This window comes from Castor canadensis, chromosome 9, assembly GCF_047511655.1.
Source record: "Castor canadensis chromosome 9, mCasCan1.hap1v2, whole genome shotgun sequence".
In the NCBI taxonomy this organism is placed as follows: Eukaryota; Metazoa; Chordata; class Mammalia; order Rodentia; family Castoridae; genus Castor; species Castor canadensis.
The window spans coordinates 152,928,018-153,050,380 of NC_133394.1; the positions used below are offsets into that span (position 1 = coordinate 152,928,018).

At 54.7% G+C, this 122,363-nt stretch overlaps 3 protein-coding genes across 4 annotated transcripts; 1 reads left to right on the plus strand and 2 right to left on the minus strand.

The window, feature by feature from the left end:
- Positions 1-59,660: 59,660 nt before the first annotated feature.
- On the plus strand, positions 59,661-75,801 carry Lrpap1 (LDL receptor related protein associated protein 1). The gene is made up of 8 exons (XM_020165332.2): positions 59,661-59,900; positions 67,502-67,646; positions 70,250-70,374; positions 71,453-71,573; positions 72,092-72,247; positions 72,797-72,879; positions 74,025-74,201; positions 75,409-75,801. The coding sequence occupies exons 1-8, from the start codon at positions 59,685-59,687 to the stop codon at positions 75,469-75,471; spliced, it is 1,086 nt and encodes a 361-aa protein (XP_020020921.1). The 5' UTR covers positions 59,661-59,684; the 3' UTR covers positions 75,472-75,801.
- Positions 75,802-76,829: 1,028 nt separating this feature from the next.
- On the minus strand, positions 76,830-108,871 carry Dok7 (docking protein 7). Of its 2 annotated transcripts, XM_074042700.1 has the most exons (10): positions 108,706-108,871; positions 108,589-108,634; positions 99,810-100,040; positions 97,548-97,748; positions 88,490-88,609; positions 85,746-85,865; positions 83,720-84,444; positions 80,019-80,061; positions 78,030-78,182; positions 76,830-77,700 (listed from the first exon to the last, which is right to left on the minus strand). In XM_074042700.1, the coding sequence occupies exons 1-10, from the start codon at positions 108,757-108,759 to the stop codon at positions 77,564-77,566; spliced, it is 1,830 nt and encodes a 609-aa protein (XP_073898801.1). In that variant the 5' UTR covers positions 108,760-108,871; the 3' UTR covers positions 76,830-77,563. The 2 variants fall into 2 exon arrangements, with proteins under 2 accessions (XP_073898801.1, XP_020020917.1); XM_020165328.2 differs by lacking the exons at positions 76,830-77,700; positions 78,030-78,182; positions 80,019-80,061 and having other exon boundaries at positions 82,619-84,444; positions 108,730-108,871.
- Positions 108,872-114,721: 5,850 nt separating this feature from the next.
- Positions 114,722-121,643, minus strand: Hgfac (HGF activator). The gene is made up of 14 exons (XM_020165313.2): positions 121,479-121,643; positions 120,709-120,901; positions 120,493-120,589; positions 120,218-120,297; positions 119,481-119,603; positions 119,213-119,344; positions 118,929-119,039; positions 118,656-118,830; positions 118,407-118,492; positions 117,829-118,084; positions 116,700-116,839; positions 116,307-116,447; positions 116,079-116,227; positions 114,722-114,970 (listed from the first exon to the last, which is right to left on the minus strand). Exons 1-14 carry the CDS (start codon positions 121,593-121,595, stop codon positions 114,788-114,790), a joined length of 1,983 nt encoding a protein of 660 aa, XP_020020902.2. The 5' UTR covers positions 121,596-121,643; the 3' UTR covers positions 114,722-114,787.
- Positions 121,644-122,363: the final 720 nt, after the last annotated feature.

Consider the following 122,363-nt stretch of genomic DNA (forward strand, 5'->3'; position numbering starts at 1 on the left):
GCTCCCTGAGCTGTGGCTTCCTCCAGGGGAATCTTGGGGGACCCTTGGGAAGGGAAGGCAGAGCTTAACAAAGGTCATTGAGGCAGGAGCTGGGCCTGCGCCTCTCCACTCTCTCACGATCCAGCTACCCTCCTGTAGGGGCAGCCTCTGCTCCTTCCACGTGCAGCCCAACTGTGGATAAGCTAAGAGGAGCCATGGAAAGGATGGAGGAAAGAGGTCACACCCTGGCCCACCGAGGCAGTTGCAGAGTGAGTACCGGAGCCAGGGCTTATGAACAACAGGCATTTGCTTGGCACAGTCTGGAGGCTGGAAGTCCAAGATCAAAGTGCTGGCAGGTTTTCTGTCAGGTGGAGCCCTGCACCTTCTTGCCTTACCCTCTCATGGCAGAAGGAACAAACACAGTGTCCTCACAGAGCTGAAGGGACGAAAAGGGGGTTAATCTCTGCCCCAAGTTCTCTCATAAGGCACCGATCCCAAGTCACCAACCAAGGGTCCAGCTGGTCAGCACCAGCCTCCAGGGGCTAAGTTCCAACATGTGTTAAGGGGACACAAATGCTCCCACCAGGTTATCTGGGCCCCATGACAGTGCCTGTGCTGCAGAGAACCAGACTTCTGCTCTTTCTCCCCACTGTCCTGTTTCCCAGCAATGTCCACTCTTTACGGACCACTCTGCACCACTCAACCTGTCCTGGGACATCCCCATCTGCCTCCCATCCTCGCTTCTCCAAGACTTTCAAAGTCACCCAGCCATTAGGCGCCAGCTGCTGACAGAAGACACGATGGAGCCGTAAGGTGAACAGGTCCACGAAGCGGGTGAGGAAGACAGCATGCAAGGCAGAGAAGCATGAGGTGGAGGCTGGGACCCTTCACCCAAATCGGGTGGCCAGGCGACAAGGCTGGTGTGAAGGCTAGGGACATGAGTTTTTACCCACCATGAGTTCCCTGACTGGCTGTCCAGACCCTCCCCAGGCCTGAGCGGGGCGGGACATGCTGAGTCCCTGTGTTGTCGAGGTAGGGTCTTCACACCCTAGCATGTGGTGTTACGGTGCGGGGCAACACAGCCCAGTGGATCTTTGTGGGGAGGAATGTTCCAAGCAGAAGGGGGAGAAGCCAGGAGGCCAGGATGTAGGTAGAGAAGGCGGCAGGTAGAGGGATCGAGACAGACGGGGGATAGCAGAGCCTGTGTGTGCCACCACAATTGGATGGGAAGATGGACCAACAAAGAGACCCAGATCAATCGGAGGATCTGGCCTAACAAGGAGGCAAACTGAGTCCACATCCCAAGCTGAGAATAATCCAGACATCTTCAGTCACCTCTCCGTCTGAAGAGACATTCAGAGTTCCCTCCACAGAGCTTCTGGGAGGGAGGGAGACATGGAGAAAAGGGGCGTTCACTGGACATTTTAAGCAATGGTGTGGACAGGCACCTGAGCACAAGATAGTCCTCAGTGCCCCAGGAAATGCAGGCCACCTGGGAAGTTGAAGCCTGGGGCAGAGATTACAGGCCTGTATCATCAGGTCTGGCTGCGTGATGTGTCTGCAGCATCCCACACAGCACCAGCCCTTGTGTTGGGTGGCCGGAGGAGGCTGGCTTCCACAGTGGGTCTGCATCAACCCATGTTTCTCGTCCTTTGTGGATTGGTGGGACATGCTTCTCACAGTGGCAGTAGAGGGGCTGGGGGACAGAGGGACCGTCTGCCACCACCCAGAACTGGCTCGTTTACTCCTCTGCCTATTTCATGCAGCTAAGCATCCTTCAAGTGGATGCACAGTCCACTGGCAAGGAACCCAGGTGCAGGGCAAAGAGGATTGCTGCCAGTTACACCACCCAGCACAGCAGCCCATGGACTTCATCCTAAGGCTGTAAGGAGCCATTGGCAAGTATCCTGGAGAAAGGGCTACCGTGGGAGGCTGGAGGCCGGTGGTCCACTGGAAGCTGCTTCATTTCATGGTTCAAGAGGGGGACAAGGGAGGTCTGGGTCCAAGTGGCAGGGAAGAGCGTGAAGGACAGCAGGTAGAGGCACTGACGGGGTAGAACCTCTAAAGTGGAGACTGGCTGGAGGCCCAGTGAATGGTGCCAATGATGTCAAGAGTCTGGCTGTGACCCTGGGAATGTGAGGAGACAGGGTACAGAAGGCAGGGCCAGAGGGGCAGGTGAGCAGCCCTGCTCTCCAACCCCGGACTGAGGAACCTGCTCTGTGACGGAGACTGTGTGGTCCATGTTGTGCTGTGGGGGTGGAGGTACTGGATTCCGGTGCCACCGCAATTGGACAGGAAGATCCAAGTCACAAAGGAGCCCCAGCCGTGCCCATCTTCTCAGTGGACCATGTTGGAAATAAGCAGACACTTTCCACAGCAACCTGAAGGCCAGCCAGTCCCCACCCAATGGCCTGACTGCCTATGTCCCAAGTGAGCAGGGGCAAGAGCACACAGGTCCCTGTCACTTGCAGACCTGTGGCTCACGCTCCTCTGGTTGTTGAGAGACTACCAGGGCCTCCACAACTAACAGTGGGAAGCAGGGTCCTCCTGCCTCAGTGGCTGGGGACAGCAGCACTGTCTTCTGTCCTCGATGGATCACACACACACACACATACACAGGGTCACCTGTGCTCACACCCCAGGGAACGTCCCTCAAGATCATGACCTCTGTACCTGCTCCCAACCCCCATAGCCATGTATCCCCCTCCCTGTCCCTTTAAAAGAACCCAAATAGTGACAAGAACTATTTGTGTCAAGGTGGCCCCAACTCTCCAGAAGTCTCTAGGCTTACAGTCCCACATGCAGAGTGGGGTATCGGAGTGAGGGTTTCCTCTTGTGGTCCCTTGAGCCTGTGCCTCAAGTCCTAGAGCAGAGCCACAAACACTCCTGTGCCCTGTCTCTCTCAGAATGCCCCTCCCACCCAGAGTGGTCAGGAAGATGCCATTCTCCCGCACACCCTCTGCCTCCCCTGACCACACAGAGCTGGGCTCCCATGGGTTCTTGCTCAGCCAGGAGGCCTCCCGCAGGGCCATTGGGTTGAGGGTGCTCTCCTTGACCCAGTCTCTGACTCCCAATCTGCATCTAACTTTCCCTGTTTAGCCAATGGCACCTGAGCACCTCCCTTGGGAATCCCCTCAACATACAGGAAGATTATTCTCCCTCACTCTCTTCCTGGTCCTCACAACCTGCAGAGCTTCCAGCCTGGGACTGCCCTTCTCCCCTCCCGCCCAGGCAGTGACAGGGGGCAAAGGGGGCTCTGCAGGGCAGCTCCAGACTGAGCTCTGGCTTTGGCAAGACCAGCAAGAGGGCCTCTCTGTGTCCTGCTCAGCTTCCCCCAGATGGCAGGGTCAGAAAAACAGATGACACCTGGTTGGCCACTCCCCACCCCACTGCTGTCCAGATCAAGGGCCCTCTCCACAAAAGAACCACAGGACGGTGGTTCTGGGCATCTGGGCGGAAATCATGAGGGCAGGAGCCAGGTGGGCTGGTGGGCTTAAGTGTGGAGGTGGGAGCAGAAGGATGGCAGCAGACAGAGAAGAGAATGCCAATATCCTTCCCTGTGTGTGGACCCTACTGGAGACCTCTGCCCAGGAAAACAGGCATGCACACACACACCACATCACACCACTCACTCAGAGCACGCACCACTCAATACCACATACACCACTCACAGCACACCTCACACACAACACACATACGTGCTCTGGGCACACAACATGAGCCTCTCGACACAATTTCTCAGGGGGCAGAGCCTCAGGGGACAGTGATATTGGGAGGGGCAGTGATACTGGGGACCAGCTCCAGTTCAGGCTTCATCTGAGAAATCTGCAGGAATCTCCTCCCCACTCACCGAAGAGCAAAAATAGGTCAGTAGGCTGAGTGCAGCACCTCCCCAACACAAAGGGTGTCCCAGGTATGGGGGGATGCCTACAGTGAGGGCCAAAGGTTTAATAGGGAACGTGTGAGAGAGGAGTAAAAGTGAATTTGGATGGATGGACAAGACAGATGGCCAGACTAATGAATGGGTAAATGGGTGAGTGGAGGGATGGATGAGTGGATGGGTAAATGGTGGGTAGTGGATGAACAGATGAATGCATGCATGCATAGTTAAGTGGGTGAGTGAATGGGTGGATAGATGGGTAAATGGGTAAGTGAGTGAATGGATGGATGGATGGATGGATGGATGGATAACTAGATGGGTAAATGGGTGGGTGGATGGATGGATGAGTGGATGCAGGCATAGTTAAGTGGGTGAATGTGTGGATGAGTGAATGGATGGCTGGGTAGATGGATGGGTGGATGGATGGATGAATGGATGGATGGATGGATGGATAACTAGATGGGTAAGTGCGTGGGTGGATGGGTGAATGGGGCAGACCCACTCTGGCTAATTTCCAACCTGAGGTACTGCAGGCAGTATGTGAAGCCAGAGCTGGTGTCACCTGGCTCCAGGGTGACCCTTATTTGATAAAACCCCCATCACCACATTTCACCTTAGTTTCCAGGCCCAAGCCCCTCCTCAATGGCCTAGGGGCCCTGCCCTGTCTGAGCTGTCAGGGCATACTGAAGAGTCCTATCCAGTCCTGTACAGCACTCTGGGCTACAGAGCTGTGGGTGGCGTCCAGGAGCAGGGCAGGGCTCTGAGGGACAACAACCAGGGTCTCCCCACAGTCAGCACCTGCCAACCACAGCCTTGGAGCTAGGCCTGCCATCTCTCCCTCGCTGCTGCCTCCACGAAGCCCATAACCTCTGCCACACCAGCCTCTCACTATTACAGACAGCACTCTCAAGTCTCCCACCGAATCTGTGTCACAGGAACTCAGAGGATTCAGTAATGGTGACATCAATCATTCATCCATTCTAAAAACTGAAACTTCCTCCATTGTGTCCCTAGCACCGCGCCAGATGTGAGTGTATAGACAGCAATCTCGCCTCACTCTGCGATCTGGTCCTTCAGGGCATTGTGCCCTAACCTCAGCATGGGCCAGGGGAAGAGGCACTGTCCCACTCAGCCTTGCCAGGGCTAAGTCCTGTGTCTACACTGTCCACATCAAGCGGGCAAATCCTTCTGTCTGCCTGGGCAGACGGCACACTGGCCCTGCAGGGCACCTCATCCACATCCATGCCTCTTCTGCCCTTTCTCACACAGGCTGGGACACAGGGCTCTCTGCCCACTCTGCCCAGGGCTGCCCACAGAATCAGAAAACAGTGCCCGGGTTGCAGCAGAGAAGCAGAGGGGACTGTGCCCTCAGCAGACGGAGCAGGCGTCTACACAGATGGAGGAGGCGTCCACATCCAGCAGGATCTGATGGCCTTTGCGGCAGTCTCCCCCGCCCGAAGTCGTGCCATCTGCACACACTTGGCCACCAGCCCTGTTGCCTCAGCCAGCCTAGGGCCTGCTCCATCCTGGCCTCCTCTCCAACCCCACCTTTGGTAGTTACCTCGTCCAGTGAGGCTGTGACCCATCACCACCCCTGCCCTCAGCCCTCCATGGCTCTCCACTGCCCTCAGGAACAAGCCCACATTTTACCCTGCTGTCCTGGGCCTGGGCTGAATCCACCCTCCTTGCCCGAGCCCCTCCCCCAGCCCTGCCCAACCAGCTCTGGGGACCCCAGGGTGCTTCTTTCCCTTGGTCCTCCCTCCCCCAGCCGGCCTCAACCACACATCACTTCTGGGTAAAGCATCTTATGTTCATTTCTCTGTCCCTTCTTTCCACACACACTTTTTAAGCACCTGACATGTGCCAGGAAGAATTGAAGGAGCACAGAGCAACCTTGAGCAAACAGCAGACATCCTGTGAGGACAACGGAGACAAAATGAGGAAAGGGCAGGCCAGATGAAGACAAGCGTGGAGGAGAATGGAGGGTGCAGGAGAGGAGGCGTGACAACTAGAAGGAAGATGCTGTCCCCCAAAGCTTACACACCGCACAGTCATTTAATCCTCAAGCCATTTTGCAGACAAATAAGCAGAAACACAGAAAGGTGAAATAGCCTGACCGGGGCCACACAGCAGGAGAAGGGCAGAGCAGGCTGTCGCTCTGGATGCACCTGTCTCTCTTCTACCATTCAGGGTGACATTTTCCTGTGCAGTGGGGGAGTTCACTATCTGGGCTGGGATATGGGATGCCAGCAAACCACAGCAGGAGCGAGGGATCACAGTATGTCCAAGTCCCCGCCAGCCTCAGGGTCTATACTCACTCAATCATTTGCTCACTCAGTCACTCACTCATTCACTCACTCATTCATTCACTCACTCATTCACTCACTCATTCACTCACTCATTCATTCACTCACTCACTCATTCACTCACTCATTCACTCACTCACTCACTCACTCACTCATTCACTTACTCTTTCACTCACTCACACATTCACTCACTCATTCACTCACTCATTCACTCATTCATTCATTCATTCATTCACTCACTCACTCACTCACTCATTCACTTACTCTTTCACTCACTCACTCATTCACTCACTCACTCACTCACTCACACATTCACTCATTCACTCCTTCACTCACTCACTCATTCACTCACTCATTCACTCACTCACTCATTCACTCACTCACTCACATATTCACTCACTCACTCACTCATTCACTCACACATTCACTCACTTATTCATTCACTCACTCACTCATTCAGTCATTCACTCACTCACACATTCACTCACTCATTCATTCACTCACTCATTCATTCATTCACTCTCATTCACTCACTCACTCACTCACACATTCACTCACTCATTCACTCACTCACTCATCCACTCACTCATTCATTCACTCACTCATCCACTCACTCATTCATTCACTCACTCACACATTCACTCACTCATTCACTCACTCACTCACACATTCACTCACTCATTCACTCACTCATTCACTCACTCATTCATTCACTCACTCACTCATTCACTCACTCATTCACTCACTCACTCACTCACTCACTCATTCACTTACTCTTTCACTCACTCACACATTCACTCACTCATTCACTCACTCATTCACTCATTCATTCATTCATTCATTCACTCACTCACTCACTCACTCATTCACTTACTCTTTCACTCACTCACTCATTCACTCACTCACTCACTCACTCACTCACACATTCACTCATTCACTCCTTCACTCACTCACTCATTCACTCACTCATTCACTCACTCACTCATTCACTCACTCACTCACATATTCACTCACTCACTCACTCATTCACTCACACATTCACTCACTTATTCATTCACTCACTCACTCATTCAGTCATTCACTCACTCACACATTCACTCACTCATTCATTCACTCACTCATTCATTCATTCACTCTCATTCACTCACTCACTCACTCACACATTCACTCACTCATTCACTCACTCACTCATCCACTCACTCATTCATTCACTCACTCATCCACTCACTCATTCATTCACTCACTCACACATTCACTCACTCATTCACTCACTCACTCACACATTCACTCACTCATTCACTCACTCACTCACTCACTCACACATTCACTCACTCATTCACTCACTCATTCATTCACTCACTCACTCATTCACTCACTCACTCACACACATTCATTTGCTCATTCATTCACTCACTCACACATTCACTCACTCATTCACTCACTCATTCACTCACTCACTCACTCATTCACTCACTCACTTATTCACTCACTCACACATTCACTCACTCACTCACACATTCACTCACTCATTCACTCACACATTCACTCATTCACTCACTCACTCATTCATTCACTCACTCACTTATTCATTCACTCACTCATTCACTCACTCACTCATTCACTCACTCACTTACTCATTCACTCACTCATTCACTCACTCACACATTCACTCACTCACTCACACATTCACTCACTCATTCACTCACATTCACTCACTCATTCACTCACTCACTCACTCATTCACTCACTCACTCACACATTCACTCACTCATTCACTCACTCACTCACACATTCACTCACTCATTCACTCACTCATTCACTCACTCACTCATTCACGCACTCATTCATTCACTCACTCAGTCATTCACTCACTCAGTCATTCACTCACTCATTCATTCACTCACTCACTCACCTTTCATTCATCAGACAAGCCTTGCCTCTCCCCCATCCCTGCCATTCTCTGGGATCAGTAGAAAATGCTGGAATTCATTGTTGCTGTCCTCGTGTCCACGTCCATCCTGGAGATGACAAGGACAACTGGGAAGGAAGCCCAGAGGTGGCCAAGTTAGAGAATGCCTCTTTCCTGGCCAGGTGTCCCAGGTCCCCCTCCTAAGTGACAACTTTTTCCACACCTTCCCTTCCTGTCCCAGGTGTCTCTGGAGTCACCTGCCCCTGCTCCTCACCCTGCCGTGCTCCTGGCTGCAAACAGAGGAGGTGACCTGACCTGACCTCACACAGCCATGAACGGTGATGGCACATGGCTGCTTGCCCGCCCCAGCCGGTCAGACACTCTGCTGACCACTGAGCCTGAGAGGCTGGCAGACAGGCATGGGGCAGGATCCAGCCAAGCCTGGTGGGCCTTCAGGCAGATGGATACAGGCAGGGGTCAGTCAGGCCAGACCTCAGGCAGAGCCTGGAGCCAGTCTCAGAGCCAAGGCAACATGGGGAAGAGGAAGGGGCTGTGTGTCCTGGCCTCCATCCAGCAACAAAGATGAGGACAGCCAAGCAGGGCTGGAGCCGTGTTCTCCGAGAGGGTTTCAGACACCAGACGCACCAGAAACTGAAGTCACAGGCAGCCTCCTCTCGCAGAGGCAGCCCAGAGAAGTGGCAGACACAGACTGGTGTCCTGCCTGCCCCTGTCTTCCTGGAGTGATGGAAATGGAGCCATTTGGACTGGGCTCCTACCTATCTGCAAGGTCTCCAGGGTTCCCATACTGTAAACAAGGCTCAGAAAGACCTGGGGACTTCTGAACCCTGTGCAGCTGGGGAGACAAGAGCCCTTCATTCGTGCCCACTCCAACCAGTCACCAAGGACAATGGAGAACAAAAGGCCCAGAGCCAGGGAGCCTGGTGGGATGGCCAGGCTGGGCCCAGGTCCTCCATCCCAAGGCTGGATATGCCCTGACCTATGAGAGAGAGCAGAGACTTCAGACCTGCCCCTCCCTGCCCTGCAACCTCCACAGCCAAGTCCCCAGCCTCCGACCTCAGATCACCAAGAAAAACCCAAGCTGTATCCTCCACCTCCCACAGTCCAGCCTCTGGCCCTTGGCTCCTGGTCAGCCTCTCCCGTCTCCTTCCTTTACAGGAGTCCCAGGGGAGGCTTCCATCCTCTCGGGTGACCAGGTGACTCAAGTCACAGCCCCTGCTGGCCCAGTGCTCCCAGCTGCCATGGCCTGTCACATCCCACCATTCCAGACACTCCACAGAGCTCCTGGGTGGGAACCTGGGGAAAGACCCTGCAAATGAGCAGAGCATAGCCTGGTCCTCAGTGCAAACCTGCCTGTGCCCTCCTCCCACCCACAGCCAAAAGGCCAGGTCAGCTTTTCTGGGAGTGATGAGCCGGCCCTGGCCTCACACTGCCCGGGGAGGTGAAATATGCAGCTTGGGCCCCCATGCCAACTGTCTGAGTCCAGATCATTCACTGCGGCCTGAAAGTCTTCATCTTGCCGGCTCAGAGGGAAGCTGGTGACTGGGAACAGCAGTCTGGAGGCCTGGGAGGCCAGGGTCTGCAGCTGCTTCGTGAGATGCCACCTGCAGAGCCCAGCAGCATCCAAAGCACGGCCTTGGAGGCACTGGATCAGTGTCCTCACGGCCAGCAGGACTGCACAAGGATACGGGCCAGGATGGTGAATGAGTGGAGGAGGAAACAAGTTAGTTCACTGGCTCTTCCCTGGGCCAATGGCTGCCCTAGAGCCCTGACACCATCTCATCAGCCTGGTCAAAGAATGTGACCCCTGACCTCTTCCCTCAGGGCTCAGGGTCGCCTCCTATGCCACCTCCTGCTTGGGGCCCCCACTTCCTTGATCAGAAACGGTAGAGGTGAAAGGGCCTGAGGCAGAGCAACCCAGGGTTTATTTCTCTTCTGCTGCTATGCGCCCTTGAGACGGTAACCCAGCCTCTCTGAGCAGCACTTTCCCAGGTCTGAAAGCCCCTCTTAGTTCCCAGGGTTGTTTGCAAGTCACATGGGACAATAGATCATCCAAATGAGGAGCATCAACAGACTGGGCTGATCTGCCTGTCCACTGGTCAGGAGGCCCTGGGGCCTGCTGACCAGCACCATCCACTGGCCGATGGGCACTTGTCACCCCCCACTCTATGGTCTACCTGTGGTTTTGCTGCTCACAGTTTGAGCAGATAAGACAAGTTGGAGTTGCCTGAGGCTCTGGCTCCTAAGGGATGGAGCGGGGTTTGAACCTAGTACACTGTGTTTGCAAAGGTGGCTGTCGCTTTGTGCGTGGGTTCCCAGGCACATAACAGGCTCCTTCTCCACAGTAAACTCCTCCACCTGGAATACCCTTCATACTGCAGTGCAAACAGCCCACCTCCCCCAGGAGGCCGTCCCTGACTGCCTATCCACATGGGGCTGCGTGTGAAGATGTCCCCCCGGCCGAGGTCAGAACGTCCTGTCGCTGATTCATAGTTACACTGTACAGGTGCTGGGTGCCTCTCTGTCCCCTGCTCACAGTGGGCCGGCAGCTGGTCTGCACAGCTCCCCCTGCAGGCCGCCCTAGTGAGGGCTTCTCTGAGTGAGGCTCCCCAGCCTCCAGCCAAGATCTTTTCATTAGCTGTGTTTGTTTGGGCTGTTTTTGCCCTTTTAAAGTAAAAGGGTTTATTTTTAACATATTGATGGGGCTGTTTTCTTTTCAAGAAGATGCAAAAATAAAAGGCGCAGGCCTGTTTCTTTTCTTGGCCCTGCATGTCTGTTCACAGCCCTTCTCATCAAACACCCGGCTCTGGCAGGGCCCCCCACGCACCCAGGGCTCCGCTGGCTTCTCAGAGTGGAGGAGCTCAAGACGGGGAGCCTGAGCCACTGGAAGGAAAGGAGGCATGGGTTAACCTTTTAGGGACAAACCAAAGAAGCAGGAGGGGTCCAGATGGACCCACCCCATGCCCACGCCACCCCCAGGGACCAAGGCCTCTTTGAGTAGAACCAAGAGAGCTGGAGCTGCCAGAGACATCTGGAAGACAAATGCCCCCCTCCTCCTCAAGTACCATTCCAGCCAAGCTGAATGTGGGCCGTCCCTGCCCACCAGAATCTCACAGGGGGGCCGAGAGGGTCGAGGACTAGGGCCAAGTAGGGAAAGGGACTGTGGGGACACAAAGAGGCCCAAGAAGGCGGGAGGAGGTGGCCCTGAGCAGAGCACTAAAGAACAGGCAGTATGAGCAGATGACCAAGGCCAGGGTGGCACTGCCAGGTACCTAGCCCTGGGCAGGAACAGAGGCACAGCCCCTAGAGATTTCCCTTCTGTGGCATGGTCGCCATCCTGGTGGGGCTGGAGGGTAGGACCCTCCCAGGACCCAGCAGGTGACTCCTGCTCTTGTCCCAGGCCGCTGCCTGCAGATCTAGACTGGATCACATAAGGCCCCAGAAGATTCTAGGAGCTCCCAGCACAGGTAGGGAAGGGACAAGAAAAGAGACGATGACAGCCCTTGCAACTCAGGTAGAGGTCTGGAGAGGGAGGGTGTGCATCCTCCTGTCACCTGTGTGTCACCTTTTCACTTGTCTGAGGACAAGAAGAAGGTGAGTGGGTCGGCAGGCAAACGGGAGGCAAAGTTCCCAGGCTGGGCCACTGCAGCATAGGGTTGGAGGTCATCTGAGACTCACCCTGGCACGAATTCACCTCAGACAGCAATGACTGTAGTGAAGAGGAGGTGGGACTGAGTGCAGCTGCCTGCAGCCCTGACCAGGCTGCAATTGCCCACCACTGATCATGACCCCTTTGGGGACCTGCTGAGGCCCCCAAGAGGGCACAAGTGCCTCCTGTCTGGGTCTCTCTTTTCCTTCCCTATCACCCCTAGACAATCGGAAGCTGAAGTCAGTTTCCAGGACCCAGTGCTGTGGAGGTGGTCATTGTGACACTGTTCTGCTGTGGAGCTGAGAATAAGCAGGATCCAGTTCCTGGTGGTGGGGGAGAAAGATTGAGAAGAGAAAAAGCAGGGTGCAGGCAGAGAAGGGTGCAGGGTGCTGGCCGAGGAGCCAGGCCAGAAGCTGCTTTTGGGAGACCCTGCCTCCACCAGCTTTGAGGTGGAGGTAAGATTCCAGAGACGCCTTTGTTTGGTTCTTCTGCTTGGCCTCCAGATTAACAATGACACTACTGACACTACTGACCACAGCACCTTATGGTTTACAACTCTCCTTTGTGCCTTTTGCCTGCCTGGGAGGGACAGGACTTCTCAGAACAGCCACCATGGCACTAGCCCCTGCCAGCCTTGCTGTGGGTTCCCCAAGGACAGTCCCAAGGGCTTTTCTAAAGCAAGAGTTGCCCCCAGGCTCCAGACCCTAGCAGCTGGTTGCCTGCAGAACTTGTTCTGTGTTTCAGGGCTCCAGGTTGCTGGTGGCCCTGAGGGTTGTGCCTGGCCTCAGTCCTGACTCAGAGGTCACCATCCAGGGATTCTCAGAACAAGGAAGAATGTGTACGGACCAGAGCAACTTAGCCTCAGGCACAGAGTGCCTATAAGGACAGGGTGGACAAAGGCCTAGACCCCGCTTGGCCCCTATGCATTGGGTCCCTTGACCCTGACCTGAACGCGGATAGGTTTGCTGACAAGAGGCACCTGCAGAGACAGGAGGCCCTGGCTCCCATCTACCAGGGCCCTAGGGGACAGCCTGGGCTCCTCTAGGAGACATCAGCATTTCCCATGATCAGAGCACACCAGGTTCTGGAACCTTCTCTGCTTTTTCACCCCCAGACCTGAGGGAAGTGAGGGCACTTTCCCAGGGGTCCCCAGTCCCTGCTGGCTTCCCTATCCCCTGCCCACCCTTGGGAACAAGCCTTCATCAGAAGCCTGTGGCTCCCTTATGCAGGGCTCTGGGTCAGACCATGGAGGAACCCAAACTGCAGAATGCGATGCTCTCAACCTCCCTCAGGAGGCTCCTTCAGAATGGTAACTGAGGTGCTACACCATGTCAAAGGCTGGGGACAAACACAGGGCACAGCTCAGTCCACACCATCATTCACTGCCTGGTCCGAGGAACATAGCCCCCCGACAAAGAAGCAGGTGCAAATCAGCAGATGGGCAGAGATGCTGGAGGTGGATGGTGGGGAGTCCACATTTCAAATAAAAAGCCACACCACCACCTCCCCTGCCACCCCGTAGCTGAGGCCCAGCATACAACCTTGTTCCCCCCCAGCTCTTTACCTCTAAGCCTGGGTTCTGGCTTCCTAGGAGGTCCCCTACAGGAGCTGACCCTAGAAGGTCACTGTTTCCTGAGTTCTCAGGAAACAAACACATAGGACAACAAACACATAGGGCAGCACAGTAGACCAACCTGCAGACGAGAAGCCCCAGGCTAAAAAAACACGGGGTCAGTGTCGGGCATAAGGTGTGGCGACAGGGAGACTCTGCTAGTGCTGATGACTCAAGTAGGGCAGCAGCTGTGCCTAGACCTTGGTCCCTGGGCAACTGTCCCTGCTGTCAGTGGCCTCCTGGGTCTGGGAAGGTCCTTGTCCTCTGGCCAAGCTGACCAGCTTTCCTCCCCACAATGACCCCCAGGGAGAGTAGTCCTGATGTGCCCAGGGCTCCCACTAACATACATGCCTGGAGAACTACACCCCACACACATGTGCACACATACACCCATGGGCACGTGCCCATTCCTCAGCTCCCTCACTTCCACGGTGCAGCTTGTAGAAAGTGACAGGGGCCAGTGTCACCAATTGCGTTGCTGGGCGGTTTCCTTGACAACCTCCACACACACTCTGGTGGCTCTGAGGAGGAGTGCAGCTCTTTCCAAGTCTGGCACCCTCAAGAGACTCCTTGGGGTTGGTAAGTGATTCCGGAAAGGTCTCAGCATAACATCTGGTCACGAGCCCCGCTGTGTGGGGTGCTGGCCTCGTGAGCGGAGCCAGTGCACATCACATGAACCAAATCTGCTTGGACCCCAGAACACTGCTCAGAGTCTCGGCTCTTCCTCATCCCAGGCAGGCCATGCTGAGGCCAGCCCTGTGCCGGTGGCTGGTCAATGGATGCCCATCCCAGGACTGAGGCTGTGATGGGGAGCCATGTGGTTGGGACGAGCAAGTTTGGGCTCCAAAGGAGGGGCAGCTCCATACGTCAACATGGGAGACTCAACAGAGCTGGCATGGGGGAGAGGGGCTGTCCTGAAGCCCCTGCCATCCCTCAGGAAGGAGAGCAGATGTGTCCCAGCTCCACCAAGAGCTTCTGGCTCCTGGGCACAGAGGAACCCCACCAGCGGCTGACCACTGGAGGCCTCTGAAGCAGGCAGCCCTGGGAACAGTTGTTGCCTGATCAACCAAAGGTGGTATAGAGCCATTGTCCCCCTAACCTGGCCCCCACCATATCCCTGAGTCCCTCCCCCACCTGGAGCTGCTGACCCCTGCCTGGTTCCTCCTCCCCGAGTCCAAGGCTTGCTTCTGACCCACTCTGCTCCTGCTGCCTCAGGGCCTCTGCCTACACTCTTCCCTCAGTCCAGCCCAGAATTCTCCCAGCAGACCTGAGCCTGGCCCACGTCCAGCCTCTCTGTTCCAATGTCAGTTCCTCATAGAGCCACTTTCAGAGCCACCCGGACCCTGCATTGCCAGGAGCCTCTCTCCATGTGGTACCCATCGCCACCTGACTCTGAACTTTGATTGCCTCTGAGTTCGATCTGCAGACAGAGCCCAGGCACTGGCCCTGGGTGGGAAGCACACAGCCTACCTGGGTCTGCATAAGAGTCGGGGCCAGGTCATCATCCACTGTGGACCACGAACAGCCCAAGAGTCACCTGCCTTACTCTAGGGTCCAGAGAAGGCGTGGACAAAAGTCTGCTGGGAGGAAATGCACCCGCACATCGCCATGGAGGAAGGAGACACTGGCTGAAGGAGGTGGTAGGCAGCGGGCACGGCATGTGCAAAGGCCCAGAGGTTTGACAGAGCTTGGTGCTCCAGGGAGCCGAGGATAGTTGTCATGGCTGGAGGGAAGGGGAGGTCAGCAGAGTGAGATCACAGAACCTGCAAACAGGGCAGTCAGAGCAGGGTTCAAGTTCACAATGAAAGGGGCACCACCTCCATTCTTAGAAGCATGGTAGATCCCTGAAAAACCAAGAGAGCAACCAGAAAAAAATAAGCAAATTCTGTGAGGGAGGAAGAGACAAAACTTACGTATAAAAATCCATTCCCCTCAGATACCCTACAGCCACCAGTGGAAAAGAAGCTAACAGCTGCAATTGTGACTACCAGGGAAGAAACTTAACGAGAAAAGTGTTTGTTAGGAAGGGTGAGAGACAAAATTACAATACGTTTAGTTTAAAGATCAGGCTGGCTTTTGTGTATGATCCTAGAAGCAGGCAATCTCTGGTTCTAGAAAGCAGAGTGTGTGTTCCCGTGAGCTGAGACAGGCTGGTGAAAGAGCCCCGTGGGCTGAGCACTTCAAGGTCACTTTCCTTAAAGGTCAAAGCAGGGCATTTCCCAGTTAGGTTGACTCAGGTGGGCTGAGAACCCTTCTGTCTGGAAAACTAGGCCATCTCAAAGTGCAGTTGGCACAAGTGACTCCATTCTAGTTTGATCTGGTCTTCTGGGGACTCTTGCAGCCGCTCAGTCCACAAGTTTATGGATTCTCTTAAACTTTGCTTAACAGAGGAAACTTTTTTAAACTTCTAAAGACAAACAAGGGGGTTTTGAACCATTAAAAAGACATTCTATACTGTGATAAGAATTTATGAATTCTCCACAAATCAATATAAACTTTTAGCATGATTGCAATTAAAATATTTTCACCCATGCATGGAGTGTTCCTTGGTTCTTCAGGTGCAACACCTCAGGTTAAGAAGCTGCCCCAGGCCCAGCAAGAGAACCACAGAGTGGGAGGACAGCAAGAAACGAGTTACCAGTTGTTAGAAATATCTTTGAGATATTGGGTGTCCAGAGAGAGACGACACTACTCAGAAGTCAATAGGCAAGACAAAATTTACTTTTGCAGAAGGGTACACGTCAGGAAGTCTGGGAAGCAAGCACGTTGGGTGGAAAGTCCACAGAGGTTTTATCTGATGGCCATGCTGTCCCTCTCCTGCCCCTGGATTGGGCAGGTTTTGGACTCACGGTCTGCATGTTTGGCTAATTGGAAAGAGGACATCGTGAGGGGCTTTGGAGACAAAGAAGTTTAAAAGTTCAGAGAAGCAATAACTGTTTAGGTTATCAGCTCTGGAACCAGGACATCTAGCAGAATTCTTGCCTCGCTGAGGATGACAACCCTTCGTTCTTAATAGAAACTTTTGTGACATTAAGCAGTCCATGAAGGGACTGTATGGGAAGCGAGTTAGTGAGACTGACATTTGTAACAGTGGTGGTTACTGAGTAAATCCTTTCACAGAAAAGCCCCCACCTAAGATGATTCCCACACTAGTGAGATGAAAAGCACCTCGGGAGGTGAGGTGAGGCAGGGAGTCTAGATCGGGATCAGCTGCCTCGACGTTGTTGTGTTTAGGGCTTTTAATACTCAATAGGGTGGGGTTACTAGGTGGCACAAAATTGGGACCCTGCCTTTGTGACCTTCCCAAAATTATTTGGCAACTGGGCAGTGACTTCCCGGGTATGGGTCGTTGTACACCGGGGCTTTCGAGAAGAGGAGGGCAGGGAGCTGCACATTTGATCCTCTGTGCCCTTTCCAGTCTAGTGCCACCTGTGGAAGGTCAGATAGAGGTCATTAGGCCCCTCGAGGTGCATGTGCGGCCTTGATGTGGGGAGAGTACAGGGCCATTGTCATAACCAGGTCCAGGTGTGGGCCATCTGGACTTTTACGGCACCACTGCCATGAAAGGGAATGCACTCTCGTGGACGGGCATTTCCTGGATCCTGCTCATGTCTACCTAGCTGCCCACACTAACGGCATCGCCATTTTTTTCTACACAAACTAATCCTCAAGCTCGTTTGGAAAAACAAATAAGGTAGCAGAAGCCTACTGAAGAGCAACGGGGGCAGGGACTGGTGAATGAGTGTCCAGACAGACGATCGGAGCACAAGCCCAAAACACAAACCACTGCGTGCTGAAGGGGCACCTGGGCTCAGCAGGCTGGGAAGACATGTGTGAGGAATGGTCTTAGAGCGGCCCACTGAGAAACAAGTCTGCACGTAATAAGGAGAGGCTTTTCTATGACTGGGTTATTTGAAAGCAGCAGGGGCTACTGCAGTGGGCAGGGGTCAGTGCAGTGGGTCAGGGCTACTGCAGAGGGGGTGGGGTGGAGTGGTGGGGAAGGCTTAGTGCACTGGGCAGGGCAGTACTGTGGAGGAAGGAGAGAACAGGCATTTTGTTCTGATGGCTTGGTGGGGATGACCTGTCCAGCTAATGGAGATGAGAGGCTGAGTAGAGAGCAGGCAAAGAGGGAGGTCTGTGTGTGCCCTCGTCCCAAAGGCCTCCTAAATCTCCTCTAAGTCACAGGAGGAGCAGTCTTTGCTACAAGACTATTCTGGAGCACTGGGGTGGGACAGGGGGGTGTTTCCCTAACCTCTGCTATTTCCCAGGAGCCCAGGGCTCAGGTCAAGTGCACTGTCAGATCAACTAGATAAACATTTGGAAAAGATAAAGATGCATCTGAAATTTCTGGCTTATGTCAGAAAAAACTCCAAAAGGATCAGAGATTGAAACGTAACCAGTGAAAGTAGACAGTAGCCTGAGGCGTTCGTAATGGCTGGGTTCCTTTGCGCCCTAAAGGAAAGCCCTCCAAGTATGGCCCAACAGCCCAAAGCCATAAAGGAAACCGGTGGGAACAGTGACATACAAATTTACCCATGCATGTAAAAAGCTGAGAGCCTGGCAGAAAGCAAAGTACAAAGTCAAAGCACGTGTGCTGAGCAGGGAGAAGACGCCTACAATTCATATCACAGTCAAAGCCTGATCTCCTCGACATATAAAGGGAAGCCATTAAAACCAGATAGGACTGGGCGTGGTGGTGCATGCCTCTAATCTCCCCATTCCAGAGGCAGAGGCAGGAGGATAGAGACTTCCAGGCCAGTCTGGGCTACGTAGCACTTTGTCTAAAAAACAAACACAAACAAACAAATCTAATGGGACAAAAGACAGGAAAAGCCAGGTCACAGAAAGAGAAACATAGAAAGACAGATGCCCTCAAACATAGTGAAGCTGAGATCAAGAGACCAGCCAGGCAAACGGTTCACAAGACCCCATCTCAACGAATCACTTGGCACGGTGGCACACACCTGGCATCCCAACTGTGAGGGGAGGCTGAAATCAAGAGGACTATGGTTCCACACCAACCCAAGCAAAAAAGTTCTTGGGACCCCCATCTCAATAGAAAAAAGCTGGGTGTGGTGGTGTACACCTGTCATCCCAGCTATGGTGGGAAATGTAAAATAGGGGGATCGTGGTCCAGGCCAGCCTGGGCAGAAAGTAAGATCTTATCTCCAAAATAACTAGAGCATAAAGGGCTGCCTCAAGCGGTAGAGAGCCTGCCTAGCAAGTACAAAGCCCTGAGTTCAAACCCAGTGCCACCAAAATATATATATATATAAAATAAAAATGGTAGCAACCAGGCTGGGCCCAGTATCTAGGAAGAGACGCACACATTGCAGTCACTGGAATGTCATTGCTCCCACCAGACTGGCACTGCCTCAAAGCTGACCCTGCTCTGTGGACAGGAGAAGGGCCCTGTCCCCACCACAGGGGGCCATGCCCATTGGTGTGGCTTCTATGGCCCAAGGAGGACAGTGCTGCCAGGAAACTTCAGGAAGCCCTGAGAGAGGACAAGTGCAGTGGCCTTTGGGCCCGCCAGCTCCAGTCCCCCAAGGGTGCAGCTCAGCAAATACAGAACACATACTGAAGGACAAGGACCTTCATCGTAACAGCAACACAATGGAGAGGCCTCCACCATCCTTCAACAGGCGTCTGGCCGGGTAAAGCGAGGTTCAGCCGCAGAACCAGGCAGTCGTGACAAGGAGGGAGACAGCTCCTTGCCTCCCTCACGTGCAGGGAGCTCTCCTGGGAGTGCAAGGAACAGAACAGGGTGTGCAGAACACTGCCTTCTGTGAAAGAGAAAATGCACACTCAACCCGCAGCTTCTGTTGTGACAAAGAGGCTGGCAGCCCCTCCTGCACAAGGCCATAAAATCTGATAAAGAGATGAAGCGGCTGTTTGCAGACTACAGAGAACAGTCAGCACAGAGTTGTACCCCTGAGCAATGAGGCTTGGGGGAGCCTGCGTCCTCCTCCATTTCTGCCTGGACCACTGGACAGGCAGGTGGCCCCAGTGGAGCACAGGCAGTGGGACCGGTGAGGCAGAGGATCAGAGAGGAGGAAGGCGCACACGGAGTAGCACAATGTGCATAGAGGGAAGATGTGGTATGGCCTCTAGAACACAGCTCCCAGAACTCCAGGAGCCAAGGGGACAGTCTGCAGGCTGCACACACAGTGCCAAGAGTCAGCAATGCCCAAATGTCCAGGCAGCCAGGGCAGAGACTTGCAGAGCCCCCCAGGCAGTCAGCCAGAAGGTGGGGTGTGAGGAGCAGGCCTGGCCCCAGAGTCAGGGAAGGCAAGTCCATTCCAACAAAGCTTAGAAACCAGCTCAAAGGACCAAGCTGAGCCACAGAAAAATAACCACCAGCCAGGACACACTTCAACCAGGTCCAGACTACAAAGCAACCTCCAGCCCAAAACAAAGACCAGATGTGACGAAAAATGTGACACACACCAGAGAAGAGAGCTGTCAGTCACCAGAACCACACCAGAGATCTGGGAGCCAGCCGACTTGCACAGAGAGGCAGCTATTTCAAATACATTCGATGCAAAAAAAAAAAAAAAAAATGTAAAGAACTTAGAAAAACAGATGGTCACAATGAGTGAGCAGACGGAGAGTCTCAGAGAAATGCAGTGTCCTGAAGAAACAAAATGGAAATTCTACCACTGAAAAGTTCACGTCTGCCAGGGAAATACCACCGAGCGAGCTGAGGCGCAGACTAGTGACTGCAAATGAAAGTTCACGGGCTGGGGCCCGGCCCACGGCGGACAGCTTGCCTACACGCGTGAAGCCGTGGGCTCCAGCCCAGCACTGCGAAAAGGGGGGAAGTGTCAGTGAAACTAAAGACAGCAATACAAGTTATCCAACCTCAAAGAGAAAAAATAAAGATTGTCAAAGGAAAGGAATTCAGTGGGGCGACATCAAGAGGTGTGACCTTGGCACCCTAAAGCTCCAGATCGTTACTGGAGTCCTGGAGAGAGACTGTAACAGGAAAGTCTGTGCATGTGTTTGAAGAAAAATGTCGAAGGTTTTCCAAATGTGGTGAAAAATGCTAACCTTCAGATCCAAGAAGCAGTTCAACAAATTCTACTCATGAGCACACACACACGCTCCACCAGGGTGCTTTATATTATAGTCAAATGCTGAAATCAAAGATCAGAATAAAATCTTAAAAGCAGCCAGAGCAAAATACAAAGATCTAAAACAATGGGGGAGGGAGAGAGGGAGGGAAAGGAGAGAAAGAAAGAGAGAAGGAAGGGGGGTGGGACCTGCCGATTCTCCTTAGAGCCAGTATAAGACAGACAGTAGAATGACATCTTTGAAGTACTGAAGAAAAGAATCGTCACCCTAAAAACGCTCTCAAAATTAAAAGTAGACTTGGGGTTTCAGCTTGAAGGGGAAGAGCAGAAACACTGCCAATGAGAGAAAAAGCTGAACCAACTGCAAATTGGTGCCTTTTCTTGAGACCACAGAGCAAACGAGCAGGCCAACATCACACAGAGGGCGGAGCAGGACACAGAGCCTCACCTGGGACAGGGCCCAAGCACACTCCAAGCCGGTAAGAAAACCACGGAGAAATGTGACTGCCTGAGACCCAGCGTGGGCGGCGTGAGAGCTGCAGGCGCAGGCGAGGTCCCCCCTCGGAGGACCCTCCTCCCGGGTCTCCCAGCTCCACGGGGAGGCCCAGGAGACCCCCAGGAGAGTTCAGAGGACAGCACTTTGAGGCGTGCACTGCAGCAGAGGGCAGGGAGCGGAACGTCCGAGGCCGAGTCTGGAGAGGCAGCAGGACATCAGGGGAGGCGGGAGCCCGGGGAAGAGCCTGGAACGTCAGCGGTCTGACACACGTAATTGGCATGCCAAAAGGAAAAGGACAAGAGAAGGGGTCAGGAGAATACTAGAAGAAATCACAGCTAAAATTTTCCAGAACTAGTGACAGATATAAGATCACTGATCCAAGGAGCCCGAAGGACACCATACCTGGACATAATCTCAAGCCACTGAAAACCAAGGCAGAATATCTTAAAGACAGGCAGGGAAAAAAGATATGTTATCTACACAGAAACAGAGGTAAGAATTTCCAAAGACTTCCCATCAAAACTACGCAAGCAAGAAGACGAGAGAGAGAGAGAGAGAGAGAGAGAGAGAGAGAGTCTTTGCAGTCTTTCTCAAACAAAAGCTGAAAGCATTCGTCACCAGAAGATCTACTCTGTAAGAAATGCTTCCTCTTCCTGACAGAAGGAATTTTAAATAGGAATTTTAAATAGGAATTTTAAATAGGAGTGTGGATCTAGACAAAGAAATGAAGATGTTGAAAATGGAATAAATGAAGGTAAAACAATTCAATTTTTATTTTAATTGCTCAGAGGAATGTTGGGCACCGGCACGCAACCACCGAGCCCACTGGGCTGCCATCCCACGGTGCGCATTCGTGGATGCACCCAGCACCCACTCCCTCTCCCCATCTGCTCTGATTTCCGCCCGGGATCTATGTGGTTTAGGAGACACTGACCCCACCCCAATCAGAGCATTCCACACCCTGACCAGAGATTGGAGATCACCCCGTGGTTCAAGTCAGCTCCATCATTTCGGAGAGGGCATCAGTGAAGGTGCCACAGCCTTAACAGGTGCTAAGGGAACGTAAGGTGCCTAGGACAAAGCCAATCCTGCAGAAGCCATGCCCAGAGGCTACAGGCAAGGTAGGTCCTTGGCGACATCATGGAACTCCTGGAGCACACCTCACCTGAAGCCACCACTACCACCGGATTGCTCAGTGGCAGACGCTGATAGATTCACTTACACTGCATTTCTGGTGCTTGCAACCAAAAGGAAGTAAAGTCCTATGACTTTATAGGAGTCTCCTTCCAGCCCTCACTTAACAGGCTCAAAGCAGTAGACAATGTTTGCACACTACTGTGAAATCCGAATGCTATTTCCCAGGGCTCGGGGACGCGAATTCGGAGAGGAAAGGGCAGCTTGCAGGCAGGCGGCCGACAGCAGCCGACAGTGAGCGCTGACAGATGGGCTTCTCGAGAAGGAGGAAGCCCAGGTGCTCAGCCCTGTGCGCAGCTAGGGAAATGCAAATTAAAGCCACAACAAGACGCCTCCTCACACCCACCGGGCTGGCAAGAGTTCAACTCTACGATGACATGAAGCCAACACCCGACACGGAGAATGCTGTGCACTGCTGTACGCAACCATATGCACATATGTACGTGTGTGTGCATGTGTGTGGATACGTGTGTTTACGTGCACGCTCGGACATGTACGTGTATATACGGCAAGACAATCAATAATTGATGGGTCTAACTGGAGGGTGTGCAGGTGGTCACTGTGCATCTTTCAAGTTTTCTGCTTGCTTGAAAATTCTCAAAAAGAAGCCATGAATTAAGCTAAATGGAGGCAAAACGGAGAGAGGAACAGACACAGAATGGGTGAGCAGACAGGGAGCACAAAGTACAATGGGAACTTCAAACTTCCATCTGTCAGTCATCGCCTGAAGTACGGGTGGGGACCAGAGCTGTAGCTGGAAGCCCACACAGTCAGAGGGAGCAAGGGCACCCGAGCTGTCAGGAAAGCGCTGAGTGACGTCCAGAGTTCTCTGCACGTGGCGTGTGTGGGACGGTTACCTGAGCTGACCACTGAGCTGGCCAGCTCTTCCCTACCTGTGGGAAGCCGCAGAGAGGGCAAGAGTCAGAGGCAGCTCAGCCCTCACCCCCAGAGGCAGCAGGACCCTTCTGGCACTGCTGGGGTGTCTTTCCAATGCTCTACTTCTGGATTCCTGGCTGCTTTCAGAATGGGAAGCCTTTTTGGCAGGTGACATTGTTCCTTTCCCTTCAATGTCAGACTCTTGCAGGTCCCTCGTCATGTCTGTCGTGTCTGCATATCCCCGTACAGGTACTCCTCACTGTCCCTGGAAGAACCTGCCTCCCAAGACAGTGCTCAGGATCAAAGGTCAGAAAGAGACGGACACCTCTGGAATTCAGCCTTGACCCTTCTGCCTGGAAATTCACCTGGGAGTGCAGGTGCACCAGGGAGTCTCCGAGTGACCCCTGAGTCACTTCTGGGCCCTCTCAAGATTCTGTTCCTGACCCTGCCAGCATTTGCCTGTCTCAGCCAGGCCCCTCACACACCCCGACACTGGCCTGGCATGTGCCTCTTTGTAGGGAAGAAAAAGGACTGAGCCTGTGGAGTTCATGCCCACCTGGAGCCTGGGTCTCCTCTTCTCACAGGCAGGAGGCAGCCAGTGACCCCTGGGTCTCTTCCTGGCAGCCTCCCTCCAGGTAGACTGCGCAGGTGCAGACCTGGCTGCAGACTGTGGAGGACTCCAAAGGTGCCAGCTTCAAGGTACACAGGGTGAGGGCCAGGCTTCCAGCCAGCCAGCAGGTAGGACCAAGAGCCAGTGCTTTCTGTGAACTTCCCTTGGACCTGTGCCTCTATCCACCTTGAATTTCGCCCCCACTTCCCTCATGTGTAACCCTGAGGGGCCCCATCTGGCAGTGTTCAGCACCACAGGAGCAAGGCCCTAGCTATCTCCAAAAAAATAGAGTGGCTTGACCAGGTAGATACGACATCCTCACTGCCCCAAACATGCTGAGAGGAGAGGCTCAGCCAGGCCTGGTACCTTAGGGCAAGTAGCTCAATTTTTACCATCCCCTGGGCATGAGATGCAGGCAGGTGCAGAGGTGAGAACCACAAAAATGGCCAGGACAGAGCATCCAAGCCCCTGCTGCAGTATGCACGTGTACAGAGGGATCATGGCAGCTCAGTCTCACAGCAGGCGTGTGGACGAATGCATGGGGCAGGCCACATGCAGGAGCTCCGTGCTGCTGCTGTCTTCATTGTCATCATCATCATTATCTCATCTGAGCCAGACCAGGCACAGAGCGTGACCATGAAGCGTGAGGCTCCCGGGCCTAGCAGAGCTGCCGGGCCACTCTGAGTCCAGGTTCACCCACACGAGGAGCAGGAGGACACACACACCACACACACACACCTCTCAGCTCCTTTCCAAGCAATGCCAGTGTCTTCCATCCCATTGCCCCCCACATGAAATCGGGCAAAATGAATCCAGGTAAAGAGTGGCGACAAGCCAGTAGAGAAGCCTGCCTCACACCAGCTGAAAGCTGGATATCCTTCAGCAGGGGAGGAAGCTACGACCTGAGTTCTGGGAACACAGAGGAGCAACTGAGTCAGGCCATGACACCATGAGTCTCACATGCTACATGAAGAAGACTTCATGAAAAGCCAGGCCCCGCAGGTGACATTTCGTATGATTCCAATTATACAATCCGGGAAAAGGCAAACTATGGCGACAGATCCATGGGAACTTACAGGATAACAGAACCACTGTGCTTGAGCAGTGGTGCTAGAAATACAAGGCAGCGTGTAACTGCTCCTCAGTAGCCAGGGGTTGGACCCAGGACCCCCTGGGTAGCAAAGTTCACAGATGCTGAAATCCCTTATAGAAAAGGCCATACCCACCTTAAACATCGTCCTATCTAAAGTCATTTCTAGCTACGACAATACAGCTGCAGTATAATAGTCACTATATTAGATTGTATAACAACTACTGGCCGAAAAGAAAGTATGCATGTTCAATACAGATGCAATCCCCCCACACACTTTTCGTGGTACTGGGGTTTGAACTCAGGGCCTCATGCTTGCTGGGCAGGTGCTCTACCACTTGAGCCACGTCACCAGTCCTTTTTGCATTGGCTAATTTTGAGACAGGGTCTTACTTATGTCCAGACCAGCCTGGACTGCAATCCTCTTATTTGTACTTCCCCATACAGCTGGGATGACAGGCACACACCACCAAGCCCAGCCATTGGTTGAGATGAGGTCTCACAACCTTTTGCCTGGGGTGGACCTGAACCAAGATCCTCTTGATTTCTGCCTCCCGAGTAGCTAGGATTACAGGAGTGAGCCATGGTACCAGGCTTCCAAATGTTTTTAGTCATCAGTCTGTTGAATTCAAGAATGCAGAACTGGGAGAGGGGTGAATTCAACTATAATATGAGAACTTTTGTAAATGTCACAAGGTATCCCCAGTACAGCAAGAATTTTAAAAATGAAAATAAAAAGAGAACATGGAGCCTGCACATACAAACTGTCAAAACCCTTAGAACTGCACTGTGCTATAATCTGCCATAACAAAATACCAGAGTCGGGGAACCTCAACCCAAAACATTTCCCTGTGTTCTAGTGTCTGGAAGGTCTAAGACCAAGGTTTGGGCAGATTCCGAGAGAGAGAGAGAGAAAAAGAGAGAGAGAGAGAGCTCTCAGGTGTCTCCTCTCATAAGGACACACCCTGTTGGGTCAGGTCACATCTCTGTGACCTCATTTAAGATCACCTCCATAAAGGTCCTAGCTCCAAATGCAGCCACGTTGGGAGTTGGTGCTTCAACTACAAACATTCAGTACACAACTGCGAAGAGTGAATTTTACTATATAAAAATGTTTTAAAATTTTACCTATGCCAACAATCTCCCACCCCACCATTGCACCGTCCCCACACGTGGCGCCCTGCACTCCCTCCAGGAGAACAAGGACATGCCCTGTTTTACCCTCATCTGTCGGTGGAGGTGGGGGACCACCGAGCACTCGGAACTACAAGCCAGCCTTCGCAGGGGCATGCAGGCTGAACTCACAGGAGCTGGGTGGTCCATGATGTCAGGTTAGAGTTAAGCAGGAACTGGTGAGATGCAAGGAAACACAATCCCCTCTGTTCCTCGGGACCTCCACCATGTTGTAATTTAGGACCCTGGAGCAGAGCAGTGCTTAACCTGCCCACACCAGGAGCTGAAGTCATCAGAAGGACGGACCCCCCAAGACTTCGGATAACGGCATGATCAGATGTAGAGGGCAGGAAATTACCAGACCAAAAAGACCGGAAAAACAGCCCCTTCCCAAAAAACCTCCTTGAATAAAAAATAGATGATAATTGTCACTGAAACTCACTGTGTGCACTTCCCTGCATACAGACACAGCACAGGAAAGTCGGGGTGCCTGACATGGACCTGGGACATCCTCTAGACACCTCAGAGAGTCTGAGATGGAAGTGTGGAGTGAGCAGAGGAAAGGCTGATGTGCGATGTCTTGGACCCCAGAAGGAGGAAAAGGATCTCATAGGGCCTCATCTTCAAAAGAAGATGGCTCAGGACCAAAGCAGAAGAGCCAACAGATACAACAGCAGAATTCAGTACACTTAACAGGTCTGCTGGGTACAACCCAGAGTACAACACCTGTCATATTGCTATAAACTAGCAACAATTCAAAAATGGAATTTTTTTCTGAGGTGGGAATCTTGCTAGGTTGCTCAAGCTAGTCTCAAACTTATAGACTCCAGTGGTCCTCCTCCTGCCTCAGCCTCCTGAGTAGCTAATGGCAAGTCATGGAATCAGCCTCAGTGTCCATTAGTGGGTGAATGACTAAAGAAAACATGGTGGATACACGATGGAGTACTGCTTGGCCAAAAAGAAGAATGAAATTACATCATTTATAGGAAGAGGATAGAGCTAGACATCATCATTTTACTCAAAATAACCCAGACTCAGAAAGACAAGTATCACATGCTTTCTCTCATATCTAGGGAAAAAAGACATGGAGGCAGAAGTGAGATAGTTGGGACACAGGGAGGGGACACAAGTGTGAGTAACCGGGGAGGGGTAAATGGGACCGAAGTACCTGATCTCATGAATGACAATGTCACAATGAGACATTGTACAATTAATATGTGCCACTAATAGAAGAGCAATTTTGAATAGGTCCTGTCATCCCTTATTTATCCCTGGGGGATACATCCTAAGGTCCCCAGGGGTGCCTGAACCCGCACTCAGTCCTGAATACCCAGTATGCTACAGCAGTCCCCCTTATCCAGGGCTCTGCTTTCTGCAGTTTAGTTATGGGCAGCTGTGGTCCAAAAGTGCCCAATGGAATATTTCAGAAGTTCTACATTGACCGCTGTGCTCCCGTATCACCCTGCTCCATCCCACTGGGAGGTGGATGGTCCCTGTCCAGCGCGTCCACACTGCGTGTGCATGTGCCACCTCCCTTCAGTCACTATTTAGCAACACTTGAGTTCAAGTCACCCTTACCTCATTTAACAGTGACCTCAAAACACAAGAGTGGAGGTGCTGGCAATGCAGACATGCCAAAGAGAAACCAAAGGTACTTTCTTCAAGGGAACAGGTAAAAGTTGCCCACTTGGTAATGTCCGAACTTCATAAGGAAACAAAAGTCCTGTGCTGAAGCTGCTAGGATCCACAGTTAGAGCAGATCTCTCTGAAAATGTGAGGAGGGAAAGGGAAATCGTGCCCGAAGAAGGGTAAGCCAGGTGCCAGTCACTCACGTCTGTCATCCCAGCTACTGTAATCCTAGTGATCAGGAGGGATCACGGTTCAAGGCCAGCCCAGGCAAAAGGTTCACGTGACCCCCATCTCCAAAATCACCAGCGAAAAACAGACTGGAGAGGTGGCTCAAGAAATAGAGCACCTGCTTTGCAGTGCAAAGCCCTGAGTTCACACCCCAGTCCCACCACAAAAATGGGGGAAAGTACAGTACAAAATGATATTTAGAGATAGAGAGAGAGAGAGAGAGAGAGAGAGAGAGAGTCACACTACTGTCATTACAGTGCATGGTTGCAATTGCTGTACTTTATCATTGCTGCTGGTCTCTTACCGTGCCTGGTCATAAGCTAAGCTTCATCATAATAGGTGTGCATTATGGGAAACCGTAGAGTTCAGTATGACTGCTCTTTATTCGGGGTTCTCCAGAGAAGCAGCCGACAGAGTGTGACTGCACACACAGACAAAGACGGCCTGATTTTAAGGAGTTGGCTCTTATGATTATGAAGGGCAGACCAGCAGGCTGGAGACCCGGGAATAATTGTCATTTGAGTCAAAGCCATTCTGCGAGAATCCCCTCTTCCCCAAGGGAGGTCAGTCCCTGTTTTATTCAGACCTCAACTGATTAGACAAGCCCCCCGCCCCATAGTGGAGGGTCACCTGCTTAGCTCAAAGTGTGTTGATTTAAAAAGCCTCACAAAAACATCCTGACCGAATATTTGGGCACCATAACCCAGCCAAGGTGACACAGATACCACTTACTGTGGTACTGGCAGCGTGAAATCTCAAGAGCTAACATGGAAGAAATATGCACAGAATGTGCTGAGAAAGAGGCAGGGTGTGGCTCTGCCGGAGCCCTGGCTTTGTCCCCGGCAGCACAAAGCATATGTCTATTTATGAAATGTGATCACATGCCATTAGAGACTTAAATAAAGGGAGCGGTAAGACAGGTGTGCTCAAAACCAAACCCATACACGGATGGAAGACCTGATCATGTTAGGAAGATGCCAGTTTTCCCCAAAAAAGTGATTTGTAGAGTCAACACAAGGCCAATCGCTATCCTGTGTGTGCACAAAATGTGAGGCTCTGGCTCGAAGATTTCTGTGGAAATTATTAGAGCCAAGAGCAGCCAGGACCTGTGGGAGAAAAGCAGGGGGAGGGTTTGCCCACCCGCCTCCTCCCAGGATTTACTTTAAAACCGACCTGAGGGCTGTGCCTGAGACTCAGTGGTACAGTTTGCCTAACACCACAAAAAAAAAATTTTAATTAAAAAAAAACCCTAAACTGTCATGAAGTAGACAGTGAGGAATGGCCGCACAAGTAACATACACCCGAGTGCGAACGGGACCTTGCCTGCTTTGCTGGACAAGAGAGGAGATTTGGGGACACAGGACAGACACTTGAAATCCATTTGGAGAACTGACAAGCCATTGAGGAGAAAAACATTGATTAGGCTCTTGCTTTGCACTGTCCACAAAAATCAATGCCAGGAAAAAAACAACAAATTAAAAGTCGAGAAACAGATGGATTAAAGACTTAACTACAAACAATAAATTCACAGATCGGCTAGAAAGCCACGTGATGACTCCACGGTGGGGAGGGATTGCTTAAGCAAGACAGAAAGGATGCAAACCAGGAGGAGCAAGAGGAATTAATTGGATCACATTAAATTCTAGAACTTGTTTCTGCCCGTAAGACACCGCATTCAAATGAAAATATAAGACACAGGTGGAGGAGGTTTGCAGCACAGACAATTGACAAAGACTCAATTAGAAATAAACGAAGACCTCCTGACTGTTCACTAAGAAAAAGAACAAAAAAATTAATGGACAGAATACTTGCACAGGTGCTTCACAAAAAAGGAAATTCAAATGACAAATAAGCATAGACAAAGAGGCAGAGCCTCGTTAGTGCTGAGGAAATGCAAATCAGCACCAGACTTCCAAAACGAGCCTGGGTGGGGTGAGGCACAGCACTGTGGGAGGCTCTGGTTCAACCCCCAGCCCTGCAAAAAAAAAAAAAAAAAAAAAACCAGGAGGGGGAGCGATGGAGGAGGAGGAAGAAGAGGGGAAGGAGGAGTAGGGGACGAAGACACAAGATGGCTTTTAAACTTTCACAGTGGAGAGGTTTTAAGGTGCAGTGTAGACAGACCACAGATTACCACGCAGCAATGAAACCGAGCAGCTGCAGTCACACCAGCCTCAGACCTGGCCAGGGAGCCCAGTCACAGGAGAATCCCAGGCCACAATTCCACTTGTGCACAAGTCAGAGACAGAACTCAGCGCTGTGTGTTTGGGGTAAGTTACCAGAGTGGCCAGATTGCAGCTGAAATGCAGAAAATGATTGTCACAGAAGTCAGGAGAGTGCCTCAGGGAAACAGAACATTTCTGGGGTGGCATCACTTGTCACCCTGGGTTCACATCACCAGTTTGTGTGTCTGTAATTCACTTCATAACAACAAAATGAAAACTAATGTTTACTATGAATCCTCTAAAGAATTGGGAGGAATCGTCTGGCCTCACAGGACCAGCCTCTGCCTGGTGTGAGACTCCAGAAGAGGTACTGGGGTGGGGTGCAGGGGACATTTCCAGGCACGAGTTGGGTCACAAGCCCTTTGGACAGCAATGGACAAGGATAGTGGCATTCCTAACACTGTCCTAGAGCCCAGAGGCCCCAGGCTCAGGTCCCAGGCGAACCAGGGGCTGGCAGTGTTTAATGTGATGACAGGCCAGGGCAGCCAGGGGGACATGGAAAACACTGCTTCTCAAACTCTACTGGGGACAGTGATCCCATCTGGAACCTGGGGCGGAGCTATGTCTCAGTGACCCATGTCGGGACACCATGGTTCTCCTGCCTAACCCTCACCCCACAGAGGGACAGGGGACAGGCTGAGGAGAGAACTCCACACAGCCTGGCCCAGCCACACCCCTGACCTCCTCAGTTCACTGGCTCCTCTCCACTTGCTCTAACTCTCTCTGCCCAGCTGCTCGCAGCCACCCTCCTGAAGTGCCCCTCGGGCAGCTGGCCCAGCCACCCAGCTTCTTCTGCCCACCTGCAGGGCTTCAGGAGACTGAAAAAGGCTAAACCAGCCTTACACTGCCCAGACCCGGTGAGAGCTCTGTCTCCTCCCTCTACCCCACCAGGCCTCCTCGAGTTGGCCCTGGGCCAAGGACTGCAACTCCTGAGGGGAGCCAGACATCTGAGACCCCGGCCAGGCCCTGGTGCCTCAGGCAGCACCACTGTCACACAGAGCACTCTGGGGTACCTCAGGACTCAGCAGAGGTGCCCCTCCACCAGGGTGCCCGCCCTGGTATTCCACGCAGAAGCACAGCCAGGGTGAGCCCCTCCTTGCACTTCCCTAGCGGGTCTTGGCCACGTCTGCTGCTGACCTGGGGTCTCTGCAGTAGGGTCTCGACTTCCTGTCTGAACATCTAGCAGACACTAGGCACCACAGAGTTGAACAGACAGGTGGGCATCTCTGCTGTGCGCTCCAGGGAGAGGCCGTGGGGTCACTGGTCCAGTGTGCCTTCCAAAGCCAGCACATCATCCCGCCACGGGCAGCCCTACTCCCAGAGGTGACCCAGCCAGGACCTGGGGTGCGGTGCAGAGAGCTATTTAGGAGGGGTCTGGTACCAGGACCCAAGCACGGCTGGACTCCATATTGTGCTGCAGGGACCATTGCCCCTGTCTCACAGCTATGCATTCGTCCTCCTCCCAGCACTCATTACCGCCGCAAGTCAGCCCACAGACCACCGTTGTAAATGCACACCCCTGTCCATCAGGCTGACGTCTAGCAGGACACCCAGCTGCAGTCCCCACAGGGCCATACTAACCAAAGGCCAGCCACCTACCAGACTCTGTTCCACCAGCCCCACAACCCTCACTGGGGGCCAAGAGTGCTAGTGGCCCCTTATCTCCATTGGCCAGTGTCACCCAGCAAGGAGACAGTGCAGGTGGGACTGGAACCCTGGCCATTGGCACCAGAGCCCACAAGTTCACGCCAGTACTCATGATCCACAGACCATTGTGGGGAACAAGGCAATAGGGGAGAAACGGCAGAGGGGAAGGGCAGCACTAGAAGCCACAAAATGTTCTGTGGGACAAGAGGCGGTCCCATTTCAGTTGTGGGTACTTTTTCTAGTCTCTGCTAGCTGCTAAGTCCTCTACTATATGTCTTAGGTGAGCAGATAGATGGTTGGATGGGTGGGTGGGTGGATGGATGGATGGGTGGGTGGGTGGATGGATGGATGGTGGGTGGATGGGTGGATGGGTGGATGGATGGATGGTGGATAGATGGATGGATGGGTGGGTGGGTGGATGGATGAATGGATGGATGGGTGGGTGGGTGGGTGGGTGGGTGGATGGATGGATGGATGGAAGGATAGATAGAAGGATAGGTGGATGGGTGGGCAGGTGGATGGGTGGGCAGGTGAGTGGGTGGGTAGGTGGATGGGTGGACAAACAGATGGGTGAGTGAATAAGTAGATGGGAAGGGAGGAGGGTTAGGGATAGGTGGACAGGAAGATAGAAGGGAAGATAAAGGGTAAATACGCAGGAGTGTGGATGGATGGAAGGATGAATGGGTGTGCGGTGTTAATATGAGATTTTTTTAATGTCCTCAAGTTATAATTTTGCATATAGAAAAGATTATTTGGAAATTACTTTGCTTTTTTAAAAAATTAAATTTTCACTTATTAATGTTATAAAATCAGAAACTAGGGGTTTTTTTCCTTCAACTATTAAGTTGAGTTCAAATTCTCTTATATTTATAAATTCAACAAACCTCCAAATTCTTTCTAAAGTGTTCTTTCATTAATATTCGTTCCCACTTTCAAACTTACTTAATAAAACACCTTCAAAAATTTAATTACATTAATAGATTTAATGTTATGTTTTGTCTGACAAATTAATTCTTAGAAAATTTAAAATGTAACTTCCTAATGTGATGAGGCTTACATCCAGCGCTCTATACACATGGTGAGATTTCAACTCAAAATCATAGGCCTAAATCAAGCAATTAAGTATATATTTAATTTTAATTAAAAGGTTGACCTCCTTTCTAATAACACATCTTCTCTTAATCATCACAAATTTTATAATACTCACTACCAAGAAATTAGGGCCATCGTCTTGGTTCTCAGAGGCTGCAAGTTCTAGCACAGTTGGTCAGGTTCCCCCTCCACTCATGGGCCTGCAGAGACCAACAGGCTTCAGTTCAGGGCTTAGGAGCTCAGACGCCCCCGCTCAAACACACCTGCAAACCCTCTCAGGAGTCACTTGAACCTGAACTTGGTATTTATTGAAGTTTCCATGATTGTCAAGATCTTTCTGGCAAGATCACATGTCAGAAGCGTTAACACGACACCGTTGGATGCTGTAAATCTCAAAGCTGAGTTGAAATCTGTGGACAGAGCTCCTAAGATCATACTGTTCATGTGTGGTGTTTGGATGGGTGGTGGTGCATGGATGGGTGGATAAGTGAATGGATGGATGGATGGATGGACGGATGGACGGACAGACAGATGGATGGATGGACAGACAGACGATGGCTGGATCAATGGATAGGTGGATGGATGAATGGATGGATAGGTGGAGGGACGGACGAATGGACAGATGAATGGATGGATAGATGGATGTGTGGGCAGGTGGGTGAATGGATGAGTGGGTGGATGGTTGAGTGGGTGGATGGATGAGTGGGTGGGTGGATGGATGAGTGGGTGGGTGGATGGGTGGGTGGGTGGGTGGATGGATGGTGGGTGGGTGGGTAGGCAGGTAGATATGTGGATGGATAAATGGACAGATGGATGTGTAGGCAGGTGAGCAGGCAGATGTATGGTTGGGTGGATGGTGAGTGGATGCATGGATGGGTGGGTAGTGAGTGGGCTGCTGGGCAGGTGGGAAGGTGGGTGGATAGGTGCGTTGTGTTGGGTGGCTGATGAAGAAATCAGTAAGAACATTTACCATTCAGGAGACTAAGCATCTCCGCGAGCTCTTCGGAGGGCAAATTGCCTTCTAACTTTCCCTCTCTGGGCTCCTTTCCCCATCTGCTCCACCAGAGTACAGGGTCATCTGGACTGGGTTGGCTGAGTCTGCTTCCATCCTCCAGCCATCGTCCAGGTGCCTGGAGCCACACTCTGGGACCGTTGGTTCCCGCCTCTTGAGGCCAGGGTCAGCATCCTCTGGCCAGCCTCATCCTCTTGGGACAAGCCCAGACAGGGAGAAGCCCTGTCTCCTGCTGCTGGTTTCCATGGAAACCCTTTATGGCTTGTTTTTCTCCCTGACTGATTAGGAAAGGAGACTCGTAAAATGACAGTGTCATGGGGCCTTGCCGAAGGCCAGCTCTGACTTATCCCGTGACATTTCCCAAGAGCTAGCTAACTCCTTCTACCACAAATAGACCAATGTGGGTCCCTCAAGGCAGTCTAATCTGGACAGGGTCCCATCTCAGAGGAGTTGGGGACCCAGGGGACACAGTGAGAGGGTGCGAGATGATGACAATGAGCAAGAGAACAGACTGTCCTACTGGACTGGAGCACAGAGAGGCCACAAGGAAACATGGTTCCCAATGGAGCAGCTGACCACTGCCACCACGCTGCCACATGGGTAGTGAACAACCAGACCCTGGACTTGTACAAGTGAAGCCATGAGCCCACCAGGCAGGGGCCAGGGCCCACAGCTCTGTGGTTCCCACCTAACTCTTGAGTGTCTATGACCCTGGTGTTCTCATTGAATCTGGGATCTTTCTGATTGGGAATCAGAGAATTAGGCAGCTGCTGTCTATCAAAGGATGAGGAAACATTAGCTGTGATAGTCAGGGAGGGCATCCTGGAGGAGGTGATATTTTGGCCAACACCTAAGAAGAAGTGAGGGGGAGCCAACTGGGGAAATTGCATCACATGCAGAGAGAAAGGCATTTGCAGAATGAGTTGGTGAATTCAAGGAAGAGCCACGGGAGCCCAGCAAGCAAAGGCACCTGGCAAGGGCCTGAGTCATCTGTCTCCTGGAGGGTCCTGGGTGGGCATTGGAAAGAAGAGGGAGAATTGAGCCGGCAAACAGTTCTTTCTCACTGCTACCTCTCCTGGTTACCAGCCCTGAGGGCCACAGCTTCTCACCCCTCATTTTGGCCAAGACTTTGGGTGGGGGAACTGAACCTGTCCATCCCCATTTCAAACCCAACAGGCCCTGGCCACTCAGCACCACAGGCCCTGCTCCATGAGGGCTCTGACGCCCAGGGCCTGTCCAGCTGCCCCGGGGGGATGGCGAGTGGAGGGCTGACTTGAGGTGCCTCTCAGTGCAAGTTCTCCAGCCCAGTGTTTCTCATCCACTGCCTCCTGCTGGGTTCCCATGGCCACATCTCAGTTAGAGGACAGAGGGGATCCCTCTCTGGAGGCCCCTAGGGCCCAGAAGGTGTGAGTGACAGCCTGACATGGATTTTCCTGTCCAGGTGCTGCACGGGATCCACCATCCAGATGCCAGACCCCCAACCACCACGGCGCCTGGTCCAGTCTCACCCAGGTGGAGATGCTGGGGGTCACAGTGTAGGAGACAGTGTCACCTACAGAGTGAGAACAGCGCCATTAGGAAACAGGCGATCTGCCTATAGAGAAACACTCACTGCGCTAGCCAACACAGGGCTCATTGCCGCCCCTGGGCCTCTGGGCTGGGGGACAAGGGCGGAGTGGGCCCAGGACTCTGGAGGGGCCCAGCATGTGTGAGAGCCACAGCAAGGGAACAGGGGAACGGGCCAGTGCCCGCACTCCCATCCTGGGCTCCTGCTGTGCCCCAGGAGGGTGGACAGTCTGTGTCAGCACGGCCACCTCTGCTGCTGAGCCAGTCTGGAGGTGTGTCTTGGTCAGTGAGCTGGAACCGAGGGGCTGCAGGGACATGGGGTGGGAGTCCAACCTGGGACAGATGTTCCCAGCCCTGACCTCAAGAGCTCTCCAAAGGCACCCTGCTGTGGCTGGAAGGTCAGAGGTCAGGGCTGTGGCCACAACAGCCAGCTTACACACTTGGGCACCTCCCTGTCCTTTCAGCTGTAAATCAAAAATCAAGAATTAGTCACAGGAAGCAGCACAGAGATGGAGAAAAATGGGGCCCGAGTCCCCTCCCTGGCTCTGCTCTCAGCTTCAGGCAAGAGACTGTAACCCAGGAAGGCCCAGCACAGGTCAAGCAAGTGGGCAGCCTGCCGTTTTGTGTCTGGCGAGGGCAGAGCAAGCCTGGGGTTAGACAGGACACTGACAGGCCTCGGCTGGCCCAGGTCCCCACTGCCAGAAGAGGGCAGAGCTGAGACAGAAGTCAGAGCCCACCCAGGGCCTCAAGCCCAGTCACTACCTTGCTGTCCATCTGTCCCTTGCATTCCAAGGCTAGCAGAGACGCCACCAAGAAGGGACTTACTGAGTAGTCAGCAGACCCCGCCCAGGGTCCACGCAATGCCCAGGCAGGAGGTGGTCCAGCGTAGTCCTTTAGAGGCCTCGCTCCTCATCCCTCTGCACACAGCTGTAAAGCGAGAGGGCTAGGTCCCTCAAGACTTGGAATCCTAGAGAGACCCCAGTGTGCACCCTCTGACCTTCCTGGTGGCCTTCCTCACCTGGCCCTGCCCCACTCACTGCCACAGAGGACATCCATCTTATTGTGTCATCTCCCCAAACACCTGCCCCTCGCCCCGCCCACCACCACCTCTGCCCCATCTGACTCCAGAAACACCACCTCCACACCCCACCCGTCTCTCAACAACCCCCAGACCCCTCCCGCCTCTTGTCACACCCATAATATCCACGCCACCCACCCTCTACTCTGCCCACCTGTGCACAAAGCCCACCTCCACACTGCCCACCCCCTAGCACACATGCCACAGCACCCACCCATCTACACTGCCTGCCACCAAAACCACCCACCCCCCACAGCACTGCCACCTATCTCTGCTCCCCGTTCCATCAGGGCCAGGTTCAGATCTCCCCCTGCCCCCGGGGACCTTGTCTTACCTCTGCCTTCCCTGTGAGCTCCTGAGCTGACACCGAGCCCCCTTTTTCCTCCTTGACATAGTTTGGGTATGTCCCAAATTTCAAAAATGAAGGACAGGGAGGTAAAACAGGTCCTGTCCGGGGTAAGTACCAGTGGGGCAGGGGTGAAACAGAGGGGCAGAGGAGGGCAGATGTGGCCATTGTACTTTGTATTCGTGTATGAGGACAGAAGAACGAAACCTGCTAAAATTGTCCTGAGAGGGGACGGGGGAGATGACGGAGGGGTGAAGCTAATTAAGAGATATTGTAAAATTAAAACCACGCTAATATTCCACCTCACCCCTGTTAGAACAGCCATCATCAGCAACACCACCAACAACAGGTGTTGGCGAGGATGCGGGGAAAAAGGAACCCTCTTACACTGCTGGTGGGAATGTAGACTAGTACAACCACTCTGGAAAAAAATTTGGACGCTACCTAAAAGCTAGACATTGATCTACCATTTGATCCAGCAATACCACTCTTGGGGATACACCCAAAAGACTGTGACACAGGTCACTCCAGAGGCACCTGCACACCCATGTTTATTGCGGCACTATTCACAATAGCCAAGTTATGGAAACAGCCAAGATGCCCCACCACTGACGAATGGATTAAGAAAATGTGGTATCTATACCCAATGGAATTCTATGCAGCCATGAAGAAGAACGAAATGTTATCATTCGCTGGTAAATGGATGGAACTGGAGAACATCATTCTGAGTGAGGTTAGCCTGGCCCAAAAGACCAAAAATCGTATGTTCTCCCTCATATGTGGACATTAGATCAAGGGCAAACACAACAAGGGGACTGGACTTTGATCACATGATAAAAGCTTTAGCACACAAGGGAGGGGTGAGGATAGGTAAGACACCTAAAAAACTAGCTAGCATTTGTTGCCCTCAATGCAGAGAAACTAAAGCAGATACCTTAAAGCAACTGAGGCCAATAGGAAAAGGGGACCAGGAACTAGAGAAAAGGTGAGATCAAAAAGAATTAACCTAGAAGGTAACACACACGCACAGGAAATCAATGTGAGTCAATGCCCTGTATAGCTATCCTTATCTCAACCAGCAAAAACCCTTGTTCCTTCCTATTATTGCTTATACTCTCTCTACAACAAAATTAGAAATAAGGGCAAAATAGTTTCTGCTGGGTATTGAGGGGGTGGGGGGGAGAGGGAGGGGGCGGAGTGGGTGGTAAGGGAGGGGGTGGGGGCAGGGGGGAGAAATGACCCAAGCCTTGTATGCACATATGAATAATAAAACAATAAAAAAATACAAAAATAAATAAACAAAGCAAAAAAAAAGATATTGTAAGCACAGATGTAAATGTGACAATGACACTCCCCCTGCATACAACTAATACAAGCGAATAAAAAACGTTCAGGTGTTGGAACCTGAACTCCCCGAGGCAGCGGGGTTGGGAGGCGGGGCACGGGAGGGGATGGGCCACGGGGCAGAGCCTCACGAATGGACTGATGGCTTTCTGGTGGGAAGGGTGAGCCATGGCAGGAGTTCTGCCCCCTTTTCCTCTGCCAGTGTGCCCTCTTGCTCTTCTGCTGTCCACCAAGATTTGAAACAACACAAGGCCTCACCAGATGCCAAACAGACACTGACACCCTGCTCTGGGTCTTGCCAGCCTTCAGAATCAGGAGATGATTAAACTTCTTTTCTTTATAGAGTATCCAGCCTCACGTATTTTATTACAGCAACAGAAAGTAGGCGATGGCACAAGTTAAACTGAAGGACGTGTGGCAAGCAAAGGGCCTGTAGCCTGACACTTGTACTGGTGCTCCCCGGCCTCTCAGGGTACCAACATTGCTCCCCGACTGGGCCCACGCCTCACAGTGGCATCCCGACATGAACACCTTGCCTTCCTCTCACACCACACTCACCCTCTGCCTCACTGCCTCACATCCAGTCACTCAAGCCTACAGTCTCGTCTTTGAACATGCCAAGCTACTCCTACCACAGCCCCTTTGCACATGTATGTCTAGCTCACTGTCGTCCTCCTCAGGGAAGCTTTCCCAGGCTGCTTTCCCCAAAACAGTCGTTCTTCCTCCCTGCCACGATCCTCTAGCGTCTTCATCCATCCAGTCACCCACCAATCAGTCACTGAGGCCCACGTGTGCACGCGTGTCTAGGCACACAGGATACAGCTGTGAAAAAGAAAGAAAAAAAACGAGGCCCCTGCAGCTAAATGGCAAGGACTGGCAGAACCCCAGGTGCCCCTATGTACTGGAAGAGCAGGGCAGGAGGTGAGGGGCAGGGACAGCCAGCTGGGGGTGAGCTTCAGGGGGACATCTACTGTTCTACCACCATTGCTGACTCTCCTGTGTCCTCTGAGAAGCAGACCCCAAAGTGGATTAAAAGGCAAGGTTTCATCGAGGGAAATGCCCGTGAGACATGGGCAGGCTGGAAGGCCGGGAGCAGCAGCCGGTGACACAAGGCTGAGTGGACTCAGAGAAGGTGGGGGAACCTTGCAGCCCCTGCCAGTCTAAGCAAGGCTTAGCATGGCCGTTGGGCATCCTCAAGTCAGAGTCAGCCATCAGAAAGGTCCTGAGCTATCCCGGGGACAGGCCATCTCAGAGTCCCTGCCATGCTGAGTGTTCGTGGTGATAGGTCTCATCCTGGCCCCTATCACCTATTCTGCCTGCAGCTGGAGGGCCACAAGCCAAGTCCCCTGCAGATAAATTGTCTTACCACTGAAATACACCCTTCAAAGAGCAAGGCCCACCTGTCTTGGACACCCGTGCTAGTCAGCTATCCATCACTGTAACAAAAAACCTGAGATGACCAGCTTACAAATAGAAAGACGGGAGAGTGTGGAGGAACAAAGTCATTTACCTAGTGGCCAGGAAGTAAAAGAAAGAAAGAGGAAGAGGCTGGGGTCCCACAGTTGCCTTCATCCCACTAGGCCCTACCTCTCAAAGGTTCCAGTACTTCCCGCTCTAGGGACTGACCCTTTAACACACACGCATTTGGGGACGTTCAACATCCAAACTATGGCAGCAGCACTCTGCCCAGGGCCCAGGAATGAGGTGGTACCTAGCTGGTGGGTGGAATTTGTGCCAAGTGACAAGAACAGCCAGAAAGCCCCCCTTCTATACGCACACCCTTTTGGAGTGACAGCTCCTCTTCCACCGAGAAGTAGAGTCTTGGGGCTGAGATGTGGCTCAGTGGAGAGGTCCTGAGTCCCATCTCCAAAACCAAAGAAGCAGCAGAACCTCACCCTGGGTGGCAGCTCAGCCTGTGATCCACTGTGGCCAGTGAGACCATGGCAATTGTGATGGCTGCCAAGTGTGGGGAGCACCTGAGCCCTGGGGCTGGCTCTCTCGCTTGCTCACAGGGATCTTTCGACAGCTCCCTCCATGTGAAGCCACCAAGCTTGGCCTCTGGACAGAGACATCAGTCAAGTCACCTGGTCTTGCCAGCTGACACCAAGCCCAGAGACAAGGGGTTCGTCTATAGCAACCATCTCCAGCCAAGCCACCAGCTGACCGCAGAGACCCGCCAGGCAGCTCAGACCAGAGAACCCGCCCACGTGGTGCAAAGCACCATGGGCTAAGTACGATGGGCATTTTAAGCCACCAAGCTTCACGAGCAGCTGACAGCAGCCAGCGCTAAGGAGCCCAGCCTCTTCCTTCCCGGGATCGACTGCCTACGGGGTTGAGCTGCACACCACAGCAGACACTGCAGGAGGGCTGGACGTGGCGCCCTCCACACCTGCAGGGCGGAGCCCCTGGCCCCCACTCTGCTCCTAAGACAAGTGGTGAGTGAGTTCAGTCACCAGGTCTGCTTGGTATTAGCGATGCCATGCTGAGACAGTAAACATGCTTCCATCTGACATCTCGCTGTGCCTTCCAAACTAGGGACAGATGGCATTTCTCCGCTTCCCAATGAAAGCAGAAAAGGAAGGCATCGGGAACAGCCGGGGAGAGGGAGGGCGCCCCGCTCAGTCGTGCTGGGGGCCTGCCAGCTGGGCTTATAGGACTAGGCTCACTAGGAAAAGAGAGAGAGAGAAGCTGGGGTAGTTGGGGCACAGGTTGGGGCAGGCCCCAGGACAGGCAGCCTCGGGCACTGTCCTTCTTCCTGGGCCACCAGCCCTGCCTGCTGCCTCCTTGACCTTGGCAGGTCTGTCACTACCACAGGATGGAGTCTCCTCCCCAGCTCAGCTCACCTGGACCACAAGGCTCCCATGCACGTCCAGCCCCTTGGTGAATTCTCACCACAGCTGACCTGGGCCTTGGCCCCCCCAGGCTGAGGCTGCTCACTCCTTCCCCTAGGGCCAAGTCCAGGCTGGGACTGAGGAGACAAATATGTGGAAAACTGGGCAGGTCCCAGAGGCGAGGACTCCACATTGCAAGGCACTGGGACAGCACCCTCCAGGATCAACACCAGGCCCTCTTGGGGATCTAGAGTGAGGGAAAGGGGGAACCTCCCCAGATTTTCTTCTCAAATGTTTAAACATTAAACCATAAACATTGTCATCCAGGGACAAGCAGAGTAGTACAGAGGACCCCCACACTCTGGCTTTATTCCTCCACCCCACTGTCTGTACGGACTCCACATCTACGGTTCCTGACTCTGCAGCGTCAACCCACCTCAGGTCACAGCCTCATAGGAACAAGTCTGCATGTGTGCTGAACGCGCAAGGGTTTCTGTCCCGTCACGATCCCCCCAAAACAGTCCTCCCTGCGTACACAGCACTTTCCGTCACCTGGACCGCAAGCTTCCAGGATGGGATGGTGTGTGCAGGCTGCAGGCAAGCGTCATGCCCTGTAAGTAAAGGATTTGAGCTCCTATCGATTGGTGTCCTTGGGGTGCAGAATAAGTCCCCTTGGATACCGAGGGATGGCCGTTCATACATAGAGATGCACACGTGAAATTTTGCTAAGTAATTCAACCCTGGCACAATAATCCTGACTACTACAGTCAATATTCAAATTTTCTCAAACGTCCGTTCAGTTGTGTGCATGTGTAACACCGTTGTGCTTGGTTGTCGGGGCCCGTGGAACAGCTCTTCTCCTTAATGACGTTGACAGCTTTGAAGGGGTCCAGCCATTGGTTCTCCAGATGCCACACCTGCAGTGCAGTGCAGGTGTCTGGGGCAACGGCCGTGCTCACACAAGAAATGGTCATCACAGCGGGGACCTGTGGCATCAGCCTGGCCTGTATGGGGATGCTAAATGGAACCCCTTGGGTATGGAGTGCTGGGTGCATTCACTGTAGAGTCCTGTGCTGTCCATGATTGGGGTCCTAGGAGGGTGAACCTCCTGCTCCTGACACCCTTAACCCAATCAATGGTCTCCACACCCGAGTCAGCTGCCTACTTCTGCTGTATCAAATTATCATAAACTTACACACTTGGTGGCTTAAACCCACACACTGTCCCTCAGTTCTGCGGGTCGGAGCCTCAGAATCACTCTGGCTGAGGCCCAGGTCCAGAGTGTGGCATTGCTTCTGGGCTCTCAGGAGACGTGCTGGCATCCTAGGCTCCCGAGACCCCTTCCTCATCCCTGCTTCATCCTCACTCCTATGACTCACCCTCCTGTCTCCCTCCCACAGGACCTTCAAGATGACATGGGGACCCCTGGATACTGCAGGATCCCCTCTCCACCTCAAAATCCTTATAATCACACCTACAAAGTCCCTTTTGCCATATGAGGTGGCCTTTGAATGCAGGTTCTGGGGTTAAGGCAGAGGAATATTTGGGGATCATTATTCAACAATGTTAGCACCTACTGCCAAACATGGGGTTCCAAAGTGACCTCTCAACATTTGCTAGCTGGCGTGGTCCTGGAACATCTTCCCTTTGTCCAGAGCCTCTACATAGAGTCACATCATTGACTGTTCATCTTTAGTCACAGAGTTGGCCTCTGGGAGCCCCTCAGCTCGGCCCTATGTCTTCCTGGTGCATCCTTGTGAACTTTCTGAATAACATAAGGCTCCCAACTGATCCTGCACTGTCCTCAGCCCCAATCTGGCGGCCACTTTGCTCCAAGAAGCCCTGGCCCTGATGACAGAGCAGCTTCAGAAGCTGTCGCTGAGCTCCTTGTCTTGGGAGACATTGCTTTTGTTTCTCATTTGTTTTTAGCCAGGAGTCCTTGTCACTGCTTCCACTCCAAATGCAAGCCCCTAAGATCCTCTCTCTATCTCTCTCTGTTACACACACACACCTGACCCCAGGTCACACCTCCCCCAGGCAGACCCTGGCTGCCAAGGACACCGCCATTCTTCCCGATTTGGTCAGCCCTTCCTGCACAGAAAACCCGGCCGGAGGAACACACCAAGCCGCTCCCCCAGGAGCAGCCCCCCATCCAGCAAGGCCTCACCTCCCTCCAGCCGGAGCACCCCGCAAAGCTATCAGTTTATTTAGTTTCCCTGGTTTCTGCTTTTGTCCCTTTTGATTTCATTTTATTTTCTGAATATTAAAGACATGGTCCAAAAGTCAAAACAAAATAAACAGACCCTCAGAATTCTCACTGTACAAGCCTCACACCTGATGCTCCACATCCACTGCCTCGAAGCTGAAAACAGTTTTGGACCCCAGACCCAAACTCCTGAAACTCCATATGCCAGGTCGCATGCCAGGTCGGGCCACCTGCCCCTAAACACCAAATAAAGAGGCCTGGTGAAGGCAGAGAAAGGAGGCTTATTACACGGCTCGGACTAAGCGCTCAGCTCATCTTCAGCCATCTTCGGGGTACAGACATGAGCTATAGGTTTAAGTAGACAAAAGAACTGGGGCAGGGGACAAAGGTGTGCACAGCTAAACAGACCACAGGTGTGGTCTGGTTGACCATTATCTGGAGCCAGGCAGGCGGTCCATCCGAAGGAAGGTCTACTGTTGGGGGTAGTTTCTGTCCCTTGTCATGAAGATGTTATCGTCTGTCTTTCCTGGAATCCAAGGTGATTGTAAAGTGACTGCAGAGAGCATGGCTAGATCGAAGACAGATACAAAATGGAGGCAGGGATGCCAAGCTGCTCCTGCGTTTAGTTAATTCATGTGCTTAAGTAAGGAATCAGTGTTTTCAGCAAAAGCAACTGAGTACCTCTTACAAGGCTTCTTTCCTGGGTTTCTTCCCGCAAAATCTGTTTCAAACTCCCAATGTGTGTATGTGTGTACATATAGCTTGTGTGTGTGTGTGTGTGTGCACGTGTACTTTGTGTGTGTGCTTTAGCTATGAGTACAGTCTGTGTGTGTAATGTGTGTGTGTGGCTCTTGTATATGAATAATTTATGTGTGTGGCTTGTGCATGGTGTGTGTGTGTATGTGTGTACTTTCTGAGTCTGTGGTGTGTGTATGGCTATGGGGAGGGGTTGTGTGCAGGGATTGTGGGGGGGGATTATGTGTGTGGGGTTGCATGTGGGGATCGGTGTTATGGGGTTATGTGTATGGGTTATGTGTGTGGGGTTGTATATGTGGGGTTGTGGGAGGGTTGTGTGGGGTATGGGGGGCTGAGGGGTTGTGGAGTGGTTTGCGTGTGTGTGTATGTGTGTGATGTGTGTATGGTTATGTGTGTGTGCGTGTAGTAGGTGTATGTGTGCATATTCTGGCCTCCCGTCCTTCTCACCTCATGGGAACACACTCCAGGCACTCCTCCCTTAAAGCCACCCCTGGAGTCACCACCTCCGCTGCAGTCTTCCCCCTTCCACAGCTGACAGTGGTCCTCCGAGGCCCTCTGCTGAGTGAACCCTTCCCCTACTCTAACCTTGGCTGTGGAAAAAGCCACCTTGGGCTGCCTCCGTTCCTGTTGGCACAACAGGGGCCGGGATTCCCAGAAACAGAGCTGCCAGTCAAAGGGTCTTGCCTACAAATTCTGCTGAACATCTGCACCTTCCACCCGCTTTGGGCTGGGCAATCCCACCAGCACCACTGTGACATTGTGAGGACCCATTCCCACAGTCCCTTGCACGGGGCATTGTCACGCTTGAATGGCTGCCAGTATGGCCGTGAGACACTTCATCCCATGGGGCTTTGTTTGCATTTCTTTATTGTGAGGCTCCCGACTCATATTTAAGGGTTGTGGGTTTATCTGCCTACAAACTGTCCCTGTCCCTTTTCCACTTATCTATAGTTGCTGGGCTTTTCCAGTTGGTTTTAATGGGTCTCACACACAGTGAACAGAAGGAAAAGGAACAACAGAAAAGCCCACAAAGACACCAAGAAGTGTGAAGTCCTTGGCATGTGAGCTGCAGGGACCCATTCCAAAGTGGAGCATTTCACTTTGGCCCTGGAAGCAGAGGGGAAAAAAGAAGTCACTCCAGAGTATTCTGGCCACAAGCTCAGGTCAAGGTGGAGTGAGGCGAGAATTCACACTTGTTGAGCCACCCCAAAAACCCCAGGCCAAAATGTAGTTCAAATCAGTCTTGGAAACACAAACTTCTGGCAGAAGCTAAAGCAAATTCTGTCCAGAGAAAAACGTTTTAAACCCAGCCTCAAAGAATTCCCACAGACACAGGGAAGGGCTCCTCTGTCAAAAGTTATACACCATACCAGGAGAAAGCCAAGATAAGACTACTGAATCAGACCCACAAAAATGGAAGATACTGGCATTATCAGATGAGCAATGTACAGAATAAGAAAAAATAGTCTGTTTAGTATATCCAAAGAAACAGAAGATTCAAAGTACTAAGACAGACAATCAACCCATGAGCAGACTTGGGGCTGTGTCTTGTCCCAGACCCCTCTTTGTCTGTCTGCCTGCTTCCTGTCCTTCATGATGGGACCAGCCTCCTCCTCCACATGTGCCCACGGCCGTGATGTCCTGCCTCACCACAGGTCCAGAGTCAATGGAGCCAAGCACTATGGATTGAACTCTGAAACCATGAGCCGCAGAAAATCCTCTTGCCTCAAGTTGTTACTGTCAGGCATTCTGTCAGAGCAGTAAGAAAAGTAATTAATACAGAAACCATCTCTGAGACCTCCCTTAAGTGACCATTGCTGAGGGGACCTCCCTGGAGAAAGCTAATTGTAGAGACTTTTCCTGAGAGGCCTCTCCCCAAGGAGACCCCTCTGAGGAGGCTCCCTGGAGGGCTGCCCTAAGGACAGCCTTTCTGAGGAGAGTACCCCTGGGGACACCTCCCCAGGGAAAACCCGGTGGGGAGACCCTCCCTGGGGAGACCTGTGTGTGCTGAGGGAAGGTCTGGTTCCCCTGCAGCCGACATTGTTCTGATGGAGAAATTCAAACACAGGAGAATATTCTTGACTCTCAGCCTTCCTGACCCCAAGGTGGGTGCAGGCTCAGAGCCTGGGGACCAGACTAGCAGTCTTTCTTTTGCTAATTTTGCACCAGAGACCTGTCTCGTTCATCCTAGGACCTAGGTGTGCCCAGACATTGACTGTGTTGACTGAGAGGCGGAGCTCCTGTCCTGATGTGGTTTTCTAATTTTCACGTAGCTATTCAGAGGCACCTGAAGAGTCAAGTTAAGCATGTAGATTTGGAAGCTTGGAGTGTTACTCGTGGCAGATTGAAGCCTGGGTTTGATTTCCAGTACCACACAAAATTGTCATGAAAATCTTCAAATGCACAGACTAGTAGAATGACTTGTTCTGTAAACATCCACATACACTGTACAAAGACCGTCAATATTTTTTCAACGTGTTTTAGCCCATCTGTGCCCATTCGTTCAATCTGTCTCACCTCTTGTACTTCAGAGTAAGTTGAGGGGAGAAGCACACTTCACCACTCACAAATTCGGTGCGCACATCATCAACTACAGGCTGTGGCTTGAATCTGAAATGCCCCCCAAAACTCGTGTGTTGGAGGCTTTGTTGACAGCTCACGGGCATTTGGGGCCAAGGTGGAGGAAACAGGTTACTGGGGGCGTGCCCCGGAAAGATATACCTTGCCCCCCCAGCCCCTTCCCGTCTCTCTGTTTCCTTGACACCACGAAGTGAACAACTTTGCTCCACCACCCCTCCCACCATGATGCCAGAGCAGGACTCACACTCAGTGAGTGGGGAATGCTGTGACTGAGGTCCCTCTACAGAGAGCCATGGTTCCCTGGCTCATTGCCAGAGCAGCTGCTCGGGAAATCCTTGACGACAGAGCGCTGGTGTCTCCAAGGCACCAGGAGAGGGGTGGGGGGCTGATTTCATTTCAGGGTTTCTTTCCTACATTGGAACCTGAGGTGCACCAGTGCCCATGCCCGGTTTGCCTTCACCGAGCCTTTCTCCCATCTGGGAGATGGATGCCAAGTGGACCAGGAGGCAGCACCAGAGGAAGGTGGTGTTGGTGAGCTGAGAAGGCAATTAGGCAGCGATGGGGGAACCAAGCTCCAGACTTGGGTGGGGTGCAGGGCTCCACAATATATGCCCCAAATGTTGACCGGCCAGCTTTGAGGCAGCTAAGCCCTGACTTGTAGCTTTCACCGCTTGCCTCATGCAATCCCTCTCATCATGATCAATAGGCCTCAAGTTCCTCACGCACACACCCCCACCACGGCCAGCCTCAGGAAGCACCGGAGCCTCTGCTTACAATGGTACGCTTCTGAAGATGAAGGTCCCTGAAGGACCTGCAGGCTGCATCTCTTGCTTCAAGAGAAGCAACTCACCAACTTCCAGTGTCAGGAGCTATAAGGTACACTCACCTGTGATGTCAGATTTTAGATTATGATGCTGAAGGGAGGATTCAGACTGGGTCTTTACCTACCAGGGTAACTGACAGACATCAACACTACAGAATGGAACATGTAATAGTCCCCATGGCTGTCCTAGAAACAAAGACATGACAGGCCTTGCAGGGGCCATCAGGAAGCAGGGGTAGAGGGGAGGGCCCAGGCCAGACCCTTTATTGAGGCTTCCATGGGAAAGGTGAGGCAAGACAGGAAAACAGCTTAAACCTGGCTAGTGGGAATGATCCCGGCAAGCTGTGAGGCTGTCGCTAGTACTTGGCCCTGGGTTGACTTAGGGATGTATTGGTGCCTGCTGTGTAAGAGTTCAATCAGAAGATGGATCAGAATGAGGACTTAGGATGAGCAAAAAGCTGAGAGCAACCCTCCCTGGTCATTAGTTCAACCCTGTGATTAATGAATACTAAGTAGAGAAGTACAGAATCTCATAAAACACAGCTAAAACAATGACAGAGTCTGAGGGCTGAACTGGACTTGGGTATTTCTTCCTCTGTCTCCCTTCCTCCCCGGGTGTACTCAGCCTCACTCAGCTTGTGTGATCAGCTCAGTAGACACAGAAGAAGGCATTTGGTAAGCTTGATTTCTGTTCGTATGAGGAAGTTTTAGTCATCCAGGAAGAGAAGGACACATTGCTCATCTGATAAAGGCTATCCAGCAGAAATCACAGAGCAGTAATCACAGTTAACGAGAAAATGTGTGAGATTGGCTCACTGACAAAGACGCCTGTCAGGGCCAGTGCTATCAATGTCAGCCCAGACATGGCGGACAGCACAGTGAGCAAGCCAGGTACAGGCTGCAAAGAAAGAACAAAACCACCTTGACTTACAGATGAGATGGCAGTGAGTCAAAAGAATCTGAGAGGGATTCTGAGTTTAGCAAGTATTGGGTTCAAAATTCATAGGCATGACTTGGCTTATCTCTACATATTAGTAACAGTGTTGGAAGAAATGACATTTTACAAAGAGGCACTCTTTATGTGATAGTATTGGAACATCAAGAATGTGGGAGGAAGGCATGCATAAGTCAGCTTCCCATCACTGTGACAAAATACCTGAGGTGATCAACATATACAGAGAGGGAAAGCTTGCTTTGGGACATGGATTCTGAGGTTTTGGTCCACGGTCACTTGGTCCCTTTACTTGGTGGGAACTCGTGGGGCACAGTGTGTCATGGTGGGAGCTCATGGCAGTGGAGGTCTTTTCATCTCATGACAGCCAGGAAACAAAGAGAGGAAGGAGCCTGCTAGGGTCCCAATATCCCCTTCAAGGGCACAGCCCTGATGACCTAACATCCTTCCATTAGGCCCCACCTCCTAAGGTTCCACCACCTCCCAATTGTGCCACAAGCTGGCAACCAAGCCTTCAACACTCGGCCTTTGGGGGACATTTAAGATCCAAACTGTTACAACATACAGATAACTATAAGGAAAATTTATGAGACATCATTAAGACACACTATAGAGCCAAGTATGGTGTGCACAGCTATAATCCCAGCACTTGGGAGACTCTGGCGGGAGGATCTGGAGTTCGAGGCCGTGGTTCAAAAAACTAAATAAAAAGTAAAAAGATACATTATAGATGGTTGAAGTAAGTGGAGTGCTATCTTCATGGATTACACACTACTCCCAAAGCCACTCCTTCCAAGTTGGTTTCTGGAATCAAAGAAATGCTTTCCAAATTCTAATCTAGTTCTTGCAGAACTTGAAGTTTTTACTGTTGCTTTCTTGCAGTGCTGGGGATTGAACCTATGGCCTTGCATATGCTAGGCAAGTGCTCCATCACCAAGCTATGTCCCCAGCTCATTTTGTGGAACTCAAAATCAAATGGAGGTCAATTCAACTAGACAAATGCTTATTGAGCACCAAGGGCAGTGAGGAACCACTCCTGGACCTCGGGATGCTCTGAGAATAACACCAACAGAGACCCTGCGTGGGGAGCTCAGGCTGTCACAACAGGAGAGACACACAATGAACAAGAAACGTGACAAGTAAGCAAACTATCCTGTGTGGCAGAAAGCAATACTCTGGAAACCCAAAGGCCCTGGTAGGGTGGGGCATCTGCAGAAGAGCAACAGGGTGGTGGTGGGCTTCATTGACTGTGACATTCATGAGACAAGGGCAGCTGAGACCATCTCAAAGAGCTAAAAGGTGAAGGTCACCTCTGCAGGATGTCAGGACACATCACAAACCTTTCACAATCGAGACCAGAGGGATTGGCCCAGGGAAGGCTAAAGCACAGAGATTCCAGAAACAGACCCCTGTCTACATGGACACTTGGCTCATGAAAATGACAGCAGGCATACTAGAGAATGGACTCTCCAGTGAGTGACCGTGGAAGTATAGACTGCTGACACAAGGGGACAAGTGAGACCCCTCTAAGCCATCCTTGGAAATCGAGGGGCATCAATGCCACAACATCAAAGGAAGAGCTGCAACGCATGCAGAAAATAGTGCAAAAGATGTGATCTCAAAGTCGGGGAGGATTTCTTAAGAAAGGCACAAAAAGTCTGAACAATTCCAGGGAAATGGTGACAATTTCAAATACATTCAAATGTCTCAGTGTGGGGATGGAGCTCAGTGGTAGAGCGATTGCATAGCATGTGAGAAGAAAGGAAGAAAAAGGGAGGGAGAGAGAGAGGGAGGGAGGGAGGAAGGAAGGAAGGAAGGAAGAAAGGAAAGAAAGTCTGTACATCAAAGGGAACCATGATGAGTGTGAAAAGCCATCCCCAGGGTGGGAGAAGATATTTGCAACACATAAAACTGAAAACGACATGGCACCTTGAATTTACAAAGAACTTCAGCAAATCAATGGGAAAAAGCAGGAACGCTAAGAGACTGAGAACTTCACAAAGAAGCAAGTTCAGCTGACACAGACCAAAAAGGGCTCAGCTGCATTGGCCATGGATTTGGAAATCAGCACTACAAATTAAAGCTACAGTGAAATGCTACTCCAGAGCACCAGGCGGCAACACTGACAAGAGCACTCTGCCTGTGGGCGGTCACTGTGGAAAATGGCACTGAGCTGTCAGAGCTGGGGAAATGCAGACACGTGACTAGATAAACAAATACTCCCAAGACATGTAAGTGTGTGCACCTGTTCTCAGCAGCATTGTTGACAATGCCAAAAGTCAGTCACCAGCCAAACGCTTGTCATGAGTAGAGTGGATGAATGAACACAGCATATTCACTCAATGGAATACCACACAGCACAGGAACGTGTGAGTAACAGAGATGTCTCACCAGCACTGATGGAGGGGGACAAAAAGCTCACAGAATGCATGCAGTATAATCCCGTTCTTATCAAGTTCAAACCAAATCATGTGGTATAGGGGTGAACCAAAGATATTACACCATAAAGAAACACAAACGCTGGCAGTGCCAGTAGCTCACACCTGTAATCCTAGCTACTTGGGAGGCTGAGATAGGGAGGATCATGGTTCAAGGCCAACCTGAGCAAATAGATTGCAAAATCCCACCTCCCAAATAACCAGAGCAAAATGGACTGGAGGTGTGGCTCAAGAGGAAAACCACCTGCTTTGTGATTGTGAAGCCCTGAGTTCAAACCCAGTGCCATCACACACACACACACACACACACACACACACACACACACACAGAGAGAGAGAGAAATGATCACAGTGAAAAATGAAATGGCCATTAGAGCTAAGGGGAAGGGAGGGCATCAGATTGGGAGGGCCCCTGGGGTGCCAGTCTGTCATGTGCTATAGCTCAGTTAGAGGTTAGACAAGCACATACCCTACAACTACTCACACGTGTGTTGTATGCCTTCTCTATGTATCATATGTCACGGCACAATTGAACATGTCGTGCTATAATAGCAGTCCTTCGGGTTGGAGGCTGAGCCATCTCTACTGTCCCTGAGCAGCATCATGGACTGACACAGGCCTAGCTGGAGGGTCCATACACCCCTTGCTTTGTGTTGAGTGTATAAACGACACTTTTTACCAAGACAGACAAAGGGATGAGCCATTGGCAGGGAAAGTGGATAACAGTCCCTGGAAGAACTTCTGCTGCCCCTGGGTCCTTGCTGGGCCTAGGCTCTGTACCAGTTCTTTGGGTCAGAATCCAACCTTCCACGTGGGCCGTCTCTGTGGCCCAATCCCAGGCCTCTGGGTGGACTGTCTCAGTTCTTGGTGTGCTAAGGTCCAGATGTAGAAATAGACCTGCTGCAGCTCTGAGTATGAGCAGGGCCCAGCCCTCTGTGACCCTGCTGAGAAAGGGTTCCCTCCCCTCAGGAGACCCTAGGCTCAGAGCCCACGGCACTGCCCATGGTGCGTGTAGAAACCTGCTTCCAACACCTGGTGCGAGACCCACACCCAGGGGAAGCAGGTCCTGAATCTCGAGATGATGTAATTGTCCCTGCCAGTGGAGGACCTCTTAGCGAATCATCTGCATTGTGTTTTTCACTCACCTTGGAATGTGAGCCCCTCCAGGGACTTTCCCTGCTCCTTCCTGCCCGACACATGGTAAGTGCCCAGTAATATTTGTCTAACAGCAAACTACTTAGCTACAGAAGAGCCTTAGGAATGGGATCTATGTGGGAGGGGGCAGCGTGGATGAGGGAGAATCCACACTGATGGCAGCCTCCAGCCCGAGGAAGACCCGCCAGCATGGGTTCAAATCCTGCCTGACCTTGGACGGGTGTAGTCCCACTGTCACCAGATGCTCCCTAGCAGACTGCCCCACACCCACCAGCCTTTGCTGCTCTCACGCTTGCAAGCAGAAGGCCCTGCCTCAGTTTCCACTCACTCAATGTCTGCTGTGCCCTAGGAAGCAGCCCTGGTGCAACCTTTCTGGGTCTCATGGTGCCATTTTGTCATCTGGAAAGGAACCTGCAGTGCCCGCCTGGGTCACTCATGTCGTAAGTGAGGAAAGATCCTTTCCTTGTTGAGACCTTGAGATAAGGACCTGGGAACCAGGCTGCTCAACCAGGTATCAAGGCACGCAGGTGGCAATGCTAGGCTAGCAGGCACCGAGGACAAGTCTCTTCACAGAGCCATGGCAGCAATCACAGCCTACCACCTGGGGCCTTGTCGAGGGGGCCGGGCCAGAGCCCATTTCACTGGAGCTTGCAAAGTTAACTCACACAGGAAGGACCTGAATGCCTGTCTCTGGGGGAGGCTTGGAAGCGGAGGAGGACGAACTCACACAGGAACGTCAACTTTTTTAAAAATATGTTGTCAGTAATTGCAGTTCTGTGTCAAGTTTCAGCCTGGTGGGAGTTTCACGTTGGAATTTCTAAGTAGGAGTTCGTAACAGACAAGGTAATCGCCTGTGCAGGGGCAAATGCTGAGTGACGATCCCAGCACCAGGTGAGGCGCCTCCTGGATGCGCCAGCCCAGGAGGTTCTGGGCAGGGGCAGGGGAGACAGGGGCTCTGACGGCAGCTACACACCTAGGGGCGGCTGCAGGTCCCTTTCAGACCCCAAAGCCTATGGCTGCAGAAATACTTGGAAAGGGAGGCTGTCTGGCCTGAGAGGCCTGGAGTCAGAGACAGATGGCTTGCAGCCACCTTTCCCTTGATCTCAGTCCCAACGCCCTTCCACAGCACAGATCCCACCTGGGCCTCTCCTGGCCTTTCCCAGAACTGAGGAAAGGTGAGACATTCACCGTCTATTCCTCTGCCCCATTGTTACCTGGTGTTTTGTGGCAACTTATTTTTTAGAAGAAGCATCATATTCTATGACAGAGCTAGGAACAAGGGAGAAATTAAACATGTAACCTTCTATTTATCCACCTGTCCATACATTCACCCATCTACCTATTCATCCACTTACCTATCCATCTATCTGTCCATCCATCCATCTACCCATCATCCACCCATTCATCCATTTATCAAGTGTCCATCCATCCATGCATTCATTCACCCTTCCATCCATCCATCCATTTCACACATCTTTTTTTTTTTTTTTTTTGAGTACCAACTCTAAGCCCAAACCTGTGCTGGGGGGCTGGAGGAGTGGCTCAAGCTGTAAGAGTGCCTGCCTTGCAAGCATGAGGCCCTGAGTTCAAACCCCAGTGCCAACAACAGCAACAACAAGCATGAGTCCCTGAGTTCAAACCCCAGTACCACACCCCCACCAAAAAACCCAAAAAAACAGGTTTTTAGGGCTGGAATGTAGCTCGGTGGTACAGCGCTTGCCTAGCATGCGTGAGGCCCTGGGTTCTATCCCAGCACCAAAAAAGAAAAGACTAAAAAAAAAACAAAAAACCTCTCCCCAAACCTGTGCTGGGCAACAGGAAACAGATATACAGAAACACAATCCTTGCTCTCAGAACACACAGTCCTGGAGGATGAAGACATGGACAGAAGCACTGGATAAAGATACACCAGAAAGTCCACAAAATCTATGGTGTGGTCATAGAGGAGCTAGGTAGCTTGGACACCAAGATCACCAAAGGAGAGAGGTCAGGGTTTTGGAGGGATCGCTCACTTGGAAATTTAAATCATCATGGTTTACAAGGGAAAGCATGCTAGAGAGAGTGGTGCTGTCTTTGAAGGACACAGAATACCCATTTTTAGTTAGAACAAGATCAAGGGAATATTTCAAGGTTTGGGACATGAGGATGCTGCTCACAGCTGCTCATGAGTTTGAGGTACAGTGGTAAGGCAGGGGGAATTAGGGAGTGATGGCAGAAGGGGTCAAAGAAAAGGAAATAGAGAGACGTGTGAGACAAGAGGTAGCCTGAACTTGCCATAAGGAGAAAGAAAAGGCACAGTGAACCCTGTCCTGGTACTTGTAGTGGCAGAGTGGTGGGAAGCAATGAGGGTCATGGTTTTTGCCTCAGGGAGCAGGCCAGACCCTCCTGGGTTCTGCTGGAGGCAAGGAAGCTGGGGAGGAGCTTGGCTGTACTCAAGCACCTGGGGTCCCACATGTTTCCAGGTGAGGGGATTGACAGAGGATGGGGACACTCAGTGCCCACCTAGGTGTCCTTCACCAGCCAAAGTACCCATTCCCAACTTCTCACACTTATTCCTTTGGGGAATTGCCTTAGCCTAGAGGAACTGCTTAATCTAAGAGGTCATGCGCTCCCCATAACCCAATGGCCAACGGATTGGAGCAAGAACAGTAGACACAAAGGGCTCAGATGTCCAGGCAGGGCCTACTGGGAAGTGGGATTTATAACTCCTAATCTCCCCTTGGATCAGCTGAAGTCTTAGAAACCAAACCAATAATGAAAACTTGAATTTCTCTTCACCTGCTCTACACCCTCCCACACTCACGCCCCACGCCCCTTCTTCTGGGGAGACTCCTTCTACAAATCACTTCATATAATTCTATCTCCAGCCCTGCCTCCCAAGACAGAGGGACAGATTGCTGGGCGGGTGAACACAATAGGTTTGCATCGGACTTCTGTCTGCTGAAGCTGCACCTGTCTCGGTATTCCCTGTGTCACACTGCTGTGACTCAGCACTCTCCTCCAGTGTTCTCCATCTCACTGTGGCTGCTGCTGCAACTTCCTTCGTGGGCTCCTTCTCCCTGCCCTCCCTTTTCCTGCAGAGTCACCCATCCCCTTCTTCTCCCTGTACCAACTCCTGCCAGGTGACCCATGCACATGCATGGCTCCCACCTCTCTCCCCTCCCCCTCCACCCCACTTTCTGAGTACTGGATCCACTTAGCTAAGTGCACTGGAGAGTTCCACACACATCCTACCCAAATGGCCCTTATTAACACCTGGCTCACTTTAGTCACCAAATTCTGTCCCTTCTACTCTAATATGCATCAAGGGCACCACCTCAGTGTGTCACCCATGTCACCGTCACCTCTTACCTGGCTGACAGCACCAGAATTCTCACTGGTTTCTCTGCCTTTCCTCAAATGTGTCTTCCACATAAACCTGTCCTGGATACTTCCATGGTTCCCATTGCTTTTGGGCAAAGTCATCCTTCCAGCCGCATTTACCACTCTTGTAGGCTGCCTCATGTCTTACCATGGCTCCACATTCTTGCTCAGTGTTCCAGACACACACCTGCCTGAAGTCACCTGGCCCTCACCTGTTGGAGTGTGCCCCATGCCTTTGCCTGGTGGGGATAACAATCTACACACCAAATTCAAAGACAAAACAACTTGACATCTGGTTGTAGTTGGATGAAATGCAGAGCCAGTTTTCAGCCATCCCAATCTGTCAATGGCAATGTTGCAAGCTTCTGAGAGCCAACCAATCCGGGGCAGCCCATACTACCCAACTAGACACACCCCACGAGCACCCTGCAACAACTGAAGTCAGCCATTCTCTAAACTCTCACTCGTAAAAGCCGGACAATCTTGAACACCATGCTTCCCAAGATGAGTGATGTGTTTTACTCCGATAGACAGTCCTACAGGTCAGCGCTTCTTGGCTTTAGCAAGCAAGCAATTCACCTTGCCTGTGACCTCTTCCTTCAAAACTGGACAGCCTTGCCATCCATCCTCATGAAGGTCAAGGGCCCTCCCTCAGGGGTCCCCCAGCACCATGTTTGTCTATTTTATTCATCTTCTCCCTCACCACTTACACAACAGGGTTCTACTAAGACTCCTTCAGCACTGAGTCTAGGCCAGGTATGGTGGGTCCTGGGGAAGAGGCTGTTGAGCTGAATTGAGAAAATGAAGTTGGCAGTTGGTGAAAACATGCGTTCAGCCCAGGAGGAGAGTGGGCCCAATAAGGAGCCCTCCCGCCATGGGCCAAGCACCTATACTGGTTGCATTAACAAAGAAAATTCATGATGTTGAAATATATAACACAGACAGAGACATGTATAAAACATGTACATCCAATCTGAAGAACGACAAAACACACACCTGTGTACCCACCACTCAGGTAAAGAAATGAAAAAAGGACAGTATTGTAGAAACCTCTCTCTGAATCCACCCTGTCACATTCTCCCTTTCCCAGGCCAGGTAACTGTTACAACTTTTAATTATCTGCCTGCCTTTCTTCAGTTTCATCTACTTTATCTGTACCTCTACATGTAATATTGCTTAGTGCTGGAAAACTGAGTGATACACACAAAGGTTTCCCAGGACCCCATACCACCAGAAGATGAAGGTTCCCAGAAGGCTTTGCTTCCCATCTATCTTCCATTTCCCTGCGATTTTTTTTTTTTTTTTTTTTTTTTGTGGTACTGGGGATTGAACTCAGGGCCTCATGTATGCAAGGCAAACACTAAACCACTGAGCTATATCCCCAGCCCTAATTTTTTTAAGGGTCCTTTCTGGAGACAGCAGGTACAAGGGGGAAATGGTTTGTCAGAGCCTGGACATTTGTAGGTTCTGAGAGACCAGGTGCCAGGTGGCCAACAGTTTACAGAGGTGAGCAAACCTAGAACATCTCCTTTGTGGCTCTCAGAAGTAGAGTCAAACACTTACACCTGGGATTTCAGGTTTCAGGAATTGGGACACACATGGAGAAGGCATATACATGTAAGAATTTGGGCCAAGCTCAACTGGGCATTGTGTCTTGAGGTTTAAAAGTATAGCATAATGACAATGACAGTATTTCATCTGTCTGTCCTTTGAGTCAACTCTGAATCAGGCCACCCTTCCACTAACATCCTGTTGAGGGTTCCCTTTTACCTTTTCTTACTTTGGTGGAGAGTTGGGATATCTAAAGTGCCCTTATTGAGAAACTCTCATTGAGAACATTCATATTTCCTTCATAATTCTGCCGGGTATAGAATTCTAAGTTGGGAGTCATTTTTCTTCCAAATTTTGAAATTGTTGCTCTGGTGTCTTTCCTACTTCAAGTAGTTGTTATTGAGAAGTCTGAAGACATTTTTATGTCCTTTCATTTTACTTGTTTTTCTTTTTAAAAGAGTGTAAAGTGCCAGGCACTGGTGGCTCATGCCTGTAATCCTAGCTACTCAGGAGGCAGAGATCAGGAGGATCATGGTTCGAATCCAGCCCTGGTAAATAGTTTGTGAGACTCTATCTTGAAAAACCCATCACTGAAAAGGGCTGGTAGAGGGTGAAGTGGGTGTAGGCCCTGAGTTCAAGCCCCAGTACTGTTAAAAAAAAAAAGCTTGTAAAGTGTTCTGAAATCTCACAGTGATGTGCCAGGGTGTGGGGTCTGTTTTCACTCCTTATGAGTCATTCGTGGGTCCTTTCAACCTGGCAACTGTCACCCTTTTGGGGTCAGGAAAGTTGTCTTCAACGGTTTGATAGTTTATTACTCCCCATTTTCTCTATCCTTTCTTTCTGAAACTCCTGTTAATCAAATGATAGTTCTCTTGAATTGAAAAATGGTATTTTTCCTTGTCTGTTCTTTATTTGCTATCTCCTCATTACTTCCATCCACCTTCTCAGTTTCCTCTATTACCTTCCTTATCATTCTGTTTGGTTTTATTCTGTTTGGTTTTTTTATTCCTGCTATCAGTTTTTGGTTTCCAATAGTTCTTTTTATTCTCTGACTTGGATATTTTTCTTTTCCCATAACTACGCATTGACATATGTTGTATGTTTACATAAAGTCGTGTGTGTGTGTGTTTCATGGCCCCCTTGTCTCTGTGAGAATAATCATGATGGTCCTCTCTCCCCTCTTCTTTTCCCTGCATATATTTTGTTTGCTGTACTGGGGATTCCGAGGCCTGCTAGGCAAGCACTCTACTACCCAGCTCCTACCAGCTTGGTTTCTGTGATCTCCCAGCTGCTTTTTTTGCTGTTATCTGTCTCTCTCTCTCTCTCTCTCTCTCTCATTCTCTCCCCCCCCCCGCCCCGCCCCCCCCCCCCTCCCGGAGCCTCCCTTAGTTTTAGAACTCCTTAGCTGACTGCTCATGATAAGGAGTGGGGAATGTTAAAAGCTGCCTGAATCACTCTGGATTAGCTCTTCTGTCAGGCAGTCTAAGAAAAAGACCAGCCAGCTATAGCTATCTACACACTCCTAACCCTTCCACTTGGAAAAACAGCTAGACAGCACTCCCAGGCTTTTCTGCGATTGTGTATGGCCTTGTGACTGTAGCATGGAACATGAGCCCAGGTGACAAGGCTGGACTACAAATCACCTTCCCTGTAATATCCTCAATGCCCTGGCCCCTTTGCCTGTGGGAAGCAGTTTTGGAAGATCTGTGTTGAAGATATGACAGCCTTTGCTGATCAGGAACTCCTGCCTTTCACACTTGACAGAGGTAAGAATAAGCATCTCTCCTCTGGTGCCTTTTTGTGCTAGGGGCTTTGTGATAGCAGTGAGACTGATCTCACTAATAAACAAGAGGACTGCATTAAACATTAACAGCCAAACAGCTGGAAGCCTGTGCTTCTGGCTAAGACAGAGTAACAGAGACAGCATTTACCCTCTTGCCTGGAACATCAAAACAAAATAAGGGACAACAGGTGACAAAGGACAGTAAATCACCTTGATTCCAGGAAACTTAAACCCACAGGATACAGCGTAAAACTAAACAAATAAACAGTGATTCCTCCAAAGACCCCCTTCCTTTGTCCTCATTGTCCCTCTACCCTGGGAGGCCTTTTAGGTCTTTACCAGATGGCTCTCCAGTCCCTTCTGCGCCCCAGACTGTGGAGTTGATAACTCTACTGGACCCTTGTGGCTCCATCCGTCCCTCTGGCTCCCACTCTGCCTCTAGGGCACCGCCAAGCCTCCAATATGTAGACTATGCTGCATTTTGTTAGTGGATTCACTAAAATGTAGCGGGTGGAGAGAGTGAGACAGGTACGCAATACTGCTAACATAGAAAACGCCCATGGAGAGGGTTTGGAATGCCGCCCAGAGACAGTGCAGAGGCAGAAGCTCGCCAGTCACCTGGCAAAGATGCAGCGGGGATGGAGTGACCTGCCCACCTGGTGGCCTCACCCCCTGGGCACCGCCTGCCTGATCACGTGAGGAGTGGACCAAGCGGCCGGTCCTCCCGTATTGGCAGTTACGCCCCCAAAGCCAGGCAGGGGCCACCGTCCCCGGGCCTGGACAAGGAAGGGTCAGTACGGGTGCGGATGAGATCGGTGCAGCCCAGATTCAGCAGGGCCCGGGTTTCCTAACTTTCACCCCTCCAGGCTGCTGGCCGTTTCTCCAGCGGAAGAAACTCCCGCCGGGTTCTGCCCGGCGGCCCCGGGCGTTTGCAGAGGAAACGCCCACATGCCTTCGCGCAGCCCCGTCCTCCCCGCAACCTAGACCTGGCTGCCGCAGAGCTGCAAGCGGTAGCTCCCACGAGGCCGTGCGGCTGACAAAGCCTCCTATGGAGATCCGTGGGCGGGACCTGGAGGTGGGCGGAGACGAGCGGGGCCAATGGGCGGGTCCGCAAGTGGGCGGGTCTGTGGGCGGGGACTAGCGAGATCTTGTGGGCGGGGTCTGCAGGTGGGCGGTACCTAGAGGTGGGCGGGCTCTTCGCGCCGCAGAGAAAGATGGCGCCGCGGAGGGAGAGGGTCTCCTCGCTGGGCCGGCTCCCGCTGTCCCTGCTGCTGTTGCTGCTGCCTCTGCTGCTCGGGCCCCGGCCCGCGGCGAGCCATGGCGGCAAGTATTCGCGGGAGAAGAACGAGCCGGAGCCGACAGCCAAGCGCGAGGCCGGGGAGGAGTTCCGCATGGAGAAGCTGAACCAGCTGTGGGAGAAGGCCCGGAGGGTGAGCGGGGGCGGGCGGGAGAGAGAACCGGGGCTGGACGGTGATGGGGGCGGGCGAGCCGGGGACGGGCCGGCGAGCGGAGGTCCGGGGCGAGTGAGCCCCTTGCTGAGGCCGAGGCTGGTGAGCGCAGCGGGTACCGGGGCAGGGGACCCGGGGGTGGAGGAGTCGGGGGCCGGGAAAGCCGGCGGGCGTGGGCCCAGGGGCAGGGGCGGCGGTGCCAGGCAGGGCCCTGGCTGGGCTCCTGCGGCCCACAAGCCCCACCCTTGGCACTGCCTCCTCCAAGTGTCAGGTGGGCCATCCGACCTCACCTGCAACAGGAAAGAGGCCCAGTGGCGGCTACGGCTTGCCAACGCCCACCAAGACCTTGGTGCTGGCGCCCACGGGGCTGCCGTGCCTGTAGTGCATCTGGAGACCCCCAAATGCTAAGTGACCCAGCGTGGCCTATGCACAGCAGCCGGCTCTGCCCAGCAAGCCACTTCTTCATAACCAGGGGCGGCACCAGGCTCCATCTGTCTCCTGGCTGCCTTGCAGGCCTTTTGCCTTTTCTTTCACCTTGCGTCTCCCTCTGTGGAGAAACAAGAAAAACAGGTGACTTGGGGCAGAACCTGGCCAAGGACAGCAAAAGTCCCTGAAGCAAAGCTGGTGCTGGTTAATTTGGGTGAGAGCTATGCAGAGGTGTGTGGGGAGGTGATCTGTTTCGAAGACACAAAACACATGACCTTAGGGAATGCTAAGATCAGACTTAACGGATATCTAATCTGACACACTTCTTTTGGAGATGAAGATATCAAGGCCCAGGGGCAAAGGACATCCCCAAGGTCAGCAGCAAGGGTTGAACTGGGACTACAGCTTCCTAATTGGTGTGATCCTGAGCAGGTTACTCTGTATTAACATAAAGGCTACTTCACTTATTAGGCTTGAACTTGCATTTAGGGAAACAGGTTTATAAACTATGACCTCTAGATTAGGTCCTTCTTTAAATTCTGCAGCTTTAACATTCCTGAGTTTCTGAGGAGAGTAAATAATTTATTAGGAGAAAAGAGGAGAAACTTTGGCCCTGGAGGAAGTGGAGGGAAGAGCAGTTGGAAAATGGGCTGCAGAGGCACTGAGGGAAGGGAATGGTGTCCAGCACAGAGCCCACCGTCCTTCATAAACTCTCTGGGCCCAGTTTGGTTCCCACCTTGCAGGTCTTTGAGGCCTGCAGAGGTGAGAGGTAACACTGTGGCCTCAAGAGACAGCAAGGCTTCCTGGAGGAAGGGGCCGGGGCACAACTGAAAGTGTATGTGGTAAGAGCCTGGGATCAGGAATGACTAGGAGCAGCTGGAACACAGGGCCCTGCCCTCACTGTCCCCCTGCCTGCTGTGATGTCCCAGCTGAGCTAGGTGCTGGTGTCTAGAGGATGAAGACTGGGGAACCAGGAAGGCACTAGTCTGGAATTGGATGTTGTGTTGTGGACCCAGGGACTCCCTCTGCTTTTGGGAGTCACCCTCAAACCGTCTATCTGCCCTCAGGACGTGATTTTGCTCACTGCCCCCTAGCCAGCCCTCTGCATTCAACCTAAGCAGCTTCCTCACACCTCCTCTGGCAGGTCACCTGCCCTCACACTGCACCTGCGCAGTGTGATCCCCCACTCTTGGGGGTGTCCACCTAATCTGTTAGGATGTCAGATCACATCACTCTTGATTCTCCAGTCTGTTCATGGTCACTACTGGAGTGCCCATCCCCTCAGCCTTGTGTGGGCCTTAATTCCACAGTTGTATGTGCAAGCCTTTTCTGCTGAACAGAATGGGAAGTTCTTCCAGAGAGGGCTTCTGTTTTAGGATAGCTTGTGTTTTCCCCACTTCCAGAGAGTCTAGTACTTGAGGACTCTTGTTGCTTTTCCTTCTCAACCCGGAAGCTTCTCAGAGGCTGAGCCACCTCACTGCAGTAGGGCAGGAGCACTGTCCCCCCCACATACACTCACACTCCTGTAGTTCATCTTTCTAGTGTAAACTTTCCCAAATGGAATGGGGTTTTTGCCCGACCAGAATGATCTTCCTGCTTTGCCTCTTGCAACTGAGAGCCTGGGCCCAGGGGACAAGAGGCAGGTGAGTGCTGTGATCAGCCTGAAGAGGCAGATAATTACTGATGCAAACAGTTGTTCCTGTCACTTCTTAGCCACCACCCACCTGCTGTGTGAGGTGAATGTGAGACCACTGAAGTCCTTCCTGAGTCGTGGTCTCTGAAAAGAACCATGGTGGGAGGGATTGAGGTGAGTCAGGTAGACTCCTGGAAACCAGTGTTCTCAGCCTTTCTGACCTTCCTTCATCAATCGGGGAAAAAAGTTGGGGGTAGGACTGGGATTTGAACTCAGGGCTTTGTGCTTACAAAGCAAGTGCTTTGCTGCTTGAGCCATACCTCCAGTCGATTTTGCACTGGTTATTTTGGAGATGGAGTCTTGTAAACTATCTCTCCAGGCTGGCCTTGAACCATGATCCTCCTGATTTCAGCCTCCTCTCTAATTTGCTTGGTGAGAACATTAATGGTTTCTTTGTTTTCTAAATGCAAGGTTATATCGTGGCACATATTATATAGTATATCATGTACACGGTCAAAGAAAAAGTATGACAGCTATTTTCCTTACCCTCTCTTCCCAGCCCACATCTTGAGGGGATGAGACCTGTGTTGAGATGCAGGTGCTGTGGAGGATGGGGTCTTTGAAGACACTGAAGCCGCTTTCATCTTGGGAGGACAAACCAGGGAGCATTGCTTCATTCCACCCTAGCTTCTTACACCCCGACTCTGAAATTAACAGTTCCTGTTGCATAGACATGCTGCTTAAACAAGCTATGAGCCATACAGTAGGGGCTGGGTCACTTCTGTTCAGATTCACAGGGTGGTGATATATCCAGTGTGTCGCAAGACTCCTGAGCAATGGCGGGAGCCCAGGGCTGTCCTTGGAGCTGTGCTGGGAGGGGTGCTTTTGTGGAGCCTGCCACATGCTCACAGAGACCTGGTGCTTCTCCGTCTATGAGCTGCCCAGTCTTAGGGGCACAGAGGGGACCAGGCTCTACTGCAGCAGTCACAGATGCTCTCATGTCACCTGGGACCTGGAAATGCAAGTCTGTGAGCTTAGAGTCCCAATCTCTGCTTTTCTTTCCTTTTTTTGTTTTTTTGAGACAGGGATTCACCTGTGTAGCCCATGCTGGCCTCCTACCTCAGTCTCTTGTGTGCTTCAGAGTCCCCCCCCACACCCTTTTTTTCCTCCTCCTTCAGTGATAGGGGTCAGATCCAGGGCCTTGCATATACTAGGTAAGCACTCTACCACTGAGCTGTATCCCTAGCCCCAGAAGTCCCTATTTCAGACACAAAAAAAGTAGATCTTATCCTCAGAAGTCAGGCATACAGTCAGAACTGTGGGATCTAGTCCCTGTCACTGTGTGTCTAGTTCCTTATTCTCTGTCTGCTGGGAAGGGCCTATGTCCTGCTTCTCTAGGGATTGAAGAAAGGCCAGCCAAAGGACCTCATGGTCCCTTGCAGGCAGGCCCCTCGATTGTCCTGTCACAGTCAGTGTGCTGCACAGGAACTTGCAGTGCTGTTGTGCTGTGCTGTGTAAAGCTGTTGTGGCACACCAGGGGGCCACAGTAGGTGGTGGTGGCAGTGCACAGGTAAAGGCACCTCATGGTCTGCCAGGAGCCCTCTGTCAGCACCTGGAAGACAGGAGCCTTGCCCTCTTGTCCTGACACAGAGTTCGTGCTGGGCACACTACCTGCCTGAGTTTGTTCTGCACACCTCTGCTTGGCCACAGCGCACAGCCTCGGTCCAGGGGCAGAGACTGACTACACCTCTGGGCCTAGCTTTCCTATAGGGTGTTGAGGAGAAAGTGGCCACCAGGTTGCTGGAAAGTTCTGGAGCACTGTTAGCTGTAAAGGACATGAGCAGGCTGGGTCCTCTGACTTGGGTGCAGTCAGGGAGAGCAGTCGTCCTGCACATGTCAACAGAGTTTGTGCTGATCCTGGGGCCATTAGAGGAAGGTGTCTGAAACACAAGTAAAGGGTCTCCCTAGCTCTGGCCAGGGTCCCTTGTTCTGGGCTAGCTGGCTTTCTTCGTGTGTTCAGGCATTGTATAATTATTGATGATTTACTTTGCTGCTTAATATTTGACAGATCGTATGCATGTGTGTTGCTAGGGGTCAAAACCAGGACCATGCCATGCTAAGTACACATTTTACCATTGAGCTACACCCCCTGCCCTGACAGATGCCTTTTGCATTTGGTTCCCATTAAATAGTACATCTAACTTGATGTGTTAAACAGACATGAGCTGGGGACATAGAACGCTTGCCTAGAATGTGGGAGGCCTTGGGTTCAGTCCCTAGTACCGCAATCAATTAATTAAAACAAATGTAGAAGCAGCAGCCAGGTGTTTGATTGTGATCTGCTTGTCTCTCCTCTCTTGAATGGAGCTGTGGCTGCTGATTTTGTGGCACTAAACCTTGGAACCTTCAGCCCTGAGCTCGTAAGCAGCTGCATCTCAGAGGACAGTAAGAGGCAAACAGGGACTTACTTTTGTGAGATGTATACGTTAAATTTAGACACTGAGGCTCAGCACCTGAGAGTTGGTGATTCTGGAGGGCAGAACAGTGGCGCTCTGCAAGGTTCCAGCTTTTACATCTCACAGAGCACTTTCCCCTTGTTAGTCCACTTGGTCCTCCCATAGAAGGAATGAAGGGTGAAGTGGTCGAGGAGCAAGTGAAGACCACAACTTGCAGGTGAGAGGGCCTGTGCTTAAGCCGTGAGGAAGGACTCTAGACTCAGGACTTTGGCCTTGACTCTTCAAGTAGATGTGGGCTTAAAATTGTAAGCCAAGGGGCCAGAGTGGCTTTGTACAGTGGCTGTACAAAGGGGGCTCTCACGGGTCTCCTGAAAACTCTGCAGATGGGCATCCAGGGTTCAGCAGGGGCACCAGGTAGAGTTCATAGGAAGAAGGTGGGGACAGGTAAAGGACACCAGGTGAGAGCATGTCAGAGGCACTGAATGAAGGGCTGAGGCTCAGAAGAGAAGCCTGGAACTCAGTCCCCAGAGAGGTAGAAGGATAGAGGAATATGAACCAGAAGTGCTCTGACAAACACCACCCCAGGAAAACTGGCCGAGCAGGGTCAAAGAAACTTCCAGAGAAATAGAGGCTCTTCTCTGCCCCAGGCCTCAACATGCATCTGGTGCCTGCTGTTTGCTGTCCTTTCATAGTTGGGGAGCTTGCCTCAGTGATCTGAATCCTCCCCCAGCTCAACTTCAGACTCTGGGTTTTCTCTTTCAGGAAGGTAGTCCCAGCATGGCTGGAGCAGCCCTAGGGTCAGGATCAGTACACTGCTGAGGAAGAGGGCAGAGCTGGCAGGGGCCCTGCCTGGTTATCAGATTTTGTTCACACACTGCTAGAGGTCAGGATCTGTGGACTGGGGCTCCTGGCACAGACCTAAGAGCCTGGAGGCACATTGAGTGGGCTGCACAGGAAAGAGTGGGCCTTGACTGGTGTGCGCAACAGGGCAGAAGTGCTGAGTATGAGCACTAAGAATCAGCCCTGTGTAAGTGCTGGAGGGGACATGCCCCTGGGTACGTGGATGCTGTTAGGGGAAAGGTGGCATGCTGACAACACAGAAAAGGTTCCCAGCTCCTAATGTGATACTCCTGCACTTTTTTTACCTAAGATTTTTATTGAAATACAGTGCACATACTTCAAATAGTTTCTTCTGTGGTATTCCTGTTAAGGAATAGCTAATGGGGCACAGATGCAAGACTGGTGTTCAAATCCCCTAGTGAAACAATCAGACACAGGATTGGGCACAGTTCCAACCTGTGCATCTAGAGCCAACTCGGACCAGGCGGACAGTCCTGGAAGAAGTACATGTCTACAGAGTGCGGGCCTGGAGGAAGTTAATAGGTCTGAGACCAGGAGGTTTGGGAACCTGGGTTCAACCAGGGAGCAGGGCTTTGTTGCAATACTTCTCAAAGCCTTCAACATGGTGTCACGAGGTAAGTATGTGATGTGATTTCCCATGCAGCTGGTGATTAAACCCTGGTATGGCAGCGTATCATGTCCTAGTCCACACAGGTCTTACAACTCTGCTTTGCACAGAGGAACCCAAATGCCACCCAGGAAGCAGCTTGTTAGTGGCCAAGTCAGAACCAGAAGCCAGAGGGCTCAATGCCGGGGATAGTGTTTTCCACTCCTCCCTTCCTGACCACAGGCCACTCTGACCCATCCAATCTGTCATGGAGACATTTTAGTAGGGCTTTGGAAATCAGCTATTAAACTGTCTTTAAAAGCCCAAAAGAAGCCAGGCATGGTGGTACACATCTGTAATCCCAGCTCCTCAGGAGGCATAGATGGGCAAAAAGTTAACAAGACCCCCATCTCAATAAACAAGCTAGATATGATAGTAAGCAGTATAATTCCAGCTACACAGAGACATAGGAGAATCATGGTCTGAGACTAACTTTGGGCAAAAACACAGACCCTATCTAAAAAATAACTTAAGCAAAAAAGGGCTGTGGTCCAAGTCATAGAGTGCTGGCCTTGCAAGTGCAAACCCTTGAGTTCAAATTATAGCACCACCAAAAACTAAGCCCAAAACCAGTGTGCTTAAGGGCCGCCTTCCTTTCTTCCTCCCTCCCATCCCCATCCGAGGGGTGTCAGGAAGGGTAAGGGAAGCATGTGGAATGGCCGCCTGTGGCAGGGCAGAGTGGGGACCCCAAACAAACCTTTCCTTAAACCTTTCCCCACCTATGCAGGTGGGGTCATACTGCATACTTTGGTCACTAGCAGATAACAAGGGGTGAATTGTTCCTGCTCTTAAGGATCTTGGGTCCCTTCCTGTTGTCAGAGTTCATGATATGCTTAAGGGGAGGATGAGAGGTCTCGTGAAGCCAGGATTCCAAGTTTTTAGGGGACATGTCAGTCTGGACTCTGTTTTCCCTTTGCCCTGGACAAGCTCAAGCACCCGTCGGGCAGCAGATGCTAGTCTATCTGCCTTAGCAGCCAGCTCTGCTGGTTTTGGTTTTTAAGACCTTTTTTGGAGGGCTGGGGTGTAGCTTAGTGGTAGAGCACTCGCCTAGCATGCACGAGGCTCTGGGTTCTATCCCAGCACAGCAAAAATACTTTCAGGGAAAGATTTTGTTTGGAAGTTTCCTGTAAATTCAGTCTTCTGTACTCTGTGGTAGTTTCATTTGTTTCCATAGTTACACAGCATAAGGAGGGGCAAGCCAAGCCCCTCCTTGGTGCCCCCCTGCATCCACTTCACCCCATCTACCTGGCAAATGTCACCAGGGACCAGCCCAGGAAAGGTGGGGCCCCCAACAGGAGCCCCAGCCTTGGGTGGCTTCCTTAAGAACTTAGATTTCTAGGTCCTGTCTCCAGCTGGGAACCATGCATAATGGGCGGCTGGCCGGCCTTTGAAGCTGTTGTCTGCAAACGTGGGATTTTGAGTCCTTTTAGGGACCCAGACTCCGTCCCTTCCTCGTCTCCTGGGACCTCCCAGTCACCCCTCTTCCCAGGTCAGTCTCAGGCTGTGTCCTTGGTCTGTCATGAAGCTGGTTGTCACGTGTTTCTCTGTTCTTGTTGGGCAGCTTCATCTCTCTCCTGTGAAGCTGGCGGAGCTCCATGCTGACCTGAAGATACAAGAAAGGGATGAACTCAACTGGAAGAAACTGAAGGTCGAAGGCTTAGACGAGGATGGGGAGAAAGAAGCAAAACTTACACACAATCTCAATGGTACTTTTCTCCTTTTTCCTGGTGGGGGCGCGGGAAGCAGCATCCAGCCTCAGTGGTGCTGGTTCTCATTTACGACCCAACAGTTCTGTGCCCTTGGCAGAGTTTTCATCCCTTGTGCTGTTTCCTGAATGCCATAGGCAAACCACAGGGGCAGCTCAGGACACTTGGTACACTTGGAGCTGCTTGGCTCAGGAAGGGGCTGGGGGTGTGCAGGACACTCTTGTCAGCCAGAGGAGGAAGCAGGTGTCTCTGAGAGTGGACATCAGAAGGTTGGCCTTTCTGAGCATTTGTAGAGGCCTCCTTCCAGGAGATGGGTGCTCCTAACACTGACTGCCCGTGTGCATGGAGGCCCACTGTCCTCTGGGTGTGGTTTCTGCCCTCCCACCCAAATTCCTTATGCCATTACCAATGCTGATCCTATGTCTAAGGGAACCGTGAAGTGCGGTATCCAAACCAGGAACTTGGGGGTGAGAAACGGACACTATTGGCAGTAACACCCAGGCCAGGCCCAGCACCTGAGGGACCAACCTCACCAGAGCCACCTCATCTTGACTAATGGCTCTTTTGCAAAGCCCCATGTGGGTTCCATCCTGATAGGTCCTGCCTGATCTGCTCCAACTGTCCGGGACCCAGCTGCGGTCATCCCTACCCCAGGGCAGCCTTGCTCTCCATGCTGTGTGTGGACACACTTCAGGGTGCTCTCTGAGGCCTCTTCCGGCCTCAGCATTCTGGGGTTCCATTTTGTATAGGATCCAGAACCTTCCTTAGTCGTGGCTGCTGAGAACAACCTAACGCGATTTGCCTGTTGGCAGAAGTCTGGTGTGGCATCTGTCTGCCTCAGCTCCAAGCTCTTGCCTCACACCTCCTCTGCATCTTGGAGCACTGGGGCTGGAAGAGACAAGATCTCACTGTATCGCACAGGACCTGAACACCTGGGTTCAAGTGACCCTCTTGCCTCTACCTTCTAAATAGCTGGGATCATAAGCATGTGCGTGCCTCTGTCCTGGCTTTTTAAAATAGATTTTAGTGTATAAGTTACACATAACAGAATTCAGATCATATAACAGTGTGATGAGATTTTGACGGGTGTGTGCCTACAGGATCCCACCCCTCATTTCCCACAGCTCCTGACTACCATCAGGAGAAATGGCTTCCTGCACTTAGTGAGAAGACTGGAGAGTGTCTTTAAGCACGCAGGAGGAACACAAGCACTCACCGGCTAGGGCACTGGGACTATGTGCCTTCCACCACACTCTCCTGACTCCCCAGCAGTTCCAGCTTCCAGACAGAATGAGGCACCACAGTCCTGAGGCTCAGAAAGGGTGAAGGGGAGCATCCAAAGAGCAGGCTGAGCAGGTGTCACAGTGCCCCCAGCACTTCCAGGGTGGCAGTAACAGCACAACCCTAATAGAAGGAACAGTGTGGGGCTACAGCAACAGTCACGTGCCCTCTGAGCCAGAAAAGTGTGGAGGTCACAGTGCCCCTCATTGAGATTAATTGTCCCTGTAAGGGTCATGGGGTTTAGGCCCAGAGTTGAGGCTGAGGATAGAGTGGACACCAGCTTGAGTGATGAGGTCCTGAGGAGTGAGACAGATGGAGTGCAGGGGAAAGGAAAGCCCAGTACCTGTTTCTAAGGAAGATGGGATCACAGGCTGAGAGAAACACTGGAGGGAGGGAGAGGCAGTGGGACCGGGCTCTGCAAGAGGTGAGTCTGGGAAAATCCCTGCCCCTCAGAGCAGAGGAACAAGCAAGACCCTCCAGCTGAGTGGACGATGTGGGTAGCTGGACGTAATGTGGGACAGGGATGGCTCCCGGATTCCAGGAAGGTCTGGCTGGCATGAGGCCAGCTGTGCCACACTGTGACTGAGTGAGGGTTGTATGTGGGGCTTAGAAGTCAGAGGCCTGGCCTCTGGAGTAAAAAGAGACCAGCCCCAGGCCCCATTTGCTGCATTTTCTGAGCACTAGCCTTGTCCACAGTGGGGTCTGCTGTCAGGCCTGCCCAGTTGTGTATTAGTGACAAGAGGTGCCAAGACCTCTGGAGCAGAGGGACTGTGGGAGCACAAGTTACCTGGGTGTCCTGTCAGAGGAACAGCCACACGCTGCCCGACTACTGACACTCAGTCCTCCTGTAGGTAAGCATGTGGCCTGGTTGTCAGCCTCCCCCAGCCATCACCCTGACCCCCAGTAGGCTGTCCTGTGCTGTCCCCACTTGGGTTTCCCTATGTCAGAAATAGGGACAGCAAGTTATGTTCTTGAAAATACGTACACCAGGCCTACAGAAACAGTCCATGGCACCTGACTTACCTCAGCCACACCTGCCCTCTCACAAACCCTTCTGATTCAGGAAGATTCATGCGGGGGCATGTGCAGTAGAAACCTGGGTGACCTGTAGTCGTGGGCACATTCATAAACACGGAGGGGCTTGGGGCCCATGAGATGGTGTATATTCTTGTTCCTTCCAGATCTTGTGAGATCTTTCAGGAAATTGGGGGTGAAAGGAAACTTCCAGAAAGTGAGAAGCAAATCTCTGTTCCCCACTTAAATTGTGAGTTACTCCTGACTGTCAAAGGAAACCGTGTTCAATAAAACCTCCCTCTCTTTAGTCATCTTGGCCAGGTATGGACTGGATGGGAGAAAGGATGCCCAGGTGGTACACAGCAACTCGCTCAGTGATGACCCCCAGGATGACGGGCTGGGCGATCCCCGGCTGGAAAAGTTGTGGCACAAGGTAGCATTCAGTATTTCCCATAATTTCTGAAACTTGTACTGATGTGTTGAGAGTAAACAAGTGGGGAGCTGATGGCTCTGTTGTCACCTTGCAGAGCTCTCAGCCCCTGCCTGCCCGGGGTCCCAGGATGTGGGGGACATCTCGGAAGGCACTGGTTGCTTGATGAAACGTTGCACTGACCTTCTGTGATATCATTTTCTCCTTCCTATGAGTCGTCTGTGCTTTCCTATTTGGAAAAACTCCCACTCTCAACACAGTTACTCCATTTGGCTTATAGCCTATATTAAGGCTGAATTCTTCACTCTATCTGATACTTAGTTTGGGCCTGTAGGCTTGCTGCTGTGCTGGAAAAAGTGCCCTGTGCCAAGCGTGTAGGTGTTGTGGTGGGGAGAGAGAGCAGTGCTGGGCCTGGTCCTGCTCTTTTCTTTGGATCTGGACCTCAGTCAGGTGCTGAACAAGACCAGGATGAGATGGGGTCCAGGAATAGTTTGGTTGGCTACCTGTTTCAGCTTCCTGTTTCTTCCCCTCTGGTCCTGAACAGCTTTCAGTCTGGGTCCCTCAACTGGATTCTCACTCTAGCCCATTGTGCTGGTTCCTCAGGGATGGATCAGGTGAACAGTGGTAAACAGTGAGAGGATGGCTGTGGAGTAGGCCTCCTGTGTGCCACCAGCCCCCACTGGGCCTGTGTTACCCATCTGTCACTTCCCATCCCAGTAGGCAGGTGGAATAATGAGGTGTGTGGTCCAAGGTCCCCTCAGGGAGATGGCCTTGCCGTCCTCACCATCCACAGCCAGGAGAGCTGGGTAGGCATGGAGGTCTCACCTGCTATCCTCCCTGTCCCCATACCTGGCCAGCCTTGTTGCTGTCCCCACTATCTGGGTACATCAAGGAGGGATACTACCCATTGGTAGCTCTCTCCCCAGCCACTTTCTGTTTTTCTGGCATACACGTGGTCGAGTCACAAGGGCAAGAACGAGACCAAGGCACTTGGCACTTGAGCAAGGACCCTGCCTGAGCTCTGAGGGGATGTCTGTTGCTGCATGGAGTGAACCAATGTCAGACCCTGTTTGTCTCGCAGGCAAAGACCTCGGGGAAGTTCTCCAGTGAAGAATTGGACAAGCTGTGGCGGGAGTTTCTCCACCACAAAGAGAAGGTTCATGAGTATAACGTGCTTCTGGAGACGCTGAGCAGAGCGGAAGGTGTGTGTCTCACCGCGCAGGCTCCACCACAAAGTGCTCCCCAGTGATGGCCAGGGAGGGCAGGGGACCTGATGTTCTTTTCTCAGGCTTCCACCCTGAGAAAAGTTTGCCAGTGGGAGCAGGTGTTTCTAATAACTGCACAAATGCAGCTGGTCAGATGAGAGCTGGGTAGTGATTCAGACAGCTCTGTCATCATCCCTGCTGCCTCTCCCCAACACATATGACTAGTTACCTTCTGACTGGTGTGACCTTTGGACTCAGGACCCTCCCCAGTACGGGATCCTGAGAGAGGCAGAGCTAACTGGAGGCCAGAGGCACCTTGGAGCACACATGTTCTTGTGTCATGTGTGAAAGGCCATGTTGGCTGACCATCTCTATGTGATAGCTGCAGGTGACTGAGCGAGAAGGGACTTTCAGTAGACTTCCAGAGGGAGCACCTGTACTGCAGGTGCCAGGGACTCAGGCTGTCTCAGGCCCTTGAGGGAGGTCCTCAGTGCTTTCTACTCCCATTTCCACAGAAGGCTACGAGAATGTCATCAGTCCTGACCTGAGCCACACCAAGAACGATGCCCTGTACAGCAAGCATGGCGAGTTGAAGGATCAGCTGCGCAGCATCAACCAGGGCCTTGACCGCCTGAGGAAGGTCAGCCACCAGGGCTATGGACCCACAGCTGGTAAGCTCTGCCACCTGGTGTGTGCCTGGTCATGTCCACGCGGGTAGGTGTGTGGACCCGTATGTGGGCACATGGGAGACTTGTCCCACTCACTCATCTATGGTAGAGAATGGCTGGCCCAGAGTGTCTGCTCCTTAAGTGTCTGTGTCTGCCCTCATCAGTCCTGTCACCAAAACTGGCTCAGGTAGTGGCAGCAGTGGCCCCAAGTTGGCAGCCCCTTCCAGGCTGTCTCCCCAGTCTTAGCAAGCACACATGGGTCTCCATCCCCACGCTGTCTCAGGACCAGAAGAAGCAGCCCCTTCATCAGGGGCAGGGAAGATTTTGCTCAGGTCCCCTGTCAGCTTGTCCTGTGAGCAGCAGACCAAGTGTCCAGTGCACTTAGAGACACCATAAATGCTCAAGCACATGTGTGTACACATGGCCAGCTGCACACTGACTCTGGCCTGCAGTCACACATACTCCTCTCGGGCTGGGCAGCCTCGGGGCTCCAGCACCAGGGTATTCACCACAATGCCACCCTTCCAGACCAGCAACCTTGTTCTCATGCAGAGTTTGAAGAGCCCCGAGTGATCGATCTATGGGACCTGGCCCAGTCCGCCAACTTCACTGAGAAGGAGCTGGAGTCATTCCGGGTAAGCGAGCCACAAGGCAGTGCTGCCCTGTGGCTACTGCAGTGGCAAGCGCCTCTCCTGAGAAGTCTGTAATGTGGAGCAGGTGCTCTGCACTTTGCTCCTGAGCATTCAGCGAGCACATTGATGTTTTTCCCTGAACCTTCCTATTTTGCCCTTTGCCTTCCACTCTGCCCTCTGCAGACCCTGGTTGGCAGCCCAGGTGTACTGTGTGTGAGCCTCATGGACCTCCCAGGCTGGACGGCCTCGGTGCCATTCCTGTGTGGCACATGGCTCCAGGAGGTGCTCAGCAGCTTTGCTGTGAGGGCACCGTGAAGCATAGAGGAAGTGTCCTTGAGGACAGGGCTGCAGCCAGTGGAGTGACAACATGCACACCAGGCCTGCTCTGCCAAAGCCAACAAGTCACATGCATGTTGGGGGACAGGGCAGGGAGAAAGCAGCGTTGAAGAATGCTGCTGCCTACCGAGACAAGGAACACAGGGACCTGGGGGATCCAAGGTCCCCTGTGAGTATTGACAGCTCCTGGATGTGTGCTCAAGGCACCCAGAGTAGGGTGGACTGGGAGACTAGAGGATTACTGCTGAGCTCCCGGTAAGCACTGAGAGGCATGGCAGAAGAGATGAGAGCAGCCAGAGGCACATGAGAAGCAGCTGTCAGCCCTTGGGAGTGGGAGGTGCTGTGGGGTTGTCCTGTGTCCACATTCATCTGTGTGAGCAACATAGACGTGAGCCTACCTCGTGGGCCCTGGGGGAGGTCCTTAGTCTCAGGAGTATGGGGTCCTCGGCTGTGGGCAGGCATGTGGGATAGGAGATGGAGCCCTGAGGCAGCCTTGGGGGAGGTGGATTGAAGAGCCTGAAATGGTCTTGGCCTCTTGAAGGTGGAGGGTGGGGTGCTGGCAGGAGCTGGGTGGTTTAGCTCAGGGTGCTGTCCCATAGGAGTCGGAGGCTGCAGGAAGGATGGGGAAGGATGGGGTTCAGAGGAACCCTCGGTGGTAAGCACTCACTAGTTTTCAAGTATGCTGCTTCGTGACTGCCAAGGAGCAGGCTGACCCAAGCCCAGCACCCAGCAGGACTTAAATCAGACATGGGCCCCTCAGGACCTGATGGAGCTGGGTTGGAGGAAATCGAGTTGTTGCAACATTGTTCTAGGAGGAGCTTAAGCACTTTGAAGCCAAAATTGAGAAGCATAACCACTACCAGAAGCAGCTGGAAATTTCCCATCAGAAGCTGAAGCACGTAGAGGGCCTCGGCGACCAGGAGCACATCAGCCGGAACAGGGAGAAGTACATGCTGCTGGAGGAGAGGACCAAGGAACTGGGCTACAAGGTAAGTGTGGCCCATGTGGTGGCCTTGGGGTGCAGGCTCGTGGGTCACCTCAGCTATTCAGTCTGCACTCAAGTGCCAGACACCTGGGCTTTGTGACTCGAAACCACAAGTGCAGCTGTGGGGAAGGTGAGTAGCCTATGTGTGGCTCTGTAGACACTGTGGTCTGCTCAGTGACGTCCTGCAGGCATTAGGGCAGCAAGGAGTAGGCACAGGTTCCAGGGTGGCCACTGTTCTGTCCTCTATAGTGGACACACTGGAGCTACACTGGAGCATGACTAAGATGGCCTGCAGTGACACTGGGGGATTACTTGTGAACTCATGGACCGACCGGGTGCCCTGTCTGTGCACAGGACTGCTCTCCATGGAATGGCATCTGTGTTAGTTCAGTGAGGAAAGGGAGGTGCAGAGCAGCGGGCGAGCTGATGAACCCGCTGCGTAGTATGCCCAGGGGTGCTAGTAAGTGCTGCAAACTGATCATGTGCCACCTCCAAGGGAACCAGGAGCTGCAGGCCAGGGGACCGAGCCCTGCTTTGCCTTCTCAGTTTGAAGCATGGGGCAAGTTACCTACTCCAAAGTAAATTAAGCTCAAAAAGTCAAGTGAGGCAGGAGCTCCAAGTGAGGGGTGTTGCCAAGGAAGGATGGGTGGATCTGTACCTGTGAGGTGAGGAACTTACAGCCTGGTGGCTCAGAGATCCTAACAGCATAACGTGGATTTTTAGGGAACATTCCCTGCCTGGGACAGTCCAGGATGAAATCCCAGTGCATTCCTAACTGCCCCTGGCCGGAAAAAGAAGAGATCCCATAGCATTGGGTTGGAGGCCAAAGGAGTGCCAGGATCATAAGGGTGCCTTGGGGACAGACAGGCAGGGCTCTGTGAGGACTGGGGAAAGCTACAGAGTGTGGCTGGAGCCCACCAGGAGGAAGAATCACTGCCTCCGAAACAACACAGGTGGATAACTGGGAAAACAGTAGCATTCCTCTTTAGATGCTCTACTTCTGGCTGTTTGTCTTACTGTGCTGTGGTGGATGTGTTCAAGTTAACTCTGAGTCACCATCACTTACTGTGACAGGTTCTGGATGGGTGTTTAGCAGTTAAGTAAGATGAACAGAGAGGTCATAGTGTCTCCTTTTAGTTGTGTCTCGTGGTCCTGCACAGTGATCTTGTGACACTGCAGGTGTGCCCTGCTGACAACTATCCCATCCACAGGTGAAGAAGCATCTGCAGGACCTATCCAGCCGGGTCTCAAGGGCACGACACAATGAGCTCTGAGGACCAGAGCTGCTGCCAGCAGTGGCCAGGGGAAGCCCTGCGAGCCTCCTAAAGGTGCCCAGGGGCTATAGTGATGTTGTTTGCATGGACAGTCCGTGGTGATGGTGAAGCTGGCCACAGTGTGGTGGCAAGGAGGATCCTTTTGCACACCCTCCTGAGCATGGCTAGATCTGTGATCTGGTCCTGTTGCCCACCCCAGTGAAGAACTTGAGGGAGGACCTTGACTGTCAGGGGTGACAGTCCACTGCTATGATAAGAATCCTATGAGTCTGCCACTGGAAGTATTAGTACAGAGTCCTTAAAAATACACTGCCATATTTAAACATCCAATCATTGCCTGATCTTTTGGGAGTTGTGGCCACACTATCCAGAACCAGGACCACAGTGGAGCAAATCATAGGTGCAAATCACAGTGTTATACTCATTTGATGCATGTTCTCTCCTCTTCTGGCCACTCTGTCCACCTTCCCCAGTGGCATGGCCTGGCCTGCCTTTAAACAAGAGCCCTTTAGTGGTGAGGTTTTGGACAAAGCACAGGAAAAGCCTACAGTCCTGGTGGAGGGCCCAAAAGGCTGTGGCAGGGGTGGGGGAGCGCCTTTTTCTTTCCACCTCTGCAGCGCCTGATGGACGACCTCAGTGCTGATCCCTCACCAGGAGTGGCAGCTGAACAGGGCCTTTGACTCCACAGTTGATGGCTGGGCCTTGTACAAATTGGGGCAGAACTCAGCTCCCATGTTTGAGCCTGGAAGAGGCTTGTCCATTGAGTTTAGCAGCCGCTGGATCTCATTTGAAAGTTGTGATCTACAGATTGGGACTATCCAGTTAGCCATGACTTGTAAGAATATCAAGGTTGACTGCAGCATGCTGGAAGCCCACAGGTCAGGGAGCAGAGATAGCAGGGCACAGCAAGTAGCACTTGTGGGGGTCCCCACAGCAGAGGCACTTACTGGGAAGGAAGTGGCTCCCTCACCACCATGATGGTATCTGCCACCACCCATGCCAATTGGGGTGTCTGTCTGTGCCCCTCCCCCCAACCAGGGCTGGTGACAGCAGTCCATTAGAACCAGAGGGAATGATGCACAGTGAGCTGTGAGATAATCACTGGTGCTTGCAGAAGGGAGAGACAGGCTCAGAATTCTGTTGAGGATCTGGAGAGCTAAGTGCACCTCTAGATTCTAGAGAAAAATAGAGGCCTCTGGATGGAGGAAAGAGTATCACTGTGATAAATGGAGTTTGGTGTTTGGAGGGAAGAATTAAACTTAGCTCACACCGTACACAGGTAGGCAGCCCTAGACCAGCAACAAGTAGTCAGATCAATCCAGGGGCAGAAACCACACAAGAGAGCCTCACATCTTCAGGAAGGTATATGCATTGCTGAGATTACAGTGATGATTTAAACTGTTTATGTGACTGACGGATGAGTCCCAAAAAGCAGAGCAGTCAGCTACATCACAGCCCCAGCACAGGGGTGGAAGTCATACTGCACTGACAGGTGGGAGCAACTGGGAGGGACACTACAGGGAGGTGGGACAGGCAGGGTGTCAGGGCCCCTGCCAAGGTCCCAGAAACAGGTCACTGGTAGATGGGTGGGAGTCACGGGTCCCCCTATCACAGCGATGCTGTCCCAGTCTGGAAACATGTTCTGCTAAGACACCTGCAATCCTTCTACCCCAAGAAGGAACCACAGTTTGCATCCCAGGCCTTGGAAACTGCTCATTCACCCTGGGTGGCTGCAGCCCGAGATGCTGCCTGCGTCTGGTACTGGTAGCTGCCTGATACCTGGAAATGGGGCCCCTGGGCAACCTGTGGTCCAAAGGAACTTGTTTAGGCCAAAGGAAGGCTCAGCCCTGGGAATGCACCTGTGTGGACCCAGAACATTCCACCTGCTTGCTCCAGGACATGGAATCATCTATGCCTTCCCCTCCAGCTGGAGCCAAGAGGCACAGCCTCAACCACAGACTACCAGAGGGTGTGGCAGAGACCGAGAGAGGCCAGGGCCCCTCACGACTAGCGCCATCACTACAGAAGGGAAGGGCCTTCCTTGCCACGTCAGACAGTCCAACTGTGCAGGTCCCCCGCCTGTGCTGCAGCCTCACTGTGGGGCCCCCTTCCTCCGCTGTTCCAGCTCGGACAGCCGCTCCTCCCGGGTCTGTGCATGCCGGGCCCCCACGCGATGTGCAGTCTCTGTAGCCGTGATGTCAATCTGGGCGTAGCCGGAGGCACTGGCCCCTGTAAGCAGCCCTCGTTGAGTGGAGCCCACAGAGCAGCCCCAGTACCACCCAGCTCCCCTGGCCTGGGCTGCAGGTGCCCATGCCCTCAGGTGACAGGGCCAGACTGGGGCTCTGCGAGCCCCCTCCACCTCCACTCTCACCAGTCATGCAGTACCTGGACACCAGGGTCTCCAGCCTCAGATGGGCCTATGAGGGACTGGGCTAAGGGCCAAGGGCTGTTTTTGAAAAGGCCACTTTCAGACCAGTAGGAAGAGCTCCCTGACCAGGGCCAATAAGCCTGAGACAAGGCTTTATGGCCATAGTCCCTGCTGTCCCATGGGGACCTACCTCGCACACCCACACTGGTTCCCGGAAGCTCCAGGCCCATGTAGTGCAATTGCTGTCTGGAGGTGGGGCTGACGGGGATGTTCATGTACATGGGTGTCTCACTGCGTGGGGTCCCTGGCCCTGGGCTGTCCACAGCCATAGGCCTCGGGTATCCTGTGGGAAGAGGTGCTGTGAGTCCCCAGGGGTGGCTGAGAGCTCTCCCGACCCCAGAAGTCACTCAGCAAAGGGCTGCCCCAGCCTTCAAGACCCGCCCCCCACACCCTGTGCGTTCTCTGGACCTTGTGTCTCCCAAAGCTGTCCCATTTTTTTGTTTTGGACCATCAATCTTTGGCCCACCACTGCCCCATCCTGACACCACCCACTGTCCCCTCCCTGGTCCAGGCACCACCCCCATGAGTCCCCCAAGGCCTGCCGTCTGCCCCTTTGGCCCTTGTCCCATAGCCTCCCAGCCATCCCTCACCACCCCCTCCTGGGCTCAGCTCCTCTGCTCCTCACAGGTGAGCACACCCTACTCTGCCTATCTGGCCCTCCCTTCACTGGCCTAGTCCTCTGCCTACTGCAGGCTCCTGGAAGCTGTCTGGATGAGTGTCCACACACGGAGCCCTTCCTGAGCACAGCCCACGCCTCTCTACCTGCGTTCCCCAGCAGAAAGGACCCCTTTTCAGGAAGCCTCAAGCACCTTGAATCCTACCCACTGTTTCCCCATAGTTGGTGGTTCAGAGTTTGCAAACACCATGAAGGTCACAGTGTGACCCATGGGTTCCATGAAAGCAGGCTGCCTGGATGCACCCCAGCCCCTTTCCAATAGGTCCAAGAGCCCTGCATGCTCAGGAACTTAGGTCCCAGGAACGAACCCCCCAATCTTGTCCCCAGGGTCCCTATGGGGTGAAGACAGCCACGTGGGGTGGGAATGCAAAACATCATTTCAGAGGGGTAGATAAGGGCAAAGTCAGCCCATCACCCATTCCCTGAGGGCCACTGACCTAGACCCAGTCAGGCTGGGAAGTCACCACAGCGAGGTTCCCATCCCACAGCAGAGTGTTCTCAGGGTCATGCAAAGCCCCCAGAATTCAGGTGGGGCTGGGACTTCAGTTGGGGGTAGTAAAGCACCTTAGGTCACCCTGCTTTTGCACCCCCTGCCCAGGGAAGGGCATTCTGCCGGTCTGTGCCCAGGACCCCTCATGCCAACCACATCCCTGAAAATTTCCACACTAGACAGATGCACAGTCCATGGGCTGCTGTGTAGCCTGCCCTTCCTTGCTGCCTGGGAGGGCACAGGGCTGCAGCAGGCATCCAGCTCTCCCTCACAGACAGCTGGGCCTCTTTGGGGGAGGTTTGCCTTTGCCTTGGTGGATTCTGTGCATCACAGCTGCCGTGGACTCAGTCCTCTCCTTGGATCAGAGGTGTTCCAGGGATTGCAGATGCTCAGCCCTTTGCCTGACAAGAGCTAAGGACACTGAGCTGCCAGACAAAGCAGGGGCAGCTCCCTGATCTGGGAGCCAATGAGGGTACAGCAGCTGGGGCCTTACCACAGCCTGGACAGTGCAAGGACTTTTAAGACCCCTGCCTAGACCAAGTGTCCCAGGGGCCTCTTCCCAGCAAACTTCCAGCAGAGGATCAACTCAGCCTAGGCTGAAGTAGGGAGTCCAGGAGCAGCTCTGGGCCTTGGGTCCCCTGTGGAGCAAGGGCTGTAGATTACTGGATCCCCTCCTCAGGTGAGTGTAACCTCCATACCTGGACTGTGGTCCAGTGGCCCACTAGGCACTCCCAGAATGTGCTCCCTAGACAGGCCACCCCCAGCCATGCCACAGAGCCCCTCACCTGTCCTCGACTTACTGCTGTCCCAGGGCTCTCCCAGTGCCCACTGGCACCTGCTGCCCTTGCCTGTCAGGGTCTGACTTCTCAGCCGAGCTGTCAGCTACAGGCACCTGACCCCCGTTTCCTTCATCCCTATACAACAGGTGCTGGGTCCCAAAGCCAGGAGCCTACCTGGATGTGTTGTCGTGAGTCCAGGGGGTGAGGCAGCCGATCCCTACACCAAAAAGAACATGGGTCAGTGCGTGCATCTGACTTCCCCCATCCCGCTCCTTGGGCCCCCAAGAACCAGGTTGGTAATCCCAAGAGTAACATAGGTCTAGGGAACCTGGGCCCCTTACAGAGTGAACCATCCTGGGAGACCAACTCCTTACCATCCTGACCCCTTCCATGACCCCACCAGCCCTGACGACCCAGCAGGCAGTGGCTCCATGTGACAGCCCACAAGAGAGCTAGAGGTCTCGGGCACCTGTGGGCAGGGGCATTCTGAGCCAGTGAAAAAATGAGGGTCCCCCAGCCATAGCCAACCCCCATTCTTGCTGATGGTTTGGCTGGAGCTCATTGTCGCCCAGGGCACACATCAAAGCTGGACAGCCATAACAGACCGAGTGGCCCACAGTGGTCACATCGTTTACTCTCTGGCCCTCAGTGTGCTGGCCCATGCTCTAAAGTAGCTCATGGCTTAGAGGCACAGCCTGGAAGCTCCCAGGTGAGAAGAGCATTACCCAGCTTCAGATTGAAGCTCTTGCCCTGACCTTTGCCCTGGGCACAACCTGGTCAGGGCACAGATAGAATCCAGGAGGAAGGGGTTTGGGACAAGGCACAGGCAGATCAGGAAGGGCCACAGCTGGACAGTCACTGCCTCCCATCAGGGCCTCCAGCTCGAAGGGAGTGGAGGCTGAGCCAACTGGGGCTACAAATGCCCCAAACCCCTCAGGAAACCTTTAGGTCAGGTGACCATAAGGAGCCCCGGTGCCTCCGAGGGACTTGTGTGGGTGGCTGTTAGAGGGGGGATTTGCACCCAGCACTGGTCCAGGCCAGACTTGAGGGTGGACAGTCATAGGCCAAGGCTGGGGCCCTAAAATCATGAATGCCTCTCTCTAACTGGTGCTGGTCTAACTGCATGGCCTTTCGTAAGTCCCATGCAGGTATGGGGACACAGGCAGGGTTTGTGGCAGCCCCCAAGATGAGAGGCGGACACCCCAGAACCCTTCACACACAGGCCCCTGAGGACACTTGGTGAAGGCAGTTGGTCACCCACACGGAGGAGCCCCTGTCACCAAGCAAAGGGCCAAGTCCTCAGTGGCCTCCCGCAGATGGCACCTACTCTAAGGGAGGGCCAGTCCTAAAGGATCAAACCCAGATCCTGGGTGCGGATGAATACAGTGGAGTGAAGAGAGCCTACCTAGACCCGCTGCATGTAGAGGCACAAAGGCAGAGACCCACATCTGTCCACCAGGAGCCTCCCCAACCCCATCAACCACCCCACCTCATCAGCCAAGGCTGGGGACCCTGGACCACCACTGGAGGACAGTGGGCAGAACAGTGGGACAGCCGAGAAGCCTACCCATGACACACGGGGAAGAGAGTGGATGAAATAAAAGGTCCCCAGGGAGAGGCCATCTGAACCTATACCCAAACCCCTCAGGCAATAGGCCCTGTGACCCCCACCACACCACCGGGCCTCCATGGGTCTAGGGGGAGGCAGGCACACTTGCTGTGGTCCTCCTCCTTCTGGTCACCCCATAGTATGAGACACCATGGCCCCCAGCAGGCTCTGAAGACCTTTGGTGGTCAGGGGTCTCCTCTCCTTTGTGAGGACTTCGTGTTCTCAACTCAGCCCTCACCTGCCTTGGTCCTCAGCCCAGGCCAGGCCAAGTGAGGCTGAGAACAGACACCAGAGGTCCCCAATCTTGCCTTCCCTTCCCACCTTTCTTGCGGAGGAGATCTGTGGGAGTGCAGAAGGCCAAATGCAGGTAACTAGGGACTCGCCAGATCAGGGCCGTGGCCTCCAGGCCATCTCACCAGCTCCCCAGAGCATGGCTCCCAGGAGCCATGGCCTTCTTCCCTTTTCAGGAAAACTGCCCGGCTGCCTCCACAGAGCCTCCTGGTAACACACACTCACGGGGCACTTACACATGTGGTCTCACACACCCTTCGTGCAGCCCCAGAGATAGGGATGGTGACCCCCACCTATGGAAGAGGAAACTGAGGCTCAGGTACGGTGACTTGCGTGGCCACCCAGCAAGCGGGTGGTGAATGTGGCCAGTTCAGCCTCCAAAACCTGCCCTCCTCTGTGTGTCAACATCGCAGGAGCCCAAGCCCCCAAATCAAAGGGGCACCAGGAAAAGCTGGAAGCAGAGGAACAGGGCAGGCCACCTCCCACAGGGCGACTGGAACAGCCCTGGGCTGGACTGCTGCACAGGGGACACAGCTCAGCCAGCTCCCACACGGCCCAGGATATGCAATGTCCACCCTGAACACATGGCGGCCTGTGCTAGAGCCTGGATCCCCTGATGACCTCATTGTGGTTTTCAGCGAACACACAGGAGCCTACCACACATAACACACAGACCGTACACGTGTGCACACATGTAACAGACACGCCACGCACCCGGCCCCCGGGCTGTCCAAAGCCACCACTCCTCCTTCGTGCCTCCTCACCACTCAGGCCTCAGGCTGCTCTCTGTGACCCATTTCAGTACAGGCTTTGCGGGGAGGGCCCGGGCCGGGAAGCGTTTCCAGAGTTTTGCCAATGGAAAAGGACAAGGCGGTAAGAAAAGAAAACTTTATTTCCAGTCTACGAATGTATTACAAACAGTGTCAGGTTATGAGACAGCAGCATCTCCAGCCCACAGTGCAGGTACAAAGCGAGGTATGTACAGGTAAGCTGGCCCGCGGGAGGGGCACCTGTGGATATGCCAACCAGGGAGCTGAGGAGGGTGGGCCCAGCATGCCTCTGACACAGGGCAGCACCCAGTCCTGGGGTCACCCAGCACTGAGCTAGGGTGACCTATGGGCAGAGCTTTGGAACCTGAGGAGCCCTGACTTCTTCTTCTACCTGGTCCTGGCCACCAGTTGCCTGGTCCCAACAGTGGGGGCACAGGGGAATTTGACAGGAGCTTGGCAAGGGACCCTCTGGCAGGTTGACCTTACCAGCCTAGAAGAACTCACCCCTGTCCAGTCACCCGTGCCCCACACACCCCCTCCCTGGATCCCTCCAGGGGCCCAGGAAAAGGCTGGTATGGGGCTCAGAAACACAGACACACAGACCCCGCAAGTCACGGAGCCCCCAGGGCATCAGTTTCCTCCCCACAGGATGGGGCGCCATGCCCACTTGGGGGCTACAGGGTGAACGCAGTAAAGCTGATCACACATAGACAGTGCCCAGAGAGGGTCGTCTGCGGAGGCCGGGGCTGGAGGAGCATCTGGAACTGCTTCGGGTGGGTCTGATTTTTAGTGGGAGATGTGTTTGTGCGTTGCAGAGGTGACCAGGAATGACAGGAAGAGAACAGTCATCCAGGAAGTGGATGGCTGACCAGGCCAAGGCCTGCACTTGGGCCTGACCCCATTCCACGGGAGTCTCCAGCCCTTAGTATGACAATGCATGACACGAGCCGAAAGGCACAGCCCCCACCTCAGCCCCTGTACCTGATCCTCGGGGTAAGGAAGCCAAACAAGCTGGGCCTGGAGGCTCTGCTGACCCCAGGCTGCCTGACCCCCTCCACTGGAAGGCATAAAGCCCACTCCAGGCCCTCCACAGGTCCGGCAGCTTCTGGAAACAGTGCAGAGCACCCCCTGCGCATAGGCCAGTACCCCTTCTCTCCTGTCACAGCAGCAGGGCCCCATCTGTGTTCTCAGGGAGGGGGGTTTACCTTGAGTCCTCCACAGACGGGACATGCCGAAAAGAAAGCTGGAGGTGGCCCAGCATGGGGGCCACCTGCTTCCCAGGGCTCTCCAGGGGGTGGGCTGGGCAACCTGGCTTCGCTGCCTGGAGCCTCCGTCGCCTCTCCCCGCCGTCTTGCACCTAGCCAGCTGGAGGGATACCCGGTGGACATCTGGCCACCCAAGTCTGTGGCCGCACCATGGTCAGGGCCACCCTGTGAGGTCAGGGTCGGGTCCTTGGGGGCCTGGCGCAGGCTGCGGGGCGTATCGTAGTGGGGCCTCAGCGAGCTGGGCACCTGGTACTCAGCTGCCCCAGGTGGACAGGCACACAGGCTGGGCTCCGGGGCGCCGGCCGCCGGCGGCAGGCTAAGCAGCGAGCCGAACTCCTCCCCAGCCCTCCACACATCCAGGCTGCTGCCAGCATAGGACGAGAAGCTGCCCGAGTAAGAGGAGTGGCTGCCCGTGGCAATGCCGCTGTCCGAGGAGCTCTGGCGGCCGACCTCCTGCAGCTGCCGTGACCTCAACGGCTTGGGTGGTGGCCTGGAGGCACCCAACACGGCCTCTCCTGGGGCCTGGGCAGTTGCCAGCTCTGGCCCCTCCTGCGATGTGCTGGCTGAGGACAAAGACTGCTCTGGCCATGTGGTGAGCCGGCTGCTGGCACTGATGTCCGAGTGGCTGGCTTCAGAGGAGGAGCTGGACAAGCTTCGGTCATCCCCTGAGGCAAAAGCAGGATGCTGAGGCTGCTATGGGGGTCCAGGTGAGCTGGGGTGGTCCCCATAGCCCACTCTTCCTAGCCTCCCACACCTGAAGGCTGGAGCGGAAACCCAACAACCCCTAGGACAGCCCCTCCCTCATCCAAGTCCTCAACCGCTCCTCCTCCACCTCCAGCCTCTCTGGAACCCATGCCTGTCCCCTTCCCCTTTGCCACTACCATGGTCCCAGCCCTATCCTCTCCACCTGAACCTCCCCCATCACCCTTACCCCTACAGCAGGGTGGTCTTCCTAAAATATGGGTTGGACAGGCCCCTCTTCTCTTTTTCCAACCCCTTCACCAAGGACCCTCGGCCTGGCCTCTGGGCTCCCTCCTCTTCCTTCTCTCCCCCCATCTCTGTGTCCAGCACCCCCAAACACCTTCCAGCCCATAGCCCTGGCTCTCCCAGCCAATGCCTGGGGTAACCAACTTTCCAGCCCTTCACAACCCCAGAGCATCACCAGGTATATCCCCAGATATACCACACTCCCAGGACAAGAACAGCCTGGGAATCAAGTCCTGCCAGTCCCCAACCTCCTCCTCCCTGTACCTCTCAGCTTGCCCAGCCTGCCTTCCATGACTCCTGAGTGGAAACCAGACACGAGTCCCCCAAGAAGGGAAGAAACTCATTGCAAGCTTCAGCCTCCCTGCTTCTAGTGGGAGGAGCTGGATGGGAGGGGAGAAAGCCACTGCCCTGCACCCCAAGGGACAGGCACCAAGGGTACTGGCAGAGCCAGCAAAAGTTCCCATGCCCTGGCATGGGAAGACCTGCTGCAGACCGCCTGCCAAGCTGGCCATCTTACAGGGGCTGCAGTAGCCCCTGGCTGGTATGCCAGCCCCTCCCATCTACCTTCCCACCCCAGCAGCTGAGGAGGGACCTCAACCCCCAGGAAGTCAGCTACCCACCCTTGAACCTTTTGTCTGAGCACACAGTAAAACTGAAGTGCAGGCGGCCTTGGGCCTTGCTTGGGCCACATGGCTGGTGGGGGCGGGGGAAGAATTCAAACCCAGCTCACACTTCCCATCAGAGTCTCCTGCAGGCATTAAATACACGTTTGTAGGACAGTGAGAGGATGAGTGAATAAGCAGGAAGGCGAATGAAGAATGAATGAATGAATGAATGAATGGAGAAGGAAGGAATAGAACAGGAGGAATGAATGAGTAAGCTGGGGGGACTCTAGCAACCTATACAGATAGGGCACTGCCTGATCCCGGGCTGGAAGACAGCTTAGAGCAACCCAGGCCAGGCTGGCCGCCAGCCCTACCTCCGCTGCCCAGCCGGCCAGAGTGTGAGAGGAGACTGAGCCGCTTCTCCAGTTGCAGGGCTTCCAGGGCTTCCTGGGCCACTCGCTCTTCTGATGACGAGGGTCCCCCGGGGCTCGGGTCTGTGGCAGAGAGAAGGGAAAGGGAGGCAGCCCTTGGCTCAAGCTCCTGCCCACACACTGCCAGAACTTCTCGGTGTGTCCAGCACCTTCAGGGCCACGTGCATTCTGGGCCAGCCTCACACAAGAGTCAGACAAGTCGTGACTTCCTGGAAGCCCTGGATATTTCCCATGCCTTGGCCCTAGCTGCTGGACAGCAAATTCAGGATGCCCAAACAGCCCCCATCCAGGTCCTCCATGTGCTCAGCCTGTGGACAGCTCCCCTAAGATGGCCAGGCCCCCCTTCTTACCCTGCCAAGGTACCCATTTTCTGTCCCATATGACGGACGGCTATCTGGTCCCCACTGCTCCCCTGATTCGGGAGAGGTTTTACTCCTCTACAGCAAAATGCCACCCTGGCCCTGTCACTGCTGCACCCAGGCTAGGTAGGGTCCTGCTGGCCCTCAGCACCTGCCACCCTGAGCACGGGAAGACCAAGTTCCCACAGCCAGACCACTCAGGCCCAAGTCCCTCCTGAACTAGGACTCCAAACAGCCATAGACCCATGCATCCTGCCAGGCCTGGCAGCTCCCTAAAGCACTTTAACAGACACGTTCATCAGCAGGACAGAAGCATGACTCCTGGTCACAGATGGGGACAGGCTAGAGACAGGAGCACAGTGACAGTGCACTGACTGCAGCTCTGACCATCAGCCCCATGGATGCTCACTCGGGGCACCCCCAAAGTGAGCAAGCTCTACAATGGGAACAGATAGTAACCCCTCAGTAACAGCAGGTCAGGATGAAAGACACACCCTCTAGACCCTGGCCCATTTGGTAGCAGGTGGGCAGTAAGATGCCGAGAGACTCCCAGCCCCATACACACCTGAGCCTCTCGTTTTGTCTACAAAGTGAGGTGCAGTTAACCGCACAACAGGGCCCCCAGTCAGGAGGGGCCAAGAAGGCAGTTCCCAGGCTAAACTCAGAACAGAGCAGTCGGGAACTCTGAGTCCTCCCTCCCCTTCCCACCTTCTCTCACAAGGCTCAGGGTCCTGTGTGGAAAACTAAGGCCCTCCCATGGGTCTGACCACAGTGAGGATCCGCGCAAGGGGACATCAGAAAGCTTCGAGCACGAGGCTGCTGCCCAGCAGGAACACATCCCAGGAGCCCTCGTGGTGGTGAGATTTCGATGTGATGCTGTCCAAGTAAAGAGGACAGAGGCCACCAGCCCCCAGACCCTCCCACAGGGTCCACCCTGAAGGCTAGGAGCCACAACTCCTCTAGCTGGATGCTGACCACACGGCTGGCATATCAGGGTGACCCAAGGCCCCCACACACCTGGGGAGGCACAACTGGCAGAGGGGAGGGGATGCCTGCAGAGCACACTTGCAGGCTGAGGCCCTAACAGCATAAGCACTTTAGCTTATCCTGACAAGGACAGTCTGTGGAATGAGTATGGGACACCTGTTGCCCAACTACCCACCAGCCATCAGCAATGGCCCTGCCTAGGGACACCTAGATCACTGGCTGGGTCCTTTGTCCAGTGCTGTGCTCAGCAACCCTCCTCTTCTACAATCTCTTGAAAGGAGCACAAGAGTAGAAGCACAAGGCTGCTCCTAGGCCCAGGCCTGGTCCTAGGATCACAGCAGCTGCTCACACAGTAGGATGGGGCCTGTGTCTCTGGGAGAAACACACAGCTGTACCCATGCTCTGCCACCCTGTAGTCCACCGCACCTCCCTGCTGTTTACACATGTTCTTACGGCTAAGGCAGGAAGGGGCCACCAGGCGGCGCCACTGCTCCACCCAGCAGGAGCAGGCAGGCGGGCTCTGGCCGTCCTCCTCCCCAGCAACCATCACACCTGTGCCTCATCTGGGGTGGGCAGCAGGTGTGGAGGGAGAGCCTGGTGCCTGCCGGGGGACCCGCTCATCACGCTCACTGTGTGCTCTCAGGGCACCTTGGCTGGAATGCCCATATGAGAAGGGAGCAGACAAGAGCAGACAAGAGCAGACAAGAGCTACTCTGACTGCACGAGGTGGAGTCAGTGGCTCCACCTCGCGACAGTACAGCACTGTCCTGGGGATCATGTACAGGAGACCCAGCTCAAGCCCTGCCAGACCCTGGGGGCCCAGCAACACACCTGCTAGGGATTTCTGAAGCAAAAGGGAGTGGGGTGAGACGGGAAGCACACTCAGGGGGACCCTGGGGCCCACCCCAAATGTATCCAAGACCCCAAATACCGGGCAACCTCACCAAGCAACTTCCAGCCTGAGCACCAGGCAGAGCACTCAGATAGAGGGGTCCTGGCCCCCAGCCGCGAGGTCAGGCCAGGTGTCCACAGAGGTTCTTCAGAATCGCAGGCCACTTACTGCCCAGCCAGGTACAGCTGTGACCTCACTGTCCCAACTTGAAGGCTTCAGGCCCCAAGTGCTCCAGCAGCTCAGACCCCGTGGAGGAAGGGTACCTATGTATGCCAGCCAGGCCCCGACCCGGACTGACAGACCCCTAGGAAGCCCCGGGCTGTGGCGTGCAGAACTCATTGCAGTCCCGGGCTAGCAAGGGCCCAGGGAGGAGACTGCCCCTAACTGGGCTGAAGAAGCGGGTTGATCAACCCCTCAAGCACACCCGCCCTGCCACACTCCCCACGCACCTGGGAGAACTGGCCGAAGCCCGAAGGGGCCTTTGGTCGGGGAGATGCCGCGGACGATGCAGTCAAACAGGAAGCTGATCTGCTCCCCCTCAGCTGAAGACAGGAAGAAGACTCCGGCCCCTGCAGAGGAAGGACAGAGTCGTGGACGCCAGCCTGGTCCCAGCAAGGGCTGTGGGGGCGGTAAGAGTGGGTATGGGGGATCTGGCACAGGAAACTGAGCAACCCCCAGCCAATATCTGCATAACCCAACTCACCTGGCTCCATGAAGCCAGGTCTCCAGAGCCCTGGACTTAATCTCACCTGCACCCCAAGAAACCTCGCTCCCTGCTTCAAGCACATGCAACGTGTTAAGGCAGCAGAACTATAGGCTCAGGCCCCAGTCCACCCACACCAGGCCCACAGGGCTACCTTGCTGGGGCTATTTTCCCACCTGCAGCTTTTTGTCCAACCTTCCCCAAAGACTGGGGCTGGCACTGCCCCTTCAGTGACCCTTGGCGACTGGCAGGGCAGCTCTGCAGAAATGCCAGCTGACCACCCTGTCCCAGCCATACCATGGGGGCCAGAACACAGTGGTCCTGCCTCCCATGAGGGCATCCTGCTTGTGTTCTGTCCAGACTATCACCCTCCTCCACGGACAGGGGGTCCCCATATGCACTTTCCGTGCGGAGACATGTGGACTCTGCCACCAGGCAGCCATGGTCGGCCCCTGTCCCGCAAGCTCCGGTCTGCTTATCTGCCCTGGAGGACCAGGAGCCCCCCACCCACAAGGTCACTCTGAGTGTGAGTGATCCACGCCTGGCCAGGGTTCCCTCCGGTCTCCGGAGCTGGCTTATATCCCATCATGACTGCTGCCGACCTCATTCACAGTAGGTGACACCCAACCTTGGACCCTTACGCGGGGCCGTTGTGAGAGTTACGTACAGATGTTCATCAAATATGTGGCAGAGTGTGACACCCACCTCTCAGATGACCAGCCATCAGTCTAGCATGTGCAGTGTCCTCCCCACTGTAACTGACCTCCCCTTCTTCCTGGACAGCGCCCTGAGGTCATGGGTGCCTCCCAGGGCTAGTTCCACCCTGCTGCCATTCAGCAGAAGGAAGGACCCACATGTCAGCCCAGGGTCACTTGGGCAGAGGGACAGGGAGGGTGCTCAGGGTGTCCGCATCCAGGAAAATGCTCAGGGCAGTGAGTCAGCAGAGAAGGCGCCCCTAGGCCATGTGCCACCAGGCGCCTGCTGGCTCTCCCGCCTGAGCCCCTGCCAAGGGTGAATGAATTCCCTAGCTGGCCGTGTGAATGGGGAGGCCAGGCTGGCTGTGCCCACCTGCTGGCCCGCAGGGCTGGACGCTCAGCACAGCGTCATCGCACAAGAATCCCTCCCTGCTCTGATCCTCTGCCCAAAGAAAGGCACGCAGGGGCCGCGCGCAGGACGGCATGCAGGGACAGCTCTGGTGTGGCCAGGCAAGAGGATCGAGAAGCCCCAAGTTAAAAAGCTCGGCTAATCCCACACACACTCCACCTTCACCGAACCCAGGGGCTCAGCCAGCCCCAACACATGGCAGTGCTGCCACCCAGGGCACGTGGAGGAGGGTGGCCCTCTGCAATTGTTGAAGTTTCATTCATCTAATTCCCAAAACCAGATGACGTAAAAGTATCAATCTTGCTTTAGAGATGAGGAAACTGAGGTCCAGATGTCCATGGTCGTAACTGGGCACTGCCTGGCTCCACAGAGTTTCTGGTCCCTCTCTGACCAGAAGCAGAGGTGGGGTGTGGAGAGGAAGCTGATGCCCGTCCTGATGCCCACCCAGGAGCAAACCCGAGAGGCTCACTAGCTTAGAAAGGCCTTGGCAGATGGGCCTGAAAGCCAGGGTGGGCTGGACAAGAACCCAGGACCTTGCAGGAGGTCAGGTGAATATCGGACATTGCCTGTCCCTGTCCCCATTCACCACCCCACCCAGGGGAGGCTCAGCCAGTCTGGCCCCAGCTCTCACAAAAGGCCAGGCCTCTAATCCTGAGCTTACAGACAGCTGGCTGGGGCCACGGGACAATTAGTCCCCCAACCTATAAAAAACCACATTACCAAAGGGAGTGGAGCCCGGCCTGCATTCCACCAGGGCGTCTGCGGAGTGGCATGCTCCCCGAAAGATGCAGTCAGCTGGACAGGCCTAGGAGCACAGCAACACCAGCCTGGGCCCCAAGTGTCCCCTCATCCATGGCAGTGGAGCTGACTTCTGGGGCCCTCGAGGGTGCCCATCTCCAAGGACCAATCTGCCTCTCTTACCCTATCCTGCCCCCCCAGGTTTTGGGGCCATCCAAAACTCCTTAAACACACCTGCCCTACCTGGCACACCTCCTCCTGGGAGGCAGCTTCCCCTGCTCCTGCTAGAATGTCCATTGGCCTTTCAAGACTCAGACCTTCAGACACAAAGCATCACCTTTCCTAACCCCCCAACCCCTGACCTGTCTCAGGAAGCCAGCAGTTCACCCGAGATGTTTTCATGGACACCGTCTCTAGAGCCAGACCCTGTGACGCTTTGCCTCCCACATCCCTGTACCCATCTGCTGTCTCGAACCCCAGGCAAAGCATCCTGTGGGAGGGCAGATCTGAGTGGCCCACGGCCTCCAGTGTCCACCAGTGCCTGATGCCAGGAAGCCTCACACTCAGCTGTGATGGAGGCACGTGCAAAGGCAGCCGGCCCCTGAGTTTCCCAGGGAATCCTCCTGTGCGCTTCTCATTTGCTTGTTTGTTCCAGGAAGGGAGGAGGGATAGGGCCTGGTCCAAGTTTGCACATCACACAGCTGGGGCCCCTATGCTTTCCCCCCTCCTCTCCCCTGGAACTTGGACGGCGTGTAATATAAAGTAGCAGAGGTGACACTCCAGGTCTAGGCTGAGGCCTTTTAAGGGGCCTAGAGCGCCCTCTTCCAACCCCTTGAAACCAATTACTGTGTGGAGAAGCCCGGGCTATCCTGCTGCACAGGGAGGCCCCTGAAGAACTGTGGTGCCGCCTCCCCACCCACCACTGCTCCACCAACTACCAGCCCGACTGCCACCCTGGCCTTCTAGCCCACCACCAGCCAAATGCCACTGCCAAGTGACCCAGGCAACGCCTGATGGAGGAGAAACAAGCTGTCCTTGCTGACTCGCCCAGATCTCTCATCCACAGAAGTACACTACAGAATAGCTGTGATTTTGAGGTGTCTGTTGGGCAGCAATAAAGAACGTGGGAAGTGACAATAAGGAGCCAGAGAAAGTCCTCCCAACGCTGAGCAGGAGGCCAGCCGCCTGCAGGCTGATGAGCAGCTTTCATGCTGGACAGAGGCTGCTCTCTCCATCGTTGTGACAGTGACCCCCTGCACACACACACAAATGATTTCCCAATGCCTGGGGGGAGCGGGAAGGACCAGTGTGTTCCTGAGCAGAGCAGAAGAGCAACCTCACTGGGCTCCAGCAGTCTGCAGGAGTCGGTCACAACACTATCGTCCATTCACAGACACCCCGCTTACCATGCAAGGCCAGCTGAGGCCACTCCCCAGTGACCTGCCTTCCTCTGCCTGCCACCACCCTCCTGCCCCCTACCTTTGGGCTTCAGGGGGGCACTGCTCACCAGAGCAGCCTGCTCAAGTTTGGGGCTCCTCCAAAGCAGTCCCTGGCTCTTTCCTCTGCTTCCCCCAAAAAGCCAGCTGAGGTCCTCACAAAGGAGTGTGAGCAGCTGGGCTCAGTTAGGCCAGGCATAGAGTCCCCTTCTGTCCTCTGCAATGGGTGGGGGACAGCAAACCTCAGGTTCAGTCACACTGCAGGTGTGTAGGGTCACCGTTGGGGTAGAGAGCTGACACCTGCTCCCAAGGACCAGGCCTGGCAGAGACCACCAGGTGGGGTCAATCGACACAGGAAACTGCAAAACTCCCTGGGAGTGGAAGTAGCCCGTGGGTCTTGGGGAGGAGATGCCTAAGTCCTGTCCAGGGAAGCAGGGCTGAGGTGCCTGCAGCACAAGTATAAGGCCAGGTTCCAGGCCAGTGCTTTCTATGCACTGCCCATTCCTCCCAGCAGCCAGCACAGACGAGAAACTGAGGCTCAGAGCAATCGAGACAGATCAGAGGAGTCAGCAGGTAAGCTGTGCATCATTGCTGGAGCCCTGGTGTGAAGGAGGTTCTGTCCAGGAACCAAACTGCTCACACTGGAAGATGTGAGCTAAACACACAGTCTACCCAGCCCCCATGAGGCCACACAGCCCATCTCAGAGGTTAGGGGACACTGCGCGTGCCCCTCAGGCCGCTCTTCCACCCACAGCAGATGGCCTACAGCCAAACTGCTCCTGGAGGAAGTGCAGTGGAGGCTGCTGACAGCTGGCCGTGTCTGAATTATCTAGCAGCTGGTCCTGCTCTCTGGAAGCCCGGCTTGTTGCCCACTTTGCCCAAGAGGGCCTTTTGTTCCATGGGCAGCCCTCCCATGCCTGTGCAGGCACACCATGGACAGAAGCCATAGAGCAGCAGTCATGGCCCCCACCTCAGACCCCAGGGGCAGCCTCGTAGATAAGGAGCAGCTGGTAGACTGGCCCATCTCAGCCACTGCCTCCATAAACACCCAGGACAGAGAAGCCTCAGTCTCCCAGTCTGTAAAGCAGGGGTGGAGTGCGTGCCCCCAGTGTGTGTGCCAGCACAATCAGGCCTCTAGAGAGATCACAGTGGGCTTAGTGAACCCCAGGGGCACTCACAGGAGGCCTGCTGTGGCTGGCCTGGGTTCCTGCCCCGTGTGGGAGCAGCTCTGAGCCCCAAGATACTGATAGGGCCCAGTCTCCAAGAGAGAATGGTTCCACCCATTAACCAGGCCAAGTGGAACCTGCTGAGCAGGGTGGACATAACCACAGGCCATGGAGGTCAGACAGGTGGCCCCAGCCAGAGCACTCGACTCAGCACAAGTGACAGAATGTAGGATCCACTCTAGAAGCATCGAGGCCTGTACAAGTGGCCACAGTCCATAAATGTCACTGCACTGCTGCCCCATTGGAGGAGAACAGGGCCTTTGCACCGGATGTGTTCTGCCCAGCCCACCCCCATTTCCTCCACAAGGGGCAAAGCACTGGATGGGGGGCGTTGCATAGGAGTAACCATCTGCACCCCACTCCATCCCAGCCTCCTCCTCTCCCACCACCTGCCTTCTCTCCCATCAGTCACCACATGGTTAGCACCCCTGGAACCCATGCCCCCCCATCTGCTACAGGATCAGCCTTGCCTGCTCTCATTTGGACCAGAACCAGAACCTTCCTAGCCCTCAGTCTCTCCCTCCAGACCCTCTGTACCCTGAACCCAACGTTACTGTCATCTTAAACACAGACCTGTTGGTGTCACTACCCAACACCCACCAAACACTGCCCCGGTGACAGGACCCGGGCCATGGCCACCCTCCCACCCCTCTCAATGCCTTTCTCTCACATTTCCCCAAAGCCATATGTCCCTGTAGGATCCTCAAAAACATGGGCTTTGATTTTGTGTGTCAGAATCACACTGGCTATGGGTCTCAAATGCTAACCTTGTAAAATGCCACCAAAAGGGGGACACCCCCGCCCCCCCACACACACACAAGTGACCATGATACTGATAGTGTGGTGTTTAGGGCCAGAGTCAAAGCTTAGAAATGGAAATAAGTCAGTCTCCTTTTAAATGTGCTGTCTGCAGGGCCCAGCACAGGGACACTCTGTGGAGGCCTTGCTGACTGGGAATGTCAGGATGGGTATGCTGGTGTCTTCGAGGGGTGGTCACCAAGGTACTCTGACCACAGCTCGGGGACAGCCCTGTCCACCACCAGCTACATTCCAGCATGAAGGACACTGTCCCTGTTCAGACGGGGCTGGGCTCACGTGGATGGGGGGATACTCCTCGCAGGGGCAGATATAAGGGACAGGGACTTGCTGGCTGAGTTGGTCCTCTGCTCATCCTTAATGCCCAGCTTCCTCATACCCCATCCACCACCACCACCCCTGCTGCCATCCCTTCATGGTCCACCTGGCCCCTGCACTCACTTCTCCCTGCCACCTGAGCTTGTCCCAAGACGAGTGGCCCTCCAGCGCCTCTCTCCTCCACCCACATGGCCCCTGACACCCAGCCATGCCACATGTGGGGAGTGGATAAGAAGCACCCTTGTGCTGTCTGGAAAGCTGCTGGGAGTGGGGACATAGGTCATGGCTGGGGGACCCAGGGCCAGGCTGGAACCTCAGTCAGGGGAGGAAGAGGACGTCAATCATAGACACCCAAGACCTTCCAGGGCCTCAGCTCTCTCTCCTCCAGGATAGACGTGGCCAGGACCACAGACCACCATGACCCAAATTCTACAATGGTCACAGCTGCATGGTGGCCCCTAAATAGTCACAGCCCCTAAAAGATGTGTTCATATCTTGAAGCTGAGAAAAGCAAAACTCTTAAGTCCTAAATCCAGTGACAGTGTCCTTATGAGGCAGAAGAGAAGGCAGAAGCAGACTAGGGGATGTGGCCACAAGTCTAAGATGCCTGGAAACCCTAGGCTCTGAAGGGGACAGAAAGGACCTCCAGAACCCCAAGAATGAGGTTGTGCTGACCCCTTGTTTTGGGGACTTCTAGCCCCAGACTGTGAAAGAACTCAGTTCTGTTGCTTTAACCTTCCCCACCACTACCCTGTTTGTGGACATCTGCGACAGCAGACCAGGACATGGAGACAGGCCACTGACTGCACAAGACTGCAAATGCCACCTCTAGGATGGCCAGGATCTGTCCACGCCATCCTAGAGGTGAGCCTCTGTCACCCTAACCCCTGCCCAGTGTTGCCTTGGGACATCACTGCTTGGCTGAGATTATTTCTGTGACCATCTGAGAGCCACTTTAACTCAGCCCCACACAATGTTCTCCAGTTGTGGGCGACCATGGATCTGAGTGAGGCTTGGAGTTGGAGGGAGAAGAACTCCTCAGAGTGCCGTGCCCTGACGAGGGACCCAGACATCCTGACACCACGCACTGCGTTCCAGGTGGCTCGTTGCAGCCCAGAGTTAATTCAGTACCTTGCTCAGAGGCACAGAGCTGGCTCACATAGTTCACCCTGCTTTGCCCACTGCCTGGGGACAACACACCAGCTCGTGCCAGGCCTCTGTCCTCTCAGGAAAGTCATCACTCAGTGCCAGGCAAGAATCTCTTTCGTTGACAAGCAAAAGGAGCCCAAACACACCAAGAGACAGAGCTGGAAGCTCGGCAGCCTCCAAGGACAGATAGCCAGTGGGTCCTATTCCATTCCATCCCAGACAAAAAAAAAAAGGTCTCCAAGAACAGGTCCTTCTGCCCCACCCAGCTGGAGACGCATTGACCAGCACCACCCCAGCCATCTGAAGTCTGTGGCCGAACTCCATACACAGAATAGAAGACAAGTCCTTCTCCTTCAGGGTCTCAGAGCAGTTCAGGAACCCAGGTGCATGACTGTGACTGTGGCCTGTATCTCCCAACCAACAACCAGCCAACTCATCACCCCAGCCACGGGTCACTCCAACTCCCCTCCTACCAAGATGTGCCAAAGAGGAGGGCTGAGCTCTACCCAGCAGAGAGGACTCAGTTGGCTCATCTCACCCTCAAGCTACCAGAGCTGGCATGGGAAATGGCTGTGCTCCCCACAGGCCATGATGTCATTCTGGTCCCCACCTGGCCCAATGAGAACTCGCACCACTGCTCCCCTCCTTATTTGTCCTTTTGCTAACACCTTTGCAGGTCACTTTTCATCTCCCCAAATGCTCTGGCAGGACTGGTCTCCAACCAAAGAACCCCTGCATTGGCTCCCAGGATCCAGCACAGACAGTGGGACCAGGTGCTGATATGAGTCTGTCCCCACCTCTGTCCCCACCTCTGTCCCCACCTCCACTCATCCCCACCTCCCCTCAACCCTTTGTTTGTTGAACAAGGAGCCCAGCTGGCCAGTGGCCAGCACAACTGACATCAGCACCTGCAGTTGCTCTGCCCAGAGAGATGGGGGCACACTGCAGACCAGAGCCCAGGGAACCCACACCCCACCCGGCCACACCAAGCATGTATGCCAGGTGAGGAATTAGTCTCCCACTTACACCTTGTGCCCAGACATGGGTCACATCTGACAGGGAAAGGACAGGTGGAGTCCCAGCCAGGTGGCAGGAGCCACCATCCCCTCCTCTACCCCAGAGGGTCAATCCCAGCCTAAGAAAGATAGGGACATGTGTGCTAGGTACCATGTGTGGCACACCCTATACCCTGCCTCCCAGGAGGCCACCTGAGCCCTGGGCAGTCAGAAGAGACAAGCGCAGGCCTCTGGAGATGGGAGAAGGGGCTTCATTCCCTCCTGCAACAAGTGCAGGTCTGTGCCCAACCTCGTGTTGACAGCTCACTCCCAGAACAGCAGGCAGGGGACACCGGGACCACCCCATTCCTGCAATGACCTGGTGGGCACCTCAAACTCCATGCAAATGGCCTTGCTCTCCTCAAGTGCCACTCCATGCACCCTGCCCCCATCCTGGCTGTCCCCTCCTCTCGCGTCCCACACACTGGCCCAGATCCTGCCAAGTCACCCTGGTTTCTGCTCTCACCTGGTCACAGATGGGTCATGAGGCTCAGAGCTCAGGGAAGGGGCGTTCACAACCCCAAGGGGCCTGTCCCCCCCTGTGGCTTGGTCATCCCTTCACTGACATTTGGGCAGCTCTGGGTGGCTGCTGTGTCCAGGAGGAATTCTTGGTCTTCAAATGTTTTGGTCCACATGCAGCACCCACGGGAGGACTGCTATGTCCTCGCTCAGTGCATTTTGTTCAACCTGTCAACTTCTGTGACACTAGGCCTTGCTCCAGAGATGCCTGGATCCCTCCTCCTCTCCCCAAGCAACCTGGAGTTCCTCCCAACCCCAGGGAAGAGCAGAGTGCTAGAGGTACAGGTTCTATATTGAGTGCTGGGCTTTTCTCCTGCTGAGTGACGCAGTCCTGAGGCATGGGAACACAACTAGCAGCCTCCCAGTGGGTCCCCAAGGTCAGCCGAGCCAGCGCGCACAGGCCTGTCAGTTCAGGTGGCCCCCGGTGCCCCATGTGTACTTACAGTACCCACACCTGGTCCCGCCTTCAAAGATGAATCCGTTTGGCACAGCCCCATAGCGTCGGAGATCAGACAGCTTCCATTGCCCCATGACAGCTGGAGGGACGTCCCTGGCCAGGACGAGGACGTCGTTGCAGAGGTGGAGGGTGGCTGGGCCACTCTCCAGCTTGGTGCCGGGAGCCACTGTCACGTGGAACCTGTGCACTGAGGGCCGGACAGGGGGCAAAAGGGCATGAGACAGGATGTGTGGGTAAAGGCAGTATGGCCCCCCCAGGCCCCGCCTTCATGGCTGCACCATGGGCAGCACGGGGGAGGGTGGAGGGGACGCCTAGGTGGGGCCCATTTATCTTCCCTCCTATCTTTCGGGAACTACCTCAGTCGAGGGAAGCCGGTTCTCCAAGGGGCCTGATCACTGACTTTTGGCTGGCCCTCCCATCCTAACCAGGCAGGCGTGGCCTCGGGGCCACAATGCAGGTAAACACACCTGAGGTGGAACCTATGCGCAGATCGTACCCCTCGGGAACCTCTCCCACCGAGGACAGTCCTATTTTACAGATGGGGAAACCAAGGCTCAGGGAGGACAACACGTGGACAGCAGGGACTGCATTTCACTCCGTGTAGGGACACTCAGGAATCCATGGACCTCTCTCTGACAGTGGTGCTCCTTGCCACCAGTACCCCTCAAAGGCAGCTATGGCTGCCCTGGCCTCACTGGGGCCTGTCCACTACCTCAGCTTGGCCTTAGCCCCCTTGAAAGTCCCTCAGAGGAAGATGGTCATAAGCACTGTCCTCTCCAGCCCACTGTCTGAAAATTCCTCCCCTCACCTAGGAAGGTAGCAACCCCATGAAAGACGGTGTTCTGCTGCCTGGTGTCCACTGGCAGGCACCGCCCACTTCATCTCCAACTCCTGGAGCCAAAGGGACCCTGGTTCCCGTGCCACTGCCTCCTCCTCCAAGCTGTGGCCATGGGCATGCCCTCGCTCCACAGCCCTGCTGGGGGTCAGGCAGGCCACATCAGGACTTGTTTCAGGATGTCTATAAAAATGCCTGGGGAGCCCTGCCACCATGTGGGCTGACCCTGCCAGACCCAGATAAAGACAGGGGCTCTGTGCAGAGCCAGGCCAGAGCCCCCACTGAGAGCTTTCTGGACGCATTCTCACTGAGTTGTCTACCATCCTCTGGACTAAGTGCCCACCAGACTCATCCCCTGGATGGGGAGGGGACCAGAGCTCACATCTCAGGCACCTACAGACTCAGTTAGTGAGGGCAACAATGCTTTAATGAAGTATTAAAACTTAAAAAGTGATGCACAACCAGGCATGGTGGTGTGGCATGCCTGTAATCCCAGCTACTCAGGAAAGATTGGGAGTATCGCAGTTCTAGGCAAAAAAAAGTCAGTGAGACCCCCTTCTCAAACAGCAAGTTGGGCACGATGGTGGAGGCCTGGAATTCCACCTAAACCGGAGGCATAGGTAGGAGGCTCCTAGCCAGACAAAACCGGCCCAGGCAAAAACTTGCGCCCCTATCCAAAAACACAACTAAACGCAAAAAGGGCTGGGAGCAGAGCTCAAGTGGTGGAGAACCTATCTAGCGAGTGCAAGGCCATGTCTCCCTTGCACACTCAGTCTCAGGATCCAAGGCTCATGTCTCCTTCAGCCCCTGGTCCCCCTTCCCATCCTCACTGCTGGCCCAGGCTCCGGCACCGACCACGCAGCCGCTGAGAGTGCAGGGCCCCAGCCCCAGCCAGCCCTGCCCACCCAAGGCCACCCACCTGCCTCCCCTGCTCCACAGACAGTGGCCGTCCTCAAAGGCACGCCGAGCTCCCTGTCGGTCCACACGGCAGCCCAGAGCCATCAACGCCATCCTCCTCCCCTACCCAGCCAGCTCCCGGTTCCAGCATGTGCTCCTGGGTCTCTGCTAGAAGCCTCTGCACAGGCTGTGGGCTTGCACAGCCCATGCGGGACAAAAGGGGAGGGCTTTGGGAGGACACTCCCCTTAGAGCCTTAGATCTTAGATCCCCTTAGATCCCCTTAGATCCTCTGCCAGCCTAGGCAGAGGGCTCCAGTTTTAGCTAACAGGTCAGTTTAAGGAGTTCAGAAGGCCCACAGCCCCTGCCTCACCCCACCACCGGCTGAGCACCCGAGACAGGGCCAGCTCCTCCGCGACTTCTCTTCCTGATTACCTCTCTGCAGCCCATGTCCGCGAGGGCCTGGAACACTTAGGGAGGGGCCTGTGCTCGGTCTGACTCCCACTCTGGTCACTCACCCTCGCCCAGAGCGTAGCGGATGCGGGTATCCCAGGCACACATGACCTCCCGGCTGTCAAAGCCCAGCATGACGGCCTGGGACAGACAGACGATTGCCAGCGTGTGGGCCAAGCCCTCGTAGGACAGGCCAGGCTCCAGGCCACAGATGTCCTCCAGGGTCAGGCTGCTGCGCTCCCGGAGGCCCTTGGCGCGCTCAGACTTGTCCTTGTAGACCAGCATCAGGAGGCAGTCTGCTCAGACAGGGAGAGAGACAAAAAGGGCGGGACCGTGAGGGCACTGCCTATGTCACCCCTGCCGCCAGGCCTCAGCACGGCCTCCAGCATGGCTGGGTAGAGACTCTGGATTGAGGGGTGATCCTGAGCAAGGGTCGCATGCACCCGTCCCAGCCTGTGCACAAAGTGGGAGGATCCCTGACGACCAGCCACAGGAGCAGGAGTGGGCCTGAGTGCTTATTTTATGACTGGCCTGGCCTACTGACTCTACCCCTGTGGCTGGGACCTGGACCCCCACCAGGGTACTCGCCATGCCCCAGGCCCCGCCCTGGCCACAGTTGGAGCTGCAGGGGTTGTGGTCGGTGGCTCAGGGGAGCGGGTGTAGAACCTGCTGGGCTGCTCAGGTCTCCCACCTTAGCCCTACGCCTGGACTGGCCTTCCCCATCCCTGTGCCCATTCCTTGCCACACTGAGACCCATGTCACCTCCTATTCTCTTGGTCTCCAGGCTGTGACCTGAGCTCCGGCCCTGGGGCAGGAGGGAGTTCCTGGGTCTTGGGTCCCACCCCAAGCCCCATGCTTTCCAGGCCCCTTCCACCAGCCACTTCACTTCACCCCAGCGCTGTCAGCACAACACTGGCCATTTCCCCATGTGACCGTGATCAATTCTTCCACCGGAGAGACTGTTCGAACCAGGAAACCAAGATCCTGCTCTCCACACCCTCCATGGGAGCAGGTCCTGGTAAGCAGACCCTCTCCACCCAGGCCACCAGCAGTACCAGGATCCCAGGTGCCCCGTGTTCGAGGAGGGCACAGGTTTGGGCCTAATGAAAACACCTAAACACCGTTCGTGTGAGACAACCCCAAATCCACGTGAAGATCCTTAAGGGATCATCTCCACCTGAACGAGAAGGAGGTGAAGCAGAAAAGTCCAGATGACAGCAAGGTGAGGCCTCTGGGTTCTGCAAGGGTAGCAGTTTTGCCTTTGAAGGCCACACAGTCTGTCTCCATGAACCAACGATGCCCTCAGGCCGCACATGTGCCAGCAAAAATGGGGCCTATGGGAGCAGTAGGGGCTTTCACTTCCTATTTGAGAATCTAGCTTTAGTATCTGAATGGTTATAACCAAAAAAAAGGCAAAGGCATTCCCGATTTGCGAAAGCAAAGACCAGAACCAGCAGAAAACCACCTGTCCTTCCCAGAGTTGCCAGCACAGTCTCTCCTGAGCACAGCCTGAGAAGAGGCTGTGGTATAGACGAAATTCACAGGCAGAAAGCAAGAAGCCAGGGCCGGGGAGAAGAAAATAGAATAAGGTGGCATAAACAGCATACGTCCTCTGCAATTGTCCCCCAACGTGTGACCCGGACACCAAGAAACGAAAACCCAAGGGATAAGCAGGCACACAGGAAGGCTCCACAAAGTCACAGGAACAGCACAGGACAACCACAGCCACAGCCACCAGGATGTACCCCCACCGCCTCAGCCCGCCATGCCCAGGGCGAGTCAGAATGCCTGCAGGAGCCACGGCCCCTAAGAGCTCTGCCACAGCTACACAGACAGCAGCAGAAATTTCCACCAAAGCCACTCCCACCCCACAGAGGTCCCACCTCGGCCTACCGTGCCGTGGGTCCTCCCCACAACCGGAAGGCCGTGCAGCATCCCCTTCCGCGCGACCTCAGGGAGGCTGCAGTTTCCTTATCTGTAACGTGGGGAAATAGGACTCCCACTGCAGCGGGGCCACAGGACATGTGGGAGGCGTGAGTCCCTGGAGGCATGCAGTAAGCACTCAATACGTGCTCACATATTCCTGCAACCACATGGAGTCACACTTCTGTCTCCAGTACCATATTGCTGCGTGGCCAAGTTGGTGGGATCTGGTCACTACGTACCCCAGGCTAATTCCAGCTCGCCCACACTGCCCACATTGACCAAGCCACCTTGGCTCCTTTTACTTCCTTGCTCCTTCGCAGGCTGATAACCAGGGCCCTTTCTCCCCTGAGGACCCACCTGGGGTGGTGGCACCTTGGCCAATAACCTGCTTTTTCAGATTGGCCATGTAGCCCTTGGTCTGCCCTTGATACCGTCATCAGTCCACCCACCCACCCGCTCCAGACACACAGGCTACTCCCTGTGGGCCACACGCCCACCGCTCTGCCTCTCAGACCACAGAGCACGATGAGATCGTCACCTGTCAGCGACCTTCCCCGCAGAGCACCAGATAGCAACCGCTTTCAGCTCTGTGGGCTTGTGGTCTCCAAAACAACCACCCCACTCAAACACAGCCACAGACAGCACGGCCGGAATGGTGTGAACGTTCCCACTGAAGCCGGGTTTCTAACAGGTGCTGGGCTGGATTGGGCTGGACTGGCCCGGAAACCGGAGTTTGCCACCTCCTGTACTGCAGTGGAATTTCCTTGTGACCCTGGCTGCCCGGCACATCTTCCCCAGCCTCCACATCTGCACCTGCAAAACTGGCTTAGGGGGCCTGTGCGTCCTGAGACCTTCTTCCTGGTGGTTGATGCCACCCCTCGGCCTGTCTGATCTTTTGGGACTTGCAACCTATGCCTCAAGGACACTGGGAGTCAGTGAGTACCCAAACATGTCCCCTCCTAACCCTGGAGATGACCTGTGAGGATGACATTTGGAAAGGTGGCTGAATGGTGGCCCCCAACTATGTCCCCTCCTCATCCTGGGGACCTGTGAGTGTGACAGCTAGGACAGAGTCTCATAAGCTCATAATAAGCTCATGGCTTATTTATCTGCAGTGATCCTGTAGACACCAAAGTGCTCCTGTACAATACAGAAGAGGAGGAGACAAGTAGAGATGGAAGTAGGGGCTGGAGTGATGCAGCCACAACCCAAGGACATCTGGAGCCACCAGGAGCTGGGAGAGGCACAGAGGGCCCCCCAAGAGCCTCCCATGTGAGTGTGGCCCTGCCTGTGCATCCAGAACTGTGAGAGAACAAATGTCCACGGTTTGAAGTCTGTTTGTGGTACTCGGTTTCCAGCGTCGCAGCCATAGGAAGGCAAAACACCACGCCGGGAAACAACTGCATTTTCAAGTAGGAACAGATCAGGGTGGAGCTGATGCTGGGTTAGAAGCCCCCACCCACCTGCCTGGGGAAGCAGCTGACGTCCACCCAACCCTCAGTCCCCAGCATGCTGCTCCATTAGCCTGGGTGTAGGGAGGTGACTGAGTGGCAGGCGAAAGTGGACCCTGCACATGGGTGTGAGTCAGAGCAGCTGCTGCCACCTCCCACCCTCAGCCCCTGTCACTCTGTTGTTAAAGCCAGTGCTACAGGGACAGGGATCACAGATTCAGGTCCCAGGTCAGGGCTGGTGACCAGGGGGTTTAGATTACTGTTATGGTTTGGATATTAAATGCCTCCAAAGTCTTGTGCGTTTGGGTGGGCTTGGTCCCCAGCTGCTGGTACTATTGAGAGGGGACTGTCACATGTGAGCTAAACAGGCTGGTTGGAGGAAGCTGGTCCCTGGCGTGTGCCTTTGAAGAGTGCATCTCACCCCTGGCTCCTCTCTCTCTGCTTCCTGACCACTGTGAGCTGAACAGCCTCCTCTGCCTCATGCTTTTTCGGCCAGGTGTCTGCCTCGCCACAGGCCCAAAGCAATGGACCTGCTGATCGTAAAGTGACACCTCTGAAACTGTGACCAAAGCAAATCCTCCCGTTGAGAGCTTGCCTCAGGTGCTTGTCACAGCACCGAAAAGCTGACAGAGAATGCTACCCCCTGACACTGCACATCTAGGGTACCAGGCAGGGGCCAGCAACCTGGCCCAGGCCAACACAGTCAAACACACATGCACACCCTCCTGTGGACACCAGTGCACACACTCACTCATGCACACACACACAAGGCCACACTAGTGTTAGCACATGCGTGCATACACCTCCCACACTCCCATTCCCACTGAGCCCCTCAGTGTACATGGGGACCCCAGCTGGGGACAGCTGAGTGGTGATCAAGCCCCTATCTGTCCAGCTCTGTGACTAGAGACCCACTCTCCAGACTCTCTGAGTCTCTGCTTTTCATCCCAGAAAGGGGCGATCATGTCCAGCCCATGGAGTGGAGGCTCCAGCAGAGCCCAATCTGGGGCACACAAAGGCCTCTGCAAATGCTGGGCAGCAGCAAGAATGCATGTGACCAGGCACAGCCCACAACCAGGGCTGGGACAGACCAGCAGCATTGTTAAGTATTTGGAAGGGTTACAGGGTCAAGTGGTAAATCACCCAGTGTCCTAGAACTCTGGAACCTCCCTTCCATCCTGCTGCAAGTGGACCTGGTGGGCCACCCACGAGGGCGTGGGGATGTGAAGAAAGATAGGGAAAGGCAGTGGCCCTGTGTCCATTCTCCATCAGAGTGACAAAAGACCTCCAGTCCCCACTAGGGCCCCTCTAAGCCCAGCCACCAGGCTCACCAGTGCCTCTTGCACCCTCTGCTCTGCCCCAGACTGACTGGACTTCCCTGCAAGTGCTCAGCACAGCTCATTCTGCAAATGCTGCTGCCAGCCGCTCTGTGAGCAGCAGCTCCTGTGGGACTGCCTGATGGGCAGAGATGGTGGGACACACAGACAAGTCACAACCAACTACTAGCACAGTGCTATGCAGAGAATGGGAGGCAAGTGACCTATATGGTGAGATGGGGACCACCTGGGTGTGGCGCTGGGATCTCCCAGAAGGGAGCAACCAAATAAATCCTGAAGGACCCAGCCTAGCAGCCCCACCGGGAATGGATTACTTTAGAGGGAGCAGCCAGTGCAAAGGCCCCAAGGAAGAGCATCATGGCTTTTTCAGGGACCCAAAGGGCCAGGCTTGTGGAAGAGTTCTCTGAGCTGAGGGCAATAGGTCAGGTAGGCCTGGTACCCAGGAGCTCCAAGGAACATTGAGGGCTGTCTTGGCTGCTGCATGAAGGATGCGCCAGGGTGACAGCACGGCCTATCCAGGTGCAGGACACTGTGCGCCTGGGCCAGGCAGGAGCAAAGGGGAAGAGGAGGCTGCAGGAACCAGTGACCTTCCCTCAGCTCTTGCCACCCCAGCCCTCTGGGCAGCCAGCCACACGCCCTCCTGGTGGAATGCACAGGAGAGTGATGAAGAGTGGAGGATGGCTCCCAGATTTGCGTGGGAGGAATGATGCCTGAGGAGGTGTGGGCTGGAGCCAGGGGTCTTCCCTGGACGGGTGAGGCCAAGGAGCCCATCGGACACGGAGCAGTGTTGCAGGCAGTCATTTGGACAGGCGTCTGGAGATGTAAAAATAACCATGGAGTCATGAGCTCCCAAGGCCTTGACAGCCAGGGCTGAGAGCCACCAGGAGGGCAGGCAGGAGAGGAAGAGCTGTGGCCTCCAGAGTGAGCAGGCCTGGAGGGCCCAGAAGGCAGGGAGGTGGGGCCCTGGAGGAAGGAAAAGAGCTCACACCCACACAGCAGGAGGCCCAGCAGTGACTGGATCTACCCGTGGAGGTCACAGTGACCTTGAGGCAGTGCCCTCAGCAGTGCCTCAGAGCACCAGACTGAGGGGTGGCTGAGCCACTGGGCGGCCACAGGCTGGCCTGCTGGTGCCTCCCCAGGCACAGGCAGCCATGACACATGGGATGGGATTGAGTGTGTAGCCTCAGGCCTGATCTCCATCGTAATCAGAGTCATTTAGGTCCACATGTCATTTAGGTCCACATGTCAGCCTCAGGCCTGATCTCCATCGTAATCAGAGTCATTTAGGTCCACATGTCATTTAGGTCCACATGTCAGCCTCAGGCCTGATCTCCATCGTAATCAGAGTCATTTAGGTCCACATGTCATTTAGGTCCACATGTCAGCCTCAGGCCTGATCTCCATCGTAATCAGAGTCATTTAGGCCCGGCACAGGTGGGAGGGCTCATAGGACGCATGGGCCTGCCTGCAAACACGGACATCAGGGGAGCACTCAGAGCTCAGCACGCACGCCTCCCACCCTCTGAGAGCCCTGTGAATAGACCAGGCAGGGGCCAGCCTGACAGTGTCCGACTAAGGAGAAAGATGCTGAAGGAGGCTGTGACTCTGCCAGTCATGCAGCACAGAGGAGCTGAGCCAAGCTTTCAACCCAGGCACTGAGTCCCTGTCCCAAAATGGGGGCTTCCAGAAGCTTGGGCCTTGGGATCTGGTCCTATTCTGTAATGTCATCTAGGGAGCAGAGAAGTGGCTATCACTCACCCTGTCCTCTCCACAGAGAAGGAGGAAGAGGCGCAGATAGGCCAAAGCCAGAGGTGCCAGCTCAGGAAGGGACCAGTCCCATCTCCCACGTCCTCCTGGAACACACCTGCCCCATGTCAGCGGAGTCACTACTGCGTGGGTTGGGGGTCCTGAGTAGGGCCCAGGATGGCACAGGCAACTGCAGGATTCGTAGGACACATGCCTCAGGGCTCCTTGCTACTATGTGGAGTTGAGGCCTTTGCTGTTGCCATGAGCACAAGGACAGGGATGTCTCCTGCAGGCAGAGTTCATGGCACCTCTCTGGGCGAGTCCCAGCCCCCGCTAGGCTGCCTGAGCTATGATGCTGAGCTGGGAATCCCAGCCCTCCAAGAACCAAAAACTGAGACTCAGAAAGACTGAGCAAAGCCCACAGTCAGCCTGAGAGCAGAGCAGATGCTCCAGCTAGCCAGCCAGTATCTGTGCCTGATTCTTTGGGTTTCTGGACCTCAGTGTCCCTGTCTATAATAATCCTAAAGGTTGTGCCAGCTCCAAAACTCAGGTCCTTCCTTCCCAGGCTTGATGAAGCCCCCACAGCAGCCCACATGGGAGAGCAGAGAGCAGGGCTCGCTGAGGGGAAAATAATGATTTTAAAACAAGAGGGGCCTTTCCTCTCCTCTCCACATCAGTGGAGTCTGAGCCACTCACTCCTCAAGGGCATGGGGCGTCAGGACCTCTGACCAGAGGGAGGAGCTGCGTGGGGGCAGGAGCAAGGCCAGGATCTAGTGGGGACAGGGGATAGGACAGAGCAAAGGGTGTGGGATCGAGGAGGGGCTGCTATGGAAAACAGCACAGAAGCCACCTGAGGGACAAGCAGACAACCCAGAGGGGCAAGGGCACCTTCCCTCCATTATTCACACAGGTCACCTCTCACCCTGCCCCAGGCCCAGCTCTGGACTCCCCTCTGGGGACAGCTTCCTACCCAGCCCACCCTAGGGCCTTCTACCTCCTTGCCGCCCAGGGACAAGGTAAACCCAGAGATGCCTGATAGACATGGTCAGTGGAGCCTCACGCCCTGCAGACTCCCAGGGCACCCTCACCAGTGAGCTCACCCTGTTGGCGAGCTACTAGCCCTGGCTCTCCGGAAGTGCTTTAATCCAGAGGGGATCAAAACCACACCCCGGGGACATTCTTCCAGGTAGGCACCTGCCTCAGGTGCCTTCCTAGGGCCCTGGCTTCCCTGGGCACTCTTCCCAGGTGCCAGCCCACCTGTCAACTAAGCCACTCCCAACTCTGTAACTGGCCACCACTGACCACCGCCTCTTATGCTCACTTGTAGCCTTCACCTCTGAGCCCCCTCCCAACCTGGCAAGTGCCTCTCCACTCCTGGCTGCCTGCTGGGGGTCCCTGCTCTCCCCGGTCCCTGGCATGGGGTCTGGAAATGAAGGAATGAGGGGAAAAAATATACAGCTCATGGAGTCAGAGGCTCCTTGGAAGGGGGGCTGAGACCCAAGCAAGAAGTGACTGCCCACAAAAGTAGCTGCACCCCACACAGCACTCTCCCTGGGAGCTGACAGGCACCAGGGTATGCTGGAAGCCACTCTGGCCGCCCGCACGTGTGAGACTGCCACACAGCGCCCCACCCCACTCCCCCACAGACCCCTGGTGCCTGGGCTGGCTCCAAGGCACCTGTCCTGTGCAGCAGCTGCTCCTGGGCCCTCAGCCCTCCGGCAACTGCACCAAGTGAATCAGGCTGGAGCTCTTTGCTGGCCTTCTCCCACTCTGGGGGTGCTGGCTGGGGTGGGGCTGTGGGTGGGACTATTCTCTTTTCCCAGAGGCCTGCCTCCCCTAAACAAGGTAAATGTCACTTTTTCTGAACCCAGAAGTAGTGTTCTTCATACCTGGCAGACGGCCTCTGCCCCACCTGAGAAGGGGGGACGGGGGACAGCACAGTAGGAACGTGGGTTGGGGTATCCTGCTGGGTGTAGGGCAGCTTTCTGGGGTGAGCTTGGGCTTGGCTCCCAGGTGTAGCCCCTCTGAACCCCGATCTGTCCTTTTGGGAAGGGGGTTGGCTGCCCCTGGGGCTGGGGGACCACAACTTCAGCCCAGCCCAGGACTGGGTGGCACGGGATCCGAGTCTCCCCGGGCCACCTACGGCTCCAGGGGGGCGGCAGGGTCCCCGGGTCGGGCGCCCGAGCGGCGGCGGCTCTCCGGTTACCACGGGGCTGGGTTTCAGCAGCGCCGCGGGGACGCCGGCTATTTCGGGCGGAGCTGGCGCGCTCGGCTCGGCCCGGCCCGGCCCGGCGGCGCTGCAGGGCCCGTGCGGGGTCCGTCCGTCCGTCCGTCCATCCGTGCGTCGGTCCACCCGCGCCCCCGCCGCCCGCCCGGCCGCTCACCTGCCACAGGCGACGGCTTGCGCAGCACCAGCCACCTAGTCTTCCACTGCGGGGACAAGGACAGCGTGAGCGGCCGCCCGCGCGCGCCCCCGCCCCGCGCCCCCGCCGCGCCCCGACCTTCTTGCCGTCCCGCAGCTTGACCTGGCCCTCCACCAGCGCCGCCTCGGTCATCTTCTGTCATGGTTCCCGCCGTCCGCCGCGCCCGCTCCCCGCGCCCCGGGCGCCCCAGCCCAGGGTCACTTTCAAAATAGCTCCGCGAGAGCCCTGGGCCGGGCCAGGAGGGCGGGCCCGGCGGGCGCCGCGGGCGGGGCTCGGCGACACGGGGACCTGGCCGCCGAGGGGCGGGGCGCCCGCAACGCAACGGGGTCTCTCAAGCCTCGGTTCTGCGGCTGCCCGGCGGAAGCCTGTGCGTGGCTGAGGTGGGCAGGTCTGCACTGCTACTGCGGTGGCCATCTGAGGCCACCTGGGGCAGCCCCTCTCTGGAACAAGCGTCCCGTGTGGGGCTGAGGCACTGAGGAGGTCAGGGAAGGGACCCAGTGTACCCAACAGGGGACATTGGCCCCATGGAGACACAGCTCCCACTTTGAAAGTCTGTCTTTAACCACCTTGCTTCATGCCCCCTCCACTTCAGTCACCCCTGATGTCCTGATGACAGACTGACCACCCAGGAGCAGCCCTGGCCCAGGACCAGGTGTGGACACCCCCCCATCCAGGGGACAGGCAGGACAAGGACCCACTTTGCCTCCTCAGTGCCCTCCCCCAACTCTAGCCAAGAGTCATCGCTGGTGAAGGCAGGCATGCCCCAGCCCAGCACAGATGTCCACCAAGGAGCTGTGCTGCTGGTGACAGCCTCACCTGGCAGCCCTGTCCAGCCAGGCAGTCTCTCTGAGTTTCTGGATTTCCCTCCTCAACCTGCAGCCCCAGGCCAGTGGTTCCCATCAAAAGCCTGAGCTTAAGATGCTGCTAATTCTGGAGCCCAAGTGCCTCGAGAGACCTGTCAGGTCTATGCCATGGACAGTCCCCATGTGTAAGGCTACCTCCAAGACCAGACTCAAGAGCACCCCCAAGAAGCAGGGAGCAGGGACATGGGAGACAGTCTGTGCCAGTAAAATCAGCTCTCTACCAAGTGGGGAAGGCCTGTCCATGTGCCCACCCAGGATCTCCGTCAAGGAGGTAAGGCTCAAACGGTGTCCTACCAATAGGGCATACGTGAACCTTCATTTTTACCTGTCTAGACCCCTCTGGCTGGGTTCTGTCAGCCTCATACAGAGGAGAAACTGAGGCACTCAGGGACAGGACTGACTCACAGCCTCTGAGCCCAGAGCAGGCTTAGCCCGGGGCACCCCCCACTTCACCCCTCTTGGGAGTCTGGAGGGCAGGTGGTCCACAGGGTTGACTCTGACGTTGCTTTGCTGTCTTGCTAGGGCCTCATCCTGGGGCCCGACGAAAGGAGGGCAACGCCAAGCTCTGGAAGCAGTTCTGCGTGTCCTCCCCCCTCCTTCCCCCATCACCTATGCAGCCAGCACCAGCACTGTCCATAGGACAGCTGCTGGTCACAGAGCTCCATTCATGCTCCCCACACATCTCAGGCCCCTGGGGGACCCAGGACAGCCACCGTGGGGTTGGCTGGGGGCTGTAGTGACAAACACATCCGCCGGCCTGGGTGCCCCGGCACTTGCTCTTCCCTGCGGGGAGGGGTAGAATCAGGCTGCATTCCCCAGTGCTGGCCCCGGCCCAGGCTGCAGCCACGCCTGGCAGCTGCACCTGCTCCCACACTGGTCCCGGAAATGCGGGAGACAGACGGCTCCCTTCCCCCACTCCACATGAACTGTCCTCTGTGGCCACCAGAGCTGCTGAAAGGAGGGGGAAACTACCTGCTGGCTCTTTTTCCTAGTCTAACCAAGAACTCTGTGACCTGCACTGGCTCCTTCCCCTCTCTGTGCCTCAGTTTCCCAGTTGTTACAGCCAGGGTTACTGGTTGTAAGTGATGAAATTGTCTCTGGCTACTGAAGCAGAAAAGATGTCAGGACTTTTGAAGAACTGAGGGGATGGCTGGAAAGTCGGGGGTATTTTGATAGGGAGACAGTAAAAAGGCACCGTCACATCTGAGGATGACACCCTGTCCCTGCAGCCCTGCATGGCACCATTGCATGGCTGGACACCACGCCATGGGGTTTCATGGATGCCTATGACCGTGGGTTACAGCTGCACCACTGTTTGAGCTCACAGTCACAGTGCTGCTGCCAGACATTGTGTCAGAGATGGTGCCACCACTGCCACACCTTACAGCCACAGGGCAGTGATACTCCATGGTGCCTCGCAGTCACAAACCTCTGCCAGACACCACTACCCAGGTGAGGTCATGTATGTGAGAGCCTTTCAAAATGGTCATGGTTTTACACACAAGGGGAGGTGGGGACCAGGGTAGGCTGCCTGGTATGGCAACTCCATTATCCAAACTCTTCACTGGTCGCATGGTCACAAGATAAGAAGAGTGGCATGAACACATGGTGAGAAGAAGCATATTGTGGACTGAATTGTGTCCCCGACCACCCAAGACAAATTCATCTGTTGAAACTTTAACCTCAAGGTGACTGTGTGGAGATGGGGTCTCTAAAAAGGTAATTAAGGTCAGATGAAGTCAAAAGTGTGGGCCTAAATGATAGGACGCTGTCCTTCTAAGGGACACTGAGAGCTCTCCCTCCCCCCTAGTGCACATAGAGGAAAGACTGTGGAAGGACAGAGCAAAAGAGCAGCCATCTGCAAGCCAGAAAGAGAGGCCTCCCTGGGAGCCAAATCGCCACCAGCACCTTGATTACAGACTTCCAGCCTCCCAAACCGTGAGACGACAGAGTCTGCTGTTTTCCCTGGTATTCTGTTTAGGGCAGCTGCTGTAATTCAGATCTGGAATGTCCTCCAAAGACCCGTGCGCTAAGGGCGTGGTCCCCAGCCCATAGTGCTGTTGGGAGGCAGCGGAACCTTTAGGAGGACAGGCCAAGTGGGAGGTCCTCAGGTCACTGGGGATGTCCCCATGAAGGGGGACAGGGGGACCCAAGCCTCTTTCTCTACCAGGCATATCTGTCATGGTGTATGGCCTCACCAAGTCACAAAGTGAATGGACTGGAACCTCCAAACAGTGAGCCAAAATAACCCTTTTCTCCTTATAAATGGATTATCTCAGAAAGCTGCCATAGTGATGCAAAGCACAGCAACCTGAGCAGACTAATGCTCGCCCTAGAGTGTGGTAGGTTTTTAAAAACGGTGTCCCCAAGGTTCATGTGTTAGAAACTTGATCCTTAAATTCGTAAGTTACTGGCATTTGGAGGTGAGGTGTTTGGGAGGTAATTAGGATTAATGAGATCATGAGGGTGGCCCCCATGGTGGCATTGATGGCTTTATAAGAAGAGGAAGAGAAGACTGGGCCAGAAGCTCACTCTGCCTCACCCGTGCCAGGCTATGACCCCTCAGCGGATGTCAGCAGCATAATCTTGGACTTCCTGGCCTCCAGAACTGTGAGCCAAATAAACATCTATTCTTCATAAATTACCTATTCTCAGAAAATTTGTTATAGCAACAGAAAATGGGGTAAAACTGCCACATGGAACATTATGGCAATAAATGTGAAAAATTAAAAGTATAATCTCCTGTAACTGGATCAAGAAAAGACACGTGTGTTCCTCCCCTCCACGAGCCCTCGTTATCCCTGTGCTGCACCCGCAGTCCCTCAGCCCCTGGGAGGAGAAGCTGGCTTGTGAGCAAAGCCCCCTCTTCTCCATTCTTCAGCAACTGAATGAAGCCTTTCTTCTTCCCAGGCCTCGTCTCTCGAATATTGGTGCTTGTGGGGGTGATCTTCAAGACTCAGGTCTGGAAACCTGGTTTAAATGTATAACGACTACTTCGGGTAGTAGTCTGAGGTCCTGGGGTTAGGACTGCAACATTTGAATTTTAGGAGGTCACAATTAAACTCATAAAACTCACATTATCCCAAAAGGTGGGAGCCAAGGAAGTGGGTACCCTCATTCACTCTCCTCTCCCTCTGGATCTCCTGCTGGGCCTCCTAATGATCCAACCCAGCGTGAAGAGCCCAGAGCCCATGAGTACAGTCCCCAGGACGAGCCACCTGAGGCAGAGCCACCAGGGGATGTGAGGACCAGCCCGGGTGGGAGACACTTCCAGCTCACCACCATTGCCTCCAGGAATGCAAGGCTGGTTTGACAGCAGGAGATTATAAATGCCATCATTGCACCAATGGATCCCAGGAGAAAACCTGTATCCTTCCAGCAGAGGAGTCACGTGAAACGCCATCCACGAGGACGAAGTGTCTGGAGAGCTCACGCTCCAGGGTTGGGTGGGTTGGGATGGGACTGATGTATGTAGGCCTCTGAGCCCCAGGGCAGGCTGTTGGAGGCACCCTCACTTGCCCTCTGACCCCCGACCCTGCCATCACTGCCCTGGGCCATGACCAACATGTGGGGGTGGCGGTAGAGGGCTTTAGCAACAGGTTTCAGTCAGCCCCAGGGCCCTGAGGCCCATGGACACCACTTGGGACAAAGGGGAGGGGTTTGGGCTTGCCTGGCTGCTTCTTTCCCAGGACCTCTGTCTCCTTTGCTCTCAGAACTCTGGCTTGCTTGGGGTAGTGACCCCCATCCCACCCACACCTCAGGAGTGATCTGAGCCGGTTGTGACAGACTATTCCTTGCCGTCCCACGTCCTCCACAGCCAGCTCCAGTCATGTGTGTGCGTGCACACACACACACACACCACCATGAGAGCTAAGCGCCTACTTGCTGAGAAAGGGATGCTGGGCACGCTCTTGCTGTCCCCATAAAAGGGAGCAGGTAGGACAAGCAGAGCAATGGCAGCAAGCACTGACCACTGGACTTTCTGGTTGTCTGGGAAGAGCACGTCTGTCTTGTCTGACTACATGACTCAGGTTTCTGAGCACAGTTCTGACCAGACTGAGCCCAGGTCCTTCTGTGACTGCCTGCGTGGCTGGCCATGGAGTGGGTTGGGAGAGGACCCCAGAGGACCTCTACAGGAAGCCATAGGGTGGAGGGTGAGAGAGGCCAGAACAGACCTCCCTGCACTTGAGGCAGCAGCAAGACAGCAAGAACATAAAGAGGGGCGAGCACAGAGATTTGAGCAGCCACAGGCAGTGCAGTGTGACAGGGAGAGGGACCCTGTCTGACACGGGAAGCACAGACTGGTGGACGAGGCTGTGGAGGGAGAGTAAGAGGGGCCTGCAGTCACCTAGAGAGAAACCTGGCACGGGTGAACACACTGAGTATGGCACCACCTGCTACCCCTTCCTCCGGTCACAAGCTTCCTGGGCCAGGGCAGGGACTCATCCCTGGCCTCTGCTCCGCCCTGGCCCATTTCCCCATGTTGCTGAACCCCGTCTGTGCTCTGCCCCCACACCAGTGGGGGGGACTTTAGAGACCCCCAGCTTCTCCCTCAGCCCACAGGCCTGGGTGGTCTGTACCCTACACTCTCACCACACTCCCTTGACCTCCGTGGCTCCTGCCACACCTCATCCTTTCCATTAACTAAGCTCAGCTCCCTGCCTGCCCAGAGATGGGGCTTGATCCCAGTGGGTGAAGCCCCAGCAGCGAGCTGTGGACTCTACTCACCTAGATGTGGGTCCTGGTCCCCCATCCCCTTCAAAGCAGTCCCTGCTAAAGGAGAATGGCCGGCCAGCCAGCTGCCATCTTAAAGCCAAATGATAGCCAGTGGCAATTCCCACACATAGTTCTGTGTTCCCACAAGGTCTGTCTTCTTTTTGTGGTGGGACTGGGGTTTGAACTCGGGCTCTGTGCTTGCAAAGCAGGTGCTCTACTGCTGAGTCACACGTTCAAGGCCTGTCTTCCTCAGGGCTTACTACTCCATTAGCTACTTGGCTACAGGTTTCTATGTCCTGCCCTGGCCACATATCTGCCAGGGGTGTGCCCTGGAGAGGGTGTGTTCTCAATCTTCTACCTGATCCCTAGGGGCCTCCTGCCGCAGGTTCCCATCTATACCCTGGAGCTTCACAGGCACCAGTCCCCAACCCCAAGGCCACACCATCCACAGCCACGAGCCCAGGCCATAGCCTGGAAGAGACATCTGGGCTGGAGGCAGGGGACAGCTGTGTGGATAGGGTTCTTGGAAACAACTTTATTGTGAACAAGGCAGGGAAGTGTGAAAAGACCGCCTGGGGATCTCAGGAGGGCGCCACAGGCCGCTTGGGAGGGCGGATCCGGTCATTGATCCAGTCCACATAGTTGGCCACGCGTGTGTAGACGCCTGGCTTGTTGAGTCGCCCACAGCCATCACCCCAGCTGATGATGCCGTACAGGTAGGCCACCCCATTCTTCTCACAGGCCAGGGGCCCACCCGAGTCCCCCTGGAACAGAGTCCTAGCTCAGAGCCACCCACCAGCAGCCAGGAACACCTGGACATGGCTCCACACCTCCCCCAGCCCTCCTCACCCCAGCCCCCAAGTCCCCTGAAGAGGGAAAGTGCACGGCAGTCTCAGGTTCTCCCCAGGGACAGAGGACTCTCAGAGCAAATGGGCAGACAGCTTGGGGACAGACGGCAAAGGAATTTTTGAGAAAGGGTCCACTTTCCCTAACTCTCTTCAAACAGGAAGTCATCTCAGTCCCAGGCTGCACGGGGGCGTCTGATCACGTCTGATCACGTCGCTCCCCTCCCTACAGCCCTGCTCTTTCTCCCTCTCACCTCCACTGCTCAACCTGCTCCCACTGCTGTCCCCATGAGGACCTCATGGCCACCCTGTGTCCAGCACCTGCTAGTCCTACTGCCTGAAATGCCTTCCTCACCTGGATGTGAGCGAACTCCTATGCCTCTCTCAGGACAAGAAAGACAGGCTCTCCTCCAAGTAGCCCTCCCTGACCTCCCCAGGCAGGGCTTGTATCACATGGTCGAGTCAAGCCCCACCTACCCTGCCACATCTGACTGTGCAATGATGGAAGAGAGATTTGGGCTCCCTGGGGACTGTTTCCGCACCTATAAAATGGATCATGAAACAGCTCCCTGATGTAAGGGGGTGGGCACTCAGCCTGAACAGGACCAGTTAGTGGGATGCATTGGCTGGTTTCCTGATGAGCCCACTTGGGAGAAGTTTGGCCTTCAGTGCCTGATAGCACATGGACAGCCCTCACCATAGGCTGGACACTGGGCTTGACTGGGCCCTGTGACCCTGGGCCTGTCTCTTTGCCTCAGTCTCCCCATCTGTTGAATGGGGCTTCTGTTGAAGGAAGGGGCTTCTCCCCTTGCTGTGAGGAGGCCCTTCCAGCAGGGCCAGGCGGTCTTCAGCACCGGGCACCTGTCCTACAGCACTTGTCACCAGTAAAGCAAGTGTGCTTTCTGTCCAGGGATCCCTATAAACCATGTCTGGTCAGGTCCCACCTGGCTCTGAGGTCCCTAGAAGTGAGTAGATTCTACTGAGACCACGTCTGTGTTGTCCCAGGTGGGGCCTGGCCATGGCTCACCTGGCAGGCATCTGACTTGCAGTCAAAGTAGCCAGCACAGAGCATGTTGGGGCTGATGTCAGCGCCATACACCTCAGGACTGCTGCACTTGTGGTCGGCAACGAGGGGGACCAGCGCCTCCCTCAGGGAGCTGGAGTAGCCACTCACATCTGTGGGACATGGTGTTGTCAGGGCAGGCAGGCTCGCTGGCCTGGCCACTGCTCCCCAGGGTGGCACTGCCCTACTCACTCTCATCTACGTGGCCCCAGCCTGCAATCTGGCACTTGTGTCCAATGGGGAAGGAGCTGCCAGCCTCGGGCAGGCAGATGGGCTGGACGAACTGGGAGCGGACAGCACAGCGGTCTCCCTTCTTCTTCAGTCGGATCAAAACTGGGCAGGGGAGAGGCCAAAGGTCAGCCTGGGGAGTGGGCCCACCGTGGGTAAAGTCACAGGGGGACCAGTAGCCATATCAGGCAGAGGGGCTGATGTCTGGGGGGTCAGGGAGGGAGTGAGCCAGGCCTCCTCCAGCCAAGTGAAGCCACAATACACGCGATTGACCTCTGTCTTCCTTCTCCTGCCCCTGCCTGGGCTCTGGCTTGGGGTGCCCAGGGCACACCCCACCCTGCTGAGTCCAGAGCTTACCTAGGTCATGGTCGCTGGGGTTGAACACGGAGTACAGGGAGTAGGGCACGTACTTCTCAATCCCAAATGTCTGCGTCACGTCTGTCGTGCGGTTGAAGAAGTGCTGGCCCAGCACCACAGAGACACTGTCCCTGCGGGGACTGTGCAGTAGGGGCTGCTGGAACACAGACCCTGACCTCTCTTTGGGCCACTCAGATCAGCTCTTCCCACCCTGGCCAGTCACTGCAGCCGTGGCCAAGCATGAGGGCCACAGCCCTAGGGAGAGGCCTGCACGGGCCCCTGGCACAGGAGCTGTTAGCCCATTGTGATGGCAGGGAGATGGGACCACCAAGGAGCGGCAGGGCCACAGTCACCCAGGACCCTAGGTCCAAAAACACTATGTCCAGCCACAACTCCCACAACTCCATTCACAGCCCCCCGTGGGGGGTACGCCCTGAAGCATCTGCCCTGAGGCTGGACTGGGTGCGCTGGCTGCCCTATGGGGACCCCAGATACAGCCCCCCACCCACACGGCACCAGGGCTGGAAGGACCGGCCAGGGCTTTCCTCTCCAGGCTGGTCAATCTGTGTTTCACAGTGTGGAGCAGGGTGGGCTTCACAGCCCCACTGCTGGGGCTCCACTGAGTGAGCCTCAGTTTCCTTGTCTGTGCAGTGACCACAGGGGCTGCAACGTGCCTTGTCACCTGGTTCTCACGCAGGTGGGTACCCCTAAACACTTAGGCAGTAGGGACAGGGGTACATGGGGCGTGACCCCTGCCCTGGCACCCCTTCCCACCACTGCTCTGGGAGGGGTGGTCTGAGCAGAGGACAGGACTGTACCCATCCACCCCTCTTTGCACAGGCAAAAGATGAGCAGAAGATGTATCCTCACCACTCCTAACTAGGGGCCAGGGTTTCTGGATCCCCAGTGCCCTGAGTCCAAAGTGGTTAGGGTTGGGGCTGGGGGGCCGGGGACAGAGAACATGTGAAATGGTCCCCAGAGGGACCGGGATAGGGTGCCTGTGATGGCTGGGTGGGCCAGGGGCATCCAGGTGGCCTGGAAGGTGGGTAGACGAGTGGGGGAGTGATGGAGGGATGGCTTCGGTGGGGATTGCCGGGGTGGAGGGACCTCAGGGCTGGCCAAGACCCACCTGTTGGAGAAGCAGTGAGCCGCAGACACCACCCAGCAGGTGTGGATGAGGCTCCCGGCACAGAAGCTGTCCCCGATGTAGATGGCGGCCAGCCAAGGGTGGGAGCCCGGCAGGGAGGACGAGCCTCCAACGATGCGGGGCCGCAGGAATGTCCGCTTCTTGTGTCTCTTCCCGCAGTTCGGGCGTCCAGTCGGGGCTGGCTCAGGCAGGGTTGCCAGAACGTCAGGGGGTGGGGGCTGAACTCTGGCCAGGTATTCTGAGCAAAAGTCACCAGGTCACACCCCAGGGCTCCACAGGGGGAGGGAGGGCTACAGGGGTCCTATCTGGACCCACTACTCACCTCCTCAGCCCCGACCTGAGCACATGGTCACCCTCTGAGCCTCAGTCTCACTTACAGGCAAGGCGAATAGTAACAACTACCAAGATGGCACACCTGGGGTGGCCCTGCTCCTCCTGCAGCCTGGAGCCCCCACAGCCTACCCCAGGATCTGACTCGAGGGCACCACCTAGTGCCCTCCACCTGACCCGTCAGTGGGACCCCCCCCCCCCAGCACCACCCCACCCTGCAGCGCCCGCACCACAGGCCGCCAGGCGGCAGTACTCCCAGGAGAGGGCGTTGTCTTTCACCACATAGCACCAGGGCCTCTCGTCCTTGTCTGGGTTCCTGGAGGAGGTAGGGAAGTTACACTGCCACTCAGAGAGGACATGGGGAGGAAGGGGCCCTGACATCTGCAGCTGCTCTGCTCCACTGGGTCCAAGAAGCTGCTCTGGCTGCCTGCCCTGCCCACCCGGAATTTGGCCCATCGGGGTGGCCACCAGGTGCTGACCGGCAGTAGGCGTGGGGACCCAGGCCGAGCAAGGCAGCAGCACCCACTGAGTCCACATGCAGTTCCTGGTAGAGCAGATCAGAGTTCCAGGCCAGGCAGCTCAGGCCCGAGGCGGAGGTGCTGGCCACACCACGGTAGTCGGTGCCATTCCCCAGGAAGCAGCGCTCAGCGGGCGCTGTGGGTGCAGGACGGGCAGTGAGGCCAGGCCGTGGTGAGGCCACCCTGACACCATCCTCCAGGGTTGCCTCAAGTGGCAGGGAGGCAGTGGCTCACCGATGTTGCAGAGTCGTCCAGCGTAGCCCTGTGGGCAGGCACAGACACTGGTCCCGGTGCCCACAATCAGGTGGCAGGTCCCCCCGTTCAGGCACGGACTGCTCAGGCAAGCTGGGGGAGGGCTCAGAAGCTAGGCTGAGGCCTCGAGGGGCCTCTTGGGGGAGGGGAGGGTCAGAGCCCTGGTCCTTCCCTGTGCCCTTGTTGCTGAGTGACCTCGAGCAAGCTCCTTCTGTCCAGGCCCCCCATTGTGTAGCCCAGGCCTCCCCAGAGGCAGCCTGATATACCTGTGTGACGGGTGTCTTCGCACTGGGCCTGGCCCCCCACGCAGTCACACTGTTCCACACGGCCCTGGCGCACACGGGCCCAGCGGTCGCCCACCTCCAGGTACTCATAGCGGGTCTCATCAAAGCATTTCTCTGGGGGTCGCACAATAGCCTCCACTTACTGTACGCTCAGTTCCCACCCCAACCTGGACCACTGAAGCTCTCCAAGCGCCCAGGACTTGCCCTAGCCCCAAAGACCCCCGAGGCATCCCCCACCCCAACTTCTCACCTATGCCACAGTCCTTGCCAGTGAAGGCCAGAGGGCAGGTGCAGTGGTAGGACACAGGGTCCTGGGTGTTGGTGCACGTTCCCCCATTGAGGCAGGGACTGGAGACACAGGGGTCAAGGACAGCTGGGGAAAGGCAGGAGGGGCCGTGAGGAATGGGGACAGGACTCTTTGGGTCCCTCCATGACACCCCTGCTTACTGGACCTCTACTGGACCTTTGAGCTGTCCCTCTGGGCTGCTAGGGGTGCAAGTCCCCAAGTAGTGGACTTCCCTTCCTCCCAGTGCCCTCCACCAGTGGGTGCACTGGGCACCCACGCTGCCAGGCAGCTCGGCCCCTCTTGTGCATCCCAGTAACGGCGGGGGAGGGGGTGGAGCGGGCCTGTGGACACCACACTGCTGGCCCCAAACCCTCATTCCTTCGGCCCCTCTGGCTACACCCCTCCTGGCTCTTGTGAACTAGCTACAGGGCCTGGTGTGCCTTGCCACCAGAGGGTGCAACGGCCCCAGCAATGGCACCTACAGCCACCCAGAGAGGGTTCTGCCTGGAAGAGGCACCCCATGTTGTCCCCTGCTCCACCACTACAGGCAGAATCCCCCATCCCAGGTCAGCTCTGTCTTCCCCTTGGCCCCATCCCCACTCATCTCTTTGGCCCCAACACTCCCCCCGACTCACTCACCCCTGTCCTCACGCCCTCCTACCTGGAGCTCAGGCTGCTCCTTCACCCACCCTGGCACCTACCTGGGCCCTCCACGGGTGAGGTGGCCTCCACACAGTAGCCCCAGGCCCTATCCCGGTCATAGTTGTGAGTTATAGCACACCTGGGGGGCAATTGTGGGGGTCACATGGGGGTCGCAGAGGCCCTCCCCGCAGCTCTGACACCCCATAGCGATCCATTCACTCATTCCACCTACTGCATACCGAGCACCCACTGGCGTAGGGCTTGGGCAGGACCCACAGACCTGACCCAGCTGGGGTCCTCAGCCCCTGCTTCACCTGCCCGACCTGGGCCTCACCACTTCCTGTGGGCACTTCCCTCCGAGGTACAGGAGTGCACCATGCGGCCACCATAGCGGAACGGGAACCTGCAGGGCTGCCCAGCCTCTGTGAGCACTGCAGGGGAGTGGGTAGGGGTCAGGCACCGCCTCTGGCACCCCAGCTCCACACGGATCCCACCCTGGTAGCCACCCATCCAGGTGCAGCCCAGTGCTTCTTCAAGCTGCATGACTCACCTTGGCCCCCAGGGCTGCTGCTGGAAGAGGCCGTCTGGGGTGGAGCAGGGAGCCCCCCACCTCGGGATCCTTCTGTCTCAGGCTCTACCTCTGGAACACTTGTTGCTGGGGTTTCAGGAACCACAGAGGTCACAGGGATGGTGGGGGTCCCAGGGCTGGCTGTGGCATTAGGTTCTGGGGCCTCCATATGGTTCTAGGAGAGCCGAAAGGACAATGACGGTGCAGCATGGGGTGTGGGACGCCCTTGGTTCTTGGCCTGCCAGGCAGGGAGGTTGCAGCCCTGAGCTTGTTCCCATACTGGGGCCCTTGGATCTTAGAACAGGCTCTGAGGGACACTGGGTGTCCCCAAAGCCTCTGCTGGACTCTGGCCTTCCCCCAGCCTAACTGTTCAACAGTCTGTCTTAGCAGAGCCAAACCACCCCTCAGGCAGTTCTGGGCTGGACAGAAGCAACTAGAGGCCTTCAGAGACCCCCCACACCCCACCTCAAATATTAGGACCTGAAATAGGCCGGGGGTACCTAACACCCACAGGTGTCCAGACCAGACCACACAGGGGCTAGCAGCCTCCCAGGTCACCAGGTCCACCAGGTCAGTTGGACCACCAGGGTCAGGTCCCAGGGTCCACCAGGCCAACTCTGCACCCCTCCCGAAGGCCCATTTTTACTCTGAGTCACACATTGAGCCTAACTCTGCCCTGGGGACCTCCCTCTGGCCTCATCCCAGGAACCCAGAGTGGGCACACTGCAAGGGGGTGGGAGGTCAGTGCTCACCCTGCCAGTCTGGGGCTGAGTCCCCCGAGGCTCCAGCAGCAGCAGCAGCAGGAGAAGCAGGAGTGGACACAGGCCGGATGTGGGGCAGGGGCTGGGGACCCAGGCCCTGCGCCCCATGGCTCCTCCTGAGCTGGCGTGAGGGGCAGTAGAGGCGGGAGCAGTGTGACCAGGGCAGGTGGGGTCAAGGCCCTGTGGGAATGATTAACTCCGCACTGCGGGAACCTCAGAGCCCTCCTCCATCCCTGCTGTCCTTCTGCCCTGCCCCTACCCAGGGCTGGTTATCCCACTCTTCAGCTTCCACTGGCTTTGGACACTGCCCTCAAGTCTCAGCCAAGAAGCCTCTTCCAGGAAGTCTTCCAGGGCGACACAGACAGGTTGAGCCTGGCTGCAGATCCCAGCCTAGACACAAAACTGGCCACTTCTGATTATGATGTTTTCACAAGAGCTGCTACGTGAGCTGACCCTCAAGGGGTCCAGCCCCACACTGACTCATGGCAGGGCTCCACACCACAGATGGCAACACTGGTACCCTGTGGCAGCAAAGGGCCCGGCCCAGAGAGGGTGGGCTGTGTTCTGGGCTCCAGTGATCCCAGGAAGGGAGCCGTCTGCTGACCTGTCCTAACTCTGGGGTACCCAGGACCATGGGCACCCCTCCCATTCCTTTCCTCGAGAGGTTGGACAACTCCTCCAGGAAACCTTCCCACCTCTGGGATGGCTCATGTCACAGCCTGTATGACCCAAGCTGGATATGATTCCTCAGATATGAGGTCCAGCACTGACCAGGCACCCAGGGGACCCTGGAGGACCTGGGATAGCCCCACAACAATGCATGACTTGGGACCATACAACACCTTGACCCCATGGCAGGGCGGGGATATGGTGGTC

Excerpts from the sequence above, each read along its gene's own strand:
- Dok7 (XM_074042700.1), bottom strand. The coding sequence starts at position 108,759 with ATGACCGAGGCGGCGCTGGTGGAGGGCCAGGTCAAGCTGCGGGACGGC. Across the intron at positions 88,610-97,547 it reads CGGGACCAGGTGTGGGTACT|GGGCCGGAGTCTTCTTCCTG; the intron begins GTAAGTACACAT and ends CTTCCTCTGCAG. Across the intron at positions 85,866-88,489 it reads GCTTCGGCCAGTTCTCCCAG|ACCCGAGCCCCGGGGGACCC; the intron begins GTGCGTGGGGAG and ends TCTCTGCCACAG.
- Lrpap1 (XM_020165332.2), top strand. The coding sequence starts at position 59,685 with ATGGCGCCGCGGAGGGAGAGGGTCTCCTCGCTGGGCCGGCTCCCGCTG. Across the intron at positions 72,248-72,796 it reads GGGCTATGGACCCACAGCTG|AGTTTGAAGAGCCCCGAGTG; the intron begins GTAAGCTCTGCC and ends GTTCTCATGCAG. Across the intron at positions 72,880-74,024 it reads AGGAGCTGGAGTCATTCCGG|GAGGAGCTTAAGCACTTTGA; the intron begins GTAAGCGAGCCA and ends ACATTGTTCTAG.
- Hgfac (XM_020165313.2), bottom strand. The coding sequence starts at position 121,595 with ATGGGGCGCAGGGCCTGGGTCCCCAGCCCCTGCCCCACATCCGGCCTG. Across the intron at positions 120,902-121,478 it reads CTCAGCCCCAGACTGGCAGG|AACCATATGGAGGCCCCAGA; the intron begins GTGAGCACTGAC and ends CGGCTCTCCTAG. Across the intron at positions 118,085-118,406 it reads CTGCCGCCTGGCGGCCTGTG|AATACCTGGCCAGAGTTCAG; the intron begins GTGCGGGCGCTG and ends ACTTTTGCTCAG.